The following is a 144,179-nucleotide window of genomic DNA, read 5'->3' on the forward strand; positions in this document are numbered from 1 at the left end:
CTAGCTTTTCGGTTTCTTTGTTCCTTTCCAACGAACATGTTGTTTCTCTTTCCGTATTTCTGTCGTTATTACACCTAGAAGCTCACCATATTCCCACTCTTTACTTGGCCATTTGCGAATTTCTTCCTCGACTCTAGTGACTATATTTGCTATTTGTTCAGCCTTCAGATTTGGACTGGCCATTTTTCGCTCATTGCTTTCTTTCCCAACTACATATCTCATTTTTGAAATGATGCGTCACTCCCTATGCTGCTATACCCTTCTTCATCAATGACCATTTCTCTCAACTTATCATGAATTCCTTCTGTCATCAGACAGTAATCAATGGTCGATTGCCGGTTTCCCACTTCCCACGTGATCTGCCCTTCACACTTAGGCCCTGTATTCACGATAACAAGGTTATGTTGCTCACAAAGGTCTAGCATTGACTTCCCGTTGTTTTCGGTATAGCCATCTAAATCCTGTACGTGGCCATTCATGTCACCTAGTAGGACAATTCTAGCACCATTTCCGAAACCCTTAATATCAGCCCTTATGCATTCCACTAACTCTTTATTCCTCTCTGTGCAATTTTTTTCGGTCCACAAATACGTAACGCCCAGCCAAGTCTCTTTCCCACTCATTGTACCTGATAACCAAAGATGCTGTTGACATTTTGAATTTAATCTTTTCCATTTGGCTCCCTGATGGATGAGCATTCCGACTCCCCCTCCCTTTCTTTCCGACTTAGTTCTGTTGCACCCTTCCCAAACATAATTCTCAATAACTGGCAACTCTTCTGAGTCTCCAAAGTGCGTTTTTGTAACCGCATACACCCCTATTTGTTCTCTATTTAACTGCTCCTCAATCTCTGCCCACTTTTCCTTTCTTCTGCCGCCCTGCATGTTTATGTAGCCTATTGCATGGCGAGCTCTCTTTCTTGCTATCGACGGCGTTGCACTTCTGAGGTTCCCCTAGGGGACCTTCTTCATTACTATCTACTCTGGCCTCCTGAGCGCCCGCGGGTTCCCTAAAAAAGCAGCAGAGCGACCACCAATTCGCCAGCCCACTTCTTGTGCCAGCCTGTAATTGAAGTGGATCCCGTCTCGTTTAAAACCGCCACACCTTCTCACTTCCCTGTTTACTTCGACCACCTCGAAGCCTTTCTCTCGGCTCATTTTCCATATTGCCTCATTAGCAGCCATAACGGCTCTTTGTACGTGACTGTCACATACAGGCACCTCCGGCACCGTGCACACCACGATCTGCACCTGAAGGGATAGCTCGCGCAAGTCGTCCACCCCCTTCGCCAAGCGCTGGGCTAGTCTTTTCCCTTTTCTGTTCAGGACGTCATTTAGCCCACCTGCTACCATGACAAGGTTGCGCACATGGGCATTTTCCGCGAGCTTTTCTTTTGCTCGCTCCATGACAGAACCAAGTGTTCGCCCTGGAAATGTCCCTACCGCCACTCTTTTATCGCCTTTCACCCTCTCCACAATTGCTTTTGAGCAACTAGCCATGTTTGGGTCGCCGGCGATAATCACTCTTTCTTCTCTCTCCTACCTCTCCCTGCTTCCCTTTTTCCTTTTCCACGTATTTCGAACTCGACAACGGGCATTGTACCCTGAGCTCCTGCTTTTTCCGCGCGGTGGCCTCGAGGTAGCTGCCGCTCTTTCCAGCTAACCCTTCATCCCGCTGCCCGAATTCTACGTACCCTGGTGACACTCCCTTGCCTGTCCCGTCGGAGGTCTGCGTTCCATTGTCACGCACATTCTCGTTCACAATGGCGGCCCTGTTCAGCTTTTCCTCGGCTACAGTGCTCTAGAATATTCTAGAGCACTACCTCGGCTGCTTCAAGTCTCTTTTCAACTACCTTCCGTGCATCACGCTCCCTGTCCAGCTCATTCTTGAGCTCTTGCAAAATGGATGGATGGATGGAAGGTAGGAGCGTCCCCTTTCAAACGGGGCGATGGCAGTTGCCACCATGCTCAGATTTTTATTTTGCCTTTTATGTTTATTTTTATCTCTGTTGTGTGTTATTGAATTTCTCGATTTTCTTTAAAGTCATCTTCCTACCCTTTTAACCTTATGCCACCTCTCTGCTTTTGAGCGACCAATCCTCCAATCGCCTTTTGCTAATTTCCACCGCATATTTATTTACATGACCATTATTATCTCTGAACCCTAGGGCCTCAGGAAGGGTGACTGTGGCCGCATCGACATCGGGCTTGATGCCATCACATTTTAGTATGACGTGTTACATTGTTTCTACATATTTACCACACACAGTACATGTGTCTTCTTCGTTAAATTTCTTTTTATAGCTCCGCGTTCTAAGACATCCTGATCTAGCTTCAAAGAGTAGGGCACTGGCTCTTGAGTTATCATAAAACGCTTCCTTCCTGATCTGCTGTTTCCAGTATCGATATAGTTCCACACTATGCTTCTTTTCCATTGAATTTATCCAATTTTTACCTTCCGCATTTTTAACCTGTCGTTTATTGCTCTGTCTTTCTTCGTCCTCGTGTCTGGCATACTTACTGGTTAGCTTCCTAGTTCTTTTCCGCCATTGTGAGTCAACGCTCTTTCTCTATAGGTACTTAAACACCTTAGCTGCCCACCTGTTATCGTCCAATTTCCTCAGATGTTTTTCGTATAGGATTTTACTCTGAGCTTCCCGTGCTTCGAACGATGCCCAGCCCATATCTCCCTGTACTGCTTCATTTGTGGTTTTCCCGTGGGCACCTAGTGCTAACCTTCCCACAGCTCTCTGATTTACTTCTAGTCTCGACTGAACCTCTGCCCTTAAACACAGGACCGCATTCCCGAAAGTAAGCCCCGGCACTATTACTCCCTTCCAAATACCTCTCAGCACCTCATACCTGTTGTACCCCCACAATGCCCTATGTTTCATTATCCCGGCATCTCTTCGCCCTTTTGCTATGAGAGGCTGCTCGTGCTTTTCCGCGTACATCTGCCCTTTGTTTATCCATACCCCGAGATATTTGTATTCTGCCACTCGGGGTATTTCATGGCCTTTTATTGTAAGCTGCTGATCAGTGGTATCGTTGAAAAATTCCGCTTATTGCGGCGCCTCTAGCGGGAAACCTGAGAACTAACGTAAGCATCCCAAAGTGATGGTGATTTTGCTATGCTGATTTTTTTAGCAGCGGCGTGGTCGATTTTTTTCGCCCTCTGCGGCAATTTGTCCATTTGTTGAACTTGAGAGTGTGCTACCCCAGGGGACGGTCTCCGCGGCACCATTGTGCGGGCATGAAAAAAGTGTAGGAGGCGTTGCTTCTAACACACCAGCAGAGGTAGAACAGCTCAAGGTGACGAACGATGGCAGACGACGAATGCAGCCCGGACGAGAAGTGGGTCTTCTACCGGGACCGGCCTGATTGGAAAGACGTGATGCCTGTGCCTCAAGACGACGGCGACCACCCGGTAGTGCGAATCGCTTACTCGGAACAGTTCCGCGATGTGTTCGATTACTTCCGCGCCGTGCTCCGCTCCAACGAGCGCAGCGAGCGGGCCCTGGAGCTTGTCACCGACGCCGCCTCGGTGAACCCCTCCAACTACACCGTGTGGCACTATCGCCGGCTCCTGCTCAAGGACCTGGGTGTTGACCTGCGCTCCGAGCTCAATTACATACACGGGGTCATTGAGGATAACCCCAAGAACTACCAGGTGCGTCGACCATTCAAACATTTGTTGTGGCGCGCAAGAAAAAGCGTTTGTTTTTCAGCCACAAACGTTGTCAACTTAAAGGCTTGGAATATTCCCGCAAAAATATTTGCCAACGGCGTTCCGATTTTATATTGCCTTTCGCTAACCACTGCACATACGTGTTAAACCTCAAAGCTTTGTGCTCTCGTCTGTCTGCTTCTCTGTGGCCCGTATACTTAGCGACCAGTTTTCTAGTTCTCTGTCGCCACTGGGAATGTGCAAACAAACAGCATTGCTGCCCCTCTCGTAAAATATTTTACTTCGTGCTTCCCGACCCTCGACTGCTGCCACGACGAGAATTCTGCCGCGACGAATATTTTGCAGCATGCTGGAGATTTAAACCCTATCGTGCTTCTAAACACAAGTATGTCGCATAGTTTTAGCAGTATGTGCCCGCCGTGAGAGGTCTCAGAGCCACGAAAGAATAAATGCAAATTTGACAAAGGCTGTGTTTCGTGAGGGAACCTTACCCATCACTGGATGGTGGCCAATGGCGGCTGAAGCTGCAGGTTGCCTTTGAAAAGCTTGTTAGCATTTACTACAGAGGCACAGTGCAAGCTTCTGACGGGTCGGGAAGCAGTGATTCTCGTATAGCAAAAGTTACAAGCAATGCAGAGCAATTGAGCAACACTACAATTAACACGTAATTTGACCCACTAGCAACAGAAATGCAACTATGGCTTTGATAAAGTCCAAAGTTTTATGGCAAACTGTCTGGCTGCAAAGTATGTGTCAAAAAACACTGAATGAAGCTTCGACAAGAAGAGTATCGACATAATGACGTTTTTCAGACCCCACATTGTAGCCTTGTTGACAATTAGGAACCAACAACATATTTAAAGGCCTAGTAAAATAAATTTTGCCCGAATTGGCATGAGTAGATTGTTAAAAAATGATGACTACAGCCCGAACAATGTCTATGGGGGCTCTCCTGAGCGTTGTCCCAACCTACATGGGAATGATGGGAAGTACAAGTTTCGGACTTGCTTCGATCTTTAGACTAGGGGCGCTTGCTTGCGGCCCAGTAAACGAAACTGTACTCAAATATCGCGTAAAATCTAATTTTATTTCTGCGTATCTTATGTAATGCACAACACATTACATAAACTTTGTGTGACTGAGATTGAAGCATGGTTTACCACCAGGGCACACCAGGGTATGCATTCTTGTGCAATTTTGTTCCCGATTTAGCACCAGAGAATAATTATGTATTTGGGTGGATGGATGGATGGCGGCTACACCCTTTGTAATGGGCGGCAGCTGGCGCCACCTAGCTTTTTGCTCCCCCTCCTATTTTTTTTTCCATTTCTTTATAACCCCTTCTCCTTAAACTAGTTTTCACTCCCCTCCTCCCCCCAAAATAACTATCTAAAATAGTATAGTAAGCATTATCTCCCCGATTTATGGTATTATTTCTCCCTTGACTTCCTCCACCAATCCTCTAGCCTCCCCTTCGTTACTGCCACTCTTTTCTCGTCTATTTGCCCTCGTTCCCCGGGAAAAACCTAATGCCCCTTCCATATCTGCCACTGTTCCCTCTGCCAGAGTCGGGCGAAGGTCTGTGCATCTCAGCACTATATGCTCTGTGGTCTCCATTTCGGCTCCGCAAGCTGTGCACCGAAGGTCCACGTCTTCAAATTTAGCCCTGTATGTTTTCGTTCTCAAAACCCCTGTCCTAGCTTCGAATAATAGTGAGCTGCCCCACAAGTTATCAAATAAGAGCTCTCTCTTAATCTCCTGTTTTTGTGACTTATACATAGATAGCGCTGGCTTTCCGAGCATTCTTTCTTTCCACATTTTTCTTTCCGTCTCCTTCACCTCCTTTCCCACACTAGAACCACGTTGGACCCCTCCCTCGGCTGTAGGTATCTATTCCTCAGCTTCCTCGTTCTGAGTGTCCACTTTGTGTTCAAACTTTTCATGTATAGATATTTGTACACTTTTCCTGCCCACCTTTTTTCCTCCAGTGCTGGGAGTCTCTGTTCATATTTTAGCTTACTTATTGCCTCTCTACCTTCGAATGACGTCCATCCCATGTCCCCCTGCACTCCCTCATTAGGGGTGTTCCCGTGCGCTCCTAAGGCCAACCTGCCTACACTTGTCTGTCTTGTTTCCATGCATGCCTGAACTTCCGATTTCATGCACAGTACTGAATTTCCAAATGTGAGGCCAGGTACCATAACCCCTTTCCATACACCCCTAACCACCTCGTACCTATTATAGTTCCATAGTGCCTTGTGTTTCATTACAGCTGAGTTCCTTTTCACTTTTTCAATCATAATTTTTTCATGTTCTTCCAAGTACTTTTTGCCCTCGTTTAGCCATATGCCCAAATACTTGTATTTTTCAACATGATCAATCTTAGTGCTTTGTATTTCCAATGGTTCCCCCCTTTCTTCATTGTATGCTATTATCCCAGACTTCTCTCTGCTGAATTGCAGTCCCAATTTTTCTCCCTCCTCTCCTCATATTCTCATTAGTTCCTGTAGCCCTACTCGGGTGTCAGCAAGCAGTACAATATCATCTGCATACATCAGTCCGGCTAGTACTTGAGCTACTTTCTGCCCTTCCAGCATATAGCTTATGTCGGTTCCTATTGTGCTCTGTTCTAGTCTCTTTTCCATTTGGCTCATGTAAATCATAAAAAGCAGGGGCGACAATAAACAGCCCTGCCTGAGACCTCCTCTTATTTTAGCTGGCTTTGTAGTTTCCCCCTCCCATGTTATCTCTACCTCATTATTTGTATAAACTTGTAGGAACCCAATAACCTTTCTATCTAGACCATATTCCCTCAACTGGCTCCATAACATTTCTTGGTTTACATTATCATAGGCTCCTCTAATGTCTAAAAAAGCTATCCATAGCGGTTTCTGCCTGGCTGCCGCTACTCTATGCACTGTGTCATAACAAATAAATTATCATCTAGCCTTCTGTTCCTTACAAATCCATTCTGCAGTTCTCCCAAGATCCCTTCATTCACGTTCTGCCCATTCCTCCATTCTCATTTTCACCATCTGCATTGCTACTCTGTATATGACTGATGTGACGGTTATTGGCCTGTAGGATTTAATGTTGTCCTTGCCTCCCTTACCTTTGTAAACTAATATCATTCTGCTTGATTTCCAGTCCTGTGGAACATCTCCCCCTACTACTATTTGTTCAATAAGTTGTTGTAATTTTAATGTACTTATCTGGCCTAATATGCTTATCACTTTCATAGGTACGTCATCAGGTCCTGTCGCTGTTCCCGAGGGGACCTTGTGTTCAATTCTGTCCAATTCTTTACTTGTCATCCCTCTGTTCCCCTCCTCTAATTTTGCCCTGCTGTTGTCGTTGTTCTCCATTTCGCTACCCACTGGCTCTGCAAATGCTGCCTCTATTGTTAACCTAATATATTCCTGAGCTCCCTCTACCTTTGTTCCTTCTGGTGTGGTCAATGAGTGCTGAACCACCTCTGTCTTCCTACTCTGTTGCCTTATGTGTTCCTAAAATTTTTTAGAGGCATTTCTGTCTTTTTTTTTTCGTATCTCTAACAACCACTGTACCCCAACTTTTGCTATCTTGGCTTGAATTAATGCCAATGCTTCTCTTTTCATTGCAAGGTAATCCTCCGATTTTGTCTCCACCTCTTCTGGTGTGGCTCCCCTTTTCTTTGCTGCTCTGTGTTTTCTGCACGGATCTTTGCGTTGCTCTATGGCCTCCTTAACTTCTCGGTCCCACCAGCTTTTCGGTTTATGTTTTCCCTGCTTACTTCCTAGTTTCCTAATCTGTCCCTTCTCTAGCTCTCGTTCAAAAATATGTATTAACTCGTCGTATGTCCATGCCCTTTGCGGTTGCTTGGATACCATGCTTTCAATGTTTTTCGCCACTTCTTGTAGCTGCCTGTCATCCAATTTGCTCATACCTTTCCTTTCTTTAGTTTCTACCAGTGGTACTGTCCTTCCAAAACTGATTTTGATTCGTTTGTGATCACTCCCCAGGCTTTTTGTACCTTCCTCATCAATTTCCATACATCCCAACCGTTCATACAGCTTGTGGGACATTAGGCAGTAGTCGATTGTCGAGTGGGTGTTATTTCTTTCCCATGTTATCTTCTCGTCGCATTTAATTTCAGTATTAACTATCACAAAATCATGAGCCTCACAAAAATCTACTAACATCTGCCCTGTTGCATCTGTTGCCCCGTCAAAGTATTCCAAATGTGCATTCATGTCCCCTAGGATGATTATCTCCCGTTTCATAGCTAACTCCCTGATGTCCTTGGCCATACATTTGAAATGTTTTGCATTCTCCTCTTTCGACTCATTCCCCGTTTTCAGATACACAACTCCCAGGATTGTATCAACATTCCCTACGGTGCCCTTGAGCCACATGTGCTCACTGCAGCTCTCCCTTACCCTTTCCCAGTCCTGTCCCTTCACTAGCGCCCCAAGGCCTCCTCCTCTGCGTTCTTTCCTTTTTCTGTTGCACCCTACCCAGGTGTATCCTGCAATGAATGGTGGCTCTTCCTCATCTCTTAAATGGGTTTCCGCAACTCCATATACCTGAAAATTTTCCGTTTGTAATTGTTCTTCTATTTCGTCCCACTTAATGCGATTTCTTCCCCCCTGCATGTTGATGAACCCCACATTTACTGCCTTCTTCCTCTTCCTCCTCCGTGCTCCTGTCCTGCCCACCCCCCCTCCCCTGTCCATTATCTTTTATGTTTTGGCATGCAGGGTTGCCCTGCGTGCCTGCAAAAAAGCCTGAGCCCTACGACCCACCCTCGTTCCTACCTGCCATCCCGCTGGTGTAGCGTAGTGAATGCCATCCAGACCGAAAGGGGGAAAGTTTTTCCCCCCGATAATTCTGTTCACCTCCACCACATCACACCTGAGGGCTCGCCCAAACTCCCCAATCATTACATTGGCCGCCACTACCTGTTCTTCAATGAAAGGGCCCTGTCCCCTGGGACAGTACACAGGGCAATGTGCACCGCCTCAGAGGTCGCCCTTAATTTCGCCACCCCCTATTGAATCTGTCTGCCCAGCATTCGCCCCCTATTCTGCAGGACGTCATTCACCCCAGCGTGCAAAATTACCAGGTTTTTTCCCTCTCTGTTTTCATTGAGTTTGTCTTTGGCTCTCTCCACCACAGCTTCAAATCGAGCCCCCGGCATGCATTCGACCTTCACCTGTCTGTCATACTGCACTGTTTTGAGGAGTGCTGATTGCATTCGCGATACGTTGGAGCTTCCAACAACCCAGACCGTTGTCTTCAAGCAAATGTTGTCTCCCTCCTGTCTCTGTCGGCTGGGTCTTCCCTGCCTCCTCGCCTTCACTGCCTCTGTACCTGTGTCTCCCGCGGTCCACACGTTAACGTGTCCGCCCCCCATTCTGCTCCACTGGGTGATCCTCCCACTTACTTTTCCTTCAATTCCTGCTGTGCCTCCCTCTCAGCTTCTCTCTCTCTCATCTCTTTCAATTGTTTTTTCAATTCATTGTTTCATTGAAGTTTATTCAAGATAGGAAAGCACACAGGAAATGTTGTACAGGACATCTGAATCCCTAGCTCAAGGCTAGTTGGGATCCATGCTAGTTATTATTTACAATCTTAACATCAATATGAAGAAGTATAAATAAATCATATATACATAAACATTCATTTAAAACACAAGGCAGGGTACGTGTATTAGCTACGAGAAGCCCACAGAAAGGAATTTGTATTTACTAAATTATACACTGCAAGTGAAAAAGGTAAACATGTGTACACCATCCAGATGAAAACTCTGCAGATAATAGTAATGAGTGGTAATGGGATTTCACTGATAGTAAAAAACATTTTGCTTGTTTTACTTCTGTTGGTAAGCTGTTCCATGGGTGTGCTCCAGTGTTGCTTAACCTTCGCCTTCCATATACATTACGCATTTTTGGGAAGAGAAAATTTCCGTTAAGTGCGCTGCGTGTAATGCTTCTGGAATGTAAAAAATCTGATACACTCAAAGGACTGTTAGTGGCTATGCTGTTATGAGTATGCAATATAGTTTTAAGATTCAGTAATAAATTAAAAGGAAGTATATTTAAACTTTGAAACAGCGGCATTGATTTAGCATTGTAATCCGAAAAAGTCATGAATCGCAAGGCCCTTTTCTGAAGAAGTACAATAGGTTCAACATATGAAACGTACGTATTACCCCAAGATGCAATACAGTAGGATAGATGGCTATGGAATATGCTAAAGTAAATTGTTCTCAGAGTGGCAGGGTCGAAGTAATAACGGCATTTATACAGCATAAAACAAGCCTTGCCAAACCTTTTACACAGCAATGTAATGTGAGGCTTCCAATGAAGATGCTCGTCTAGTGTGACACCCAAGTATAGAATTGAACTCACCCGCTCAAGTATATCATGGTTTAGAGAAAGCGAATGACAGTCTTTTAGTGGGGCTTTCCACGGAGAAGTAAAGAGAATATATTTAGTTTTCTTGAAATTCAGAGTTAGCTTATTTGATGCAAACCACTGGTTAAGACTCCGAAGTTCATTATTAGCCACTTGAAATGTTTTGTCCAAGGAGTCTAGCGCACAAAGTAGCACAGTGTCGTCTGCATACATCACAGCAGAGAAGTTTTCTAAGGTATCAAGAAGATCGTTTACAAATAAAGAAAAAAAATATTGGCCCTAGTATTGAGCCTTGGGGACCCCTGTAACAATGTCAGAAACGTCAGATTTGGTATCTGCAATGGAAACTAGTTGTTTTCTGTTATTAAGATAGCTGCGGAAAAATTGAAATGTTAGACCTCGGAAACCATAGCATTCTAACTTATTTAGCAGTATGTCATGATCCACAGTGTCAAATGCTTTTCTCACATCTAGAAATATGCCTTGGACACTTTTGTTGTTGTTCAAGTTAGAATTCATGTCAGACAGAGCTAATACTGCTGTACCCGTCGATCCTTTAGCTCGAAAACCATGCTGGCAATAAGATAAAATGGATTCACGTTCAAGAAATGAAGTGATTCGTTGGGCAACAAGTTTTTCAAAGATGGTGTTCAAGCAACTTAAGACAGATATAGGACGGTAGTTTTCTAATAAGTTATGGTCCCCATTTTTGTAAATTGGAATAACCTTAGCGATCTTTAGTAAATCTGAATATAGCAATATAGAAGGAGAGATTGAATACTTTTTCTAATGGCATGCACAGTATATCAATACAATGCTTTAAGGCCACTGTGAATATTCCATCGTGACCAGTAGAATGTTTGAATGGCATGTCATTAACTACGGACACAATCTCCTCTGCTGTAATGTCCACAAAACCAAATGAGTTTGTTGTCCTTTCTGGGTAAGTAATGGATGAAAGAAGAGGTACATTATTAGATATTTCGTGACCAATCATACAGAAGTACGAGTTAAACGATGGTACTAAGGATTCCATAGATATTCCTAAGAATTTGAAGTCTGGGATTGTATATTCTGTAACTGATGGCTTAATTACCGAGTTGATAATGCGCCATGTAGCCTTTGACATACCAGAATTACGGACTATTAAACTTGTGTAATACTTTTTTTTACGAATATGTATAGCGCTAGTGACTACATTTCGAGCTATACGAAATTTTTGTTCATAATATTTGTTACCCCTATGTGACTTTACTTTAGTGTGCCAAAAATCTTTATATTTAATTAATTTTAGCAGTGCTTTTGTCATCCAGGGACAGATAGGAGTGCTATAATATCTTTTTTCGAAGGTGCTTGACGATTGTGCTAATGCATCACACAACGCTTTGCTGAAACTGTCAAATTGCTGATTTGAATTTTTCTGCGCATCTATAGTTAAAAAGCAAAGGCACTCACGTAATACTGGATAGTTAACTCGATGAGAAATATGAGAATGGCCCTGAGAATGAGTGGATCGATGAAAAAAGATGGCAGCAGCAGAGTGATCTGTTACAGCTGAATCATAAACATTACACCAGCTTGAATTGGTGTTAAAGTTGCACAATATATGATCAATCAGTGTGGATGTCAGTGAAGTTATACGTGTTGGGGTTTTAATGACGTTATGGAACCCATATGATCTAACAAGATTAACATAATCACTGTCATGTTCCTTTATAGCATCGATATTGAAGTCTCCACATATTATTAGTTTATTTAAATTGGTTAAATAAACTAATAAATGTTCAAAATGTTGCATGAAAGCTGATTTGTTGTTGTTAGGAGCACGATAAATTACCGCTGCAACGAAACAATGACAATTCACAACAAGCATATCAAATTCATTCGCATATGAGTAAGAGTACCCTTTAACGACTGAGCACGATATAGAAGACCTCACAAATAGTGCAACGCCGCCACCTCTAGTTCCCGTACTTCGAGCTTCGAGGAGTGGAGAAGAATGCATATCCAGGTATATGGTACAGTTCGTCTGAACGCAGCCATGTTTCGGAGGTAGCAATAACATCAAACCGAAAATTATGTAATGACAGAAGAGAGCAAAGATTGTCAATATTTTTGAGCAAGCTACGCACATTACAATGAATTAAAGTATAACAGGAGGAACTGTTCAGGAAGTCATTAGCAGACTGAACTATGGTAGCCATGTTAATGCAAAAAACTAACAAATAAGTGATAGGTCGTTATCATTACGAATATTGACAACCCCTGCATTCTCAGTCTTTCGAGCGAGAATTTTTCCGTTTGCTACCCAGACAAATTTCCAGTTGTTTGTCTTTTTCCTGGTGATAGCTTTCCCTAATAGTGTTTTCATTTCGGGGCAGAGGTGCTCGTTAATGTACACATTCGCTGAGCCATCGTATCCAAAAACCTGAGGGCTTACCTTTTTCTTTTTGAAACCTTTATGCGTTCTCGAATAGAACAAGACATGCACTTAACTACAACATTTGATCCTTATCTTTACTGGGAACACGATGAATCACATCAAAGTCTGTTTCACTAACAGAAATGTCATGCTTTTGACAAACAGATGCCAATACTTCGACGAGGTTTTCATTTCGTTTTAAGGGAAGTCCCTTGATTTCCAAATTTTGTTGTCGTGTATATTGCTTTAGCTTGATTACTGTATTTCATAGCGGGTGCTTTCAAGCTTACTTCGTAGTTCATTATTTTTTTTCTTTAGCAACGCTTGTTCTTTCTTCATAGCATCAATTGCTGCCTTGAAACTTTCAAAGTGAGAGTTCAAGAAATGAAGGGATTCCCTTATCTGTTGCATCTCATCTCTCAGAGTAGATCCATGCGAGTCAACCTTGCCTGATAGATCAGTAAGCAACTTTGCGAATTCCTTAATTGTAGTCGGTGGCTTGTCCGTCATTATCAAAGGCAATTCGCACTGAACAGACAGTCAAAAAACGTGCGAAAAGAGTAGTCACGGAGCGATCCAGGCACTTCTGGTGGGTTATTATGAAAATATCCAAGTTGATTTACCTGCACGATTTGAAGAAAACGATTAACGTTTGCCGATGCTTCCAGTTGCCTGGACTGCTCCGTACTGACGAATTTCGCACTTGTTACAGCTCCTTTTATAGCTGATGGGAGGGGGCGTCCATGATTTGACGATCACAGCGCCATTCCATGACGCAGGCGCAGTCGGTAGCTACCATGGTGGCAGTCTTGAAGATGAAGGCTGATATAGTTGATCGGATGAAACAGCTGGTCGTTTTTTGACTGTGCGACCAGCAGCGAATTGGCCTCGGAATCTGCACGGTTTGAAGAAAACTATTAACGTTTGCCGATGCTTCCAGTTGCCTGGACCGCTCCATACTTGCAGCCTCAATTAGGAGCCGTACTTGCTCCGTAATTGCTGCCCTTTCTCTCGCTCCTCACTCCATTTCCGCTCTACAGCCTCCATTCTTGAGGCCCACTCCCTCTCGACCCTTTCCTCAAACTCTGCATGTTTCGTTTTTTCTTTCTTTAGTTCCTCCTTTGTCCTCGCCATATCACTCTTTGGCTGCTTCTCCAAATTCTCAATCACTTTACACAGCCTGCACACGAAGCCGTTCCCTTCCGCCTCTGCCACGGTTTCAAATGTCGTTTCATCCAAATAACACCATCGTTCACACCTCTCACACTGGACGAGGTCCCCGCTTTCCTCCTTGGCTTTTCTAGCCGGCCGTCCCATGAATTCTCTTGTCCTACTGTTATTTAACAGTGTAAAAGTGAGGAAAAAAAATTAACTATAATAAAGACTACTGGGAATCTCTGAAGGATAAAGAGAGTTAGTAAAATAACCAAACCAGGGAAAAAAGGAAAAGAAAGAAAAAGGAAGGACAAAGAAAAAAAACACACACTTTTAGCCCTAACTATTAAACTTTTAGTCCTAACTGTTATGTGTTGGCCACGACCTACCTTATCGCCCTACTTTGGCTAAGTGTTCGCCTGGCTTTGCAGTGCTCCAATTCTCTGCAACCTACGTTTCTATGCTGGCCCTATCTCCATTCAGATTTCCCGCCGCTGCAATTAGAAATAAAAATAGAAATAGAACTTAGCTATCAGCAACTGCCGTCCCAGCTCCGTCTTTTACACCAGCAATGACAACCGTGCATGTACTTATATAAAAATACTAATCAAGTATTTACAGAAATAAAAATTTTGTAGTCAGAGAAAGTGTTGCGCCTTTGGGAGGAATGCTACAAGCGTCGCCTGCTACGATGCCTGCTTGCTGCGAATGCGAGACTTTTCTCGCAGACGACAGGCACTTGTGAACTCTCTCGCTCTTTGAAAGGCGCCATCTGCTGTCAAGATTGCTGAATGTCTTCAAGTGCTTTTAAGCACAATTGTTGCAGTGCTAGCTAAGATGCTTGTGGCCTCCTATGATTATTCTTCGTTATATTCCATATTGACATACCGCTTCTGAAGCGTGCACCAGCAGCTGTTATGGTGTGGCTTTGCACTTACCCATTTTGTGACAGCAGACTACAGCCAGGAAGCAGCAACCTTTCCTACCAAAAGTAAGTTTGTGTTTTCAAATGTCCTGAAACACACATTTCAATGAGCACATAAACGAGCAATTCGTAATAATCCCTCAATCAAATTTGATTGTACAAATTGATTGTACAAAAAGAAGTACAACTGTCTATGTCTTCTATCCATAGTACCTCCCTTTTGCTCTTCTGAAGTTTCATAAAGCATGTAATGCTACAGCGCCGACCTAACACACTTAACAACCCAAGGTTGAAATGGTCAAGACACGTTCTTTCAACGTTTACAATGCTGTTGCTTTCTCGTCAAAGCTTCGGCACCAGACCGCGACACAGAAATTGGCCTAGCACGCTATCGCCACTTTGAGCAATAGAACAAAGGCAGAGAGCTTTGCGTCGCGCTGTCTCACTGCGGGTATAGCAATTGTGCTTGGAGCGATTGTGCTAGTTTGAGAGTCAACAGGATACTAATCCGTAGCCTGCATTTCCCATCATTCCCAAGATAGTTGATTGATCAAAGCACCAGATTTCACTCTAGTTATAGTAATATGAGGGAACATCGCACCAGCGCGTAAAGGACATGGACAGGAAGATGAAAAAAGACACACCGAACGCTGTTCCTGTCCATGCCCTTTACGCGCTAGTGTGATGTCCCCTTATACGAATAACCACCAACTAGCCCAGCTTTCTGCCTTGAATAGTAATATGAAACTCTATGGGCTAGATGGAAGGATAGAAACCAGGTCTGATGACTAGAATTTAACTTTTCCTTCGGTTAGGATCCTTAGTACTGCTTTATGCACAGGCTGTAGCATTGCCATGTTATAGAATTGTTATTCACTTTGGCTCTTCTGTAAAGAAATTTTTTTATGGTTCAAGAGTGATTTAAGGCTTTGTTATAAAATCATTAATTGTTAGAATCAGATTTCATGAGAAGAGTCTGGATATATTTGTTTTTCAGTGTATTTTTGAATAGTCCTTGGTTGGTATTGACAGTCCAGGATGAGTGAGAAATGAATGAAAGTCATCGTAAAAGTGCTGGAGTTCTTGTTAGTAGCTTCGTGGTTTCCTCCTTTGTAATTTGTAATTATCTTTTGCTGTTGGTGATCTGTTTTCAGTGGGAGTGATACACAGTATGAAAAAGGTGATTGTCACTTATACCTGACAGCATAGTTATGCTTATGTTGTTGGGAGATGGTTTGCAGTAGATAGGGTGGAAGTACAATATATCCGTGTACAAATGCTGGCAACAAAAAACAAAGCAAGACGTAGTACATTGCTTATGCAAACCATATCGGTTTTGAAGAAAACACAGCAAAGAAAAAGACAGGTACTGAAGAAGGACATAATTGAGCTTCTAACCCATTCAACAGAGGTTATCAGCAAATGAAGACAACGAAAGCTGAGTAGTTTGGATGTTAGTCAAATTATTCCATTCAATCATAGTCCTGGGAATAAAGGAATATTTAAAACAATTATTTCTTGCACGGAATAGTTTAATAGTTAGCTCATGCCTCTGTCTTGTGGCATACCCAGAAGAAAATGTAATTATATCAGAGGTGTTAATATTGTAATGTTTATTTATAAGTTGATATGAGAATATTAAATTAAATTTTGCTGGTTTCTTCAGAACTATTACGTCATAAGAATTTTGGTTGGGCAACTCGATTGTGCTCTGTTGGTGTAGGCAAGTTGGCTTGTTTTAAAAGTTTTGTTACTAATGTACGGGAGAAGCTAATGTAAATTAAGTGAACTGCCTTTCTCTGCACCTGTTTGAGTTTTTTTATGTTAGTTTGCATAAATGGATCCCAGGTAATAACTGCATAATCCAGTATGGGGCGTATAATTGTTTTGTAGGCTATAAGCGAATGGGACATGTGGACAGTTTATGCTCACCTAAGAAAAACAATTTACGACAGGCATTAGTGGTTACTTCATCAATGTGCCGATTCCATTAAAGGTTGTTAGTTATCCACAGGCCAAGGTACTTGTGTTCGTAAACGAATTGTTTACGTGCACTAAGGTAATCTGAAATCCAGTTAATTAGGCTAGGATTTTTAGGACTCTTAAAATAAAATTTATGCAGTAGTTTATGATGAGAAACTTTATCGAAAGCTTTAGAAAAGTCCATAAATATGGCGTATGTCTGTGTGCCGTTATTTATATGATCTGTGAAGTCATGCGCAGTTTGTACCAATTGTGTTATTGTGGAACAGCCTTTTCGGAATCCACGGTGACGGATTGTTAGCAAGTTATGCTTTTCAAGGAATTCAGAAATGTGTTTGTGAATGATGTGTTCTAAGATCTTGCATGCAGTTGAAGTTAGTGAAATAGGGCGGCAGTTCTGGATGTGCTGCTTATTCCCGGTTTTGTGGAGTGGCTCGACTGGCGGTCCTCCAGTCGTCCAGCACTTGGCCGAATCAGAAGGATTTCACAAACCCGCCTCCAACATTACATAGAGGACGGTGACCTCTTCCCGCACACCATGCTTGGCTTCAGGCCAGGACTTTCTGCTCAAGATGCGTTCCTAATCCTAAGGGAAGAAGTTCTCAAGGGCATCCCGAAGGGAGAACACCTCCTGCTCGCACTCGACCTAAAAGGGGCCTTCGATAACATCTCCCACGAGGCCATTCTCAAGGGACTGAACGACATCAGCTGCGGGGAGCGCATCTTTAATTACGTTAAATCGTTCCTGACATGCAGGACGGCAACCATCGGAATAGGCAAGACTCGATCGGATACGATCGACGTGCCGAACAAAGGAACACCGCAGGGGGCGATAATCTCCCCGATTCTCTTCAATGTCGCGATGCTAGCGCTGACCAAAGAGCTGCGGAAGATCCCCGACCTAGGTTACGTTCTGTATGCAGACGACATCACGCTCTGGGCCACCAAGGGCTCCCTAGCGCGAAAAGAGGCGACCCTTCAAGAGGCCGCGACGGCCGTGGAGAGATTTGCGGCAGCGAGCGGGATGCGTTGTGCGCCCGAAAAGTCCGAGGTGATCCGGGTGCACGGAGGAAAAATCTACAAGTCCCCCGGCCCTATCGACCTCTATCTTGAGGGCCAGAAGATAACGGAAGGCAATAAGACTAGGATTCTGGGTTTTTGGATCCAGAGCAACCTGAAAGCCTCCCACACCATCCAAACCCTAAGGTCTGCCACCAACCAGATCTCGCGGATTATAAAACGAATCACAAGAAGCCGCAAGGGCATGCGAGAAGAGGACACGATTCGCCTCGTCCAGGCTCTGGTGATCAGCAGAATAACGTATAGCATGCCGTATCACTATCACTCGCTAAACAAACACGACCAAGAACAAGTCGATGCCATCATCAGAGGCGCGTACAAAACGGCCCTGGGTCTCCCTGTCACCACCTCAAACGAGAAGTTAGCGGCCCTCGGGATCCACAACACCTTCGCTGAGCTGTCGGACGCGGTTATGGCTTCACAAAAGGCCAGATTACAGAACACGGCGGCGGGCAGAGCCATCCTCCACCGGACCGGAACGGCTATGGAGCTCCGTGCCCTCGATGGGCAACGATCACTCCCGCCTGAGGTCAGAGGCAAGATCAAGGCGAACCCGATACCGAAGCACATGAGTCATGAACTCCATGAAGGACGACGCAAAGCTCGCGTCGTCAGACAGCGCCGACAATTCAAGGGTGACCCGTACGTAACGTACGTGGACGTGACGGCGTACCCTGTAGGGGGCCTCTTCGCGGTAGCCGCCGTGAATGGGAGAGACAACTCCTTGACCCTCGCGGCCTCCATAAGGGCAGAGACCCCAGCTGCGGCTGAGACCATAGCCGCTGCGCTGGTAATAAAGCAAGAAGACAGGGTAGGCAGGGAAGTCCATGTCATTACCGACTCGCAACAGGCCTGCCGTAACTTTACGAACGGACGAACACCGCTGTTGGCGGCTCAGATTCTAGGCCCGAGGCTGCAAGAATACCATGAAATCACGTGGACGCCGGGTCACGCGGGTCTGGAGGGGAACGAAAGGGCGAACGCCCTAGCTCGAGCACTAATCAACCGAGCGGGGCAAGACCAATCATCTCATCAATCCCCACCCTTTACCTTCATGCCCCTGCCATCCAATTACTGCGACCGACTCGAGATCCAGCGACTCAACCGCAGGATTTATCCCCCGCCTCACAAAAAGCTCAGCACTGAAGATGCCGTAGCTCTCCGACTTACACAGACCAACACATTTCCAAACCTACACAGATACAGTAAAATGTTCCCACATACATATCGCGGCACCTGCCCCTGGTGTGGCGACACACGCCCTACACTCTTTCACATATCGTGGGGGTGCGAGGGCAAACCTCAACACTTCAAAGACTCCTAGCACGTCATTTGAGCGGTGGGAGGTACAGCTGACCGGCGATACCCTGGCGGGACAAGAAGCTCTCGTCCAGCAAGTACGTCGAGCAGCCATGGCCAGTGGAGTCCTGGAATGAGGACACCACCCACTCGACCTCAAGAGCAACCACCTCGATGGTCCGAATAAATGTTTTTTCTCTCTCTCTCTCTCTCTCTCACAAACAAAACATGTAAACCTTTGGGCACCCATTCCGCATGGTGTTTAAAAAAACCATTCGGGATGTCATCTGGGCCAGAAGATTTTCTATTATCTAGATTAAGTATCACATTAAAAATGCCCTGTTCAGTTATCTTAACATCGGGTATAGGAGGCAGGACTGCATCGTAACACAGTAAAATGCCATTATATTGAGTAAAAACAGATTTGTAGCGTGCATTAAATAAGTTTGCAATTTCCTTGGGTTCATGAGTCAATGTATCATTATGGCAAACACATCACATTCTTCTATTTTAAAGCTTATGCATCTCCAAAATTTATCTGGGGCCGATGTGATGTAACTTAGCAATAAGTCACCATAATAGCGCTACCTATCACTACTGATTTGGCCCTTAAGTTTTGAAGTTAATTCACAAATTTCATTATCTTTGCAAGGTGAATTAAAATTTTTTTCTGTAATCGTTTTATCAGTCTTCAGCTGGAGTGTTGCACGAGAAATCCATGGGTTTTTGTTTTTTTGTAATTTGTGGTACGAAAGAGTTTGTACAGCCATTTATAATGTTCTTAAACCTGATACAAAGCCCATTTACATCGCATCTGCTGTTTTCAAAGTCATTAAAATAAAACGCGACAGCATCGATAATTGAAGCGTCGTCTGCCCGAGAGAAATTGAGGAAAGATAAATGTCGCAATTTTTTGTCTAGTGCGTTAGTGTCACGGTTTGGTGGCCCGAAATTCCTGGAAGTACCTCGCAGCTTGTTCGAGCATCAATAGATCCGCTGATAAAAAATAAGTCCAAAACATATTTGGAAGATTCCTGAATTCTTGTATAATCATGTACAACTTGAAGCAGATCATATGTAAAGGCAGTGTTTAGCATTGCTTCTTCGACGAGATCGTGTTTTTTGAGTATGAATGTTGGCCATTGTATGTTAGGCAAATTAAAATTCCCTGAAAGGATGATTCGGTCATTAGTTATCTTTTCATGCAAGTATTTTTCAAGGTCCTCGAACATAGAAACTGGGGCATTTGTTGGTCTGTACATAGCTCCTGTAACGTATCTGATGTTATTGTAATAAGCCTTACAAAAATGTTCAACATTCTGTATATTTGGCACTTGCGGGATGTTTAGAGACAACTTAAAAAGGAGATTGACACCTCCACCTCTATCGTCTCGGTCTTTCCTAAATGCACTGTAACCAGAACAAACTCGCTGTCATATGTAGAGTCATTTAGCCAGGTCTTTGTGGCAGCAGGGTCATGTGTAAGGACAAGAGCCTCCAATTCCGCGACCTTGTTGATTACGCTGCTGCGGTTCACATTATCTTTAGGGACCTGGTGTTAGGGTTCTAGTGTCAGCCAGTCCTTCCCTTGGTTATCTGAAGTTGTACATTTTCCCCTTCATCCCAACCGAACAAGATACTATTAATGCTCAACTTATCATAAACAAGTTTTACTTTTGCACTGTTTGTTTTCTCTCCTGTTGCGCTTTTTCGTAACTTCTGCCTTATGTCCCGAAGTGGCTTGGAAAAGTCCTCGGATAAAAATATATTTGTGCCTTTTAGTTTATACGCCGATTTCAGTATGGAAATTTTTTTGCGCTGGTCGAGAATTTTTATAATAACAGAACGCTACTTGCTTGTTTCTTTTTTCTCCTATCCTATGGCTTCTTTCTATGCCATCTACCTCCCTACCGAAATGTTTCACAAAAATGTCTTCTTGGACTTCTTTAACTAGTTCATCGTTTGACTCATTAGTTGGCTCATCTAGACCAGATATAACAAAATCGTTTCTCCGCCCTCTGTTCTCTAAGTCATCTATCTGGTCCCGAAGCGCCAACACCTGAGATTCAAGTTTTGGGATTGTTGATTCCATATTTTCAACCTTCATAGCTAGAAGGATCGACATTTGGGCGAGTTGGGTGCTGGTTGAACATCTTGAAGGGGCAGCGCAATAAGAGGCAGCGCTGTCCTGTGTGTTCCTGCCTTCTGTCTTCGTCTTATTGTGCTGCCCCTTCAAGATGTTCTTCATAGCTAGAGCAGTAAGTTTTTGTGACTGCTCATCGATGCCATCAACATGCCCAGTTCTTCTGGTAAGCTTCTTTTCTATGCCTTTTTGCGCGCACTGTATGCCGTCAACTGTCGAACTCATAATTTTTTGAGCTTGCAATATTTCAGATAACGTTTCCCTCTCAGAGGGCCCAAGGTTGTCCTCGATGTCACCACAAGACAAGAGGTCATCGTTGGCCGGCAAAACACAATTTAAAAACCTGTTCAGGCCCAGTGGGCAAGGCAGCAGCATAGGAAACGGTTCAAAATTCAAATTTTATTGACCACGCAGAATGCTGTGTTGAACACTTCCCTAGTAAGAAAGCTGTAAGCAAGCAGCTGTACTTCGTGTCGGCATTTGTATTCAGAGATGAGTTCTTCGAGTTTGTTGTAGCTGCCTGTTCGTTCAAAGAGCCATGTGGTTGTGTTGGAACACCCAGTGCCAGTTTGCTGAATAATGTAGGTACAGTGCAACACTCTTTTGGGAAGGCAAAGAGACAGGAAAGAAAGCTGACTTTCAGCTGAGTTTATTCAACAAATTCCGGCCACTTTTGTACAGGAGAAGAACCGGGCACATGCGCAACAATGCGTATGTGATTATACATGATAACAGTGTTGACTGAGGAGTGAAGATTCTCTCACTCAGTTCTTGCTGAAGAGAGAAGGCATTGAATCACTGACGGGCAAAGAGAAAGCATTTACGTTAAGCCAATCCCTCGCAATGTAGACCCGCAGCACAATGGGGGAAGGCGTAGGGCCAGGTTGATTTCAATCCTGAAGAAGATCAAGGAAGAACCCCAATCGGTCTGCTTTGTGGATATCAGTCAATCAATTAAAAAGTGAGCTTTTTTAAACAATTCAAGGAATGCATACAAAAATAGTTGGACCAATAGCCGATGTGGCTAGTAGCTGGTCCAATACACAAAAATACATATACAGGTCAACCAAGTACATACTGCTCAATGAGTAAGAACATTATTTACATAAACAAGTACTTTTTTTTTAAAGGAAAAGCTATTACGTTTGTCTAGACAAGAAGTGTTTACATACAAGATCAAAATTTCTGGTTAACTTTATTTCCACAGGCACAGTGTTCCAAGTTATAGCGCCAAAGAACTAATAATCGTTCACCGTAGACATTGCTGCAATAAGGCATTGCTGCATGTGGCCTGCCCGTGCCATCTTGGTGTCTCCTAGGTATACCTGGTGGTGCAAAATACATTTCTTGAAAAGGGACAGAAGAAAGGAAGACAGTGAAGTGCCAAACTATCGACTGTTTGATGACAGCCTGAAAGAATGTATAGAAGAAAACACAACTTCCGCTCATGCGCAGAGACCCAAGGTGTGACGGACCATGGTCATGATAATAACCCTGCCACACGGGCACAGAAAATGACATTAACTGGCTAATGGCTTCAACTTTAATGTAATTCGCAGGGTGCCACACGGACATGCTTAATGGCATTGAAGCTTAATGCCGTTCGCGGCATAGTGCGTTCTCGTAACTCACTTCGCTGTCAAATACGTACTCTCGTTTCTAATGTCTCCACATTCTGATGTGACTAAAAGAATTATTAGTGAAGAACAATTAATATATTCTTCACTTTCTTTTAAAAATTGCTCTTTTTCGGGGCGTAGTGCGTTCTTACAATTACAACTCGCTTGGCCGTTGAATGCGTACTCTCGTTTACATGTCCCCGCCGTGGCCATATAGTGACCATATTCTCACGATATTAAGCAAACTTGTAGATAAAAACAACTAATATGCTCTTCACTTCTTTAAAAGGAGCTCTTTATTTTCGTAGAGATCAGCAGGCGATCTTGCCACTACTCACAGCTAGAGCATTAATCGTGAGCGCGTTAGCCAGGAGAAGCTGTTCGATTGCCCGGCGGCAGCTCCTTGCCTTGTTGGCCTCGCACTAAAGCCTTTGAATTTACTGACGATGCTTAACTCGAAGAATCACATCCGCCAGAACAAACTGGAGCACACGCTCAAATTCTTCAGGATCGCTGTTTCAGAGCTTTGAAGCTGTGAGCACTATTTTTCCAATTTCAGTGCTTTGGCTACGCTATGGATTGGCCGTCGAGCTAGCTTTGGCTCCAAACAGTTTACGGCTGGATGTAACATTGACATTTCTGAAGTAAACTACATATATTACGACTATAATGTTTCTCATGCCATTTATTAAACATCTGCTCCCTAGATAACTGTTTTTTATTGTATTGTGATTGGCAAGCAAACTTAACCGTTTCACTGCAGCTATCGCCATTGCAACGCTTAATGTTAATAAGTATGCATGTGTAGCAGCGATCGAAATATAACGGCATTAAGAAACTTTAGGTCTTAAACTTTTAATGGCATTAATCTCGCCCGTGTGGCACAGGTATAAGATACTTTGGATAAAGCACATTTCTGCGGAGTATAATACAATATATGTATCGCTGACACAGTCAGACCCTTTCTTTTTAATATAGAATGCTTCCAACAACTCCCTTGCAGTTTGGTCCCTACTTTTGCCAAGAATCAATACTTGTTCAAAGCATGGCGTACAATGACAGTGCACAGGAAGATGCGCCTTGTCACATTACCGATACTATTAGCGTGTTTCCTCAGTCTGTCCTTAATACAACGCCATGCTTTGAACAAATATTCATGGCAAAAATAGGGACCAAACTGCAAGGGAGTTGTTGGAAGTGCTCTATATTAAAAAGAAAGGGTCTGATTGTGTCAGCGATACATGTATCATATCATACTACGCAGAAATGTGCTTTATCCAAAGTATGTTATCATGACGATGTTCTGTCACACCTTGGCTCCCTGCGCATGAGCGGAAGTTGTCTTTTCTTCTATACGTTTCTTCCGGCTGTCATTAAACAGCTGGTAGTTTGGCACTTCACTGCCTTCTTCTGTCCCTTTTCAAGAAATGCATTTTGCGCCACAAACTATACCTAGGAAATCTAGGCACCAACTTCCCCAAGAAGAAGTCCCTGTGGAACATTTTGGTGTCGTTTTGACCGTGAATTCTTTGTCTCTGTTTTGCCGCCTTGCAAAATGGCATCGTCGGCGTGGTTGACGTACTATTGGCGTTTTCCTGCGATGGCGGTGCGGAGCGCTGATTGGCTGGAGCAGCGCGTTCAAATCCCGCGGGCTAAAGTGCGCCTGCCATTGGCTGCTGCGCGGGCGGCGGCTGCTCCCTTTGATGCCGCGCTCGCGTCGTTGTTGCCCCTTGCTCTGTCCGCCTCAACAGACGCCTGCGTGTGAGCTGCTCATCGCCTTACGCTTTTAGATTACTTTTTCAGCTTTTTTTTCCCCTAGTTCTTTGCTGCACGCGATGCCGGCAACGAAACCCAAGACAGTGCAGATGTTCGGTGAACGGAAGCGCGATATGCGACTTGTACGAGCATCGAACTTCCGATCTTCCGCAGCGAGTGCCGACTGCGTAGATGCTTTCAGCGGCGGAACTCTTCTGTCGGCTGTCATCAGTCGAAAATCCGACACGTTGAGTGTGCCTGGAGCCGCAGGAGCTACTAGAGTGTTTTAGTTGAGCGTGTTTACGTTCCACTAAGCAGTTAAGCGGAGCGGAAGCGCGAATGCGCATGCGCCGTCCGCTTAGCCGTAAGCGGTATAGCGGAGCGAGAAACACGATTGCCTGAGCGGAGCGTGCCGCGCAGCACTTTGGCTAGCGTTGGCGTCAGAACGGGTTGGATTGGATGCCGAAAGCAAGCGCGCTGGCTAACACGTGGCGTTCCCCAAGACGGCGCCTTATTTTCCATTGGATAAAATGGACTGGTAACGCATTACAAGCACACGTCTAGATACTTCATGGAGAAACAAGTTATATATATACATATATACGTATTACGGTATAAGAGTGATCATAGTGTTTTTATTTTCTTTCATTACCCTGAATTTAGCCAGGGGGCGCTGCAACTACGAAAGGTCCGCTCCGCTACGCTACAGTGTACTAGATAGGGGCAGTGTGTTCAGACGGCGGAGCGCGCCACGCACCGCTTTGAAGCCGGGAGCGTAGACAGGTCCCGGATGTATGCGGCGGCGCTGCAGTCGCACGGGCTGTACGGACGCGTTGTCCGTGTGTTGCGGCCAGTTGCAGCGTGCTTGCCGTGTGTTTGCTCTGAAGGGCTGTGAAGGAATTCCTAGAGTTTCTGTCTCCTTGGGAGTCACATGCAGAAGGATTGCCATTTGTTGGGCGTGTTGGTAGACTGACTTGGAAAGCATATTTAGCGCCAGCAAACTAGCACAGAAGGGAGACGACACCACAATGCGCTAAGTTCAACTTGATTTTCAGGAAACACCCGCCTATTTAACTGTGCATGTGTTAAATAGGCGGGTGTTTCCTGAATATCAAGTTGTTGAAGTTAGCGCGTTGTGGTGTCGTCTCCCTTCTGTCCTTGTTCGCTGGCGCTAAATATGCTTTCCATTGCAAAAGGGCTTTGCGGCTTGAGCCAGTTGACGGCAGATAGGCTCTGTGTGACATTGTGCAGCACTTTAGCTCTGTTAGAATACTCGGAAGGAGAGGGTTTTAAATACCTATTGACATCTAGACTAAGCCAATAAAAGTTGGAGAACGTCTTGTGAGGTAGTCGTGCGCGGATCCAACGATCATCCAACGCCGTCTCAATTTTTGATTGTTGTGAATTGCATTTTTATATCTTGGCGAAGGCAATGCAAACAGGAGCACAGAGGTTAGTAAAGATTTGGTATCGCTACTTCACTCACCTGATAATTCTGACAAGGAAGGGGACGTTGCGTCACAATTGACGAGTTAGTTGAAGCTGGAAATCTGACGCTGGTAGAGCAAAGGCTAAACAATACTCCAGCAGAGCACCGGGCTTATGTGGAGGAAAGGAGCGATGACCGCCTCATCTATTATATATGGCAGGGTATGTCGCGCAGAAATTTTTTATTCGCAAGAAATGTGAGGACTGCCGCTCTCTTCTTTTGCAGAACTCTAGTGTCAGTAGCAGTCTCAAAATTCACGAAATTTGTGACAGGGGAGGATTGCTGTATCCCTCCAAGTTGCTTTTCGAAGCACTAAAGAAACTTGAGGGAATATATTTACAACCTTTTTCAGCAAAGAGCTTTGCAGCAACATCGTAGTTGAATGTCATAATTCTAGTGAAAGCTTTAAATTTGGCTATGCCATAGGCTGCAAATTACATGCTGAAGATTTCACATCAGCAGTTGTGCGTTTTTATCTCCTAACAAGGCTGTACTTTTACGTTAAAGGTGTTAATCAGTGAAGGGAAGCACGACGAAAAAGGAAATTGCACTTTAAAGTTAGCTATAATGTTCTTAGCAGGCTGGTGCAACATATGTATGCTGAACCTTCTTTGTCTTTTTCGTCTGAATGCACAACTTTTTCTGGTACATTCAAAAAGCTAATTTTGTGAATATAATTAAAAATGAATTAAGTAATATATTTGCGCATATTAATTCCGCTGTAGGTCTCCATTGTTTGGGTAGGAATGTACTTGCACTGTTTTTCTGTGTTTTGGCATACTGGTGCACGTGTGTAGTTTTGCAGAGATACCTTTTACTTGGCGTCATTCCTACCTGTTTTATTCGTTCCATAGAAGTGTAGGATGTCGGTATGTCTCATACTCGCACATGAGCCTGACGTTCGGGAACACTTCATGGTGTAAATAAAAAAATTCACGAATAAACTGTGCAAATGTAGTTGCGGGGGGCTCGCAAAACAGAATGAAAGAACAAGGGACAAATGTTTATCGCGAAAGAAGGTAAAGGCCAATTAAGCAGGCAAGCTCTTTGGCTTTGGGCTATGTACGTACATAATGTTTTGCCTTCTCTCCTACAACAGTGGCTGAGGAACTAAGCGCTTGACGTTGGGTCGCGAATGCCACGGCCGCTTTTTTACGAATGCGAACCGCAAAAGAAAATGTGTGCACCTTGAATCCGAGTTAGTTTAAATCAATTCGATCTCCTTTACTACTGCGTTATTTGCAGCGGACTTTTCCGTTCAAATAATTTCTGGTTACGAGGCACCGTGGTTCAAAACAAATTTAACGGCTTTACGCCACTATTTCGGTGTCTGCAAAACCTTTGCTGTCAGGTTAATAAATTCGTCTAATGGGCGTTGAGATGCGCTAGGAGCGCACATACAATTCATCTTTTATATGAAGTAAGTTTCGGGGATGCATCTTAACACCCGCCGAGGATTTGCACGTCTATTTGATTGCGACAGAAAATGATTATCAAAATATCAGCATGCAGCGCTTGCGCTGCGTCGTACGTTCCGTACAGCCCATGTTCCTGCAGCGCCATCTCGTGCTATCTACATGAAGCGCCTCAGCGGCGAGCGCTTCCTGAACACACTGCCCCTATTCTAGTACACTGTAGCTACGCTAACTAAAACGTGAAAATCGCTCGCCGCTCCGCTGTGGCTTAGCGCTTTCTAAAATAAAAAAAAAAAGACCTTGTTCAACTTTAAGGCCTGTTTTCTAGGAATGGATGTTTTCGTAGTAGTGGTGCTAGGGAAGGCGATATCCTGAGAACCGCTCTTCAGATTTGTGTGCCGCTTTTTTTAAAATTCTGTTCCTGAATGTCTTTGCCAGGAGGGAACAAGCTTCTTTTTTTGAAAACTGGTGCAGTTAATTTATAATAAGCAATTAATTTTTGATTAATGTAGTCATTACTGGCTACATCAAATTCAAATTTGTGTTAAAATTTTTTGGAGGGGAAATAAAGAAAAGGGCCCCCTGGGATATCTATAAAGAGATCATCACAGTGAAAACTGCTTCCTACGATGTCTTGAGGCTCTTCCTCAGGCATATACACGAACCATAGTTAGACCTCAATAACTCTGGAACTAATTATTAGCACATAATAATAACTCTGGAATAATAAGCACATCCAGATAAGATGAAGCTAACCCGGGTGACTGTCATTCATAAATGTGGCCCAGTTAAGGACATGAATAACTACAGGCCAGTATCCGTTCTTTCTGTCTTCGCGAAAATTGCTGAGCATGTAATTAATAAAAGACTTTGTGAGTTTCTAAACAAGTTTAAAATAATAGCTCAGGAGCCATATGGTTTCTGTACGACTAAATCTTCAGAAACCGCTTTACTTGAAATAAAAGAATAAATCCTTGACAACATAGAAAACCGAATGTTAACTCTAGGTATCTTTCTAGATTTTAGGAAGGCCTTTGATTGTGTGCAACATGATGTCCTTTTGAAAAAGCTACCTTTTTATGGAATTCGTGGTGTCGCATTGTCCTTAATAAAAAGCTATCTCAGCTCTAGAACACAGTACACAACAATAAATGGAGTTAGTTCCGAAATTCAGCACATTAAGTGTGGCGTGCCGCAAGGATCCGTCTTGGGGCCTGTTTTATTTTTACTCTATATTAATGATATTGTCAATATTCAAGGCTGTTCCAATATTATATTATACGCTGATGATACTAATGTGTTCTTCTCAGGAAGGGAAATTGCAAATCTTTTTGAGCAAGCTAACATCTGGTTACAGCAACTAAGCTTGTGGCTAAATGTGAATGAACTCCACTTAAACATAACTAAAGCTAAGTATTTAAATCAAAAGGAACAATAATCCACCCTCAACTAACAACACTCCAATTTCAGAAGGTCAACCTCAAACAGGCACCAACAGCCAGATTTTTAGGAATTCCATGAAAATATGTCCTGGTCACCACATGTAGATGTTCTTAGAAAAAATATTGCTCGTGCTGTCGGTGTGCTAAACAGGTTGCGATATTTGCTACCGATAAATGTGACGCGCAATATTTACAACGCGCTTATACATTCTCGATTAACTTATTGTTTTCTAGTTTGGTCAACCACTACACAAACTAACTTACGATCAATTCAAACACTCCAAAACCGCGCACTGCGCGCGATAGGTAACTTAGAACGTACTGATAGCACTAAACCATTCTATAACAAATATAATATATTAACAGCATCAAAACTTCACACTTACAAATTATTCCTCGAAATTTCGCGGCAATTCTGGGAAGACAAATGTTTCTTCCAAAGTAATACCATGGCAGAATGACAAGCTATAACCTCAGAAAAACTCTGATAGGAAAACCACGTTGCAGAACTAAATACGGAGATCAAAAACTAGCAGTTCAACTTCCTAACCTTCCAAACGACTACCCCTTGGTATTGGACCGGCTAAATTCTGGAATTTCAAAGCAAAGCTTTGAGAAAACTGTAAAAGAATTGTTACTATCCGAAGACTAATAGAAATGTTCAACTGTAGGTATAGAAAATTTCGCACATGTTTTTGTTTTCTTGTTGTTGTTGTTTTAGAAAACTGTGTAAACTTTAACCTTTCAGCTACAGCTATGGAAAATTTCGTACATGTTTTTTTTTCTCCTGTTGTTGTTATGCTTCAAATGATTACAAAACTGTATAAACTTTAACCTTTTTTTCTTTCTTCTTACGCGAATTGTGTACTCAATCGTTGGAACATGTGTGCTACTTTAATTTCATGTGTGACCTCCTGAAAGCCTGCCACTGCCATGTTGCTGCCAACGTACGGGTGGCACGGCCTAGTCGGGCAAATGTTTGCCTTTAGCCGTGTCCCCTAAGACGATCTGTTCATTGTCTCAAATAAATCAATAAAGAAAGAAGGAAAGAACATCTTCATGAAACTTTGCAGTTCCTCATAGTTGAAGGGTGTGAACGTACCCTGAATGTTTCCATCCGGATATCTTAAAAAATAAAGTTTGGTCTCCAGGGTAGCCTCCCCCCTTAAATATGGTGCTGGGGAAGAGAAAGTTGGTGTTGAGTATTTTGTGAACTAAGCAAGTGACCTTATAATTTGTTAACGCCGTGAAAGAAAGAATATGAAGGTCAGTAAACAGGAACGCTACTTGGGTAACGAACTGAGGAAAATGTTATTATTCTTAGGGTGCGTTTTTGCAACTGCACTATAAGTGTTAAGTAAGTTTTATATGTTAGGCCCCATATTTCACAACAGCTCATGTTGGTGTGAAACAAAGAAAAGTATATGCAATGAAGCAAAGCACGAGGAAAATATTGCCAGGCATGAACCAGTGTGCAACAACTGAAAGCGAGTTTTCTACAGACAATGGTAATTTGTTCTTTCCAGTGCAAGTGACTGTCTAAAGTAACACCTAAATATTTAAATGAATCAGCACAATCCAGAGTTTGGTTCAAAGTGAATGCACTGTAGTCTAGTATTTTCCTGTTAGAGTGAAATATGATATACTTAGTTTTATCAGTATTTAGGGCTACTCTATTTTCTGAAAACCATTTCGCTACATTTAGCAGCTCACCAGATATAGTGTCTTGTAATGAAGAGAGTGAGTTGCCTGAGTAAACTAAGGCAGTGTCGTCAGCGTACATCAAAACTTTTGACAGGTTAAGTGTGTGTGCTGATAGTGCCTGTGCCGCGTGTCATGTGTCTGCGTTATTGGGTGCTCTCGCCCTGATGCCTGAAACGTTGTCTGTCCGTGACGTCACTTGTCACATGAGTGCTTGCTATATAGATGTGCTGCTTGCGTGAAATAAAGGTTGTTGTTGTTATCGTGCCGAGATCGGAGCCAGGCTCAGTTCCTTCCTGCCCGCTGCCCGGCTGCGCTCGGCGTCCAGCTAGGGCGGAAACACCACATGGTGTCAGAAGTGGGATTCTCTGGCATTTGAGGGGTGTTGCCTTAACTTCGTCAACCGGTGCCATGTCAGAAGACAACGCAGTCAAGCCCTTTCACGCCATGTTCACAGTTCCAGCTCCGCCAAGGTTTGACTTCGACCGGACGTCCGAATGGCCTTCTTGGATCCAACTCTTTGATGACTACTGCTTCGCCTCAGGCCTAAATGAGCGGAGCGAAGAAGCGCAGGTCTGGACTCTACTTTATACAATGGGCAGGCAAGCAAGAGAAATCTCCTCTACTTTTGCATTACCCGAAGAAGAACACAAGCAAATACGAAGTCGTCATAAAGAAGCTCAACAAGCACTTCGTCGCGGCAAGGAACCTTGTTTATGAGAGCGCATGCTTTCACTGTCGCATTCAAGAACCTGGACAGTCAGTCGGCCAATTCGTTACTGCGTTGCACATGCTGGCAGACCAGTGCGACTACAAGGAAAAAGAGCGCATGATTCACGACAGGTTTATGGTCGGCCTCGGGGATGCTAAGCTCTCTGAGTCGCTTCAAATGGATGCGAATTTGACTCTCGCCAGCGCTGTAGCAAAAGCGCGCTTAAAGGAGACCGTCCAACGACAGCAGCAGCAACTGCGAGAAACCGACGACGAACCCTTGGTAGCGGCGACCAGCAATCTTGATGCGGTCAGCAAGCAAGGGCAGCCCGGAAAGAATTCTTCAGGACAGCACTCGGGCAGCTCGTCAAAGCTCGTTCACTTGGAATACAAGGTCGGCGCCCCAGAGCACAGTCCTACCGACCAGGCACCCCCGGGTCATGCCCCAACTGCAGTCAAGGAGCGCACCCCAGAGCCTCGTGCCCAGCAAAAGCAGCGAAATGCAACTACTATGGTTGTTCCAGACACTTTGCAGCTGTATGTCGGAAAAAGGCTGCACGTGATGGAAAGAAGGTACAACTTTTATCTCTCCATATGGACAAGGGGGCGTATTTTATTGGCGCGGTGAATGGGGTGTACTCCAATTCTCGGTATCTACAAGTCGTCATTAACGGCACTCCGGTGTTCGCTAAAGTAGATTCCGGTGCCGAAGTTTCCGTGGTGCCCTCAACGTTTCCCAGTTTGCCTACCAGGCTAGAAAAGTGCGACCTAATCCTAACAGGCCCGTCGAATGAGCCACTGAATGTTTTGGGAAAGTTTCATGGCACTATCCAGTGGGAGCAAAACACTGTCCAGCAAATCGTGTACGTGGTCTCACCATTACGCTCCGTACTTTTGGGTCCCCAGCGCTTGAGGCTCTAGAAGTTATTAAATTCGCAGACTCAGTCAGTAGTGCAACAGCCGTCGAAGCTTCCTACCCGCAGCTTTTCAGTGGTCTAGGAGCGATAAAAGGAGAATACAAAATTAGACTAAAGCGGAACTCGATACCTTTTGCAATTCATGTTGCGCGTCGCATAGCGTTACCCTTGCATGACCGAGTTAAGCAGGAGCTGGAGCATATGGAGCGAGACGGGGGAATCCATAAAGTAGATGAACCAACAGAATGGTGTGCAGGAATTGTGCCAGTACTCGAACCATCTGGAGCGGTTCGTATTTGCGTTAACTTGACGTAATTAAACAAAAGTGTACTTCGCAAGTGCTATGTCATGCCGACAGTGGATGATAGCCTCGGTCTTTTAAGTGGGGCCTCTGTGTTTTTGAAGTTGGACGCCAACTCTGGCTTCTTTCAAATGAAGTTGTCACCTGAAAGCCAGTTGTTAATTACGTTTATAAAGCTAGTTGGGCGATACTGTTTTCAAAGACTGCCGTTTGGAATAACGTCAGCACCCGAGTTCTTTCAGAAGAAAATGTCGCAGGTACTTGAAGGAATCCCAGGCGTGATAAACATGATGGATGATGGGCTCATTTTTGGCAACGACAAGGTTCAACATGACGAGTGCCTGCGTCTAATTTTAGATCGTCTTGCAAGTGCCGGCGTTATGCTAAACAAAGAGAAGTGTTCCTTTGGGGTAACAGATAAAATTTTTTGGCTGTGTGCTTAGTTGAGATGGCATCAAGCCGGATCCTGAAAAAGTTCATGCTATCATAGAACTGGCGATGCCAGCTAACGTGTCTGACGTTCGATGGATGCTCGGTATAACTAATCATCTGGCAAGATTCAGACCAGATTTCGCTTCGAAAATGGCGCCTTTACATCACTTGCTTTTGAAGGGTTCCGAATGGACGTGGGGACCAGCCCAAGAGCAAGCGCTGTCGTACTGGAGACCGTACTTCGGACTATTTCATAGGCTTCCACAATCTCCCTTGTCATCCTGCTTTGAGTCCTATGCAGAATGGAAGTACTTTCAAACATGGTTTTACAGGAACAATCTCGGCAATGAATACCTTAAAGACCCAAGATTACCCTAGTGACGCTGTATCAATGCTCTTTTAATCTCTCATTGATGCATCTGCCGGTTTGACCAACATACGTTCTTCCACACGAAAGTGGAATGGCATAGACAACATTGTGAGTGCAGGCTACTAATTGTTCGCGATGTTGAGTAGAACATGCATGCCTTTTGTTATTCTCTATATTAACCTGTTTGCATAGCTCCTGTAGACGCTCAGGGGCAGAGAAAACCACGTTCACCCCCGATTTTGCCACTATATTTTTGAGATTATGTGAAATGCAATGAATGTATGGTACCACAGCAACTTTCCTTGCTCTAGCAGTGGCACTGCTTCCATTCTATGCGTTTTTACATTCCCTGCTTAAGCCCTCCACGACAGAGGTGAGCATACACATCGGGTAACCAGAATCTGCCAGAATGTGCCGCCAAGTGCCCAGATCCCGATGGCGCCTCGACTAGCAGCTTGTGCTCCATTAGTCAAACGTTGATACACCGGCCAGTTTGGCCGATGTAGCAACCTCCGCATGACAGCGGAATTCTGTACACCGCACTTGTCGGCACATTGCAAGCGCTGTGAGAATGAATTCATGCCGCTCTTTGATAAGACGCAAGTGATTACTTCTAGCACAGATCAGAGAGAGCGTGAAATACGTGAGGCCTTTTTTATTCATCGGCAAAAACAGGCTTACGTCAGCAAAGCTAATGTATCTTTGACGGCAAAGTAAATTAAATTCTTGCACAATAAGGTGCCACTGCGCATGCGCTTTAGGGATTGATCATGTAGCACGTGTCTTTTTGCATATATATTTGTGTCCTCCTGAGAATAAAACCAGTTGATGCCTAGCGTTCGGTGTGTCTTTTTTCATGTTCCTGTTCGTGTCCTTTTTTACGCGCTAGTGCGATGTCCCCTTATATGAACAACCACCAACTAGCCCAGCTTTCTGCCTTAAATCCAATCTTAACTGGACTGACCATACAGACAACATATGCTCTACAGCCCGAAAAAAATTTGGCATTATAAAACATAAGTTAGGTGAATCCTCTTCTTCACTAAGGTTGATGACCTATAAAACATATATCAGACTGTCTTTGGAATATGGCAGTGCTGTTTGGGATCCTATTACTTGTGGAAATGCAGAAGCACTTGAAAAAATACAGAGGTTAGCCGTATGCTATGTCTAGAAACGGTAGAAATGACTTGACTCACTCTTGAGCAGGTTACAGTTGGCTGATCTGTTTGTGCGGGGAAGGAAATCAGCATGTCTTAACTTTTTGGTACCTCTCTACTTTGAAAACCTGGAATACAACCACTCGATTACTTATAGAAACGCTACAGGTTGAGCCTCACATCACCAACACAGTCACCACGTCAAGCTGTATTCGCGAGAACTAAGATATGTAGGTACAGTCGAACCCATTTATAACAATATTCAAATGCTCCGAAAATTTCATTGTCATAACCGATAATTGATATAACTGGGTTGCATGAAAACATCCAAATAGGGGGATGGCAGAGGGGATGGAAGAAAACTATAAGGACAGTGCCCCTCCCCCTACCTTTCTCCATCTGCCTGCTGATTGTGTTCCCTTGTTTAAGTACTTCCTGGGCGCTCCGATTGTGTCCGACAAGCCGCGGCTGTTGCCGTTAAAGAGTGGCACTGCTATAACAACTGTAAAGAGGGGTCATGGGTGGCAAGCAATATGTGAGCATCGCCAACGCATTGCCTTGGTGGCCCCAAAAGGGGTAGAATGCGAGAAGGTTGCCGCAGCAGCCTGTCAGCTTGAGAAATCCAGAAGAAACGCTGAGGCAAGATCGCCACAAGCATCTTGCCAGGTGCTCCACGTAGCGCAGCTGAAAGTTCCTCGCGTAAATAAAGCCCCGGAGAGACTGAATCATCTGCTGGGCCTCCTGTGAGGACAATGTTGAGGCAGCCTGCCCTACCGTGTCGTTGCCGCCGTCGTCACCGTTGCTATCCGATGCAAGCACATTTGCGACGATCGCCTCATCGGTTAGAAGCACTTAGCTTCCAAATCTATAGCCACATGCTTTCTTCTCACCGGGAACGTCGTGCATCGCCAATGAATCAGCAGGCAGATCAGCCATCTTCCGTTTCGGCGTCAAGTTAGACGAGCCTGAGAAACCATGTGGCCAGGAACGATTTCAACGCAAACAACAAAGACGAATGCAAGCGATTAAGTAGTTTGCAGAACAGCGCTAAATGAGGAGCTAGGTAGCAACATGCGAGCAATCTGGGAGCAGTGCAGTTCGCACGGTCCATTCGTGTTTTAAAGGGTGGCACGGCATAGAGCTATGGGTGCAGCCCATTCGTGTTCGGAGGGGTGGAAGGGCAACGGGAGAGAGGCGCGCGATGGCTGTTGGAGCAGCAGGCCATCGTGCAGCAGCTCGAATTTCTCGTTATCTTTCTTTCTTTTCAAGTATTTCAAATTCCACTACCTTTAGGCTCGGACACCCAGCAGCCAGACTTCATCGTTATAACTGATAATGCGGCATCGGGACATTGTAGTGAGCAAGTTATCTCACCATGGAAAACATACAAAAGTTGATGGTGCAGCAGCTTCTCATTGTTATAACCGATATATTGTTAAAACCGGTATCGTTACAATGGGTTCGGCTGTATTCATTCCTCTCGCAAACAGTTGGAGTGGAGCTCGTTACCACCCACTTTGTCCTTATTCGTATTAATGTGTGATTTGTTACCGTGCCTTTCTTCATATTTATTTGTACACTACCATCTCCTGCTTGGTCCGCAGTATTCTGTGAAATAAGGTAAAAACTAAATCTACGGACCAATGGTGCTGTAGCCAAGAAATCATTCACCTTGAGTGGCTGAAACTGCAATGTAACCTGATGTCCCTTCCCTAGGTCGTCAGAATGGCTCCTCTAGCTTTGGGGAGGGGTAGTAGCAACAAAGATGGCTGTTTGTGAAAGACGTGGAAGAAGATGGTTGCAGTTCTTGGGGCCCGTGCTTGCCTTGTTTGACTGTTGGCTGCACCAAGTTGCTGTGGCATTTCTAATTTGCCGCTCAAACTGCACCTGCGACTGAACTTGTGCGAACGAAATAAATAAATCTTTTTATTCTGCTTGGTTCGCTTTTCACTTCTCCGTCTTCTTTATCAGTGTCTCTTCTTTAATTATTTATCTACCATTGCACAGGAACATGACAGTGGAAACTGAGAGTATGTACAGATCTGTTAGGTATTTTTGTTTTTAAACCTACCTGCTCTCTTTGTTATGTAAATGAGCAAGGGAAAGTTAGTACCAAAAATGTATCAATACGTTATTCACTACAGTCATGATAGCATGACTGGAAGTGTAGCGATCAACAGTGGTCAAACAAGGGAAGGTGGCAGAAGGCCAATGTTGCAACAATTCAGTTCTTTATCTGCCTTGCAGTGAAAGTGCAGACCTCGCCTGCATTGCAAAACCAAGGTTTTTTTGCAAAAAAAGTTGGCACTGGTGGAAAATTGTCTTTTCTTCAGATTGCAAGTGCACTTATGAGCTCTCTCTCTAGTTTGATAAAGATGTGCTGTGGCTGCCCGAGCTTGAAGGCCAGATGGCACTCATGGTGAGCCAAGAAAGAAGGAATAAGATGTGTGGAGGGCGCATGCTTGGTGCCATCTTTGTCAGTTGTTCTTTTTCACAGAAAATGCGATTGGCATGAGTTCTACTAACAACTGGAAATCTAATCACTGAATGAAATTTAGGTCAACAATCTGAAAACAAGCAAAAACCTGCTTCACACACAGTTGTGCACGTTTACATGACGCGAAATTAAGTCGCTTAAGTACGAAGCAAGAGAACCAAGTTTGTTGCATGACATGTAATAGAGTAGGCCGCCACAGCTTCCCAAGCAAGCTGGGCAGAATTAATAAAAAAAAAAAACAGCCCTCGTTCCATGAAGTGAACCCGTATTTCACGTGACTGTACTTTCTCTCATTTCTGTCGTCATTGTTTATCAAATTATTCTCTTACTATTTATCTTATTGTTTGTTCTTGTTGCTCTGCCAACGCTGCATTGACTTGGGCACGGTACTGAGCAGGACGGGAAGCTCGTCTCGTCGCTAGTCGAGCTGCATGCTTTTCCGGGGTCTCCTGGGCATGTCTACCGTGAATGTATTGCCGAGCACAATCGGCCCAGGCTTGGCGTTTAGCGACGACTTCGGGATCGGTAGACTTGCGTTGCTCTAGGTGGCACTTTTGTTGCACCTCGGTCCTTCTAGCTCACCTTTCAACTGAAAGATAACAAGAAGGACTTGCTCCGTCGATACTACACAGTGATGAAGCACCAACTGTTCTTTCCAAGCGCCGAGTTACATTGGGTTACCTATGTATGTGAGTTGGCACCGTCCCCACTGTGCTGATGGCATCATCCGCAGCGCCACCCACTTGGTTATACTTGTCTTGGTCATCCATCATCGTCCATGACAGCTGCGCCGCTGACCTCAATCTTGGCGCTGTGCCAACTTTTATCATGCTTCATGTGAATCTTTAGACTGAGGGCATATATGCTCACATGTGAAAAAAGAAATGTAGTCTCCCTCATCGTTCACTGAAGCTGTCTGAATGGACCAATGCAGGTGTGGCACCACCGCCGTGTTGTGGTGGAATGGCTTCAAGACGGCTCAGGGGAGAAGGCCTTCACTGAGGGGATCCTGGACTTGGATGCCAAGAACTACCATGCCTGGCAGCACCGCCAGTGGGCCTTGGCCGAGTTTGGCCTGTGGGACCGGGAGCTGGACTTTACCACGCAGCTGCTCAGTAATGATGTGCGCAACAACTCGGCCTGGAACCAGCGCTTCTTTGTGATCAGCCAAACGGTGGGTCTTAGCATAGGGGCATGACCAGCTTTCCGAACCCCATTCATGTATGTGTGTGTGTGTGTGTGTGTGTGTGTGTATGTATGTGTGTGTGTGTGTGTGTGTATGTGTGTGTGTGTAACAACTTCAAGGGTCCCAGAAAACTGAAGAATGCCAACGTTATACTAATCCACAAGGGAGATGTTACAGAATTGAAAAATTATAGGCCCATTAGCTTACTCCCAGTATTATATAAAATATTCACCAAGATAATTTGCAATAGAATAAGGGCAACTCTGGACTTAAGTCAACCAAGGGAACAGGCTAGCTTCAGGGAGGGATACTCTACAATAGATCACATCCATGTCATTAATCAGGTAATCGAAAAATATGCAGAGTACAATCAGCCTCTAGTATATGGCTTTCATAGATTACGAAGAGTCATTTGATTCAGTAGAGATACCAGCAGTCATAGAGGCATTACGTAATCATGGAGTACAGGCCGCTTACATATATATCTTGGAAAATGTCTACCTTATTTCTACATAAGAAAAGTAGGAAGATACCTACAAAGGGATCAGACAAGGAGACACAATCTCTCCAATGCTATTCACTGTGTGCTTGGAAGAAGTATTCGAGCAATTAAACTGGGAAGGCTTAGGAGTAAGGATCGACGGTGAATATCTCAGCAACCAACAGTTTGTAGATGACATTGTTCTGTTCAGCCACACTGGAGACGAGTTGCAACAAATGATCGAGGACCTTCACAGAGTGTAAGAGTGGGGTTGAAGATTAACATGCAGAAGACAAAGATGGTCATGAATAGCCGGGCAAGGGAACAAGAGTTCAGGATCGCCAGTCAGACTCTAGAGTCTGTGAAGGAGTATGCTTACCTAGTTCAAATAATTACAGGGAACCCTCACCATGAGAAAGAAATTCACAGAAGAATAAAAAGGGGTTGTAGCGCATACGCAGACATTCTCAGTGCCTGACTGGAGGCTTATCATTATCGTTGAAAAAGAAAGTGTACAATCAGTGCATTTTACCCATGCTGACATATGGGGGCAGAGACTTGGAGACTGACAAAGCTTGTGAACAAGTTAAGGACTGCGTAAAGAGCGATGGAACAAAGAATGTTAGGCGTCGCATTAAGAGACTAAGATATTCTGACTGACGGTACGAGAAAGAAATGGAGCTGGGCAGGTCATGTAATACGTAGGTTAGATAACCGGTGGACCATTTGGGTACAGAATGGGTGCCAAGAGAAGGGAAGCGCTGTCAAGGGCGGCAGAAGACTAGGTGGGGCGATGAAATTAGGAAATTCTCGGCCGCTAGTTGGAATTGGTTGGCGCAGGACAGGTGTAATTGGAGATCGCAGGGAGTGATGCCTTCGTCCTGCAGTGGACATAAAATAGTATGATGATGATGATGTATGTATATTAGCTTTAATAACTAATATTTTCTAATAACTAATAGTTTCTTCCAGCGCACAGTCGCGGAATGAAATTCTTTGCTACCTAGCGTATTTACAACTGATTACTTTGTTAGTGAAATGCAGTGCCATGTTTTCAATTCCTAGCCTTACTAGTCATTCTATGCATGTGGTGAATTTGTTAAGCTTTCCTACTACATGTGTATTGGGCTTTTCTCTTTTAATGACCACATTTGTTAAACAAATTTTATCACACGTTTTTTTTTTCATTTATAATATGTATTGCTTCCTGTGTTCATTCCTTGGGTTGTTTGATTATGTACTTTTGTATTGTACATGAAACCACCCCTACTCGAGCCAAATCATTGGCTTGCAGTATTTAAAAAAAAATAGAAATAACGCTTGCACTTCAAGTGATGGCCTTATATGAGTATTGTTGCGGCTTGAGGTGGCGTTTGGACCAGGAATCCACCAAGCCCATTGATGAGTACATCTGGTAGTAGGAATGAAGGAAAAAGGATTTATTCTACATTATCTGCACTGGCTCCAGACGCGGAAGCCCACTCCATGTGGGAGCATATTAAACGTCCGAGTTCACAGCACCACTCCCACTGCACCAAAGGTCTCTGCTCTTAATACAGTCATCTTCGCTAGGAGATTCGACTAAGAAATTTGATGACTGTATTTTAGCCAATCACAACTGTCGAATTCATCGTAAAATCCCTTCCATGATGTTGCACCTTCGCCCCCACATATGGCACAAGCATGTAGTAAACTGGGAATCCGAGGTCGACACTGTTAGCACTGCGTAGGCCCATTTCATCGATTAGTTCAGCTTGTCAGGTTCAGGTAGAGTGATCTTCATGGTAATCACATCATTTATGGAGGATGGTGGCTGTTGTCGCCTCAACCCTTTGTTTGCACGTCACAGTCCATACCGGGCTCTGTCATCGTCTGGGCGCATGCTGATAACAGGACAGCCTCGTGGTAAACGTCTAAGGAATGCCCATCACCATATTGCGATGTAACAGTATTTACAAGACATCATCAGACAGTTCAGTTTCACAGCCCGAGTGTCTTGGCACCGCGTAGAGACTGGCATCCCTTAGATGAGTAATACAACAAGCAGATTCAGTTAAACACTTTAGGGAGATATATGTACTGAAACTATGGACACTGTGAAACAGCACGAACTACACAAGAAAGATACACAGACAAGCGCTGGGACGGAAAAGAGCCTAAAGAACTAGTTATGTGCTTCAAAAGGACGGTACATTGGGCACGTTGGTAATCCATACTGAAACTATTGACAGTGCGACACGCCATGAACTACACAACAAATATACACGGACAAGCAGTGTGTCTATGTATCTTGTGCAGATCAATGAAAAACGCCATGCAACGCCTTATGAAAGCTTTAATCCTCAGGGATACAATCAACAAATATTTTCCTCACACTGAATGCGATTGCTTCTCGGTTGGATTATTTTTTAAATATTGGCTGTCAAGCTGAGGGTATGGCTCTTGACCAGATTTATACAGTATGAATCTTCCATTGTGTAACTGCTTTATACTTCGCTATCACTAACACTGCTTTACCTTTTTGACAAAACGCAGCCTGTTTTATTGTCAGTCTGAGTATAAGCGCTGCTGTGCCTGACTGCTATTGATTCTGATTCCGAGTGAATCCGGCTTGGCCTCGTTTTGGTTACTGAGTTAACTATATATATTTATGACCTCTTCATGCAAGTGACAATGTTTCCATTGCTAATAAATGTTGTAAATTATTACAAGTCTTTTTTTCATTGCCTACTGGAAACAGAAACAATACTAAGACACATATCATTCATGCACATTTCACGTCCTTGATGAAAGACTCTGCCGAAGAGGTCACTGAAGTCTGCAGGTTCTTTCCAGGGGCAAGAAAGCACGCAAACCAATTTGAAGCAAGGTGAAAACACAACAACATTCAACATTCAACAACATTCTCTAGGCATAGGCTATCCATACCATTAGAAATAATTCATCATCATCATCATCACCATCAGCCTGTTTTATGTCCACTGCAGGATGAAGACCTCTCTCTGCAATCTCCAATTACCCCTGTCCTGCGCCAACTGATTCCAACTAGTGCCCGCGAATTTTCTAATTTCATCGCTCCACCTAGTCGTCAGCTGTCCTCGACTGCATTTCCCATCTCTTGGTACCCATTTTGTAACCCTAATTGTCCAACGGTTATCTAACTGGCACATTACATGACCTGTCCAGCTCCATTTTTTTCTCTTGATGTCAATTAGAATATTGTCTATACCCGTTTGCTCTCTGATCTAAACCACTCTCTTTCTGTCTCTTAACGTTATGCCTAGCAATGTTCGTTCCATCGCTCTTTGCACGGTCCTTAACTTGTTCTCAAGCTTCTTTGTCAGTCTCCAAGTCTCTGCCCCATATGTCAGCACTGGTAAAATGCACTGATTGTACACTTTCTTTTTCAATGATGATGGCAAGCTTCCAGTCAGGTGCTGACAATGTCTGCCATATGCGATCCAACCCATTTTTATTTTTCTGTGAATTTCCTTCTCATGATCAGGGTTCCCTGTGATTGACCTAGGTAAACTTACTCCTTCACAGACTGTAGAGGCTGACTGGCGATCTTGAATTAGTTGGCTACCTCCTTCTCTTTAAAAATATTATAAACGTTGTCCTGTGTATATATTCCAATATATTGTCTGTGCATGGTGTTCACAGTGGACTTTTTTAACAAATGTTGAAGTGAAAAAATACAGATGAGGTAGCCACTGCTGGTGCTTCTAATGCAATTGTCCTCCTATTGTCAGGATTGGCAGAAATAAAGCGAAAGTATAAATTAAAAGCCGTACACATCTGCACCAACTATGATGCAGTAAGCTTTTAACCACAATAAAATTTTAAGTGAAAGTGTAGGGGCAACTGAAAAGAAACCTCAAATGATGTGGTCAACAGGACTCTCGTAAAGACAATTTGAGGGGGGGGAGGGCTCTGCCCCCCTCTGAAAACTTCGGAGTATGCTCTGGCCCCAGAGCCCCCCGTAGTCAATGCCTATGGGTGTTAGGACAATCATGATGAGAGGTTAAACACATGAGAAGTATTTTTTGCCCAAACCTGTGGGCAATCACTAGGTGCAAAATAATTAGTGAGAATTCATGAAACATGGACAAAACATAAATAAGTTATCTTTGTGCATGGTGATAACTAAAACATTGCGAGAACGAAGATGGACAGCTAATTTGTTTATTTATTCTTCATAGTTTACAGGCTCCTCTATGGAGCATTGAGTTAAGGTGAACATATTGTGAGAAAGAGAGCAAACAATTTGGAAAACCAGAGTGGCATAAAAAAGAAAGTACAGTCAAACCCACTTATAATGATACCAGTTTTAACAATATATCGGTTATAACAATGAGAAGCGGCTGCACCGTCAACTTTTGTATGTATTCCATGGTTAGATAACTCGCTTACTACAATGTCCCAATGCCGCATTATTGGTTATAACGATGAAGTCTGGCTGCTGGGTGTCTGATCCGAAAGGTAGTGAAATTCGAAATCCTTGAAAAGGAAAAAATAAAACAAGAAATTCAAGCCGCTGCACGATGGCCCGCTGTTCCAACAGCTGCCGTGCGCCTCTCTTCGATTGCTCTTCCACCCCTCCGAACACGAATGGGCTGCACCCATAGCTCTACACCGTACCACCTTCGAAAACATGAATGGACCACGCGAACTGCGCTGCTCCCAGATTACTCGCATGTTGCTCACTGGCTCCTCATTCAGTGCAGTTCTGCAAACTGCTTAATAGCTCGTGTTTGTCTTTGTTGGTTGCGTCGAAATCATTCCTGGCCACGTGGTTTCTTAGGCTCGTCTTATTACTCGTCTTACTACTCGTCTACAAGAAATATCAAAAGGCGTTTGATACGGTTTCGCACCCTTTGCTATTAGTTAAACTAGCGTCACTAAATATTGACTATACAGTTCTAGCTTGGATCGAAAACTATCTATCGTTCCGCCGACAATGCGTAGTATTAAAAAGTAAGAAATCCAGTTTCGTAGATATCACATTGGGTGACCCACAGGGCTCAGTTTTGGGGCCACTTTTATTTTTAATATATGTAAATTAAATAACCACCAACTTTTAAACTGGATTGCCACATACATCAACAATCGAAAACAGTTCGTAGTCTCTAAATGGAGAAAATTAGGAATTTGTTGGTGTGGACTCGGGCGTTCCCCAGGGGCTGGTGCTTGGACCCTTTTCTTTTTCTTTTGTTTATTAATGATATTGTCTGCAACGTTCCTGTCAAAATACGATTGTATGCTGATGACTGCATGATTTACACGGAAGTGAACAGTACAGCTGACCAAATTCTTTTAAATGATACACACAACAAAATTGTTCAGTGGTGTGATATGTGGCGAATGTGTATTAACTATTAAAAAACAGTGTTCATGAGAGTTACTCACAAAAAAAAAGACTGTTAACCTTTATCTATTCTAACAACAGCAGTGTTCTTCATGAAGTACCTTATTACAAATACCTGGGCCTCTGGATAACAAGTAACTTAGACTGGACTAAACATATTGATAATGTTGTAAGAAATGCAAACTGTAAGTCGTTCTTTTTACGAAGAGCTTTAAAATTTACTACTCCCGATGTCTGCATGACCATATATAAAGTGCTTATACACCCATCATTAGATTATGCAGCCATAATCTGGGGCCCCTTCACTCGGACCAATATTAACAAGATTGAAAGCGTACAGAAAAAGGGTGTGCGATTCATATATAACAGCTTTAGACATTCTTCTGTTTCTGCGCTTTTAACCAGAGCCAACTTGCCACAAATAACCCAAATAAACTGGTCATCTAGCTAAAATTTATGTATCAAACTGCAAAGGGGCACTATAAATTAGACACTTCAGAGGTAATAACCTTTTCATCTGGGTATGCCACCAGACAAAGACACCTATTAACAATTGCTCCGTTTTGCACACGTAACAACTCCTTTAAATACTCTTTCTTCCCGTGGACAATAACTGAATAGAACCAGCTTACCAACACCCAAGTTCAACAGCCTTCACTTAGCTTGTTTACATCGTGTCTAACTTAGTACTTACCGTACACCTTCTATTCTGGTTTATATTAGTTTATTTGCTCTTATGTATCTATGTATTTGTTGGTTGCTTTTTTGTGATGTTTTCATCATTTATACCCTCCTGCCAAAATCCCCAAAGTGGGATTGCAGTATCAATAAATAAAAAAATAAAATAAATGACATTTGTTGAGAAATTATTTCTAGTATACGGTTGCTTGCCGATGACTGCGCCTTGTATAAGAAAATTTAAAAAGATGACGTTGCCCTGCTACAAGGTGACTTATGTCTTCTTGAATGGTGTTCAAGATAAAAAATGAACTTAAATACTAAAAAATGCATTAATGTCACTTTTACATGTAAAAAATGCATGCTAACCTCTGAGTATGTCATCAGCAATAACACAGTGAAGCAACGATCTTACTATAAATAATTACGCGTGACATTCTCAGCTGATTGTTCATGAAATGCTCAAATTGATACAGTGGCTGCTATGGTCGCCAGGACCTTAAACTTTATACAGTGAAATCTGAGACACGTGCCGCCTTCTTTGAAATCAACTGCTTACCTAACATACGTTCGACCAATGGTCGAATATGCTTGTGCCGTGCGGGACCCTTGGGAAAGGAAACTAAGTCATAAACTTGAAAAAATCTAGAACAGAGCAGCAAGGTTTGTCTTATGCCGGTACTCGAGAACCGATAGCTGTACGAATATGAAAAATGAAATAGGATGAGAAATTCTTTCCTCCTGTCGCAAAAAATTGAGACTTAAAATGCTTTATTAAATATTTCATAGTGAAACCAGCATATGAAAGGAAGTATACTTACACAGGCTTCGTCTCTGCACGTACTGATCATTAATTTAAGATTTTAGAATACCGCACTAGAACTAACATTTATGCTAATTCATTTTTTGTTCATTCCATTAGCGAATGGAATCGCCTATCAAGTCAGCAAGTATGCTGTGTCAATGAAGGTGTGTTTCTTTCGACATTGTAACCCCCCTGCTTAGCGCCTTTGGGCTAAACGGGGTAATCGTTGAATAAAGAAAAAAGAATCAACGCTATTCTAATGCTTAGATCACTGGCTCCTGTGTGCACCTCACTAGGGGAGGCTGGATTTAAATGGGCAAGGACAGATGTCCTTGTGAGGGGTGTCACGAGCTCAGTGAGCACATTGGCTTGTTGGGGATCCAACAAAAAAGGCATGTCTTTCTTGGAAAGTCAGTGAGTTTCCATGCTAGTGTACCTGTCTTTACAAAGTCACAAATAGGAGCGTCGCCTTATAAAGCTTTCCATGTCTTTGGCTGAATGAAGAACTGGAAAGTCTTTCACGGCACCCATTTTTCTTGGTCTAGGCAGACGCCCTTAGCGTCAATGAGATGACCAAGGACAGTAATCTGCTTGAGGGGAAGAGGGCACTTTGACAAGTTTAGTTGAAGATCGGCCTGCTGGGAGACGGCCAAAATGGCCAACAGACATTCTAGGTGTGTTCAGGACGTAGGCGAGAACACAATCACATTGTCGAGGTAACACGAACAAGTGGACCATTTGAAACCTTGAAGTAGGGAGTTCCATCATTTGCTCAAAGATTGCTGGTGCGTTGCATCAGCCATAAAGCGTATCCTTTGAATTGATAAAGTCCATCATGTGTGACAAATGCAGGTTTTTGCGATCCACGTCATCGACAGCAATCTGCCAATAACCAGAGTGGAGATCCAAAGTAGTTGACACTGTAGAGGCAGTCAAAGGCGTCATCAATACAAGGCAATGGGTAGAAACAAAATCACTCTTCTTGGCGATTTTGTTTAGGTGACAATAATCTACGCTGAAATTCCAAGTGCCATCTTCCTTTTTTACCAAAGCAGCAAGTGATGCCCAAGGACTGGATGAAAGCTCAATTATGGTTTTGGAGAGCATTTTTTTTATCCCCGTTTGAATTATTTCGCACACAGCTTCAGAGACACATATGGCCAGCAATGGTTAAAGGGACCCTGAAACTATTTTGAAGATCTTGTGCAAACGTACTGAATCGTTGAGAGTACGTCCTTCTGATCATTAATTGATGCGTCTAAGTGCTTCATATAAAGCTTGTAATTTACTATAAGGTTTTAAAAATGTACATCGCTGCCGATCACAGCACACCGCTCGGCTGAATTTTCAGCCACCTCTAACCATTTGACGTAAATTGCCCTAATGATGCTAGTAGGGTGAGCTATCCGATTGGCTGCCCAGGGTGCATCATCGCTAATTTTTCCAACTTTAGGGTGAAGAAATGTTGTTCGCAGTAGTTGGAATGCTAGCTAATTTGTTTCTATAAAAAGAAAGTAACAGAAAGAGAATGCACATGAACAAGTTCTCATTACACTTAGGCACTTCTGGCATGCAGCAAGCGTCGTCTGCTTGGGTTATAACGTGCTCTGTTTTGACGAGAGCTCCGTGGTCACTGTTGGTGTGGTATTTTCGCGAGCACCATGATTCGCTTTTGTTGCATTGTGGGCTGCCAACATATCAAGCTGCGACATCGTTTCCCTCTGCAAGGCAGCAGACGAGCAGAGTAGTTGCAGCACATCAGACTGTCGTCGTCCGATCGGCGCCAGGACTTGCGCGTTTGCGACCGTCACTTTACACTGGAGGATTACTACCACAACAGTGTTTTGCGAGTCCAGCATTCGGGTAAACGCAAGTGCAAGGGGACAGGGCCTGGCCGTTTCACCATGCCGTTTCACAGGATGAGCAGAAATGCAAACGTGAATGGTCTACACGGTGCAGCCACCTGGTGGCACAGAGCTCAACCAAACACAGTAGCAGTAACGAAGTGTATTCTCCGTTGCTGCTGGTGTAAATCTTTTGCAGGAACGCAATCATTAACACATTGTTTTCGTAAATGTGAAATGTTTTACACTTGGTTAGAGCAATATTAGCTCTTGGTTCAGCTAGTTAAGCTCTGCACTAGCAGGTGGCTAGACCGTGCAAACCAATCAGGCCGCTCACGTACGTCTACGCTAAAGTTCCTTCATTAGCTTGAGTTTATGTCTCCACCCACGGGGAAAGAAGTATTTGAGGAGAGGAATCTGCTAGGCCATGACAGCACGCGTGGGCAGCCCGATAAAGTCACAGTTGAGCGAGGAGGAAATGCAGTTTTAGTCGCAGCATGACAGATGACGCATCGGGCACGTTGCCATCGTTTGCATGTTCTACTATGGATGCGACGCACAAAAATCGTCATATCGTCTCATATAGTGTAAATTTTCCCAGATTTTATTCTGCAACGTAAATAAATCGAAGGGGTGGACATTTTAGCAGTGGCTATTAACGAGTACTGTCCTATTTACATGCTGTACTACACTTGAAATGAGCTACTAGTAGCAATCCCAGAGCACGCGACGTCTGCCAACGCCGCCACAGTTCACTCGCTCGTATGTGGTGTGAGTGCGTGTGTAGGTCACCTTGGGAGAAAAAGCTCCCAAATTGGGCATGCAAGCTGTTGCGGTTTCTTTCGCGATCTGCATGTTCTCCATCTCTATTAGAGCCCTTGCGGGTTTCCGCATTGCGCCGGCGGCGCTGGCTTTTCAGACTTTGTGCGCTTTCCACGTTGCAACAAAGGCAAGCGCTTTCCAACCGTGCTCTTTCTAGGATGGGGCAGAAATGTGTAATGCCGAACTGGAGCAATGGCTACGCATGCTGTTAGGAAACGGTAATTCATTCAGTGTTCCAAGTGACCCAGTATGGTTGGAATTGTGGGCTCGGCAATCCCAAAGGAAGGATTGAGAGCTCAAGTCTTGTGACTAAGTTTGCAAGAAGCACTTCTCAGAAAGCGACATATAGAGACGGCGGTATTATGGTGAGCTTAGTGGCAAAGACCTTCTAAACAAACCTGAATGGCCTGGCCTGTTGCTAGACACCATGCCGTCAATATTTCCTCACTGTGCCAGCAACTTGTCTTCTGTTCGTAAAAAGAGAAAGCGCACGATCTGTGGTGAAGTGCGTAAAACATGCCAAGACTGAGGCTTCGGTTGTTGAAGATATGAACATACATACTGCTTGAGTGAGAAAAATGAGACGGTGTGTCCTGTCACCTCCAACGTTTGTCATCGCTTTCGATCTTGAATTTTTTTAAAACATATAGATTTGACTTTCTAAAAAAGTACATCACGCAGGCAATTGCTCCGTAAGCGACATATTTCTTTCTTTAATTTTTCAAGGCATTTCGAGCCAGCAAGGAGGCACAAGAAGCACACCCATTCGTGCCTAAAGCGCTAGTGATGAATCGCCACCGAACAACCTTGAACCGGCTAGCCTCTTCAGAGAGTGCGCTGCACACGTTTTGCCTTTTCCGTGAGCGCTGACTCAAGACGGAGGGCGCGTCAGCGCCGTTTCCGATGGCTTCACTTTATCAGGAAGCCCGAGCAAGCACTCTTTCGCCTCAATATATCTTGCTCTGTGCCTCCACCCATCCGTCAAAACGTGCAGCTCGCCTGTGGTTACCAGAATACCAGACACATTCGGCACTGCTACAGAATGCTCGCAACGCACGCTGCTTCGATAGCTCTTGCTTAGAGTCGAGTGCCAGGCAGCCCATAGAGTAAAGAACCAAATTTAGGGAAGAAAAACTGTACCTTCCAGTTGCCTCAACCTCTGTGGACGAAACCGTGCACGCTATCGACGCAGTCGTGGACAGCGGCTGTGCAGTGATGAAGCAACGCGACCGACGCGCGCACCGAGTGAAAACGAAACTACTGTTTGCTGCAAGCGCTGTAGACGAGACCGCGGCCGCTATCAGTGCATTCGTCGACGGCAGCTATGCAGTGGTGAAGGCACGTGGCCGACGCGTGCGCAGAGTCTAAGCGAAACTGCTGTTTGCCACAAGTGCTGTAGACGAGACCGCGGCCGCTATCGGTACAATCGTGGACTGCGGCTATGCAGTGATGGAGGCACGCGGCCGACGCCCGCACCACCGTTACTAGACTAGCTTCAGTTTTAAAACTCGGTGCCGTTGCACGGAACTGCCACCCGCCCGCGCCTTCGTGGCGCTGCAGTTGCGCCCGGCTTCACTTCCTCACTAGCCGGCTACGCGGGCAGGCCGGACTAAGCACGCGGTGCAGCGTTGGTGTATTCTGTGGATCGTTGTTGAGAGCAAATTTCGCAAGCAGGTCATCCTTGGAACTGTAGCCTTCGCTGAGTTTCTTAAGAATATCAGCAGACGATGCCGCCGTGCTGCGTACCTGGCTGCATAGGCCGCTATCGAAACGATGTCAACAGTTTGGTGCACCACTTTTTCTCTGCTCCCAGCAAAGCGACGCTTCGCTCGGCGTGAAACAGAGCGATTCCTCGTACCGACCGGGAACTCTCTGCGAAATCAACGGCACGCGCTCGTGCCACTGCTCCCGCGTTCGTCGTCGTCTTCCACAGCTGGCTGCGTGGCCGTTCATCTTTCCAGCGTAGAATTTCACTTCACTTTTGTCGTCGTAATGGGGAGGCTGCGTTTACGGGGGTATGAGCCACTCATGGTCTTACGGAACGGAAAGATTTAATTTTGAAGAAATGAAGAATTACAAGCGGCAAATTGCAGGCGAAGGCTGCTAACCACGCCGCCGAGCAAACTCGAGACATCGAACGCAAGCGACAACTGCGGACTGCGGGCATACCGTCAGTGACGTCGTTCTCTCTCGTAGCCGATTGTGTGTGTAACCTCATAACTGAGAAATACTTTAATGAACCCTCAACCCAGTGATAAACACAGGGGCCGCACATTTCAGTTTCGCTGATTAAGCATCTTCACGGAATGAAAAATCCGACTTCTTTCTTTTCCTTTTCTTTTTTTTTTTTTTTTTGTTGCTTGTGTGTACAAAGACTGACCTCATCTTTCTTTTTGTAGCGCTTCTTTGGCGTGGTGAGAAGCTTCGGTGCGGATGAAGATCATCCTACAATCACGCACTTAGGCCAGATATTCAGGCTCGTGAGCCTAAACTGCGCGAAACGTTAAGACGACAGGAAGAAACACACGAGATTAAGAAACGCAGCTTGCGCGCTTCGCTGTATGCGTTTCTTCCTTTCGTGCAGTTTACCCTTCTTTCAGTATTAATGAACTGGCGCAATAAATCTTATTGCTGTAGGTGGATACCGCTTTCTCGTGGTATCACTAATTCGGACAAGGGAGAACGCCAGCGAGCGCGAAACACGCGCAAACTGCCCGTCCGCACGAGCTCAAGGCTGTGACGAGGCATCTGCAGTGGAGCCCGATGAAACAGCGTTGCCCTCTGGCGGCTGTCACAGAAGTGGCGACAGCGGCTGTAAGCGCGCGGGCGGGGAGTTTTACAACTGAAGCTAGTCTAGTAACATTGGCCCGCACCGAGTCTAAGTGAAACTACTGTTTGCCGCATGCGCTGTAGACGAGACTGCGGCCGCTATTGGTGCATTCGTGGACGGCGGCTATGCAGTGATGAAGGCACGCAGCCGACGCACGCACAGAGTCTAAGTGAAACTACTGTTTGCCGCAACCGCTGTAGACGAGACCGCGGCCGCTATTGGTGCATTCGTGGACGGCGGCTATGCAGTGATGAAGGCTCGTGGCTGACGCGCGCACAGAGTCCAAATTCCAACCAGTCGGCCGAAGTGAACGGACGTGTCGTCGGCGCGCTCTGCAACCACTGAGGCAACGCGACCTTCACCGACTGCCCTTGCCCGTGCCGCTTTCGCCGGGAGTCGCCGCCTTTTTCCCGGGACTGGCCGCTGGGTCCTCTTCGCTTCGGGGAGACGCTTCCCGGAAGGGCCAGCGGCTCCGTAAGACCACTGCTTATTAAGTCATCACCTAGTTGCACCAATCTTGCTGTACAGCTACCGGAAGATGCCTGAAGGCCACTCTGCAAGTTTGGTGACCCTATCGCCGAGCAAACCCGACTTACCAGCCAGAGAAGACCGACACGCCGTACAGGCCGCGCCAAGCCAGGTGCCGAGAGCCCAGAATGATGGAAGTATAAGTCGAAGGAACTACCATCTGGGTGGAGGACTACAGCCCAGCAGATTGGACCAGAATCATCGGAACCCATGAAGTCAAGTTCCAATCAAAAGCCCCAAGGGAGGATGTGAACGGGGTACGCAGAAAACAGAAAGCATCTGAGGAACATACCGAAACGCTCCCTGCGTCGACGTGGCATCCGAGATACCGCCCGGACCCGGCGCAGGTGCATGCAACGCAGCAAGTCACGCGCAGAAGTTGCCAAATGGCTCCATTGCCACAGCATGCGATAAAAGGTAGTTTTCCGCTCGCAGGGAGGCCTTTTCTTACCCAAGATAGAGCTGCAGCTGCTGTGAAGCGGCGAAAAGACCGATAGGAGCAGAAATGCAACGACGCGTGCACCAAATGAACAATACATGCACAGTGGCCACCACCAACCAGGAAATAGCCCTTAACCTGGTTAAATTCAGAAGCATTACCCTAAACGCAAACGCGTATGGAGTTGCAGCATACATAGTCCCTGCAGCGAATACAGTACGACTCGTGATTGCAAATGCTTTTTGGGATGAAACGGAAGAAGAGCTTCTACAAGATCTACAAGCGAGAAATCGAAAAACAGGAATCCTGCTAGCAAGACGCATGGGCAAGTCTAAGTCCATCCTTATAACCTTTGGCCAGGGACCCATCCTCCGTAGAATTATTTACTTTGGGGGAGTGCACCTGTGCACGCCATATAGGGCCCGACCAGAGGCCTGCAAGAACTGTCACGCCCGAGGACAGACATGTGTGCCCACGAGCGAAAATACCGAGATGTCCAAGATGCAGCGAAGATCACAGCGAAGACAGATGTCAGTGTGTGCCCCGATGCACACACTCGAGCACCTTACAGGAACAGGATGGTGCAAAGCAACACAGCGACAACAAACAACAAAGCCTTCAGTTAACAAGAGCACAACCGGAAGATAGCAACTGCATTCCGAAGATTTGCCAGGGTGGAATCCATCAGCCCTCACGAAGGCCCCCGAGGAGTTCACATGGGCAGAACGAATCGCCCGCAAATCAGACCCCCGGGGTGAGGAGTTGGCTCGCCTTCGAGAGGAGGTAAGAGGCTTACAACAGGCCATCTCCCATTCCAACCCTAGACACTCAGAGTTCATGTCTCGCAGAAACCTCAACCTCCACACCACCTACAAAAAAGAAAAGGAAAGAAGTTCTTCTGTTGTCAGACGAAACAGCTGAGATGGAGGCTCAGTTTGAAGCCAAACTTGAGGCAAAGTTAACAGCAACACTAGCAGACTTCTAACAGCAGATGCGTGATCAATGTCAGCAATTCCTAGAAAATCGCCTATGAACACTTGAGGCTTGATTTCCAACACTTGAAACTCGCATGGACTGCCTCATTGACGAACGCTTCAAAATTTTAGAGAACAAACTAGATACCTACTGTACCCAGCTCAGCACACAAATGAGCCTAATGGTGGTGGAAGCAACCAACCAAATGCAGGTGGCATCCCTACCTCAAATCACCCAGCCCCCTTCCACTTCCAAAACTTCTGGCCAGCAAAATGGCAGGTGATTCACCTAAATCGAAGACTACTCCTCCCTTTTTAAAACTCTGGCATTGGAACTGCCGCAGCATACGTCGTAAACGAGAAGCGCTAATCCAACTCATACTAAATAAGGAACACCCACCAGACCTAATTCTGCTACAGGACCCTAAATTAGTGTTTCGTTCCTGGGATAGACTGCTTATGACTCACCAAATGATAGTACTCCAGTTGTGTCCACCTTTATCAAGCAATTCATAAGGCTCACACAAAGTCCAAAACATAGTCCTTGAAGTAATCCCAGTCGACATTCAACAGGATTCCTTGCTCATTGCCAATATCTATAATCCACCGAGTATGCCAGAAATGTGCTGCGCTAACCTAATAGCGCAAATAACCACAGCGGCAAATAAAACACCAATCATAGTGGCTGGAGAGTTTAACTGCGCACAGATTGACTGCAGTTACCAGAAAACTTCCGGCAGAGGGGAGGTTCTTATGACACAAATTCAACAGTCTTGGCTCACGGTGTACAATGATTTCGATTGCCCCATCAGACAAGGTACAACGGGAATGATGGACACAAGTCCGGACTTCATGGTGGGCAGACGCATGAACAATTTGGAATGGAATAGAACAACACACTTGTAAGCTGTGACTTTTTAGGCAGTGACCACTGTATTATCGAAGTTCTAGTCTCAGGTCCCCAAGCATCTCGTACGAGACTAAAGCATAAGCTAATCAACTGGGGTAAATTTAGAAAACAATGGGAAACAAACCAAGAAACTGGGCCGGTGGATGCGCGAACCTGGACAGCACAGGTCCTCGAGGACCAAGCGGCGTGTACCAAGGAATATAGCCCAGAACAAGTCCCAGTTATGGACTCAAAATTGGCCCATATGATAGAAGCACATGAAAGTCTCATGAAACGATACGTTCAGCAAGAATGCAATAAGAAGCTCCAAAACAAGATATCTGAGCTTGCACAACAAATTCAGGATTATAGCCAACAACTTTGTAGGCAGAATTGGCAGCAGATATGCGAAGGTCTCAGAGGTAATATCAGTACTGCTCGAGCATGGCATCTTTTAAAACATCTAATTGATCCCATGAAAAGTCAACAACGTACTAGAAATATTGTCGCTCGATTAACACACAACCATAAATACGACACGCAGGCGCTACTAGAGACACTCAGGAGCCTACACACCTCACCGGGCTACACACCTCACCGGACAGGGACATAACTATACAAGAAGTCCGAGCAGCACTTCATAGATCAGCAGCACTTCACGCCAGGTGAAGATCGCATGACAAATGCCGCTCTTAGGAACCTCGATGACAACTCCCTGTGAGAACTTACCAGTATCTTCAACAAGCATTGGAAGAGTGGCACACTGCCAGAGAAGTGGACGCATGGAAGGGTTATTCCAATACCCAAACCTCACAAACCAGTTACACCAGAAAATATGCGTCCCATCTCCCTTACCTCTCATCATCATCAGCATCAGCCTATACATGTCCACTGCAGGACGAAGGCCTCTCCCTGCGATCTCCAATTACCCCTGTCCTGCGCCAACCGATTCCAAATAGCACCCGTAAATTTCCTAATTTCATCGCTCCACCTAGTCATCAGCCGTCCTCAACTGCATTTCCCGTCTCTTGGTACCCATTTTGTAACCATAATTGTCCAACGGTTATCTAACTGGCACATTACACGACCTGTCCAGCTCCATTTTTTTCTCTTGATGTCAATTAGAATATTGTCTATACCCGTTTGCTTTCTGATCTAAACCACTCTTTTTCTGTCTCTTAACGTTATGCCTAGCAATGTTCGCTCCATCGCTTTTTGCGCGGTCCTTAACTTGTTCTCAAGCTTCTTTGTCAGCCGCCAAGTCTCTGCACCGTATGTCAGCACTGGTAAAATGCACTGATTGTATACTTTCCTTTTCAATGATAATGGTAAGCTCCCATTCAGGAGCTCACGATGTCTATACCGTATGCGATCCAACCCATTTTTATTCTGTGAATTTCCTTCTCGTGGTCCGGGTTCCCTGTGATTAGTTGACCTAGGTAAACGTACTCCTCCACAGACTCTAGAGGCCGACTTCCGATCTTGAACTCTTGTTCCCTTGCCAGGTTATTTATCATTATCTTTGTCTTCTGCATAGTAATCTTCAGTGCATAGTAATCTTCAGTTTCTTAAGTGTCGTCGAGTACCTCGACTCGTCGGGGGCTCCTGGCGGGAAATTTCTACAAAGACGGATGGCCTAACGGCCATCCCACCACCTCGGGCTTCCTGATCCACCACTACTTCACTTCTACTGGGCCACCTCCTATACGGTCTACCTCCAGCCTACTCCTCCGGTCGAAACCACTGGGCCCTCCCGGCCGGGCTGGTCTGATGCTGCTGGGACGACCCTCTACCTTTCTCCCTCCTACCCTCTCTTTCTTTTAATCCCATCTCCCCCACCCTGCTGGCGCTGAGCCGTGCTCCCGCATGGGTTGCAGAAGATAGTGCAAGCCTTTCCTCCTTTCCCACAAGAACGACATCTCTCTCTCTAATCTTCAGTGCCACTCTTACACTCTCCCTGTAAGGTCCTGAATCATTTGTTGTAACTTGTCTGCATTGATGCTGAATAGAACAATGTCATCGCAAACCGAAGGTTGTTGAGGTATTCACCGTCGATCTTTACTCCTAAGCCTTCCCAGTTTAATAGCTTGAATACTTCTAAGCACCAACTACTTACCTCTAGCTTAGACAAACTCTTTCAGCAAGTCATTCTAGCTAGACTGCACGGCCAAATGGAAGACACCGGTCAATACCCGCACTCAGTGATTGGATTCTGATCTGGCCTATCCACACAAGGTGCAATGCTTCAACTCACGACCGCTATACAGGATCCCCTCATACCTACGCCCACCAAATTGGTACTGGTGATTGACCTGAAGAAGGCCTTCGACAACGTCACCCACGAGGCCATCCTAAAAGCTATGTTATACTTAGGCATTGGCCAACGAGCATACAACTACATAAGGGCTTTCCTGCAAAATCGAATGGCCAGCATGTACGTAGAAAACCATCGTACTTACCTACATACCTACTTACCGCTGCACTCTAACGAATGTGGGCACACCGCAAGGCTCCATGCTGTCCCCTTTCCTTTTCATTGCAGTACTTATTCTGCTCGCATGGAAGCTGCAGCAAATTCCCTATCTTGACCATACTCTGTACATGAATGATATCACCCTGTGCACTACATATGGATCAGATGCCCAAATCGAAGAAACATTGCAAACAGGCGCAATGCTGATACAGGACGAAGTCACCAAGGTAGGCCTCACCTGCTCACCAGAAAAAATCTGAGCTTTCCTTGTTCCTGCCAAAGGGTAAAACGTATCATGCTCCTATCAGAATCTATGTGCACAATAGAGAGGTCCCACAGGTCCACACCATTCGAATGCTGGGCCTCTACCTGCAAGAAGATGGCAGAAATACTGAAACAATCAAACGTTTAAAGAGCACACTAGCAGCCACCACGCAGTTAATACGCAGAGTAACAAATAAAGCTCACGGCCTGCGTGAATCAGATACTCTGCAAGTGGTACAAGCTTTTACCATGAGTAGAGTATTGTATTCTTCCCCCTATCTCAACCTCAGTGCAACCGAAACCCAAACAATAAATTCTATAATCAAGCAAGCTACCAAGGCAGCGCTCCGTCTGCCCAAAAACACCAGTAACGAACGCTTGGCGGAGTTAAGTTAGGTGTGCATAACACCACACAAGAACTAACCGAACCACACCTAAAGGCACAATATCTCCGATTAGCCAGCACCCCTACCGGAAGACATATACTTTCTAAACTTCTGCCACACCATGAAACTATCGTTTCATGGTGTGAAAAATGGTTCATGCCTCTTAACCTTAATAAGTGCCAATGTATGTCCTTTTCACGTAAGCACAGCATTACAAATTACGCGTACCACATAAGCTCAACTACAATACCACGAACAGAGTGCTATAAGTATCTAGGTGTTCACTTGACATCGTCATTATCATGGGTTACTCACATCGAAACAACATGTGCAAATGCCTCGCGCACACGTGGTTTCTTGCGTCGCAATTTGCAATCTGCATAGCCCGCTATAAAAAAACTTGCATATCAGACATACGTTCGGCCAAAACTGGAGTACGCATCATGTATCTAGCACCCCTCGCAAGCATATCTCACCTACGAATTAGAAGCCACTCAGAATCGTGCTGCATGCTTTATCATGTCAAACTACTCAAGTACAACCAGCATAACAAGTAAAACGCACACTCGATCTTCCCAGTCTCCAATCACGTTGTATCATCTCGCGTCTCTGCATGCTTCACTCTTTCTACTATCACCCAATAGCTAGACACCCTCGACTACAACCCCTGCCTAGAATCTCTCCCCGCCTCAACCACAGCTGTCCAATCGCGCACATTCAGTGCCGTACGTCTTCGATGAAGGATTCTTTTTTTCCAAATGCAATAGTCCTGTGGAACACTCTGCCCGACTGTATTGTCTCTTCCACTGACCACACGACTTTCCGTAAAAAACTAACAATCCACTGCACCTAGAATTGTTTGTTAAAAATGCATTTGCTACTTCACCCCTTTTAAGTAATTGATAGTGATTCGTTCTCATGCATAGTATGTTTTAGTAGTATTTATGTAGTATGTATATTGTTGTATTTTATGGTCTCTTTACTGTGATTTTGATGATAGTACCACTTGCTCGGTTCCCTGCTGAGCGTTGTTTCCTTTTCTATTCTTCGTCTATCTTTTCTTCCTCTTTTCCCTCCTTAGCGTGATGAAGAGTTCCTCACACTTTGTTTGCCCCCGCCTTATGTAATGCCTCCGGGCCTTTAAGGCTTCAATAAATGAAATGAAATATTCCTGCTAATCATAACTCCCTAAAAGCCCTTCCCATGGCAATTCGTCAAACGCTACACATTCGACCGCTCCCCCATAACATGCACCCCGACCAAAACCGCGAGCGACGAAAAGTCAGAGCAGCAGCCCCTCATAAACGGTACGGCGATGAACAGAATGCAATATGGGTAGATGCTGCATGTGATCAGCACGGAGCCACAACCGTTGCTTATTCACTGAACACCCCTCTCTTGAATCAGGAACTACCCCAGGGAACAGACCCAGAGAAAGCGGAAGAGATCGCTATAGCGCTAGCGCTTGGCAGCTCCAGTGCTACCTACAGCTTGAGTGATTCTAAAACTCCACTGCTAATTCAGCACAATGCATTGGCGGGCTAGTTGGTGCGAATCCATGAGTACTTTGTTTAGCGCAAAACGACAGAGACAAGCGCCTTGTCTTGTCGTCTTTCTTGTCTCTGTCGTTTTGCGCTAAACAAAGTACTCCACTGCTAAATTATGCTAAAGGCAGAATTCACCCTGCCACCTTCCACATACTGACCCAGAACCCTCCCTTCTCCCGCAGCGCTGTGCTCATCTGGGTGCCTGCGCACTCAGGAAACCCCGGCAATGAGGCCGCCGATTCTTAGCCAGAGGGTCGAGAAACCGGGCACAGGCGGACCTCATGGGAGGTTTCTGGAGGGAGCGTGCGTGTACCTTCGCTGACCTCATCGCGAATGCTCGTGCCGAGAGGCAAATCTACCGACCCCCCCACTTTTCCCTCACTACCAGTAGCATAGCCAGAAATTTCGTTCGTGGGGGGCTCACATTGCAGGTCGGTCTCCTCCTTCAGAGGAAGCTTTAGCTCGGGTGCTCGTATCTAAATAAATGTAGAAGGAGAATTCGTTTTCTTGGCAACTAATGCACCAAATTTGACGAGGTGTGTTGCATTTAAAAGAAAAACTTAAATTCTAGTGACTTTTGGTTTCGAATTTTTCATTTAGGTTGTCAATTCTTTGTTAAAAATTCATCAAGATCGCAAATTTTCCGAAATCTAAACTATCAAGTTTATAACTATGTCACTCAGTAATGAAAAATGATATCACAATTCTGTGAATTGAACCTAATAGTACGTCTACAGCGGAAAAATTTCTATGTTACACGTGAATCTCAAGAAATTTAGCATTATGGAAATACAGCTTTCACAGAATCCTTCTACACAACATAAGCAATTCACGTAAGATACGAATTGACGCACCAAATTTGTTCGCTTTGACTATTAGAATAGATGCTGTTTACTGAACAGCCACATGTGTGCTTCATGCAGAGCTATTAGTTTGTAAACGTTGTGCTTCTATTTCTTTTTAACTTTCGTGTTTTTCAAAATATTTAAACAATGTTCAGGCCCTAAATCAAAATTCCGCTTCCAACAGACACTATAATTTAACATTCTCTCTCAAATGCAACAAATTTCATTAAAAGCGATCCGGGGGTTATCACAGAAAAGCGTCCCTGCGTTTTACATGTACTATTTGAATAGGCCGCATCGTAGTTGGGCGCGAGCTAAAGCTTCCTCTTAAACAATTTGTCTGGGGATCAAATACATGAATAATAACTCCATTGTTATTGCTAAAGATGCTGCAAACGAATTCTTGAACGCTACGCACTGTCAGAACAAGTAAAATATGTATTTTTTCATAAAAGAGTATACTTGTATGTGCCAAAAATTGTGCCCAAAATAACCGATATCAATGTTTCCATGTTTTTTTCTCTATTTAATAAGTAAATAAAATATCACACGAACTTTAGAACTATATCAGCTCGAAACCTGCAAGGCCGTGCATGCCGCTGATATGAAAAATGTAAAGGCCATGAAATTAACAAGCTGAGGACAAATATTGTAATGAAACTTTGTCATTCAAGAACCTTGTTTTGATTCTTGTACATGTGCAACGGCCAGTGAAAAATCTCAATGACACTGTCATTTATTCCAATGTATTACGCAGGAGCAGCTGTCACCGGTCGTGTATCGTGAGTAATTGCACCGAAATTATAGCCGCAACAGAGAGCACGTATAAAAAGCAGGAGTTCTGAAAAATAAACTAGGGCGAGTCAAATGAAAGTCAGCCAATGCCAGTATATGACAAACGGGGTACCTTATTTATAAGTAGTCGCCATGATCATTTAGACAATTGTCCCTTTGTCTAACGAGTCGCGTGATTCCAGTCTCATTAAATTCCTTGGGTTGCTGCTTCAAAAGTCTGCAACTGACTCTTTCACGTCATCGTCCGACACGAATCTGGTTCGCTTGAGCTGTTTTTTCAGATGCTCCAAAAAAGTGGAAGTCGCAAGGCGACAGGTCTGGGCTGTATGGCGGATGTTGCAGCGTTTTCCACTTGAACATTGTCAGTTTTGTATTAACCACATCAGCGACATGGGGACGGCATTGTCGTGGAACAAGATGACCCCATTTGTCAATTTTTCACGTAGTTTGTTCTTGATTGTGACACCTAGCCGATCTGGCGTTTTACAATAACGAAACAAATTGATAGTCTCTCAAGATTTAGCAAATTCTATCAGTAATTGCCCCTGACGATCTAAAAAAAAGTCAACACCTTTCCGGCGGAAATGACGGCCTTTCCTTTCTTTAGGTGGTGAATTTGAATGTTTCCACTGTAAGCTTTGCTGTCGTGTTTCAGGCTCGTAGAAGTGGCACCATGATTTGTCCCCGATCACAATTGGAGACAAGAAGTCGTCACCCTTATTGTGATACCGGATCAGATGAGTCAAGGCAGCGCTGAACTTCTTCGTCTTCTGGCGGTAGTTCAAAATCTTGGGCAACCATTGCGCACACAAGAGCGGATAACTGAGATGTTCATGAATTATGGCGTGAACCGAACAATAGAGAGTTTTAAAAACGTTTTGGGGCCCCAAAGAAATAGCGTCGAAGCCGCTGCGCATGCGCGAGACGCAAACTGCGTTTGGGTTTTGCGTTGGGGACGCTATTTCACCGATTTAGTGGGAGCTCAAATAGCGTTCCCAAAAGCTTTGCGTCAACAAACATGGCGGCACCCATCGAAGCGACGGCTCTAACCTAGCACCAAACTGGGTTCGATTCGCGGTAATGCGTGAAGTTCGCAAGCTAGGAGAAGTGACTGCAGTTATCGCTTTCTCTCAACTAGCGTGTGTTATGAAGATTGATTCATTAGACGCCGCTGATTCCGAATTCGAGTGTGGATTTTATGGCTCGTAGGCCTAACACGACTAAGCTTGGCTGGTGAAGGCACGTAAAGTTGGTTTTGTTGCTCCAAACTAAGCACAACTAATTGTTTGCTGCTTGAAGAATAACCTCTAAATTGTAATTAAATGCGAATACACGCAAGTCAAAATTACTATTCATATCATAAGATGGTATATTTCATTTAATTATTTTTAATCATTTTTCTTAGATGCCGTAATGGCCCTGTCAGCGCAAGACGCTATCTGCAAATGCAAAGCCCTATTCTAAAACTCTTCACTCTTGCGTGCCCCAACGCTAACACCCGCAAAGCTCTTTGGGGTCCCAAAATATTGGGGCCCCTATTCTAAAACTCTCTAATGACCGATGTTCACACACTCTGCCAGTTCATCGATGCTTATCCTCCCTTCTTGTCTCATCAGCTCATCAACCTTTGCAGTTTTGTTAGGGGTGATTGCACGATGGCTTTGGCCCGGCCTTGGATCGTCTTTGCAACTTTCACGTCCTTCTTTAAATTGTTTGCTCAAACGCTTCACAGTGGCCAATGAAATGCAATGTTCAACGTACACGGCAGCCATACACGACTAATTTCTTTTTGGGAAATACCTTCAGCTGTCAAAAACCTCAGGGCACCACACTGCTCAGTTTCTAGAGCGTCCATTATGTCACGCAACCATGTTCAACCCAGTGTATCAGAGCATTAAACAATCTTGATACTCGCACCTGCATGTCACTTTTGTTATAGAGAGATGCCCCTGTGTCGCATGCCTCGCAGATAATGGACTGAACAATTATTGCGCGGGGGTGGGTTGGCTCACTTTGATTTTACTCACCTTCATACATTAGAAATGTGAAGATACAATGGAATATACAAATGCGAAGATACAGCTTGATAAAAGGCAAAAAAGTGTCACTGGAAACAAAGTTCACTGCACGTATACACAACCCCGCAACAAGATATTTAAATATACGTATAAGTCTCCAATAAATCTACGTATCTAAAGAATGTCACTGTATACAATACGTCAAACAATGCAAATAAACATGTTGCGCAATCAGAGATTTCCAGAATCTTAGATCGCACCCCCATTCCATCGACTCCCTCCGATGTATCGCACGCGATGGAAGGCGGCGCGCTTGCCCCCGCTTTTCTCTTTTGCGCACACAAGACTGAGCCACCATCGTCGTCTCACCCATTCCAGCCCCCCATCCCACTCCCTATGCTTTCACTCGCACATACAGCATGTGGCGCGCGGTCACGGTGTTATCGCCCTTGGACTTTATACGAAACATTAGGGCTACGGCGACGGCAGGAATGCTCCTGGAGCGTCCATATAATTGCTATCGCAATACTATATACTAAGACTATCCGGCAACTGAAGCGTCCCGTGGCCCATTGCTGTCCGCGAAAGAAGTAACAAAATCGAACTTTCACCATGCGACAATTCGCTGCGCCGCAACAATGTCTTTTTTTTTTCTTTTTTGGGGCCGGCGCACCGAAATTAAAAAGCGCAAAATATGTTGGCCACAATCGAATGCCTACTTTGGGCACCTAATGTAGCTCCCGAAAGAATATTGAAGAAAACGTGAGACACTTGGTCCACCGAGAACCATACGCATACTGCTCGGTATCCTACACTGGCGAGACAAGACTTTCCGGAGGGGTTGCACTCAAGCGAATGCGGTGCAATTCGTCGAGTCCCCACAGTGATGGCGGTGAGCGACGATAGTTTCTTTTTCTCGTTTGCTAGCCAGAAAATGCCCAGAATTCTGCCAGGTGAAAATCCACTCGGCCAGAGAAAAGCAAACGTGCAACGAAGTCTGCCGCGCGGCGGTCACAGTGACACGAGAAAAACGCATTCGCTCTGGCTGCCTCTGGCAGCCCGTGGGTAGGGTAGCGAGGACAAAAAAATTGAAGAGGCTCAATGTTTCCTCGCGAACAAAAGTCGAAGTAGAAAAAATAAATAAGAACGTAGTTATCTTGGCTGGCTTTAGTGCCTTGACCTGGATGCTTTGGCGTAGGTGAAAAAAAAAATGTTGATATTTTTTATGTGTCATGACGGTGCAAATGAACTACCACAACGCTTTATCTCATCCGACCTTGCTGCTGGCTTTGTCATCTTGTCTGATAGTGTGTTGATTTGGCTTGTCTCGTTGCATGGTCCGATGTAAGACTTCAGAAAAAGTGAATGCACCTTTGGCGTCCAATATTTATAGTAACATCAAACCCACAAAGTTCCGCAATTGAAAACCTAAAGCACAACTTTGGAAATGTCAATGCACCTTTCACATCAAAAGTTTGAGAACATAATACCCATAAATTTCTGAATTGACATCCATGCGCTGCGTAGACTCCGCGGCCTCCACAAGATGCCGTGGCAAGCCCGTTCGCCATCAAAACGCCCTTGAAACTTTGTGCTCGGATGGGGCTGCTTGGCGTTATGTGACTCCCGGTGCATAGGCACTGCCGCGAAATCCAGCCCGAGTTCTCAAGGTTCGCGCTGAAATGTCTTTTCGAGTGTGAAAAAGACATTCTAGAGAAAATTTAGAATGATTTCTGGCACCGGGGATTGCTTGGGTGGGCTGTGCATGGGCAGCACGAAAAAATTTCGGGGGGGGGGGGGGGGGGCTGAAGCCCCATAAGCCCCTCCTCTGGCTACGCCCCTGCTCACTCCTAGGGAGCAACACTTATGGTGCCGCCTGCGAAGGCGCACGCTACCTACTTCATCCCTCCTATCCCACTACCGACCCATCCCACCTTCTTGCCCTCTGTGCAATGTGCCGAAAGCAAACCTCACCCGTATACTCCTGGCCTGCCCGGCTTCTTCTCCCCCCAGTGGGCCGGTACCACTCCAAAGCTGGGAGCACTGAGAGATCTCACTATGCTCCACAGACTCAGCAAGGCAGAAGACTGCCGCCAGCCAGCTGCCAGTGTCATGGACATGTTAAACATGAACGTTTGAGTGTAGTGGAGTCATGCGGGGACCCAGGGGGCCTGGGAGGTCCCGAATTCCTTTGCAAAATAAAGTTATTTTTCCTCCTCCTCTAAGCGAAACTACTGTTTGCTGCAACTGGTGTAGACGAGACCACAGCCGCTATCGGTGCCATCGTGGACCATGGCTATGCAGTGATGAAGGCACGCGACCGACACGCGCACTGAGTCTAAGCAAAACTACTGTTTGCCGCAACCGTTGTAGATGAGACCACGGCCACTATCAGTGCAGCCGTGAACCGTGGCTATCCGGCGATGAAGGCACACTGCTGACGCGCGCACCGAGTCTAAGCGAAACTACTGTTTGCTGCAATCGCTGTAGGCGATACCGCGGCCGCTATCGGTGCAATCGTGGACAGCATTTTGCGAATGAATGAAAGTCGAATTAACGAGGTTTTACTGTATTCTAGTGGTAGTTAGTAAGTGGTGGGCAATAACAAGTTGTGCACGAACTTCCTCTTTTCAGGTTGGCTTCACTGAAGAAGTGGTGGAGCGCGAGTGTGGCTATGTCATGGAGTGCATCTGCAAGGCACCACACAATGAGAGCCCCTGGAACTATTTGCGCGGTGTGATTGATGCTGCGGGAGGTGCTGAACGGCCTGAGGTGCGGGATTTCTGCGAGAACCTCTACAAGGACGGTTGCCGCGTGGCCTACCTGCTCACCTTCATGGTGGACTCGCTGGCTGGTCGTCTCGAGGCTGAGCCAGAGCTACTTGGACTAGCGCTTGAACTGTGCCAGACATTGGCACACAAGCAGGACGTCATTCGGTGCCAGTACTGGAATTTCATGGCTCGTGGCCTCGAAGCCCAGCATGGACAGAGAGGCATTGAGTGATTGCATAGGTAAAAAATTGTGGATGCCAGAGAAGGTGTGGGTGCAGCCAGCAGAGTGACGTGCACATCACTCTGTTTTGTTCTGGTGTTTGTTCTGTGCAAATTAGGTTTCAAGATAGTTTACTCTATATTCTTGGGAAAGCTAATCTTTCATGTTCATGCATGTCGACAAGAGAACAATGGCAGACACAACACAGTAGCTATATATAAACAAATTAGATCAAAATGATGCACACAGCTGTGCTACTGATCCTGTAGCCCGCAAGAGTGTGCATTGAGGGTGGAGTTATGTGGAACAAGGGTCGCCTTTCTGTAAACTGACATTGACACATTTACCAAATTGCCTCATCCATTCACATGTGGCAGCTGCACATTCACGCCACAGCATAAGTTTTAATGAGCACATCACTAAAAGTATCCACTTCCACTGTTCATGAAAAATCGCAGAGTAGGCACAAAAACGCAATGTTTCAATTATATGGCTTCCAGTCCATCACATAAGCAGTCAGTGCAGCCTTGTCCTGTGGAGGGAGATCGCAAAGCATAGCAACAAGTGGAAAGCAGGGTGTTTTTACTACTCTTATGCAATTGAGTGGGAAGGGTCAAAGGCAAACCACATTTGGGCAGCCTATAAGGCAACAAATCAAGTTACGATTGCTCACTCATGTTTAAATGCGTGAGGACCATCGCTGAACATGCACTTGCTGTTTGTGGCCAACCTTCCACACTGCTCTGCTATTTTGAAGTACTTGCACAGTGAATGCCTGTTCAAGATCGTTAAGTTATTGTTTGAATTGAATCAAACTGAATTAAATACTAATAGTCTGGTTTGGGTACAACTATCTTTGATATTGCTTTGGTTCACTTCCAGCTCAGGAGAGTCCTGTGCTGACTTGTGTGCATTCTGTGTGTAGTCCTGTCATGTACTTATGGACACATAACCTCCATGTTTACGCATGCGTAGCAGGCAGATGCACTCATAAACGAAGTTAGAATAATTAAACTGACACGAAAAGCACACACTATAGGTGGGGAAACTAAATACAGCCATACTACTACATACGTGACATAGGCACCAACTTGGGGCAACTTGAGTCCGCCCCTCCGATACAAGGAAAAATTCCTTGTGCCCTGCATGAGCGAGAACCTGCGATCATCAGCAGCACTGATGACGACGACGTCGAAGATTGGCTGTCATCATATCAAAAAGTGAGTGCCCACAAATCAGATGGTAGCACGAAGCTCATCAACGTCACATTTTATTTAATTGGTGTGGCCATTTTTGTTTAGAAACCACAAAGCGAATCTTCACACGTGGGCCGGCTTCAAGTTAAGCTTCTGAGACTTCTATGCTGACCTACCATGCGCAAACTTCGTGCAGACTGTCTCAGAAGCCGGTCCCACCAACTTGGTGAAATGTTCACCAGCTTTCTGGAGAACATTCTGATTGCATTGCTGAAAAACTGTGGATGCTAGAGTGAAGGGGTGGGCGTAGCCATCCAAGTGACGCACGCATCACTCATGTATGTTGTATTCTGGTGTTTATCGTGTGCAAATTCTTTCACGCGAGTTTAGTGTGTATTGCTGGGAAAGTTAATAATTCATGCTGGCGCATATTGTCACGCAGTAGTGATGGCAAAGAAGTCAGCGAAACTGTGAATGACGAAAATAGTGTTTTATTGGGAGAACCCGTGCCCTCAAAAACAGGCTACACTAAAACAGCGATAGCGGCGAATGCGGTCGGCGATCATCAAAATCTGGTCTGCAGGTCAAGCGCATCGGCTTTTCTACAACAGTCGTCAAAGGTTCGGAGTAATCGCTGGTACCGTGTGTTCCAGAAAGTACTACACAATTTGAGTTGCACATACAATCCTATTACACAAGGTTCGGTGAAAACAGGCATTGGGTAGAACCATTGACAACATTCGAGAAGCTTGCGATACGTGCAGGCGCGTCCTGCACTGAGCGAGATAACAAATCACATTACACAAGGTTCGGTGAAAACAGACATTGGAGAACATTCGAGAAGCTTCCACTATGTGCAGGTGCGTCCTGCACTGAGCGATAAAATTTGTCAGACAGTGAAACGTGGTAACCCCATCAAGATAAACAAGTAGATGTGTCATTACCCCCGTCCTGAAAGTTACCAAAGACACTCTGGAAATTCTAAAGTCCGCTTGGCAAAAGCCTTGTGGTCAACCCACTGCATATAGTACCATGTTGTACATGGAGCCCCAGAGGAATAGCCTCAGTCTTCGCCGATATCCCTTCAACTTACCCAAAGGAGCTTGTAGTAAATGAGGGACTCTCTATACATTCTATGTGTCCCAATTCACGGTCAGGTTCATACATTCAGTTCAGTTCAGTTTATTATTCTTTAAATACAATGAATTGGTAAGAGACAATATTGACACGTGTACTTATCTTTATCGGGCGACCACGTTTCGCCGCTTAACAACTGTAATCGCACAGCGAGGGACGTGCCTGCATGTATCCGACGTTTCTGGAAAGTTATCGATGCTTCTACCCGGCTGTTTGTTGTCGCCGAACCTTGTGTTATCTGATTTCATCGCATAACGCAAATGGTGTAGAACTTTGTGGAAGGCACGCGGGTCCAAACGATTAGTCTGGAACATTCGACGACTGCTCTATAAAAGCCGACGCGCTTGACCCGCTGATCAGATTTACGACGATCGCCGACTGTGTTCGCCGCTCTCGTCGTGCTTTAAGTGTAGCCTGTTTTGTTGGCACAGGTTCGCCCAATAAAAGCTAGTTTTTGCCTTTCACAGTATTGCTACTGTGTTCTTTGACGTCACGACCAAGTGACATGTGGTGGAGGTGCTTTGCGTTCATGTACCGGACGCCCCCACAAAGCCGTGACCCAAGCCCTCACTCGGAAGACACCAACGTCGCCAAGAACCAGCGAGGTAGCCGCAGGCTGCAAGGACTGCCCCCGGAGCACGGACTTTTGCCTGAGACGACTAGGAAGATGGCCACCAAGTCCACCCCAATGGCAGCCCCAGCGTCACCCGTCGTGCTGCAGCAGCCCAGGGGGCCTCCGACGTCCCGCGGTTCAACTTTCGAGGACCCGGAAAGCTGGCTTGAGACCTACGGGAGAGTCGCTACCTTTAACAACTGGAACAGCGACGACAAACTGCGATATGTCTTCTTCGCTTTGGAAGACGCGGCCAGGATGTGGTTCGAGAACCGAGAAGCCACCTTAACGACCTGGGAACTTTTCCGAAGCGGCTTCCTGCAGACATTCGCAAGCGTCGTACGCCGAGAACGAGCCCAAGCGCTATTAGAAACCCGGGTGCAGCTACCTAATGAGACGACCGCGATCTACACGGAAGAACTGAGCCATCTCTTCCGCCACGCCGGCCCTGAAATGCCAGAGGAGAAGAAAGTCTGCCTGCTGATGCATGGTGTGAAGGAGGAACTTTTTGCCGGAATGGTACGAAGCCCACCGAAGACCATCGACGAGTTTCTTCGCGAGGCCACAAGCATCGAGAAGACACTCGAGATGCGAAACTGGCAATTCGACCGCCGCACGAACTCGACAAACTACGCCGGAGTTCAATCGCTGGCCACCGACGACCTGCGCGAGACTATCCGAGCGGTCGTGCGGGAGGAGCTACAAAAGCCGTTCCCACCATCACAGCCTCAAGTGGCTTCGATTGCCGACGCCGTGCGTGAGGAGCTCCAACAACAACTTGGAGTAGCCCCTGTATCGCCCCAGCCTGAGCCGCAAGCGATGACCTATGCCGCCGTCGCACGCCGTCAAGGTCCCCCTCCGCGACCGCGCCAGGGCCCTGTCACGCCGCAGTTTCGTCGTCTGCCACCGCCACCGCCAGCACGACCACCCGTTGCTCAGCGCACCTACGCGAGGAAGACGGACATTTGGCGCGCTCCTGACCACCGCCCCCTCTGCTACCACTGCGGAGAAGCGGGTCACGTCTACCGACGATGTCCATACCGGGAGATGGGACTGCGAGGTTTCGCCGTGAACACTCCACGCCCGCAGCAAGGTGAACACCCCCGCGATATCGCCGACTACCTCGCCGCTACTCAGTGGAGATCTCGACGACCATCGCGTTCGCCATCACCAGGCCGCTACCTGTCACCGCAGCACCGACCACACACTGGCCCAGCCCGGGGCCGGTCAGCGAGCCCATATCCATAAAACTAAAAGCAGCAACCGATGGAAGTGCAGTTGCTGTTCGTCGAACTGACGAAGATCCTCGGCCGCCGCCGAAGACACCGAAGAAACTACCTCGACGACATAACGACACGCCGCCGTCCTGACGAATCAGGAAGCCAAGACTACACCGACGAAAGATGGCTTGACGACGCAACGTTCCAGCTTCAGTTCAACGCGACGCAGCCGTGATCTGACGCCAAGACCTAACTGTAACGCAAGACAAAGAACCACCGACCTCGACGTGCTTCTCGACGGCCACACAGTCACCGCCTTAGTAGACACAGGAGCCGATTACTCCGTCATGAGTGGACCCATCGCCGCCCAGTTGAGGAAAGTTAAGACTGCATGGGAAGGCCCTCAAATTCGGAGCGCTGGAGGACACCTGATTACGCTGACTGGGATCTGCACGGCAAGAATTACCGTTCATGACCGGACTTACCCTGCCACCTTCGTTGTCCTCCAACAGTGTTCACGAGACGTCATTCTCGGCATGGACTTCCTGAATCAACATGGCGCAATCATCGACCTGAAGTCGAAATCGATAACGCTGTCACAAGATCGAGCGGTACCGCCGGAGAGCTGTTGTAGTCACCACGCCTTGAGTGTGCTCGAAGATCAAGTGAGCATCCCGCCGCGCTCCAGCATTATTATTTCTGTCGGCACTGAAACACCTGCTGACGTAGAAGGCGTCATCGAGGGCAACCAACATCTACTGCTCGACCGTGAAATTTGTGTCGCAAGAGGGATCGCTCGACTCCATGGAGGGCAAGTGGAAATTATGCTAACCAACTTCAGCCAAAAGTTCAAGCACATCAACAAGGGCACGACAATCGCATACATTGAGGAAATTGTGGAAACCAGCAATGCCTTTGACCTCTCGGATTCAGCCGCATCTGCCCCGATGAGCATTGTCCCCGAACCAGACTTCGACGTGAATCCAAGTCTTCCTATGAGTAAGCAGCAACAGATCAGAAGTCTTCTCCGACGATATAAAGACTGCTTTTCGACGTCATCGAGGATTCGACAAACATCAGTTGCAAAGCATCGCATAATAACCGAAGAGAGCGCTCGACCACTCCGCCAGAGCCCTTACCGAGTTTCGACGCGAGAACGTGAAGCTATTAGGCAACAAGTCGACGAAATGCTGCGCGACGACATCATCCAGCCGTCCAAAAGCCCGTGGGCCTCTCCTGTAGTCCTGGTAAAGAAAAAGGACGGAACCCTACGCTTCTGCGTCGATTATCGTCGACTGAACAAGATCACAAAGAAGGATGTGTACCCCCTTCCACGGATAGACGACGCATTGGATCGGCTCTGCAACGCTAAATACTTCTCGTCGATGGACCTCAAGTCTGGCTACTGGCAAATAGAAGTCGACGAGAGAGATCGCGAAAAGACTGCCTTCATCACGCCAGACGGCGTCTACGAGTTCAAGGTCATGCCATTCGGACTGTGCTCGGCGCCTGCAACATTTCAGCGCGTCATGGACACGGTGTTAGTCGGACTGAAGTTGCAGACGTGCCTTGTTTACCTGGATGACGTCGTTGTCTTCGCCGGAAATTTCGACCGATCACCTTAGGCGGCTTGCGACAGTGTTAGAAGCCATCAAGTCATCAGGGCTCACTCTGAAGCGGGAAAAGTGCCGTTTCGCTTACGATGAGCTTGTTGTTCGTTTGTCCTCGTCTTCGTAGCGCTCTCTTTTTTTCATCAAGTATGCTCAACCAACTCGCCCACATCAAGCTTCTGCTGCTTCAGAGAGTTATTAGTAGAATTTGCAGAACAGAATAATATGTGGATAATGAATACCTTCTTCCGCAAGCGGGATAGCCGGAAGTGGACGTGGAGGAGCCCGAATGGCGAGACCGGAAAGGAAATAGACTTTATACTCTGTGCTGACCCTGGCATCATACAAGATGTGGGCGTGCTCGGCAAGGTGCGCTGCAGTGACCATAGGATGGTAATAACTCAAATTAGCCTAGACTTGAGGAGGGAACGAAAGAAACTGGTACATAAGAAGCCGATCAATGAGTTAGCGGTAAGAAGACAAATAGAGGAATTCCAGATCAAGCTACAGAACAGCTATTCGGCCTTAACTCAGGAAGAGGACCTTAGTGTTGAAAATATCAACGACAATCTTATGGGCATCATAAAGGACTGTGCAATAGGTCAGTGGTAACTCCGTTAGACAGGATGCCAGTAAGCTATCTCAGGAGACGAAAGATCTGATCAAGAAACGCCAATGTATGAAAGCCTCTAAACCTACAGCTAGAATAGAACTGGCAGAACTTTCTAAGTTAATCAACAAGCATAAGATAGCTGACATACGGAAGTATAATATGAATAAAATTGAACATGCTCTCAGGAACGGAGGAAGCCTAAAAGCAGTGAAGAAGAAACTAGGAATAGGCAAGAATCAGATGTATGCGTTAAGTGACAAAGCCGGCAATATCATTACTAATATGGATAAGATAGTTCAAGTGGCTGAGGAGTTCTATGTTCTATAGAGATTTATACAGTACCAGTGGCACACACGACGATAATGGAAGAGATAATTGTTTAGAGGAATTTGAAATCCCACAAGTAACACTGGAAGAAGTAAAGAAAGCCTTGTGAGCTATGCAAAGGGGGAAGGCAGCTGGGGAGGATCAGGTAAGAGCAGATTTGTTGAAGGATGGTGGGCAGATTGTTCCAGAAAAACTGGCCACCGTGCATACGCAATGCCTGAAGACTTCGAGCGTAACGGAATCTTGGAAGAATGCTAACATAATCCTAATCCATAAGAAAGGGGATGCCAAAGACTTGAAAAATTATATACCGATCAGCTTACTGTCCGTTGCCCACAAACTACTAAATTAATCGCAAATAGAATCAGGAACACCTTAGAGTTCTGTCAAGCAAAGGACCTGGCAGGATTCTGTAAAGGCTACTCAACAATAGACCATATTCACACTATCAATCAGGTGATAGAGAAATGTGCAGAAGTTAATTACAGACCACTCAGCATTGGCTATAGTGTTAACAAAACTACCTCGGTCAAACTTGGAGAAAAAGTAGCAAGGCTCGGACTGAGGTATTTCGTCCTCAAAGGAGATGAAAATTGGGAAATGGTCTGTGATCCGAGTATCTATGACACCAGAGTTTGGAGGTGGTGCAATGTTAGAGCACGGTCAAGAAGTGTGTTGGTAACATGAGCAGAACACCTAGTAGGAGAGATAATGATTCCAGTCCGTAACCAGCAAGACAGCCTGTATAAGCTGTAACACTTCCGTTGTCGACGTCAAGTAAGTTGATGTTAATATCACCGACAATTAGGACTTGCTTATATTCAAGAGAAATTTTTTTCGAAACTATGGAGTTCATTCAGAAAATCAGGGATAGATGAAGAAGGGGAACGGTATACACAGCCAAGAATAAGACTGTTAAATTATGAGAATTCATCTGTAAGTCAGCTTCAATCCATACCGATTCACATTAAGAACAAGATCAAGCCTACGTTTATATTTAATATGAGGTGAAACAAATATTGCGGAACCACCATATCGATCCGAAATACGATGGCAGTATTCTGCTTGGTATGGACAAAAACCGTATAAATTGCTATCCGCATTATCGAGCCATGTTTCCGAAATGCAAATAAATGAAAACGAATGATTAAGTGAGTCAGTAAATGTAGAAATGGTATCATGGTTTTTGCGCAAACTTCGCGCATTGATATGAAAAATAGAGATAATAGAAGATGTAAGCAATGGTTTCACTTCGTCAGGTGATAGCAGACATGATGGAAAGTATTCAAGGATGTATGTGCAATCAGTCCGCAGGACATAAAATGTAGCACTCAGCTATGCCTGCACAAAGATGCGAAAGTCGGCCTACGAGTTTATTGGGAAGACCCTGCTATTGGTTGATTAACGGGCTTTAATCTGGCAATTTTCAGTCCATAAAAACTGCCACCTGTTCTCTTTTTTTAGGGCAAGGGCCTTGCTGAATAAACATTTGTTATCGACTGTGAGGTGTTCGTTAATGTAAATGGGACTATCTATACTACTAGAAAAGCCAATCTGGGAGCATCACAGACGAGCTTTGCGACCCTTGCGAAGAAATTCATTCTTGTCACATGAACAAAAACGAACGATGATGTTCCTGTCAGACATCTTGCTGGCCACGCGATGAACTATGTCAATGTCTCCAGAAGAAATTGGGCACTCAATTGCATCGGCAACCTTCTTCAAGATCAGAGAGCATTCCTCTCCTTGTGATGATGGAATGCCTTTAATTTCGATGTTATTCATTCTGCTGTATTGCTCCATGTCTGCGATTCTCTTCGTTCATGCTTGATTCTGAGAAGTTAACGCTTTGTTAGTGGTTACCAGTTCATTGAATGTCACTTTGAATGTGTCGTATTGTTCACTCATGAAATGCACGCTTTCAGCTAAAGAAGCAAGGTTGCAACTTCCCTGATCGCCAAACCTCTTCCCAATCTTGGCAGCCAGGCTGTCGACAACGTCATCAAGCTTATCTTTAAGTAGCGATTACAGATGCTAAATTTTTTTGAGCGAGTTCAGCGTTGGTGGGCACCACAGAAAACAGACAAAGAACAAGAGACAAACTTGTGAGCAGCAGCCGCAACAATGACATAGGACGCAGTGAAAAGTGTAAAAACTAACCTGCGGTAAAAATATCGAGTGCTTAGATTGCATCCTGTTTCGTTGCAGCCACTGCTCAGTAGTGAAGCTGGTGCCAGGATGGGCCGCTATATATGCTTGTCCAGCCGAGCAAGCGCAGGCGCCGTAGTCCAGGAAGGCACAGTCAGCCTGATGAGAATGCGCAGTATACTTCTGCTAGGTAGCTGGCAGGATGAGGCCGTCTCCGGTGAAATATATGGAGTGCTTAGATTGCATCCTGTTCCGTTGCAGCCGCTGCTCAGTAGAATAATATCTTCATTCATTGCACTAGCCTGTTCTCTGTGGATGCCATATCACATTCATATATTGCTTTGAAGTTGTCCTCTGGGAGGATATCTTGTCGTTCGTGTCCAGTGAAGCCCTTGTGCTTGTTTCGATCGACGTCCATGACGACTGCCTTGTGATCATTGAAGTGCACCCGAAATGTACTCAAGATCTTTGGTGACGGGATATGTCTGGAAGACCAGGTCCAGACAGCTGCCGTGCTGTGTCTGGCGAAGGAGCGGCGGTGCAGCTGCCGACGCACGCGTGCTCATTCTACTACCCTACCACTCTGTGACGTCACGGTTGCTATGCAACCGTGACGTCACACAGCGCTCGTTCTGTCGTCTTCTCTGTGTCCCTGTTATTTGCGCTAGTCCTTTAATTAATGATAACGTCACGCACGAGTACGGAGATAACACCTGCTTCAGAAGTACAAACATTTGGCAAGTCCGCATGCTGGCCGGCTTTGCATGCCCACTGCGAAGCACGTCAACAGTGGCAGATTGAAAGGCCCGCGGAAGCTTGATGTTGCTGGCGATGCGTCTTGTGGAACAAGGAGGGTAGGGAACCGCTGAGCCCACTGGCGGATGTACAGCGCAGCGCTGGTTGTCGGAAAAATCGGCCGAAGAACACATGGATGGAAGGCTAATCGAACGTTTTGCCGCACAGCGGAGCGATAACGTCGCGCAGGAGTACGCAGATACCACCTGCTTCAGTAGAACAAACATTTGGCAGGGGCGCATGCTGGCTGCCTCTGCATGGCCACTGCCGAAGGACGTCAAGTGTTGCAGATTTAAGGCCAACAAAAGCTTGTTTCGGGCGATTGGCCTTGTGGAACAAATACTGTAAGGTACGGAAACATGTAGCTTCCTTGCAGATATGCAGGGCAGCGCTGGTTGTCGGAAGAATCGACCGAACAGCACATGGATGGAAGGCCAAGCAAGCGTTTTGTCGCACCAGGGAGCGACATCGTCGCGCTCGAGTACGCAGATACCACCTCTCTCCGAAGTACAAACATTTGGCAAGTCCGCATGTTGGTTCGCTTTGCATTCCCACTGCGATGCACATCAACAGTCACAGATTGAAAGGCCCGCATGGCTTGATGTTGCTGGCGGTGGGTCTTATGGAACAAGGAGGGTAGAGAACCGCGGAGCGTACTGGCGGATGTACAGCGCAGCGCTGGTTGTCGAAAGAATCGGCCGAACAGCACATGGATGGAAGGCTAAGCATACGCTTGGTCGCACCACGGAGCGATAACGCCGCGCACGAGTGCGCAGATACCACCTGCGTCAGAAGTACAAACATTTCGCAGATCCGCATGCTGGCCGGCTTTGCATGCCCACTGGGAAGCACGTAAAGAGTTGGAGCTTTAAGGCCAGCGGAAGCTTGTTGTTTCGGGCGATGGGTCATGTGGAACAAATGCTCTAAATTATGGAACCATGTAGCTTCCTGGCGGATGTACAGGGCAGAACGCATTGACGGAAAACCAATCGAAAGTTTTGTCGCACCACGCAGCGATAACGTCATGCACGAGTACGCAGATACCACCTGCTTCAGAAGTACAAACATTCGGCAATCGCGTGTGCTGGCCGCATTTGCATGCCCACTGCGAAGCACGTCAACAGTGGCAGATTGAAAGGCCCGCGGAAGCTTGATGTTTCTGGCGATCCGTCTTGAGGAACAAGTAAAACTCTTGCTTGGGCTAGTTGGTTCATGCTTGAAGTAGTAAAGACAAGGCGCAGCATACCAGGACTCAGGAAGAACACAAACGACAGGACCGGCGCCACTCACAACTAAGTTTATTTTCGCAACAAGCCTGCCTTATGTAGGTTATTCACGCCGAGTCACGCACAAAACTTTAGAAGTAAAAACCAGCAATCTATCGACCCTTCAGGAATGTTATCTGGCAGATATTATCGAATGAGCAAACAAGAACCACACGTGGGTCAGCACAGGAGGCAATTGATCTAGTATAGTCTTTTTCGAAGCCAACAGGGATAAAAAACCAGACATTACAAGTACCGTTTAGAATTCACTACCAACCAATCTATCCACAACATAACACACTTCAAACGCCTAAGGCCCAGTCAGTGATATAACCCGCACGACTATGGGAATAATGACCTACGAATAACACGGAAAAAAACATGAAGAATGCGTCTAAGTACAGTGTCTGCGTCAAATCTAAAATCTCTAATAGTCACTCACCTAAAAAATTGATAAAACATGTGACCGCGCGAAAAAGAACCACGTGAGAAACAATGGAATGGACAGAAGTGGTGAACGATAAAGGTCTAAAGAACAGCGTCTGCGTTAAAAAATGTGCAACAAAAGCTTAAGATCCACTTGAAAATCGTCAACAGAATAAAAACTAGTTAAATAAAAGGAAGACGGACGGTAAAACCAAATGAAATCACTAGCATGAGGCCTAAATGAAACCTTCTAAAAAAGTCCTCTCCTTTTGACTAAGCATAATGGACGCCCTGCTGACGCATGCGTTTCCCTCTTTTTTGATGAAATAGGCTTCCACAATTTCCCGCTGAAACCGTTCTTTTCCAAACTTCAAAAATTTAGTTTTGTCAAACTGAAGGCGGCAATTAGAGCAGTCTCTGCAATGCTCTGCAAGGAAACTCCCTTCCTTGTTGCGCAGATTACGACAATGTTCCTTTGCGCGCTCATTGAAACATCGACCTGTTTGTCCGATATAGCTGCGACCACAGCTTAGAAGGATTTGGTAGACTACACGTATCCTGCATTCAGTGAACTTCTTCTGGTGCTGGATTGAACAAGCCGGGCGTTTCCCTCCGTTCATGGCACAAAGCTTAGAAAGCTTGAAAGGCGCCGAGAACACAACCTGAACGTTATGCCTACTTGCCACTTTGTTGCAGTTGCAATGTTGTGCGATGCCTTATGAAGGTACGGAATTACCGCAACAGAACTGCGTGAAACTGGCTCCCTGATAAGAAGCGGGTGCTTTAGTTTTTGGAGCATCGTTTCGCGGACAGCTGAAATCAGACATGGCGGGAAGCCTGCCTGTTGTAGTCGTTGCACTTGAGCGCTAAAGCTACATGACACCAAATGGATACAAGACTTAGTTAAAGCCGTTTGCACAGAATTTGTAGCAATTGCACGCTTTACAATCTTGGAATATGGGCGCTCTCAAACGGTAGCAGGCCTTTCAAAGAACGCGGATTGTACATCCAACAAATGCCTTCCTTTGGAAACACTAGCCTGATATCCAAGAACTGGAGTTGACCACAGCTCGGAACTTCCTTGGTAAACCTGACAACCAGAAAGCGAAAACAGGCGGTTACAGCAGATGAAGCGTCTGGCAGCAACGTCCACTGAGTTTCTTTGGCATCGAGCGTTAGTGAGCCTAATATCCCGGTCAAAAAAGCCTCACGATGCAAGCACCGGCCAGGTCACCGTGCTAGGAGACGCAGCTCTGCCTAGACAAGTAGAGCACTTTTTGGAAAGAGGGCCGAAGTTCAGCCTCACACAAGGATCCCAGCGCCAAGAATTGCTTGCCATGGTGAGAAGAGTGGCTAGCCGCGGAAAGAACCAAGAAGAAAAAGAAAGAATTGTAAGGCACGGTGTTTCCTGCCTGATGGCGAGTGTTGCATCCTTTCCACCGAGAAAGCCTCACCTCCAGAGGATTTCACAGGATCTGAAGGACAACGACCTTGTGGTGCTACAGGCCGATAAGGAGGGCGGCTTTGCTGTTATGCCGACTGGTGTTTTTCGTGAGAAGGCCTTAGTTGCTATAAAGAAGAACTTCAAAGAAGTGGCGTTCAAGGTTCGGAAGCAAAAAGGTCAGGCTCTTCAACTTTTGGGAGAAACGAATTTAGAAAACCTGCACAAGATGGCAAAGGATGAAAAAAGGAGGTTTCTTGAGATCTTCTTCAATGTGAAGACACACAAGCCTGAATGTCCGCTGCGCACCATTGTTTCAGAAAGGGGAACATGGCAACGTCTTGTTAGCCGGTACCTTCAGACACATCTGGGAAGCGTGGTGAGCGACGACCCTTTCCTGGTGCGTTGTTCTGTGGAAGTGCTGAAGGATCTGGACAACTTGCCGCCTCGTGAATACAACGCGTTCTCCATAGACATTGAAGATCTCTTCTATTCGGTCCCTCACCAATGTCTCTTAGCGGCGATCAGGGACAAGATCCAATCAAACGGTGAAGTCCGCTTCCAGAATGCTGCAGGTGTAAGCGTGGACAATTTCATTTCCTTATTAGAGTTCTACCTGAACTTAACAGCCATTTTGTTTGAAGGCAAGTTTTATGTGCAGAAGAAAGTGATATGCATCGGTTCTTCTGTAGCTCCTGTCCTTTGCGATATCTTCCTATCTGTTGTAGGAGCTGACATCAGTAATAATCTTTGTGACCCTAATGTAGTGTCCATTTACAGATATGTTGATGATTTCTTGGTCATATTGAAGGACGTCCCTGAGCACGAATTCGTTTCTACCGTTGAGAGAACCATGACTATCTTCTCGAACCACAGTCAGGGTCTCAGGTTTACCAAGGAAGTTCCGAGCTGTGGTCAACTCCAGTTCTTGGATATCAGGCTAGTGTTTCCAAAGGAAGGCATTTGTTGGATGTACAATCCGCGTTTTTTGAAAGGCCTGCTGCCGTTTGAGAGCGCCCATTCCAAGATTGTAAAGCGTGCAATTGCTACAACTTCTCTGCAAACGGCTTTAACTAAGTCTTGTATCCATTTGGTGTCAAGTAGCTTTAGCGCTCAAGTGCAACGACTACAACAGGCAGGCTTCCCGCCATGTCTGATTTCAGCTGTCTGCGAAACGATGCTCCAAAAACTAAAGCACCCGCCTCATATCAGGGAGCCAGTTTCACGCAGTTCTGTTGCGGTAATTCCGTACCTTCATAAGGCATCGCACAACATTAAGAAAGTGGCAAGTAGGCATAACGTTCAGGTTGTTTTCTCGGCGCCTTGCAAGCTGTCTAAGCTTTGTGTCATGAACGGAGGGAAACGCCCGGCTTGTTCAATCCAGCATCAGAAGAAGTTCACTGAATGCAGGATACGTGTAGTCTACCAAATCCCTCTAAGCTGTGGTCGCAGCTATATCAGACAAACAGTTCGATGTTTCAATGAGCGCGCAATGGAACATTGTCGTAATCTGCGCGACAAGGAAGGGAGTTTCTTTGCAGAGCATTGCAGAGACTGCTCTAATTGCCGCCCTCAGTTTGACAAAACTAAATTTTTTGAAGTTTGGAAAAGAACGGTTTCAGCGGGAAATTGTGGAAGCCTATTTCATCAAAAAAAGAGGGAAACGCATGCGTCAGCAGGGCGTCCATTATGCTTAGTCAAAAGGAGAGGACTTTTTTAGAAGGTTTCATTTAGGCCTCATGCTAGAGTGTTTTCATTTGGTTTTACCGTCTGTCTTCCTTTTATTTAACTACTTCTTATTCTGTTGACGATTTTCTAGTGGCTCTTCAGCTTTTGTTGCACATTTTTTAACGCAGACGCTGTTCTTTAGACCTTTATCGTTCATCACTTCTGTCCATTCCATTGTTTCTCACGTGGTTCTTTTTCGCGCGGTCACATGTTTTATCAATTTCTTAGGTGAGTGACTATTAGAGATTTTAGATTTGACGCAGACACTGTACTTAGACGCATTTTTCATGTTTTTTCCGCGTTTTTCGTTGGTCATTATTCCCATAGTCGTGCGGGTTTTATCACTGACTGGGCCTTAGGGGCTTGAAGTGTGTTATGTTGTGGATAGATTGGTTGGTAGTAGATTGTAGACGGTACTTGTTATGTCTGGTTTTTTGTCCCTGTTGGCTTGGAAAAAGACTATACTAGGTCAATTGCCTCCTGTGCTGATCCACGTGTGGTTCTTGTTTGCTCATTCGATAATATGTGCCAGATAACATTCCTGAATGGTCGATACATTGCTGGTTTTTACTTCTAAAGTGTTGCGCGTGACTCGGCGTGAATAACTTACATAAGGCAGGCTTGTTCCGCAAATAAACTTGAGGAACAAGGAGGGTAGGGAACCGCAGAGCCTACTGGCGGATGCACATCGCAGCCAGGCACGTACCCAGGATTTTTTTTCGGGGGGGGCCCACCACCACCTCCATCATCATCATCATCATCAGCAGCAGCAGCAGCAGCAGCAGCAGCAGCAGCAGCAGCAGCAGCAGCAGCAGCAGCCTGTTTTATGTGCACTGCAGGACGAAGGCCTCTCCCTGCGATCTCCAATAACCCCTGTGCTGCGCCAACCGATTCCAACTAGCGCCCGCGAATTTCCTAATTTCATCGCTCCACCTAGTGTTTTGTCGTCCTCGATTGCGTTTTCCTTCTCTTGGTACCCATTCTGTAACCCTAATGGTCCAACGGTTATCTAACCGGCGCATTACATGACCTGCCCAGCTACATTTTTTCCTCTTGATGTCAATTAGAATATCGTCTATACCCGATCGCTCTCTGATCCAAACCGCTATCTTTCTCTCTCTTAACGTTGCGCCTAGCAATCTTCGTTCGATCGCTCTTTGCGCTGTCCTTAACTTGCTCTCAAGTCTCTGCCTCATATGTCAGCACTGGCAAAATGCACTGATTGCACACCTTACTTTTGAATAATAATGGTAAGCTTCCAGTCAGGAGCTGGCAATGTCTGCCGTATGCGATCCAACCTATTTTTATTTTTCTGTGAATTTCCTTCTCATGATCAGGGTTCCCTGTGATTAATTGACCTAGGTAAACGTACTCCTTCACAGTCTCTACTGGCCAACTGGCGATCCTGATCTCTTGTTCCTTTGTCCGGCTATTTATCATTATCTTCATCTTCTGCATATTAATAGTCAACCCCACTCTTACACTCTCTCTGTTAAGGTCTCCAATCATTTGTTTTAACTCGTCTGCATTGTTGTTGAATAAAACAATGTCATCGGCAAACCGAAGGTTGCTGAGATATTTGCCGTCGATCTTTACTCCTAAGCCTTCCCAGTTTAATAGCTTGAATTCTAAGCACGCAGTGAATAGCTTTGGAGAAATTGTGTCTCCCTGTCTGACCCCTTTCTCTATAGGTATCTCCCTGCTTTTCTTGTGTAGAATTAAGGTAGCTGTAGAACCTCTGTAGATATTCTTACGCGAAGGACGAGTCAGTAAGACGAGAAACTATTTACAGATTATATTTACAACAACGGTTGCAGCGCTGACCGGTTAGATTCACAGCGCGAGCCCAGTTCGTTCTTCATCCTCTTTTCTGGAGTGATGGCGCCCACGCGCATCGGTCAAACAAACGAATACCAGACGCATGTAGCAATAAGTTCCAAGCTTTTTACGTAAGCGTTCTGTACTCCTTGATTACGTAGTGCCTCTATGACTGCTGGTATCTCTACTGAATCAAATGCATTTTCGTAATATATATAAGCCACATAGAGGGGCTTATTGTACTCTGCAGATTTCGCGATAACCTGATTGATGACATGGATGTGATCCATTGTAAAGTATCTCTTCCTGAAGCCAGCCTGTTCCCTTGGTTGACAAAATCCAGTGTTGCCTTTATTATATTGGATATTATTTTGGTAAATATTTTATATAATACTGGGAGCAAGCTAATGGTCCTATAATTTTTCAATTCTTTAACGTCTCCTTTTTTGTGGATTAGTATAATGTCTGCATTCTTCCAGTTTTCTGGGACCCTTGCAGTCGATAGACACTTCGTATAAAGAGCCGCCAGTTTTCCAAGCATTATGTCTCCTCCATCTTTGATTAAATCGACTGTTATTCCACCTTCTCCTCCCGCTCTTCATCGTTTCATGTCTTGCAGGGCCCTTCTGACCTCATAGCTAGTTATAGGAGAGTTTCTGTGTCCTGTTCATTACTGTTTCTAAGTGAGGTATCGTGACTCTTCTGGGTACTGTATACAGGTCAGCTTAGAATTTTTCCGCTGCATTTACTATATCTTCAAGATTTCTGATGATACTATCCTTCTTATCTTTTAGTGCATACATCATGGTTTGTCCTATGCCAGGTTTCTTTTTTACTGATTTCAGGCTGCGTTCATTTTTTACGGCTTCTTCAGTCTTTCTCATGTTATAGTTTCGAATATCAGTTATTTTCGCCTTGTTGATCAGTTTTGAAAGTTCCGCGAATTGCGTAACGCTGTGCGGCCGCCAGTCCCATACAACCGCGTAGAGCCCAGGGCTCTGCGATTCTAGACGTACTGCGCTCACCACGAAAGGTTAGAAAAACAGCCACATAAGCACAGCACAGAAGTGGCTACGTGAGGCGGTTCGACCGATAACTGTAGAAGCGCCATTCAAAACAAGTAATTGTTCTCCACTTCCGGCGGCGTTTTCTCTACTTCCTTTTTTAAATAAAAAGATGTTGATCCATAAATATTCTCATAAACAACGGCTAACTTTCTTATTATTCGCTTTTGCTTGCAGTTTGGTTGTTGCCTTGGCTCTCTCCCTTAGTAGATCGCTTAATTTCTCAACTCCTTGCGATTTTTTGTTTCGAGTTGCCAATTTTGCACGAAAAGTGCTATACAATTAGGGAAAAACAGACGAGGTAACGGACGACAGTCATCTTGCTCATGGGTTTAAGGGTTATTGCAGGGTTTCATGATGGACGCTCTTTCACATTATTTTATTTCCCACCTTATCTAACCTATATCACGTGTAGATGGTTCCGGGCATCTGCCAGCGTCGCGGCGAGCCGTAACTCAAGGAAATAATGAAGCAAAGGGAAATGTTAAACGCAATTGGCATTTTCTCCGGCCGCAACTCGTTCCATGAGAGTGCAGACCAGCTGAGTAACAGCCGCATCGCTCTCCTAGTTTCAGGATCAGCCTAAACAAAGAAGATTGAACTAACAAAAGCAACAGCTATGCGCGTGACGGTTGAATAGATGGTGACAACTGAACGCATCTCGAGTTAATCGCGCGGGTGCGGAATCTATGAGAAAAGTGTCCTTCACATTACAAGAGATGCCGATAACTACCGCCATCTAAAAGGAGTGAAAAAGGCAGCATAATGCTGACCGATGAACAGCTGCCAAGTCTCAACATTGATCTGGCGGCGCTTTAGGAATGTGTGAGGAGTTGTGGCGTGGGTGGGGAGGGTGGGGGGGGGGGGGGGTATGCCACTTGATTTCGGGGGGGGGGGGGCCCGGGCCCCCCCGGCCCCCCCTGGGTACGTGCCTGATCGCAGCGCTGGTTCTCGGAAAAATCGGCCGAACAGCACATTGATGGAAGGCAAATCGGACGTTTTGTCGCACCACGGAGCGATCACGCCGTGCACGAGTACGCAGATACCACCTGCGTCTGAAAAACAAACATTTGGTAAGTCCGAATGGTGGACGGCTTTGCATGCCCACTGCGAAGCACGTCAACAGTGGCAGATTGAGAGGCCCGCGGAAGCTTGATGTTGCTGGCGATGCGTCTTGTGGAACAAGGAAGGTGGGGAACCGCGGAGCTTACTGGCGGATGTACATGGCAGCGCTGGTGTTCGGAAGAATCGGCTGAAGAGCACATGGATGGAAGGGCAAGGGAAATTTTTATCGCATCACGGAGTGATTACGTCGCGCACAAGTACGCAGATACCACCTGCATCAGAAGAGCAAACATTTGGCTTGTCCACATGCTGGCCGTCGTTGCATGCCCGCTGCGAAGCACGTCAAGAGGGGCAGATTGAAAAGCCAGCGGAAGCTTGATGTTGCTGGCGATGGGTCTTGCGGAACAAGTACTGGCGGATGTATAGGGCAGCGCTGGTTGTCGGAAGAATCGGCTGAAGAAGAAGAGCCGAGCTGCGTAGTCGTGCTTCGCATGGGCTCTGTCGACTTTCATAATTCTTTTAAGAAATTCACATCGGAGGACCGAAGTCTTTGTTGGACGACCTTCGTGAAGTCACCCGGAACCCTCTTGAGAAGTTTGAAGACCGTGAGTGCATATTATTTTGCGCTTTTGGACTTTCAAGTTCTCTGGGGTGGCGCTGCCGTGTTTAGCCTGACGCCGTTGTACGTAGCAGCGCGGAGGTAGGGGAGGCGCTCCGCCGCCTTTGCCGCCGCTCGCCTGCTACTATTACTCGACACTCACTATGGCGCACAATGCTGGATCTCAGCCGGCCGCTTCTACTTCTACCGGAGGGAGTGGAGGTGGAGTTGTTGCTACAGCAACACCCGCCCCCGGTGCTATTGTTCGAGCTGCCGCCGGGCGTTCGTCTCAAGAAACTACAGCCATGGACTTCCAAGACATCTCGGAAGATCGCCATGCTGACCCTGCCATTATGGAAGAGGACCTTTTGGCAAGGGACGCCATCGGAATGGCCTTATTCCAATCGGTATTTACACCTCAAGCGAAGAACGAAGAAGCTCGCCAGAGGCGAGCAAGTGTGCGTGGCAGGCAGGGTGATCTCTCCGCTATCGCCCTCCTCCGCCACCGCGTTATCTTCATCATCCTACGCAGCTGCAGGCGCTGGGGCATCAAAGAAGCCTTCTTTTAAGAAGAGGCGACGACTCCCCCCACTGCCACGTAGCGACTTCAAAATCATCATTCGACCCAAGAAAGGCCTCCAGGTGAAGAGTTTCAGCAAACACCAAATATCGAAAGCCGTCTCGGCCGCCTGCGGAGGGAAAGTTGACGATTCGCATTTCATCGTGCGCTTGAGACCCGGTTCCAACATAATTATTGTTAGCACCCGAGATCAGGAGGTCGCTGATACCTCGACATCCACGTCGAAGCAGAAGAAACAATCGGATAAGAAGAACCAAGCCAACAACAATAAGGTGAGCCGTAATCAGTCTAGTACCTCCTCCGCTCAAAATACCAGTGATTATAGTAAATGCTCCCCAGAATGTATGCGCATCAGGGAAGAAAATAAGAACTTAAGGCTCAGGCTAACGTCCTAAACCAACGCATGCAACGCTTAGAAATGTTGCTAAGCAAAATAAGCAACAACACACAGGCAGGGCCGCAAAGCGAAACGATAGGCCACCAGCCCGCCATCTCCATTCCTCCCCCCTCAAGAACCACCACGCCCTCATCGCTCCCCGGTGCGGCCTCGGCAGCGGCAGGCCAGTCAAGTGTAGTCACCCTCGAAGGTAACTATGCTACGATACAACAGATTAGCAGGATGCGTTGTTGGGCAAGTTGGTTCATTGTAATAGGAAACATTAATTGCGCTTTCTAGACAATCACATGTACGAAGACAGGGCAGGCGCAAACTAACAACTGCGGTTTATTCCAGAAAAAACACTTATATATCAGACCATACCAGCGCAGGCGCATCAGGGTATCAGCAGCATAACAGAAGAACGACCCAAAATCAGAAAAAACCAAAGGCGTGGCTCACCTAAACATACTATCAAGAAAACGTGCCTCCCTATTGTAAAGTATGACTGATGTGTCACTGATGCATGCTTGTCCCTTCTTTTTTATATAATATGACTCAAGAAGTTCACAGATGTTTTACCACATGGGCGAAATAAACGATAAAGGCAAGGAGAACACACTAAGCCATGAAGACCTTGCAAGAATAATACGCAAGGTTGAGTTTGGCACGCGCAAGCGAGTCGACGACAAGAGCAGCAACCCACGCATCAAGGCGTACAGGCGCATAAACAACAAGGGTGACGTCAGGAACGCCGACAACTGCGACGGCGGTGGCATGAATGTCAGCAATGGCTAACACCACACGCAGCGCGCCCGAACACCTCGAGATCTGGCAGTGGAATTGTCGCTCTTTCAACAAGAAGGCAAGTTCACTCCAACTCTTTATCCAAAATCACCTATACCGCCCCGACGTCATTTGCCTTCAGAAGGTCGGGAACCAGCCGATCAGGCTACGGGGTTACTACGCAATTAAACACGCGGGATCACCGAAGGTCGCGGTTTTAGTTCACAAAACGGTGACGGCCGTGGGACAACATTATCAACATCATGACATTAATCACGTGCTTGTGGAAGTCCTCCCGCAGAAGAGGGGTAGACGTAGCACTTTCATCCTGAATTTGTACAGTCCGCCGAGGGCTCAGAAAGACGACTTCCGCAACATCATTTACGAGAGCGTGAGAGCCGCTGGCTGCAACCAGCTGGTAGTGGTGGGAGACATGAACGATAGACACGCGACTTGGGGCTACCAACAAGCGACGCAAAAGGGGAGGTCGCTCCTCGATGCGGTTGACCAAATGGGCCTCGAATTGATAACCAACCTCCTCCAACCAACCCGAGTAGGCAACAGTGTAAGTCGAGACACGTTTCCGGACCTGTCATTTGTTAAAAATCTAAGGGAATACTCATGGGCGCACCTGGGCGAAACATTGGGCAGCGATCACTACATCCTAAGCATCTCGGTATCAACGCCGAAACTCAAGAGAACAATTGGCGAAATTAGGCTGACGGACTGGGAGACATTCAGGCAGTACCCCCCTACATCTAACCTAGCTCTAGAATTCAGACCCACCACCTGGCCAGAGCCCCCACCCGAAAACGGTATAAGGAGCACAGCGGAATGAATGCAGCACCTCCGGGACGCCCACATCCAAACCACTAAAACCATCCAGCGCACGGTCGAGAGGCCCGAAGTCGACCGCCGGCTCTTACACCTGTGGGAAGCCCGTGAGGGCCTCCTCAAACGGTGGAAGCGACAGCGGCTAAACCGGTAACTACGTCTACGAATCGAGAAAATAACAGACGAAGCCAGAAATTACGCAAACGAGCTGATGCAGCAAAATTCGGTGCAGTTTCGCACCTCGCTCAAGGGTACCCTGAGTACGGCGCAGACGTGGGCCATCCTACGTTGCCTGATCGAGCCCGACAAGGCGAAATCGACAACCAGTCGGACGCTTCTGGAAATCGCTCACAAGTTCCCCGGAAGCGACCAGGATCTGATTGACACCCTAAAAACCAGATACCTTGGTAGCGACCCCATACAACCCTGCCTCCTAAAATATGAAGGAGAACCATGACCAGAACTGGACGCTCCCACCACGGAGGAAGAGGTGTATGCGGCGGCACGAGCCTCACAGCGCAACACTGCTCCCGGAGTTGACAAAATCACCAATGCCATGATTAGAAACCTGAGCCCGATGCACATCCAGGACTTGACCGAATACCTAAACGAGGAATCCTGGAGCAAGGGCCACGTACCGAACGAGTGGAAACATGCGGAAATCGTGACCATTCCCAAACCTGGCAAAAAGCCCGCGATCGAAGCCCTCCGTCCCATCTCACTGACTTCGTGCATCGGCAAGCTGTACGAGAGGGTCATCGAAACCCGCCTCCAACATTACATAGAGGATTGTGACCTCTTCCCACACGCCATGCTTGGCTTCAGGCCAGGACTTTCTGCGCAAGATGCGTTCCTAATCCTAAGGGAAGAAGTTCTCAGGGCATCCCGAAGGGAGGAGAACACCTCCTGCTCGCACTCGACCAAAAAGGGGCCTTCGATAACATCTCTCACGAGGCCATTGTCAAGCGACTGAACGACATCAGCTGCGGGGAGCGCATCTTTAATTACGTTAAATCGTTCCTGATGGGCCGGACGGCAACCATCGGAATAGGAGAGACTCGATCGGATACGATCCACGTGCTGAACAAAGGAACACCGCAAGGGGCGATAATCTCCCCGATTCACTTCAACGTCGCGATGCTAGTGCTGACCAAAAAGCTGCGGGAGATCCCTGACCTAGGTTACGCCCTGTACGCAGACGACATCACGCTCTGGGCCACCAAGGGCTCCCTAGCGCGAAAAGAGGCGACCCTTCAAGAGGCCGCGACGGCCGTAGAGAGATTTGCGGCAGCGAGCGGGATGCGTTGTGCACCGGAAAAGTCCGAGGTGATCCGGGTGCACGGAGGAGGAATCTACAAGTCCCCCGGCCCTATCGACCTCTATCTTGAGGGCCAGAAGATCACGGAAGGCAATAAGACTACGATTCTGGGTTTTTGGATCCAGAGCAATCTGAAAGCCTCCAACACCATCCAAACCCTAAGGTCTGCCACCAACCAGATCTCGCGGATTATAAACGAATTACAAGAATTAAAGAATTACAAGAATTGCATACGAGAAAAGGAGGCGCTTCGCCTCGTCCAGGCTCTGGTGATCAGTAGAATAAGATATAACATGCCGTATCACTATCACTCGCTAAACAAGCGCGACCAAGAACAAGTCGATGCCATCATCAGGGGCGCGTACAAAACGGCCCTGGGTCTCCCTGTCACCACCTCAAACGAGAAGTTAGCGGCCCTCGGTATCCACAAAACCTTCGCTGAGCTGTCAAACGCGGTTATGGCTTCGCAAAAGACCAGACTACAGAAGACGGCGGCGGGCAGAGCCATCCTCCACCGGACCGGAACGGCAACGGAGCTCCGTGCCCTCGATGGGCAACGATCACTCCCGCCTGAGGTCAGAGGCAAGATGAAGGCGAACCGATACGGAAGCACCGGAGCCATGAACTCCATGAAGGACGACGGAAGGCTCTCGTCGACAGACAGCGCCGACAATTCAAGGGTGACCTGCACGTAACGTACGTGGACGTGGTTGCGTACCCTGTAGAGGGCCTCTTCGCGGTAGCCACCGTGAACGGGAGAGACAACTCCTTGACCGTTGCGGCCTCCGTAAGGGCAGAAACCCCAGCTGCGGCTAAGACCATAGCCGCGGCGCTGGTAATTAAACAAGAAGACAGGGTAGGCAGGGAAGTCCATGTCGTTACCAACTCGCAACAGGCCTGCCGTAACTTTACCAACGGACGAACACCTCTGCTGGCGGCTCAGATTCTAGGCCCGAGGCTGCGAGAATACCATGAAATCACGTGGACGCCGGACCACGCGGGTCTGGAGGAAAACGAAAGGGCGAACGCCCTAGCTCGAGCGCTAATCAACCGAGAGGGGAAAGACGAATCGTCTCATCAATCCCCACCCTTTACCTTCATGCCCCTGCCGTCCAATAACTGCGACCGACTCGAGATCCAGCGACTCAACCGCAGGATTCATCCTGCTAGTAACAGCGCAAAATGTAGACAAGGGACGAGACAAGAAGACACCACAAGCGCTGTCAAAAAAAAAAAAAGAAAAAAAAAAACAGCGCTTGTGGTGTCTTCTTGTCTCGTCCCTTGTCTACATTTTGCGCTGTTACTAGCAGGATGGAAAACCAACAAGCCCAAGCTGCTATTCTAAGGATTCATCCTCCGCCTCACAGAAAGCTCAGCACTGAAGATGCCGTAGCTCTCCGACTTATTCAGACCAACACATTTCGAAACCTACACAGATACACTAAAACGTTCCCACATACATATCGCTGCATCTGCCCCTGGTGCGGCGACACACGCCCTACACTCTTTCACATTTCGTGGGGGTGCGGGGGCAAACCTCAACACTTAAAACGCCTAGCACGTCATTCGAGCGGTGGGAGGTACGGCTGACTGGCGATACCCTGGCGGGACAAGAAGCTCACGCCCAGCAAGTACGTCGAGCAGCCATGGCCAGTGGAGTCCTGCAATGAGGACACCAACCACTCGACCTCAAGAGCAACCACCTCGATGGTTCGAATAAATGTTTTGTTCTCTTTCTCTCCCGGCTGAACAGCACATGGATGGAAGGCGAAGGGAAGATTTTGTCGCATCACGGAGCGATAACGTCGCGCACGAGTACGCAGATACTACCTGCGTAAGAAGAACAAACATTTGGCAGGTCCGCATGCTGGCTACCTTTACGTGCCCACTGCCGAAGCACGTCAAGAGTTCCAGATTGAAAGGCCCCCGGAAGCTTCATGTTGTTGGCGATGCGTCTTGTAGAACAAGGAGGGTAGAAACCCGTGGAGCCTACTGGTGGATGTACAGGGCAGCGCTGCTTGTCGGAATAATCGGCTGAACAGCACATGGATGGAAGGCCAAGCGAACGTTTTGTCGCACCACGGAGTTATAACGTCGCGCACGTGTACGCAGATACCACCTGCGTCAGAAGGACAAGCATTTTGCATGTCTGTAAGCTGGCCGGCTTTGCATGCTCACTGCGAAACACGTCAAGTGTGGCAGATTGAAAGGCCTGCGGAAGCTTGATGTTGCGGACGATGGGTCTTGTGGAACAAGGCGGGTAGGGAACCATGGACGCTACTGGCGGATGTACAGGGCAGCGCTGGTTGTCGGAGGAATCGGCCACCAGAGCGATAACGTCGCGTACGAGTACGCAGATACTACCTGCATCAGAAGTACAAACAATTGGCAAGTCCGCTTGCTGGCCGGCTTTGCATGACCACTACGAAGCACGTCAGCAGTGCCAGATTGAATGGCCTGCGGAAGCTTGATTTTGCCGGCGCTGCGTCTTGTTGTACAAGGAGGGCAGGGGACCGGGGAGCCTACTGGTAGATGTACAGGGCAGCACTGGTTGTCAGAAGAATCGGCTGAACAGCACATGGATAGAAGGCCAAGTGTAGGTTTTTTTTCGCATCACGGAGCGATAACGTCACGCACGAGTACGCAGATACCACATGCGTCAGAACAAACATTTGGCAGGTCCGCATGCTGGCCGGCTTTGCGTGCCCACTGCGAAGCACATCAAGTGTTGCAGATTTAAGGCGTGTGGCAGCTTGTTGTTTCGAGCGATGGGCCTTGTGGAACAAATACTGTAAGGAAAGGAAACATGTAGCATCCTGGGAGATTTGCAGGACAGCGTTGGTTGTCGGAAGAATCGGCCGAGCAGCATATGGATGGGAGGCCAAGCGAACGCTTTGCCTCCTCACAGAGCGATAACGTCACGCACAAGTGCGAAGATACCACCTGCGTGAGATGTACAAACATTGGGGAAGTCCGCATGCTGGCCGTCTTTGCATGCCCACAGTGATGTACGTCGACAGTGGCAGATTGAAAAGCCCGCGGAAACTTGATGTTGCTGGCCCCCGCAGGGGCGTCTGCGTCAGCAGGCGTTTATTGCGTTGCGACACCACGTACCCGAGCACACGAGGGTTGGACCCTCCCGCGTCTAACCGTGCGCGGCTTAGCCGTGTCCGGGGAAAAGGGGATCCTGGAGGTTGAGCCGATGCCGGGTGTTTGGACCTTTTAAGGCCCCCTGGCGGAGGCAACACACCTCTTTGGCCTCTGCTTCACGTAGACGGCACCCCCGGACTGACCCACCCGGGGGAAATCGGCAGTCGCCTTTTCCTGTCCCCCTCTTCAATCTTTTTCTTTCCTATCTCCTTTCTTTTACTGTCCTATCATCTATTCTCTTCCGTCACTTCCCAGTTTTCTAGGCGGCTAGGGTTAACCTTGTGTATGTGCCCTCCCTTGGGTATGTTATATTAGGTTATAGCAGCAATGCACGGCTGGCGTCTGTAGCCTTACACGTTAAGTGATAGAGCGTCCCCCTGTTGGGCTCCATGGTGGGTGGCCGCCATTGCCGCCGAAAGTGACCAAAATATTATGGGAACACCTGCTTTTCCATGTCTGCTTGATCGTCACCCTCAAAAGAGGGGACGCACCGATGAAATTCTAAGCCTTTTCAAACCAAAAGAAATTTTCCCCCGATTCCAAGTTGTTCACAGCGAAAAAACAGAAAAACCAGCTAGAACCGTATCTCCTTTCCTTGTTGCAAAAGGCTTGACTGATGCACTTGGCCCAGGCTATAAGGTCACCAAAATGTCGAGCGGGGACCTCCTCCTTGAAATCCATAATAAAGAACAGCACAGCAAACTAAACAAACTCGTGGCATTTGGAGATATTCCTGTTACCGTTTCCCCTCACCGATCTATGAACACAGCACGCGGTGTAGTATCTGATGCAGATCTCATTGATTTGTCCGAAACAGAGCTGTTAGAGGGCTGGAAAGAGCAAAATGTCACTAACGTACAACAAATCATTATCCGAAGGGAAAATAAAGAAATTCCTACAAAGCACCTGATCCTCACATTTGCCACTTGCGATCTGCCACAAACAATAGAAACTGGATACACAAAGATAGCTGTCAGACCATACATCCCTAATCCAAGAAGATGCTTTCAATGTCAGATTTGGCCACGGATCGCAGAGCTGCCGTGGTAAACTCACATGTGCAAAATGTGGAGTCCAAGGCCATGCCTCAGATAAATGTGAAGCAGCACCTCACTGTGTAAACTGTGACGGTGAACATCCAGCATACTCCCGATCTTGTCCCAACTGGAAAAAAAAAGGAAATAATCACCTTAAAAGTACAAGAAAACATCTCTTTCAAGGAAGCACGAGAAAGGTGCTCGCCATTCCACACCACAACGTACGCCGATGCGACGCGTCAGGGGGCAGCGCGGCACCGGCCTGCGCCACCTGCTCGGCCCGCGCACAGCCAGCCGTTGGCTGTGGCATCTCCCGCCCCCGAGGTGGAAGCAGTTAAACCTGCGCCACCCACCAAGACACAGAGGCCGGTTACCCCGGGTACGTCGGGCCTCAAGACCACGCCTCGACAGGCGAGGTCTGACAAACAAACTAGAAGCCCGCACTTTCGGGCGTCCAGTGCTTCCCAGGAGGCAATGGACACAACACCGGCACGTTTGGTGCCGAAACACCGGCGTGGCTCCCTCGAGCTCGCCAAAACAAACAAAAAACCCATAACAGGGCCAGACGACGGTCCTGTTACCTAAAGTACACCACTACACACCTGAACACAGAACATTTCTCATCCTAATAAAATGGCTGTACAAATTATTGATTGGAATGCCCGTGGCATTCTAAACAGCTTAGATGACATCAAAGAAATAATACGAGAATTTAATCCTAGACTGTTCTGCGTTCAGGAAACACACTTGAAAACATGAAATACAAATTTCTTAACACAATACACATTATTCCGGAAAGATCGCGATGATGGCCATGCCACGTCTGGTGGCGTGGCTATTATAGCTCAGAGGTCAGTTGCTTGCCAACACCTCCACCTTCAAACTAATTTTGAGGCAGTAGCGGTTAGGGCGATTCTTTTCGACAGGTTGGTTACGGTCTGTTCCCTCTACATACCACCGGAACATCGCTTGCAACTAAGGGATCTTGAAACACTAGTCAACCAGCTTCCGGAACCATTCATTTTAACAGGTGATGTGAACGCCCATAATACGCTATGGGGCGACTCGCGCTGTGATACAAGAGGGCGTACTATAGCAGACTTTCTTTTATGTACCGGTGCAGTTCTTCTGAATAAAAAAGAACCTACCTTTTATAGCACTACACACAAATCATATTCTTCAATAGACCTAACCATAGCCTCTCCATCTCTAATGCCGTACCTTGATTGGAAGGTCCTGAAAAACCCGTACGGAAGTGGCCACTTTCCTATTCTCTTCAATTTTACAAAACGCGCTGAATGTACTCCACAGATTCCCCGATGGAAAATCGACTCGTCGGATTGGGAAATGTTTCAGGAGATCACATATTTACAGTACGATGATTTGAGTTCTTTAAACATTGATGATGCTGTGGCATATTTAACAGTTTTTATTATTGACGCCGCTGAAAAATGCGTAAAACAAACTAACGGACTTGCTAATAAGCGTCGTTTGCCTTGGTGGAATGACGCATGCAAAGAGGCACGGAAAAAACAAAATAAAGCTTGGAGCCTGCTTCGTGACTCTCCAACTGCGGAGAACCTCATTAATTTCAAGAAGGCAAAATCACAGGGCAGAAGAACACGACGACGTGCTAAGCGAGAAAGCTGGGAAAGGTACATATGTAGTATCAATTCTTACAAAGATGAGGTAAGGTATGGAACAGGGTGAACAGATTAAAGGGCAGGGAAGCACAACCGCTTCCTTTAGTAAACGCTCAAGGCAACACCATGAAGGATCAGGCAGACTTCCTGGGTAAGCATTTTGAAAATATTTCTAGTGCATCACACTATGCGCCAACTTTCCTAAAGTTCAAGGAACGCATAGAGCGAGGGCGCCTTCAACGAAAATGCGCAGCAGATGAACCTTACAACTGTCCCTTTAGTCTCGCTGAACTGAAGGCTGCTCTCATTTCCTGCAGCAACTCAGCACCAGGTAGTGACCGCATAATGTATGCAATGATCAAGAATATGCATCCAGAAACATTGAACACACTTCTGTCCCTTTACAACACCATGTGGGTATCTGGGCATATTCCATCCTCATGAAAAGAAGCGATTGTCATCCCAATTCATAAGCAAGGCAAAGACCCCGCATTAGCCAGTAGTTATAGGCCAATAGCACTAACAAGCTGCATGTGTAAGTTATATGAAAAAATGGTAAATCGACGTCTAATCTATTTCCTAGAAAGCAACCGTCTACTTGATCCCCTTCAATGTGGTTTCAGGGAGGGTAGGTCAACAATAGACCACCTAGTTCGCATTGAGGCAAATATTAGAGAGGCTTATAAACACAAACAATTTTTTCTCTCTGTATTTCTGGACTTGGAGAAAGCCTATGACACAGCATGGCGATTTGGAATCCTGCGAGACCTACCTGCAATGGGCGTACGGGGCAACATGCTAAATATGATAGAAAACTACTTGACTAACCGCACGTTCCGTGTTAGAGTGGGCAATGCCCTGTCCAGGCTATTCACTCAAGAGACTGGTGTGCCACAAGGAGGCGTGCTTAGCTGCACCCTCTTCATTGTGAAAATGAATTCCCTCCACAAAGTCATACCATCCTCAATGTTTTATTCAATATATGTAGACGACGTGCAATTAGGATTTAAGTCTTGTAATCTTGCTGTCTGCGAGCGCCAAGTCCAACTCGGACTGAACAAGGTCTCACAATGGGCAAATGAAAATGGCTTCAAGCTAAACCCCCTCAAAAGCTCCTGTGTACTTTTTTCTAGAAAGAGAGGTTTGATACAAGATCCTGATATTATGCTGCATGGACAACACATACCACTCAACACTGAACATAAATTTTTAGGCATAATACTCGGCTCAAAACTAACCTTCATTCCTCATATCAAGTATTTGAAAGCTAAATGCCTTAAAACAATGAACATCTTGAAAATACTGTCACATACAACATGGGGAAGCGACAGGAAATGCCTCATGAACCTCTACAGGAGCCTTGTACGATCGCGGTTAGACTACGGTGCCGTTGTGTATCACTCAGCTCCACCCAGTGCTCTTAAGATGCTGAACCCTGTGCATCATCTTGGTATCCGCCTCGCCACCGGCGCCTTTAGGACGAGTCCGATTCAAAGCCTCTATGTCGAATCAAATGAATGGTCGCTAGATCTGCAGCGGTTATATTCTACATTTAATTATTTTCTGAAAGTAAATGCTAACAAAAACCATCCTTGTTATCCCACCATAAACAATATGACATCTGCAACACTCTTTCGTAACAAACCTACAGCCAGAGAGCCATTCTCAATCCGTGTGACAAAGCTGAGCGAGGACATGGATGTTCCTATTTATGAAAATAGTCTCATGGCTTCTGCCAAGCCGTTTCCACCGTGGTTGTGGCAAATTATTGAGTGTGACACGTCATTTGTGGAGGTAACGAAGCATGCTCCAGAGGCGCACATTCATATGCATTTTCTGGAATTACAATTTAGATAAACGTGTCCAGAGTATTACACAGATGCGTCTAAATCACATGCTGGCGTGTCATATGCAGCCGTCGGCCCATCCTTTTCCGAGTCCGATGTTCTGCACCCTCAAACAAGCATCTTTACAGCAGAGGCGTAAAGATGCTGTGGTCGACTGCGAAACACATCAAACAGTTAAAACTACATAAGGCGGTCATATACACAGACTCATTAAGCGTTGTGAAAACATTGATGTCATGCTTCAACCACACAAATCCAGTAATTGCAGATCTTTTCTCTCTCCTCTGTACTATTTATGCACCTGGCCAACATGTAACGATATGCTGGGTGCCTGGACACAGAGGTATTGAAGGTAACGTCCTGGCAGACCGAATTGCTACCTCCTTAGACACAAAAGCTTGCAGCATGTCCGTAGCCGTTCCGGTCAGACCTAAAGCCATACTTACGGAAAAAACTCAGAACCTACTGGCAGCATAAATGGGACGCTGAAACCCTTAATAAACTCCACATAGTTAAGCCACATTTAGGATACTGGCCATCACTGACCAAGTCCAGACGAAGTGATGTCCTATTCTGTCGTCTCAGAATAGGGCACACTTACGGTACACATAGCTTTTTGTTGAGCGACGGTGAACGTCCAATGTGTAGTAGATGTGGGGAGACACTCAGTGTTCAACATTTCTTCCTAGAATGCCGCGAAACACAAGTCGAGAAGAAAAAAACACTTCCCTTTAGCATACAGTCAGTATATACCACTTCACCTGGCACTGTTTCTAGGCAAAGAACCGCTATTTCACATGCAGTCTACCTTAGCCTTTCTAAACGACGTTGATACGCTCCACGTTTTCTGTCCAAGAAATTCGTAACACGGCCTCTTGCGAGAGGCCACGGTTGCGATGTGAACCTATGTTATAGCAGATGCCTCCAGGCCCTTGTACTCAAGCTGAGGCTGTTCTGCTATTCGTCAACAACAATCACCTGTTCATTTTTTATTCATCTAACGCTATAACACCGTTGTTGTACATCCTATACTTATAGCATACCCTACTTTAGCCATTCTCACATTTTCATTCCTTGTGTATTTTATGCAACTTATAGCTCTCAGTTTTAGGCCTCTCTACAGCCACGTCACATCAGCCATTAGTCCATTCAGTGCTCATCACCATTGTCTTGGCGAACTTTGGTCACACTTGGCCCTTGCGCCAATAAACGCTACATATCATCATCATTGATGTTGCTGGCGATGCGTCTTGTGGAACAAGGCGGGTAGGGAACCGCGGAGCCTAGTGAAGAATGTACATGGCAGCGCTGGTTGTTGGAAAATACAGCATATGGATGAAAGCCAAGGGAAGTTTTTGTCGCATCACGGAGTGATGACGTCGCGCACGAGTACGCAGATACCACCTCCGTCAGAAAAACAACATTTGGCAGATACGCATGCTGCTAGGCTTGGCATGCCCCCTGTGGAGCACTTCAAGAGTGGCACATTGAAAGGCCCTGCGGAAGCTTGATGTTACTGGCGATGGGTCTTGTGGAATAGGGAGGGCAGGGAACCGTGGAGACTATTGGCGGATGTACAGCGCAGTGCTGGTTATCGCAAAAATCGGCCGAACAGCACATTGACGCAAGGCCAAGCGAACGATTTTCGCACCACGCAGCGATAACGTCATGCACGAGTACGCAGATACCACCTGCGTCTGAAAAACAAACATTTGGTAAGTCCGAATGGTGGACGGCTCTGCATGCCCACTGCGAAGCACGTCAACAGTGGCAGATTGAGAGGCCCGCGGAAGCTTGATGTTGCTGGCGATGCGTCTTGTGGAACAAGGAAGGTGGGGAACCGCGGAGCATACTGGCGGATGTACATGGCAGCGCTGGTGTTCGGAAGAATCGGCTGAAGAGCACATGGATAGCAGGCCAAGTGTAGGTTTTTTCGCAGCACGGAGCGATAACGTCACGCACGAGTACGCAGATACCACATGCGTCAGAAGAACAAACATTTAGCAGGTCCGCATGCCGGCCGCCTTTGCATGCCCATTGCCGAAGCACGTCAAGAGTTGCAGATTTAAGGCGAGCGGAAGCTTCTTGTTTCGGTGGATAGGTCTTGTGGAACAAACACTGTAATGTACGAAAACTTGTAGATTCCTGGCAGCTGTGCAGGGCAGCGCTGTTTGTCGGAAGAATCGGCCGAACAGCACTTCGATGGAAGGCTAAGCGAACGTTTTGTAAAACCACGGAGGGATAACGTCGTGTACGAGTGCGCAGATACCACCTGGGTCAGAAGAGCAAACATTTGGCAGGACCATATGCTGGCCGCCTTTGCATGCCCACTGCGAAGCACGTCAAGAGTGGCATATTTAAGGCTAGCGGAAGCTTGTTGTTGCAGGCGATGGGTCTTGTGGAGCAAACGCTGTAAGTTACGGAACCATACTTAAAAGGAAGAGGTCTGGACACCGACCAAAAATGGTTTAAAAGAGTTATTTACGTTTCGGCTCCCCCACGGGAGCCTTGTTCACAATGAAAGAAGCGGCAGAGCTGGCGCCCCTTTTTATATGCGTCTCAAAACATGATTAAGGCACCTGGCATACATGGGCGGCAGATTGCCTTCGTTGCGATTAAGAGTGTGCGCCGTGGTTTGGATGATTAGGGACTCAAGATAAAGACGCGAAGAATGATTTCGCTCCTTGGCAATCACACAAGATTTCTCCCAGTTAATCTTATGTGATGTGGCTGCGCAGTGTTCGGCCAAGGCATTTGATGCAACGTGTCGTTTCTGGACGTCATTCATGTGTTGCTTAAGTCTTGTTTTGAAGTTGCCGGTTTCACCGACGTAGACATACCGACAATCCGCACACGGAATGACATACACCACGCCTGGGAACTTGTCCTTTTCCAAAGGGTCTTTCACATGCACGAGCACGTGTCTAAGTTTCCGGGAGGGCACGTGCGCAGCCTGCACGTCATATGACCGCAGGACGCGTGCAAGAGTCTCGCTTATGCCGGGGGCATACGGAATCGAAGCCCGTCTTTTAGGGGGTCCAGGCTGGGTGGGTGCTGTGCGAGCCAGCTGGCGCCCTACTGAGTCAATGACGTACTCAGGGTATCCACAAGCCATTAATTCCCTCCGCACAAGTGCATTGTCCGCCATGTGGTCTTCGGCTGTCAAGAGGTTGTCAACCGCTGTCAAGAGGTTGCAGGAGAACCGGGATATTGTCGTACTTCCCGCCGACAAGGGGAACGCTACCGTCCTTCTAGACAGGAGCAAATATATCGAAAAAATGTGCTTGCTATTGAGTGACGTTCACACGTACGCCAGCGTCGCAAGAGACCCGACACCCAAGCTTCAAAGGGATCTGCAGAAACTGCTCGCCGACGTCTTCCGTATGGTGCCGCCTCAGCACAAGCAGTTGCACTACAGACTGATTTGCCACAATGGATCTGCCCCAGCAATATACGGCCCACCGAAAGTGCACAAGCCCGATGTTCCCCTGCGCCCCATTGTGGACTTCACACGTTCGCCGCTCCACAAGCTGTCAAATTTTCTTCACAGAATCATTTCGCCACTCGTTGGAAAACGTGCCACGCACATACGCAACACGTACGGCTTCATTGAAAAGGTTAAAGGGACAAGCGTCGACCCCGACGAAGTTTTAGTTTCTTTTGACGTGGTCTCACTGTTTACAAGCGTACCAATAGACATGGCCGTGGAAGTTTGCGTCGCCGCCCTTGACGAAGACCTGACGTTGCCTGACAGATCCCCCATCGATGTGCCTGACATAGGTAGGCTACTAAATTTTGCCTATCAAATACGTATTTCACGTTCCAGAAGAAATTTATCGGCAAGTACACGGAGCAGCAATGGGTGCGTCGATTTCGGTCACAGTAGCTAACCTAACAATGGAGGCTATCGAAGCGCAAGCGTTGTCGTCGTTTACACCGGCACCTAAAGTCTTCCTCAGATATGTCGACGACTGTTTCAGCATTTTGCAAAGGAAAAACCTTGACCCTTTCACGGCTCACCTAAACACTATACAAGCAGCAATCAAGTTCACCGTTGAAGTGGAATCTGAAGGGCAACTGCCGTTCCTGGACACCCTTGTGCAGCGAGATGGGCCAAACCTGTTATTCAAGGTGTTTAGGAAGCACAGTCACACGGGCCGCTACCTAAACTAAAGATCGGTGCACCCTGCTTCGCAAAAGAGGTCTGTTGTCGGCTCTCTTCTTCGTCGGGCAAAAAACGTGTGCACAACAGCCGAAGACCACATGGCGGACAATGCACTTGTGCGGAGGGAATTAATGGCTTGTGGATACCCTGAGTACGTCATTGACTCAGTAGGGCGCCAGCTGGCTCGCACAGCACCCACCCAGCCTGGACCCCCTAAAAGACGGGCTTCGATTCCGTATGTCCCCGGCATAAGCGAGACTCTTGCACGCGTCCTGCGGTCATATGACGTGCAGGCTGCGCACGTGCCCTCCCGGAAACTTAGACACGAGCTCGTGCATGTGAAAGACCCTTTGGAAAAGGACAAGTTCCCAGGCCTGGTGTATGTCATTCCGTGTGCGGATTGTCGGTATGTCTACGTCGGTGAAACCGGCAACTTCAAAACAAGACTTAAGCAACACATGAATGACGTCCAGAAACGACACGTTGCATCAAATGCCTTGGCCGAACAGTGCGCAGCCACATCACATAAGATTAACTGGGAGAAATCTCGTGTAATTGCCAAAGAGCGAAATCATTCTTCGCGCCTTTATCTTGAGTCCCTAATCATCGAAACCACGGCGCACACTCTTAATCGCAACGAAGGCAATCTGCCGCCCAGGTATGCCAGGTGCCTTAATCATGTTTTGAGACGCACATAAAAAGGGGCGCCAGCTCTGCCGCTTCTTTCATTGTGAACAAGGCTCCCGTGGGGGAGCCGAAACGTAAATAACTCTTTTAAACCATTTTTGCTCGGTGTCCAGACCTCTTCCTTTTAAGTATGCATCATCCCGACCAGACGAACTTACGGAACCAGGTAGCTTCCTGGCGGATGTACAGGTCAGCGCTGGTTGGCGCAAGAGTACGCAAATACCACCTGCCTCATATTTAGAAACATTTGGCAAGTGTTCATGCTCGCCGGCTTTGCATGCCTACTGCCGAAGCACTTAAAAAGTTGCAGATTTAGGGCCAGCGGCAGCTGTTGTTTCGGGCGATGGGTCTTGTGGAACAAATACTGTAATTGTTACGGAAACATGTAGGTTCCTGGTAGATGTGCGGGGCAGCGCTGGTTGTCTGAAGAATCGGCCGAACAGCGCATTGATGGAAGGCCAATCGAATGTTTTGAGGCACCACGGAGCGATAACGTCGCGCACTAGGGCGCAGATACCACCGACGTCAGAAGAACAAACATTTCGCAGATGCGCATGCTGGCAGGCTTTGCATGCGCCCTGCGAAGCACGTGAAGAGTGGCAGATTGAAAGGGCCGCGGAAGCTCGATGTTGCAGGCGATGCGTCTTGTGGAACAAGGAGGATAGGGAACCGCGGAGCCTACTGGCGGACGTACAGGGACGTGCTGGTTGTCGGGAAAATCGGCTGAACAGCATATGGATGAAATGCCACGGGAACGTTTTTTCGCATTACGGAGTGATAACGTCGCGTACCAGTACGCAATTACCACTTGCGTCTGAAGAAAATACATTTGGCAGATCAGCATGCTGGCAGGCTTTGCATGCCCACACCAAAGCACGTCAACAGTGGCAGAGTGAATGACCCGCGGAAGCTTGATGTTGCTGTCGATGCGCCTTGTGGAACAAGGAGGGTAGCGAACCGCGGAGCCTACTGGCGGATGTACAGGGCAGCGCAGGTTGTTGGAAGAATCGTCTGAACAGCATATGGATGAAAGGCCAAGGGAAGTTTTTGTCGCATCACTGAGCCATAACGTCGCGCACTTGTGCGAAGATACCACCGGCGCCAGATGAGAAAACATTGGAGAAGTCCGCATGCTGGCCGTCTTTGCATGCCAACACCAAAGCACGTCAACAGTGGCAGAGTGAAAGGCCCGCGCAAGCTTGATGTTGCTGGAGATGGGTATTGTGGAACAAGGAAGGAAGAGATCCTCGGAGCCTACTGGCAGATGTGTAGGGCAGCGCTTAATTGTTGTCGGAAGAATCGGCCGAACAGCAGATGGATGGAAGGCCAAGCGAACGTTTTGTCGCACCACGAAGCGATAACGTAGCGCCCGAATACGCAGATACCACCTGCGTAAAAAGAAGAACCACTCGGCGGATCTGCATCCTGGCAGGCTTTGCATGCGTCCAGCGAAGCACGTCAAGAGTGGAATATTGAAAGGCCCGCGGAAGCTTTATTTTGCTGGCGAGGGGTCTTGTGGAATAACGAGGGTTAGGGAACCGCGGAGCCTACTGGCGGATGTACATCACAGTGCTGGTTGTCGGAAAAATCGGACGAACAGCACATTGATGGAAGGCCAATCGAACGTTCTTCGCACCACGGAGCGATAACGTCGCGCACTTGTGCGAAGATACCACCTGCGTCAGATGTGCAAATATTTGGGAAGTCTGCATGATGGCATTGTTTGTTTGCCCACTCCGAAGTACGTCAACAGTGGCAGATTGAAAGGCCCGCGGTAGCTTGATGTTGCTGGCGATGCGTCTTGTGGAACATGGAGGGTAGAGTACCTGGTGGCCTACTTCGGATGTACAGGGTACAGGGCAGTGCGGGTTGTCGGAAGAGTCAGCTGAACAGCACATGGATGGAAGGTCAAGCGAATGTTGTGTCGCACCACAGACGGATAGTGTCGCGCACGTGTACGAAGATAGCACCTGCGTCAGAAGTACAAACATTTGGCAAGTCCTCAGCTGGCCAGCTTTGCATGCCAACTGCAAAGCACGTCAACAGTGGTAGATTTAATGGCCCGCGGAAGCTTGATGTTGCTGACAATGGGCCTTGTGGAAGAAGGAGGGTAAGGAACCGAGGAGCCTACTATCGGATGAAGAGGGAAGCGCATGCTGTCGAAAGAATCGTCCGAACAGCATGTGAATGAAAGACCAAGGGAAGGTTTTATGGGATCACGGAGCGATAATGTCCCGCACGAGTACGGAGATACCACCTGCGTCTGAAAATAAAAACATTTGGCAGATCCGCATGCTGGCTGGCTCTTCTTACCTTCAGCGAAGATTGTCAATAGTGGCAGATCGAATTATCCGTGGAAGCTTGATGTCTCTGGCGATGCGTCTTGTGGAACAAGGAGGGCAGGTAACCGCGGAGTCTACTGGCGGATGTACAGGGCAGCGCTGGTTGTAGAAAGAATCGACTGAACAGCATATGGATGAAAGGTCGAGGGAACGTTTTGTCGCATCACGGAGCAATAACGTCGCGCAAGAGTACGCAGATACCACCTGCGTCAGAAAAACAAACAATTGGCAGATCCGCCTTCTGGCATGTTTCGCATGACCCCTGCGAAGCACGTCAGGAGAGGCAGATTAAAGGGCCAGCGGAAGCTTGATGTTGGTCCTGAGGAACAAGGAGGGTAGGTAACCGCGGTGACTACTGGCGAATGTACAGCGCAGCGCTGGTTGTCGGAAAGATCGGCCGAACAGCACATTGATGCAAGGCCAATCGAACATTTTGTCGCACCACGGAGCGTTAACGCCGCGCACTTGTGCGAAGATGCCACCTGCGTCAGATGAGCAAACATTGGAGAAGTCCGCATGCTGGCTGTCTTTGCATGCCCACTGCGAAGCACGTCAACAGTGGCAGATTTTGCTGAAAGGCCCGCGGAAGCTAGATGTTGCTGGGGTTGGGTATTGTGGAACAAGGAGAGTAGTGAACCGCGCAGCCTACAGGCGGATGTACAGGGCAGCGCTGGTTGTTGGAAGAATCGGCCGAACAGCACATGGATGGAGGGCCAAGCGAACGTTTTTTCACACCACGGAGCAGTGGGGTCGCGCACGAGTACGCAGATACCACCTGCATCAGAAGAACAAACATTTGGCAGATCCGCATACTGGCAGGCTTTTAATGCGCCCACCGAAGCACGTCGGGAGTTTCATATCGAAAGGCCCGCAGAAGCTTGATTTTGCTGGAGATGGGTCTTGTGGAATAAGGAGGGTAGTCAACCGCTGAGCCTACTGGCAGATGTACAACGCAGCGCTGGTTGTCTGAAAAATCGGCTGTACAGCACATTCATGGAAGGCCAATGGAACGTTTTGTCGCATCACGGAGCGATAACGTCGCGCACTAGTACGCAGATACCACCTGCGTCACACGTACAAACATTGGGGAAGTCCGCATGGTGGCCGGCTTTGCATGCCCACGGAGAAGCAGATCAACAGGGGCAGATTGAAAGGGCCGCGCAAGCTGGATGTTTCTGACGAAGGGTCTTGTGGAACAAGGAAGGTAGGGAACCGCGGAGCCTACTGGCGGATATACAGTGGAGCGCTAATTGCCGGAAAAAATCTGCCGAACAGCAAATTGGTGGGAGGCCAGTCGAACGTTTTTTCGCACCACGGAGTGATAACCTGGCGCACGAATACGCAGATACCACCTGCGTCAGAAGTACAAACATTTGGCAAGTCCGCATTCTGGCTGCCCTTGCATGCCCACTGCCGAGCAAGTCAAGAATTGCAGATTTAAGGGCAGCGGAAGCTTGTTGTTTCGGGCGATGGGTCTTGTGGAACAAATACTGTAAGGGACGGAAACATGTGGCTTGCTGGCAGATGTGCAGGACAGCGTTGGTTGTCGGAAGAATCGGCCGAACAGCACATGTATGGAAGGCCAAGCGAAAGTTTTGTCGCACCACGAAGCGATAACGTCGCGCCCGGATACGCTGATACCACCTGCGTCAAAAGAAGAACCACTTGGTGGATCCGCATGCTGGCAGGCTTTGCATTCGCCCAGCGAAGCACGTCAAGAGTGGAATAGTGAAAGGACCGCGGAAGCTTGATTTTGCTGGTGATGGATCTTGTGGAATAAGGAGGGTTAGGGAACCGCGGAGCCTACTGGCGGATGTACATCACAGCGTTGGTTGTCGGAAAAATCGGCCGAACAGCACATTGATGGAAGGCCAATCGAACGTTTTTCGCACCACGGCGCGATAACGTCGCGCCCTTGTGCGAAGATACCACCTGCGTCAGATGTGCAAACATTTGGGAAGTCCGCATGATGGCAGTCTTTGTTTGCCCACTGCGAAGTACGTCAACAGTGGCAGATTTAAAGGCCCGCGGTAGCTCGATGTTGCTGGCGATGCGTCTTGTGAAACATGGAGGGTAGAGTACCTTGGGGCCTACTGCGGATGTACAGGGCAGTGCGGTTTGTTGGAAGAATCAGCTGAACAGCACATGGATGGAAGGTCAAGCGAATGTTTTGTCGCATCACGGAGCGATAACGTCGCGCACGAGGTCGGAGATACCATCTGCGTCAGAAAATAAAAACATTTGGCAGATCCGCATGCTGGCCGGCTTTGCATGGCCTCAGCGAAGATTGTCAACAGTGGCAGATCGTATGACCCGCGGAAGCTTGATGTTGCTGGCGATGCGTCTTGTGGAACAAGGAGGGTAGGGAACCGCGGAGCCTACTGGCGGATGTACAGGGAAGCGCTGGTTGTCGGAAGAATCGGCCGAACAGCGCATGGATGGTGCGCCAAGCGAACGTTTTGTCGCACCACGGAGCGATAAAGTCGCGCACGAGTACGCAGAGACCACCTGCTTCAGAAAAAGAAAAATTTGGCAGATCCGTATGCTTGCCGTCTTTGCATGGCAACTGCTAAGCTCGTCAAGAGTTGCAGATTTAAGGCCAGCGGAAGCTTGTTGTTTCGAGCGATGGGTCTTGTGGAACAAATACTTTATGTTACGGAAACATGTAGCTGCCTGGCAGATGTACAGGACAGCGTTGGTTGTCGGAAGAATCGGCCGAACAGCACATGTATTGAAGGCAAAGCGAACGTTTTGTCACACCACAGAGCGATAATGCTGCGTACCAGTTCGCAGATACAACCTGTGTCAGAAGTGGAAACATTTGGCCAGTCCGCATGCTGGCCGGCTTTGCATGCACACTGTAAAGCACGTCAACAGTGGCAGATTGAATGGCCCGCGGAAGCTTGATGTTGCTGGCGATGCGTCTTGTGGAACAAGGAGGGTAGGGAACTGCGAAGCGTACTGGCGGGTGTATAGCGCAGCGCTGGTTGTCGGAAGAATCGTCCAAACAGGACATTGATAGAAAGCCAATCGAACGTTTTGTGGCACCACGGAGTACCACGACACGCTCGGCAGCAGTGGCTTCACTCGGTCTTGCTGCTCTGATTCTGAGCAAGCATCATCCTTCTGCACAGGAACTGACGCGTCACATACCAGGCAAGAGCCCGGCGCATCCCGTGACCTAGAAGACTGCCATTGGCTCCAAGAAAGAACCAGCTGCTTACGCAACGCAAGCTTCTACAAAAGGACGCTGACATCCTGCAGGCACCCGCACACGCTCGGCAGCAGTGGCTTCACTCGGTCTTGCTGCTCTGATTCTGAGCAAGCATCATCTTTCTGCACAGGTTGGTTGTTTTTCAACTTGTACTCGTACGGTCTAGTGCTACCACTGCTGCCGAGTGATCGTGTTTTTCGACGTGAGAACTAGGTCATGTCGGACTGTCTTGTTTGCCACAAACCGCTTCACGACGATGAGCCATACTTAGCATGCTGTGAATGTGATTTTAGTTATCATGCGGGCACTTGCTCGGGAATAACATTAAGCACGTACCGAAAAAAATCCGAAACCGCCTTGAAATCTTGGAAGTGCGTTACATGCAAAACAGGCAGGACCAGAAGCAATCCGAGCACAGCAAATGACGACGAAGGACCAGAATTGAACCTAAAAAACGAAATATCAGAAATAAACCGCAAGCTTGCTGTGCTGCTTGAAATGAAAGTCAAGATAGACGCTCTGGGAGAAATAAAAGAAACGGTGACAAGCGTTGAACAGGCAATACAGGAAATGGCTACAAAATATGATGAGGTCATCCTTGAGATGAAGCAGCAAAGTTCAGACATTGCAGGCCTTCGAAAGCGTGTGGAAAAACTTGAGATCATGGTAAAAGAACAAGAAATCGACAAACTTAGGAAAGACTTGAATGACATCGATCAGCACGGCAGACGCCTGAATTTGGAAGGGCATGGTCTGCCGCATCATGTCAATGAAAACTTGCTAGAAAAGTTGAACTGCTTAGCGGATGATCTCGAGCTTCCAAAACTTTCGAAACAGGACATTGAAGCCGTCCAACGCATTCCGTTGAAAGTCAGGGCTGACTCAATTGACGATGAAAATGAAACAATCGGTACAGAAAAATCAGAAAAAGTCCCACCTATCCTGGTTCGCTTCACATCTCGCGCGACCAGAGATGCTTGGCTCGGGAAAAAAACGCAACTGAGAAAATCAAAATAAAAAATTTACCTGAATGAAAATCTCACAGCACAGAACAAAAAGCTTTTCTGGCATATGAAGACGCGGGCGGCTGAAAAAGAGTACAAGTCCGCCTGGCACAAGAATGGAAAATTCTTCGTGCGTCGTGGTCCTCGTGATCGAGTCACTAGGGTTATCACAATGGATGACCTTGACAGAGTAAGATAATCTAGAAGTATGGCTTTTTATGCGCATTCTTCAAGATGGCAATCCCTTTTCAGGAAAGCAAGTACTACGACAAACTTTCCTTCAGACAGAGCAGAGAGTTACGTAATAGAAATCACATGTCTTTGTTTCATTTGAACGCACAAAGTTTAAAAAGCACACACGAATCGGTCTGCATGTTTCTACATGAAATACAGCATGAATTCGATATATTAGCGTTCTGTGAGACTTGGTTCCGCGACAAATACGACGCTGTACTCTTCTCAGGCTATAAGTGTTCTTCGCTGTCCCGAAAACATAAGAAAGGGGGTGGCGTCGCTATTTATGTAAAACACGATCTATGCTTTGATGTAATTTCTGGGTTTTCTGTAATACACGAGCACTATGAATCCCTCATGATCAAGTGTGCGAATACTATATTTGTGGTTATTTACAGACCTCCATCCGGTGTTGTATCCGTATTATTAGATTTCATTGAATGTATGCTGGATTTTTGTACACAGCTTGGCACTCCCCTCATTGTAACGGGTGATTTTAATATTAACCTGCTTTGAATGGACCGATCCAAACAAGCGCGTTTGGGTGTTTCTTTTTCGTTTGGCTACGAAAATGTTATTAATGTTCCAACCAGGGTGACGAACAATTCCGAAAGCCTACTTGACTGGTGTTTTACAAAGCGATTAATTGGATTAGTGTCGGGTGTCCTCATCTCTGATGTAAGCGATCACATGCCTATTTTCCTGTTTTTTACGCGTGAGACGAAAGTGTACCGACAGCGCACAAATGACACACGCTCACAGTACAGATTGATAACCAAGAACACTATTGCTGATTTTGAAGCGTCAGTCAGCAAAGTGGAATGGTCCGAAATATACGCATTGACGGATCCTTTCAAGGCATTCACTCGCTTTCTTGGCGTAATCAAAGACCTTTATCACAAAGCTTTCCCTCTAAGAGAAGCTACAAGAAGCAAGAAATGCAGGAAACCATGGGTTGACACCGCCCTTCTAAAACGCATAAAAGAACGTGATAGACTATTCGCTACTTTTATAAAGACAAGGCAACCAGAGTACTTAATGAACTACAAAAAATCAGGAATAAATTGGGCAGTGATATAAACCTGGCAAGATAGAGGTACTATGAGAATAAGTTGACTCATATTCTAAATGATCCAAAAAAGTTTGGAAAACATTAAATGATCTGCTTCCGAACAGTGACCGTAATCCTGTTTTTGAAGTTGTGGATAAAGGCGTATCTTTCACAGGGACTGCGCTGGCCGATAAGTTTAATCAGCAATTCTTACAATGTGGCGCGTCTGATGCGTTTGATGCTGATAGCCTAAGTTACAGGTCTTATATTCCCTGTAGTATGAGCAGATCGCTATTTCTTGCACCAACAGATGAGGCTGAAATAAGATGCTTATTTCTAAAGTTAAAGAATTCCACAGGATGTGGTGTGGATGACATAAATGCAGAACCAATAAAAGCTGTGGCGCTGCATATTTGTAAAGTGATGTCACACATATGCAATTTAATTTTGTGCACTGGCGCATTTACCGATGAATTAAAGATTGCACGGGTATCGGTAGTTTTCAAAGGGGGAGACAGGAATGACGTGAACCACTACAGACCGATTTCAGTTCTCCCAAGCTTTTCCAAAATAGTAGAGCAGGTTATTAACGAACGAATTTTAAATTTCTGTACTCAAAATAATATTATAACAGAAAAGCAATACGGTTTCCGAAAAACTCCACACTGAAATGGCGCTGCTAAAGATCAAAGAAAAAATAATGAGTAACTTTGAGGACAAGCTGTACACAAAAGGAATATTTCTTGACTTTAATAAGGCATTCGATTGTATTAAACACGATATCTTGTCACAAAAGTTAAGTGAGAACGGCATTAGGGGAACTGCTCTTAACCTAATTAAAAATTATTTAACCAACCGACTACAGTACACAAACATTTGTCATTCCAAATCGGCAATGGGTGAAATCAAATACGGTGTTCCGCAGGGGTCCATCCTAGGGCCACTTCTTTTTTTATTATACATTAATGACATCACAAACGTGCCTCTAACACCTGACATAATCCTGTATGCTGATGACACTAATATCTTCTTTTTTTGTGGTGGAAACTTGCTTACTCTCGAGGAAGAAGCAAATAATTGGCTCAGTAATTTTTCAAACTGGCTTAGAGCAAATAAATTGGAATGAAACACTAAAAATACAAAATACATTATTTTTCGGCCTCATAACAAAGGTATTGATGAGAGCTTAGTATTACAATTCCGTGATGAAGTCATTATACGTTCTACGTGCCAGAGGTTCCTTGGTGTTACGTTTGAAGAAAACTTAAACTGGTCCAGTCATGTCGCCAACATTAAAACAAGCATTGCAAGATCCATCGGTGTTATTAATAAACTAAAACGTCTATTACCTTCTAGATTAAAAAAACAATATACTATAGCCTATTGCATTCGCGCCTCCAATATTGTTTATCTGTGTGGTGTACCACGACGAAAACCAACATCCATAGTTTACTAACCTTACAGAAACGCATGATTCGGGTAATTGAGAATGCGCCCTATAGAAGCCACTCCGCTCCGCTTTTCAAGAAGAATTGTGTTGTAACATTAGAAAACCTTATTAACAAAAAAACAGCCATTGCAATATTTAAAGAGATAAGACGCAATAAAAGGGCCTTTTTTAAAACATACCTCCCGAATGAACATAAATACAACACAAGGCAATTAACCTACAACAAGGGCAAGATCCGTACCAATTACGGCATGCAAAAGCAGGCATTCATAGTTGCAGATTTCTTTTAATCATCACCCTGGCTTACTCACTATAATAAATGAATCACCGTCCCTAAACACTTTAGAAAAAAAGTGAACACGTATTTGCTCTCGCTTCAGGTATGACTGTTCATTCTCTTGTACACAAATCAAATTCAGTATTTCTGTTACGTATTCCATGTACTTTTCATTTCTTTGTGTATGTATCCACTTTGTGTACCATGCTTGCCCTGTCTGCTTGAGTGTTTTGTGCACTGGGAATGGGTCGGGGAAGGGGACTGACACTTAGTCAGGCATTCGCGCCTTTTTGTCAGCCTCTCTGACAGAGATTCTTTGTATTTTATTTCTGTCAAAATAAACATTCATTCATTCATTCATAACGTCGCGCATTAGTGCACAGATAACACCTGCGTCAAGAGAACCAACATTTCGCAGATCCACATGCTGGCAGGCTTTGCATGCGCCCTGGGAAGCATGTCAAGAGGGGTAGATTGAAAGGCCCGCAGAAGCTTGATGTTGCTGGCGATGGGTCTTTTGGAATAAGGACGGTGGGAACCGCGGAGCCTAATGGTGGATGTACATCTCAGCGCTGGTTGTCGGAAAAGTCGGCCGAACAGCACACTTATGGAAGGCCAATCGAACGTTTTGTCTCACCACTGAGCGATAACGTCGCGCACTTGTGCAAAGATACCACCTGCATCAGATGTGCAAACATGGGGGAATTCCGCATACTGGCCGTCTTTGGATGCCCACTGCGGAATACGTCAACAGTGGCACATTGAAACGCCCGCGGAACCTTGATGTTGCAGGCGATGCGTCTTGTGGAACAAGGAGGGAAGCGATCGTCGGAGCCTACTGGCGGATGTACAGGGCAGCGCTGGTTGGCGGAAGAATCGGCCAAACAGCACATTGATGGAAGGTCAAGCGAACGTTTCCTCGCACCACGGAGCGATAACGTCGCGCACTAGTGCGCAGATACCACCTGCGTCAGAAGAACAAACATTTCGCAGATCCACATGGTGGCAGGCCTTGCATGCCCACTGCGAAGCACGTCAAGAGTTGCAGATTTAGGGCTAGTGAAAGCTTGATGTTGCTGGCGATGGGTCTTGTGGAACACGGACGGTAGGGAACCGCTGAGCCTACTGACGGATGTAAGTACATCGCAGCGCTGGTTGTCGGAAAAATCGGCCGAACAGCACATTGATGCAATGCCAATCGAACGTTTGGTCTCACCACGGAGCGATAAAGTCGCGCACGAGTACGCAGACATCACCTGCGTCAGAAGAGCAAACATTTGGCAGATCCGCATGCTGGCCGTCTTGGCATGCCCACTGGGAAGCACGTCAAGAGTTGTAGATTTAAGGCCAGCGGAAGCTTGTTGTTTCGAGCGATGGGTCTTGTGGAACAAATACTGTAAGGGACGGAAACATGTGGCTTGCTGGCAGATGTGCAGGACAGCGTTGGTTGTCGGAAGAATCGGCCGAACAGCACATGTATGGAAGGCCAAGCGAACGTTTTGTCGCACGACAGAGCGATAGCGTCGCGTACCAGTATGCAGATACCACCTGCGCGAGACGTACAAACATTTGGCAGGTCCACACGCTGGCTGTCTTTGCATGCCCACTGCGAAGCACGTAAAGATTTGCAGATTTAAGTCCAGCGGAAGCTTGATGTTGCTGGCGATGCTTCTTGTGGAACAAGGAGGATAACGAACCGCGGAGCCTACTGGCGGATGTACAGGGCAGCGCTGGTTGTCGGAAGAATCGGTCGAAGATAACATTGATGGAAGGGCAATCGAACGTTTTGTCGCACCACGGAGCGATAACGTCGCGCACTAGTGCGCAATAACCACCTGCGGCAGAAGAACAAACATTTCGCAGATCCGCATGCTGGCAGGCTTTGCATGCGCCCTGCGAAGCACGTCAACAGTGGCAGATTGAAAAGCCCGCGGGAGCATGATGTTGCTGCCGATGAGTCTTTTGGAATAAGGACGGTAGGGAATCGCGGAGCCTACTGGCGGAAGTACATGGCTGCGCTGGTTGTCAAAAAAATCGGCCGAACAGCACGTTGATCGAAGGCCTATTGAACGTTTTGTCGCAACACGGAACGATAACGTCGTGCACCAGTGCGAAGATACCACCTGCGTCAGATGTACAAAGATTGGGGAAGTCCGCATGCTGGCCGTGTTTGGATGCCCACTGCGAAATACGTCAACAGTAGCAGATTGAAAGGCCCGCGGTAGCTTGATGTTGCTGGCGATGCGTCTTGTGGAACATGGAGGGTAGAGTACCTCGGGGCCTACTGCGGATGTACAGGACAGTGCGGGTTGCCGGAAGAATCAGCTGAACCGCACATGGATGGAAGGTCAAGCGAATGTTTTGTCGCACCACGGAGCAATAACGTCGCGCAAGAGTACGCAGATACCACCTGCGTCAGAAAAACAAACAATTGGCAGATCCGCATGCTGGCATGTTTTGCATGCCCCCTGCGAAGCACGTCAACAGAGGCAGATTGAAAGGCCAGTGGACGCTTGATGTTGGTCCTGTGCAACAAGGAGGGTAGGTAAACGCGGAGACTACCGGCGGATGCACAGCGCAGCGCTCATTGTCGGAAAATTTGGCCGAACAGCATATTGATGGAAGGCCAATCGAACGTTTTTTTCGCACCACGGAGCGATAACGTCGCGCACGAGTGCGCAGATAGTGCCTGCGTCAGATCTACAAACATTTGGCAGGTCCACATGCTGGCCGTCTTTGCATGCCCATTGCAAAGCACGTCAACAGTGGGTGAACGGCATGTCACGCTGGCGGCATGGAACTGATTTTCACTGGTGATAACAGCATAATAAAGGTAGCAACTTTGTTAAGGCATTCGTCTCGTGGTATGTTTGCGATATTTCACGGGCGCTAATGTACAACTAATGAGCACGGGCAAACACAATTCTAACTTTGTCGCAAAATTTTTCCCCATGTCGCGTACATGTGGTAGCTCCACGCTGCGAAGCGATACCGCAACAGAATGTCTCTGTCACATCGCTTCTCGCTGTCCGTTGACTATCACCTGTATGTGGTTGCCGCTTTACGCATTCCTTGTCTCATCTTTCCACCATACTATCTGCCCTTTAGGCTGTTGCATGTGAGTACAAAAGTAAGCGCTGCAAAATCTGCGATGCTTTTACGGAGGGCTAACGCATAATTACAGCCGTCAATAGGACATTGTGTCCATGGCCATTCGAGTTCTAGAGGGCACTGTGACGATTACCAGAGCACGCTTTCTCGACACATCGCTTCTCCCTACGTCGGCTAGAGGCGGCGCCGACATCGAGGCGCCCTAGACTAGAGAGCCTTAGAGGGCATTGCCGCGACGCCCACTAGGTTCTCATGGGAAAGGGCTCAGAAATGGTTCTCGCAATTCCCTACCATGTTATATATGAAAGTCAACACCTCGTCTGTGTTCGAACCGCTAATCCTTCAATTTTACAAGTCAGAAACTTACAGATTGCAATTGCTTATGTTGTTCTCCTGTCGAAGAATCCTGCTCAAGGAACTTTTCATCGTTACACGCGCACACAAGTAATGTTACTGGCTTTGAAGACAACTTTGGTGAGCCCTTTCATATTGGATTACCTTGTACAATATACACGACCCCAACCGCCTTCCGACGCGGCGCACACGACAGCGACACCAGGAACAGTGAACAAGTCGAGGGTGGAGGGAAAGAAAGCTTCGCTTAAAAAATATAGAGCATCATTTCATCATCATCATCATCATCATCAGTCTGGTTACGCCCACTGCAGGGCAAAGGCCTCTTCCATACTTCTCCAACAACCCCGGTCATGTACTAATTGTGATTGTGGCCATGTCGTCCCTGCAAACTTCTTAATCTCATCCGCCCACCTAACTTTCTGCCACCCCCTGCTGCGCTTCGCTTCCCTTGGAATCCAGTCCGTAACCCTTAATGACCATCGGTTATCTTCCCTCCTCATTACATGTCCTTCCCATGCCCATTTCTTTTTCTTGATTTCAACTAAGATGTCATTAACTCGCGTTCGTTCCCTCATCCAATCTGCTCTTTTCTTATCCCTTAACGTTATACCCATCATTCTTCTTTCCATAGCTCGTTGCGTCGTCCTCAATTTAAGTAGAACCCTTTTCGTAAGCCTCCAGGTTTCTGCCCTGTAGGTGAGTACTGGTAAGACACAGCTGTTATATACTTTTCTGTTTAGGAATAATGGCAACCTGCTGTTCATGATCTGAGAATGCCTGCCAAACGCACCCCAGCCCATTCTTATTCTTCTGATTATTTCCGTCTCATGATCCGGATCCGACGTCACTACCTGCCCTAAGTAGATGTATTCCCTTACCACTTCCAGTGCCTCACTACCTATCGTAAACTGCTGTTCCCTTCCGCGACTTAAACGTTACTTTAGTTTTCTGCAGATTAATTTGTTGGCCCACTCTTCTGCTTTGCCTTTCCAGGTCAGCGAGCATCCGTTGCAATTGGTCCCCTGAGTTACTAAGCAAGGCAATATCATCACCGAATCGCAAGTTACTGACGTATTCTCCATTGACTTTTATTCCCAATTCTTCCCAATCCAGATCTCTGAATACCTCTTGTAAACACGCTGTGAATAGCATTGGAGCGATCGTATCTCCCTGCCTGGCGCCTTTCTTCATTGGGATTTTGTTGCTTTCTTTATGGAGGACTACGGTGGCTGTGGAGCCGCTATAGATATCTTTCAGTATATTTAAATACGGCTCGTCTACACCCTGATTCCGTAATGCCGCCATGACTGCTGAGGTTTCAACAGAATCAAACGTTTTCTCGTAATCAATGAAAGCTATATGCATCATTTAGCTAGTTTCAATGGAAGTTATGGTGTCGCGTTTTCTTGCTGTTGAAATAAGCGTCTTGCTATCCACTGGTCCTTCATATGTCCCTCTGTTTCAACCCTTGTCAGTGGGATAAGTTGATACTCGTTAGAAATCTTCCAAAGACAGCTAGCGTCGTTGCCATGCACAAGCGTGCTAGCGCGACTGGCGGGATGCTCCCCCCCCCCCTTCCCCGTTCCTGCCTCCAACCTTCCGGGGCCGATAAGCGAAGCCACCGCCGACGAGTGTCCGGGCTGCTCGCGTTTCCTCCTTTACCAGTAGCCACGTGTGCCATCGGACGGGACGGCTCCAAGGTGCGCCGGTGGATTGGACGTGAGTGTTTCTAAGCAACTTCATTTGAGTACATGGTTCACACATAAGCCTGATTAAAGAAAGCATGGTTTATAATGGCAACGGAATGAGGATACTCTGCTCTTAAAAGCACAGTTTGCCTGTAACTCGCTTGACGGACGAAGAGTCAACAGAATGAAAACTGTTGCGCAAAGCGACGATAGGAAAGGACTTAAGCGAGGAAGCAAGGCACGACACCTGAGCGCAAACATTTTGTACACCAACTAGCCCACTGCCGACTGCGGTGTTTTCCTTAGGTGAACTAGCCCACTGCGCTGTTTTCCTTAGGCGAATAGAAGCATGTAAAAGAGAAAATGTTACTTTGTTAGTTAGCATATAAAACTGCGTTACGCTCAGACCGAGATAAAGAGGTTGGCAACAAACTGCGAAGGATTTCTAGCGCTTTCACAATCACTTTATAACACAAGCTACCAATACCTTTCGGAAAACCTCGGGGATGAGGAAACTTGAAGAATTGACTGTAAACAGTCAATTTACAGTGGTAGCTCCTGAAACGTCGCAGTCTTTCTTCACCAGTTTGTCGCCGTGCATGCAGTCGTTCTGTGTGTGTCTGAGATGGTTTTCAGAGATAAATATTGTGACGGGTCTGTGCCGAAGATTGTAGTGTCGGGCATCGTATTCCTGTCGTTCTTGGATTCGCAAACGCGCAAGCTGCCTGGCTTCCTCTGCGCGTTGCGTAAACTCCTCGGCAACAGTCGTCGTCACCGCACTCGTGTTGCAGCATTGCGTCCAACATTGTTGTCACTTCGCGTCCGTAAACGAGGTTGAAAGGCGTCACGCGTGTTGTCTCTTGGCGAGCCGTGTTATACGCAAATGTAACGTATGGTAAGATCTCGTCCCAGTTCTTGTGGTCGACGTCGATGTACATACTCATCATGTCTACCAGTGTCTTATTCATACGTTCTGTCAGCCCATTGGTTTGGGGATGATAAGCCGTGGTCTTTCGGTGAGTGGTACCACTTAGTCGCAACACGGTATCCAGAAGCGTAGCCGTGAACGCAGATCCTCTGTCTGTTATGACCACTGCGGGAGCGCCATGCCTTAGGACGACGGCTTCGACGAAAAATCGCGCTGCTTCGGCTGCTGTTCCACGTTGGATAGCACCTGTTTCGGCGTATCGAGTAAGGTAATCTGTGACGACGATTATCCATCTATTTCCGGCAGTAGGCGGTGGAAATGGACCTAAAAGGTCCATGCCAATTTGTTCGAACGGCGCTTGCGGTATCTGAACAGGATGCAGCAGTCCAGCTGGCTTGCCGGGTACGGCTTTGCGGCACTGGCAATCTAGACATGTCTGTGTGTAACGTTTCACGATCGACGCAAGTCTTGGCCAATAGTACTTTAGCCTAATTCTTGCCAATCTGCGGGTGTATCCCAAGTGACCAGCGGTCGGCTCGTTGTGACAGGCATGTAGGACTTCGTCGCGAAGAGATGCGGGAATGACGAGTAGGTGGCTGCTGCCATTAGGTGAAAAGTTCTTGTTATAGAGAACGTCGTGGCGTAAGCAAAACGAAGGCAGCCCTCTCGCGAATAACCTCGGCACGCTGCTTGTTTTTGCCTCTAAGTAATTGAAAAGAGGAACCAGTTCTGCGTTCTCGCGTTGGTGGCATGAAACGTCGACAGTATCTAGCGCGCCTAGAAAACCCGCGTCATCATCGTCGTGCACTGCAGTCTGAACAGGAGACCGAGAAAGGCAGTCGGCGTCAGTGTGTCGTTTCCCGATTTGTACACAACCGTGAAGTCGAACTCTTGGAGCCGAAGACTCCAGCACGCAAGCCGACCAGCTGGATCCTTTAAATTAGTCAGCCAGCAAAGTGCATGATGATCACTGACAACGGTGAAACTCCGACCATACAAATATGGCCGAAATTTCAGGACGGCCCACACCAGAGCAAGACATTCTTTTTCTGTAGTTGAGTAGTTAGCCTCCGTCCTTGATAGTGTCCTGCTGGCGTAAGCAATCACTCTTTCGGTGCCGTCCTGCCGCTGTACAAGCACTGCGCCGAGGCCGACATTACTAGCATCGGTATGAAGAATCGTAGGAGCGTCTTCATCAAAGTGTGCGAGGACGGGAGGCGCCTGCAGCCGTTGCCGTAGGTCATCAAAAGCCCGTTGCTGGTCTTCACCCCTCAGAAAGGGGACATCTTCTCTGGTAAGATGGGTCAATGGCCATGCGATGCGCGAAAATTCCGCAATAAACCATCGGTAGCAGGCGCAAAGGCCCAGAAAACGTCGCACGGCCTTTTTATCTGATGGCGTTGGGAAATTAGCAACGGCAGATATTTTAGCAGGGTCAGGTCGGACACCTTCACGACTAACAACGTGACCGAGAAATTGAAGTTCTTCAAAGCCAAAATTGCACTTTTCAGGTTTTAAAGTTAGACCAGCTGAGCGTATCGCTTCGAAGACCATCTTTAGTCTCCGTAAGTGTTCCTCGAACGTTACGGAGAACACAATCACGTCGTCGAGGTAGACCAGACAGGTTTGCCATTTGAGGCCTGAGAGTACAGTGTCCATTAGTCGTTGAAACGTTGCCGGCGCAGAGCACAAACCGAACGGGAGCACCTGAAATTCATAAAGTCCGTCGGGCGTAACAAAAGCGGTCTTCTCACGGTCTCTCTCATCAACTTCTATTTGCCAGTAGCCGCTTTTCAAATCCATCGACGAAAAGTGACGTGCGTTTCGTAGCCTGTCCAGTGAATCGTCGATACGCGGTAGCGGATAAACGTCTTTCTTTGTGATCAGGTTGAGTTTTCGGTAGTCGACGCAGAAGCGCAGGCTACCATCCTTCTTTTTCACCAATACGACAGGCGATGCCCAAGGACTCTTAGATGGCCGAATAACGCCGTCGTCAAGCATCGTCTTCACTTGTGTCTGGATTGCCTCGCGCTCCTTCGGTGCCGCACGATAAGGATTCTGCCGAATTGGTCTGGCGTCGGCTTCGGTGACAATACGGTGGTTAGTTAGCGGCGCCTGGCTAACTCGTGACGTGAATGAGAAGCAGCTCTTAAACTCATCGATGAGCTCAAGAAGGCTGCTGCGTTCGACGGGCGATAAGGTGGGACTGATATCGACCACAAGGGCAGGCATAGCCCCAGTGAACATCGCGTGCTCCACTGAGAGGCAGTCCTGTATTGATGTAAATTCGTCGAAGTAAGCAACAGCCGTGCCTTTAACAATTTGTCGACGTTCTCTGGTAAAATTCGTCAGCAGGAGTTCAGCACGTCCGTCGTGTACGTTAATTACGGCCCTGGCGATGGGAACCCCTTGACTCAGTACCAGTGCGTCGATGTGTTCAGCGACGCCAGTCCCAGTGTTCAAGTTGTCGCAGATTACAGGCACGAGGGAACAGCTTCGCGGCTGAAGCGTGACGTCGCCGTCGGCGATACGTAAGCGGGGTCGCTGGTGTTCCGCGGGGTCGACGTCGTCTGAACTCGTAGAAAATGTGACGACGAGGTCACGGACATTAATCACTGCACCATACTCTCTCAAAAAATCCATCCCTAATATAAGTTCTTTACAACACTCAAAGAGAATGACGAGGTTGGCGACGAAGGTTGCACCGGCGATTATTATTCTGGCTGTGCATTTTCCAATTGACGTCATCAACTGGCCACTGGCAGTTCTGATGTTGGGCCCGGTCCATGGCGTCTTCACTTTTCGCAGCCTGTCGGCCAGCTTTTGACTGATTATCGAAAAATGCGAACCAGTATCGACGAGAGCGGCCACTTGGTGGCCGTCAATGCAAATGACAAGATCGGCGCTGACGGCGTCGGTTACAGGAGGTGTAGTTGGAGTCGTCGGAGTTGTAGAGTCGTCGATCGTCGGAGATGGGGGCTCTTGGGTAGCTAGCCGGTTTGCAACCTCATCCCCGGAGGTCGCTGCGTCTAGTTTCCCCGGCGCGGGCTAGGGCACCTGCCCCTAGAGGCGTCAGAAAAATCGCGATGGGTCGGTGGGGTGTAACGAGCCGGAGATGGGAACGCGATCGAGGCGTCGTTGAACCTTCTGGCCGAAAGTTTGTAGAATTTCCGTCGCGGCTACGTGCAGCATCAGACACAGGGTAACTGCAGCTGGAAAATTTTGGATACCCAGCCGCGCGGTAGTGGCACGCGCGGTAAACATGTCCTGCTTCGCCGCAATGAAAGCATAGCGGCCGGCGGTCAGCGGTGCGCGTCTGGACTCCGATTCGTCGGCGGGGGCTATCTGAGAAGCTCCTGCGAAGATACTTCGGCCCGTACACAGTTCTGCGCCGCATCAGCGATGTGAATTATGAAGTTGTCCCCGACAGCCATAACTGCTCCAAACGCCGGCGGCATTTGCCCGAGGTTGTGCACGTGCTTCGTATGAAGCCCTACATTTCCTCGCAACCTCAACTTTGCACCGTCTGTGCACAGCCTTCGGCGGTTGGTGCATCGGGACGATGCCTTTTTTTTTTCAAAGGGGGGGCAAATGCCACATCCTATATGGTCGCCGCGGGTATGTGCCAAGCGATGAGAACGACGCTGAAGTGGCGCGCGAGTGGAAAAACAGAAACGACAACGACGTCGCGTTGACTGCTCTCATAAAAGTGCTTCTACACGTCCTCTACGCCGGCTTTCCCGTCTCCTAATAGGCTGCGACAATATTTATTCTGAATAGTATGATTTTATCGATCAAGGTATCCGTCGGTTCATTATGCTCAGCGGTGCTAATAACCAGTGAATAAAAAAGACGTGCCTATATACCATTTTGTAACGGGCCATAGTCACACCTTCTGTTGCAGACACCAAACAAAATGAAGCTTACAAATGCATATATATTGAGAGTCTTTTCATTCGAGCTCCGTCATAAACCTGGTATGAGGCGCGAAGCATGTTAGGATGAAATTACGGAGATAGCATCCTTCATGTTCAAGTTTTATAACTGTCCGTTGAAAAAAAAGTACAGGTGGTCTACCCTTTGCGAAGAGGTAGGATAAGAAAAAAACACCCAAAAGAAAGACTTGCATATAGAGGTATTTTTGAATAACAGGTGGTTTAATAACTCCCATGTAGTAACGGCTATGGAAACTGGCTTACGAATGTGGCTCTTCCGACATGGAAGGCTTCATTTATTTGCCTAGCATTAATTTTGTTTACTTGCCATCAAATAATGTGGAAATAATAATTTTTTCTGGATATAATTAAAAGCCTTGAATCATCCACCACTTTCTCACGTGAGGACGACAGTGTGCTTTGAGGTGATCGCTGCGTGAGCATTCGCAACGTGGAAGCACCTTCTTTGTGTTGGTGCTCCTTATCGCAGACACCTGATAAAATATCCAGCAGTATGCTCAAAAACCTTGTCAAACTGACCCAAAATGGGCGTTCTTCACTCTACACAAATCAAGGTACTACCAAATTAGGAAGGCCCACTGACCTTCAACAAAAGACACTCACTCACCAGAACAGGAATTGGCCTCCCTGGTGCAGTCAGTATTCGGCAACTACTTCCCAAATGTCTCTTTCGATCAACCAATGGCCCTCACTCCCCAGCAGCTGCGGAACACCTGGCCAAGGCGGTGGTCGCACCTGTGTCGCAGCAGAGGGTGCTAAGAATCTTTTGACCCGGACGGGCGCCATTGGCAACTGGCCCTTGCAACGTTGAACACCTGAAATTTGTCGAGTGAGGATAGCTTAGTAGGACTTTTTGAGGAACTTTCAGACATTAGTTGGGATATTATTCGTCTTAGTGAGATTAGAAGAACTGGTTAGGCTTATACAGTGCAGACTAACGACCATGTCTTCTGCTGTAGAGGTACCCAGATAAGAAGCAATACGGGGTAGGATTTCTGATCCATAAGGACATAGCGGGCAACATTGACGAGTTCTACAGCATTAGTGAGAGAGTAGCAGTAGTCGTAATCAAACTTAATAAGAGTTATACAATAAAGGTAACACAGGCCTACGCTCCAACATGCAGTCATAATTATGATGAAGTGGATCAGTTTCATGAAGATGTTGAAGGAGCGATTAGAAAAGTGCAAACTCAGTATACTGTAATAATGGTTTAGAAGAACTTCTTCAATGCAAAAGTCGGGAAAAGCAGACCGGTGAACAAGCAATTGGCGACTATGGCGTCGATTCTAGGAATGTTACAGGAGAGATGTTGGTAGAATTCGCGGAAAAGAATAAGCTGCGAATAATGAACACCATCTTCGGGAAGCGTAACAACAGAAAGGGGAACTGGAAAAGCCCTAATTGTGAAACAAGAAATTATATTAATTTCATGTGTTTGCCGATTATTTCAGAGTGCAGGGTGTAGAAGTAATAGGTAGGGTGAAGCGCAGTGATTATAGGTGAGTGAGGGCTAGGATTCACCCCAATTTAAAGATAGAAACAGTAAAATTCGCCAAGAGGGAGCAGGCTAACCTAGATGCAGTAAGTGTAAAAGCAGACAAATTCAGCCTGGTACTTTCGAACAAATATGCAGCCTTAGAACAGAAAGGTGAAGATGACATAGATTTAATGAACGAAACCGTAACTAGGATGGCTTCAGAGGCAACAATAGAAGTTGGCGGCAAGGCACCAAGGCAACCAGTAGGCAAGCTCTCCCAAGTAACTAAGGGCCTGATAAAGAAACGACAAAGAATGATAGTGTCCAACTCCGGAGATAAGAATGAATTTGCGAAACTGTCAAAACTTATCAACAAGGAGAAAATAAGAGATCTTAAATTATAATGCGAGAAAGACCGATGAAGCCGTAAAAAATGGACGCCGCATGAAATTAGTGAAAAAAAAAAACTTGACATAGGACAAACCAAGAAGTATGCACTGAAAGATAAGCAGACTATTGCCATCAGCAGTCTCGAAGGTATAGTAAAGGCAGTGGAAGAATTCTATACTGACCTGTAAGTACCCAGAGGAGCCATGATACTCCATTCGAAGCAGTAATCAACAGGTTGCAGAGACTCCTTCTATAAGTAGCGATTAGGCTAGAAGCGCCTTGCAAGACACCCAAAAGGGAAAAGTGGCAGGAGGAGATGGAAGAACAGTCGATTGCATCAAAGATGGAGACGACATATTGCTTGAAAAACGGGCTGCTGTCTATACAAAATGTCTGTCCACTTCAAGGGTCCAAGAAAACTGGAAGAATGCAAATATTATACTAATCCACAAAAAGGGATACGTTAAAGAATTGAAAAATTATAGGCGCACTTGCTTACTCCGAGTATTATATTGTGACGTGTAGCTGAAGCTGAATGCTATTTACAATTTATTTACAAGGAAGCTAACAGAGGCCAAAATGGCGACGCTATCAAGCCGGCACACACGTCGTGTTCTTTCTCCTCAGTGCAGCCACACTGTGGCGGCTGTTCCGTAGCATCACCACCGGCTGTAGAAGCACCGTCCCGGTGCTTAATCTACACATCTGCGGTGAAAGGTGTGTGGTCTGGTTTTAGTCTCGCCACGTGAACGATGTCACTTGCAGCTGATGATGACGCTGAGAGGTCGGCGGGGATGATTTCATACGTGACATCTGTCACTTGTCGCACCACACGGTAAGGGCCAGTGTAGCGCGACGGCAGCTTTTCGGAAAGGCCCACACGTCGAATGGATGACCAGAGAAGCACCAGAGAACCCGGAGAAAAGTGTACGTCGCGATGGTGGCAATCATAGAGGCGTCTCTGATGCCCCTGTGAGGCCTCGAGACGGGTGCGGGCGAGCTGGCGCGCGTGGTCGGCGTGTGCGATCGCGTCGCGGGCGTATTCAGTGGCTGAACGTGTGGCCAAGGGCAGCAAAGTGTCCAAGGGCAACGAGGATTCTCGGCCATATAGGAGATAGAATGGTGAATAGCCGGCGGTGTCGTGACGCGATGAATTGTACGCGAACGTCACATATGGTAAGTGAAGATCCCAGTCGTGGTGGTTGGTCGGAACGTACTTCGAAAGCATGTCGGTGATGGTCCGGTTGAGGCGCTGCGTGAGGCCGTTGGTCTGTGGGTGGTAGGACGTGCTGAACTTGTGCTTTGTCGAGCGGAGGATGTCCTCGACGACTGCCGAGAGAAAGCTGCGGCCACGGTCAGTGAGTAATTGACGCGGAGCACCGTGCACTAAAATGACGTCATACAGAAGAAAGTCAGCAACGTCACTAGCAGAACTTGTCGGGAGGGCTCTGGTGATTGCGTACCGCGTAGCATAATCAGTAGCGACGGCGACCCATTTATTTCCGGAGCCCGAGAGAGGAAATGGTCCAAGAAGGTCTAGACCAACACGGAAAAAGGGTTCGGGTGGGATATCGATCGGCTGGAGACATCCAGCTGGAGGTGTGGAGGGCTTCTTCCGGCGCTGACAGGGCTCACAAGCGGCAGCGTAGCGCTGCACGGAGCGGGTGAGACCCGGCCAAAAGAATCGACGGCGCACACGGCCGTATGTGCGGGAGACGCCCAAGTGTCCAGCCAAGGGAGCGTCGTGAAGTTGCTGGGGGACAGTCGAACGCAGGCGCGATGGAATGACGAGCAGAAGGTCAAGGCCGTGTGGATAAAAATTGCGGCGGTACAATGCTCCCTCCTTAAGGAGAAACATCCGGAGAGAGGCGTCGTCAGGAGTTGACTCCAGACGTTTGATGAGGGCTCGTAAGGAAGAATTGCGGCGTTGCTCGTTGCCGATTTGAAGCAACAGAGAAAACGCAAGTGATGGCGTCCGCATCAGCCGGCTCGTCGACGGGGTAGCGGGACAAACAATCGGCATCCTGGTGCAAGCGTCCCGTCTTATATACCACAGAGAAGGTATATTCTTGCAGGCGTAACTCCCAGCGAGCGAGTCGTCCTGTGGGGTCCTTGAGGAGGAGGAGGAACTTTATTATCGCAGAAACTGTTGCGCGGTTTATTCCTGGGTGGTTCCTTCTAACAGGGCTCCACTGGCGATCGCGGCTCGCCGGGCCTGGTCGAGGGTCGCCAGTAGGCTTCCCAGGTCCGGTTCGGAGAGTCTCGCCTCCCAAGACCACGTAGTGAGTGTGTGTGTTGTGACTCGTGGCGAAATTGCGTCGCCTGGACGGCCGGTGCATTCGTGTGTTATGTGCGCGAGTGTCGCTGTGTGGTTGCTATACCAGGGACATGTCCAGGACGTGTAACTGTCTGGGGAGATTGCGTGTAGACGAGACAAGTGTGGGTATGTTTTAGTTTGCAGGCGGCGCCAGTCCCTTGCCTGGAGTTTATTGAGATCTTTGTATTGCGTTCTTACGAGACGTTGGTCGTGTAGTATTTGTTGACCTGTCGTTAATAACTCGTGGGTCGCTCGTCGTTCTGTCGGGGGCTGAAGAACGGTGTGGTCGGCCGCTCGGCTAGTGAGACCTCGAGCTGCGCAGTCCGCCTCTTCGTTTCCCCGCAGGCCTTCGTTCCCGGGGCACCACACGATACCGTGGGTCCATTCTAGTGAGCGACCCAGGGTTCGAATGGCTTGTATAGGGAGCGTTATATTCATGTATAAGCGACACGCCGCTTGTGAGTCCGTAAGGACGCGGGCGGACCTTCCCTTGCTCTCGGCGTCGCGAAGTGCTAGAGCGATCGCTGCTGCTTCTGCTGCTGCGCTGCATTAGGGCGCGGATGGGGGCAGAGACTACCAGGTTCCCCTGATTGACAACGGCGAGTGTGTATTTGGGCCCGCAACGTGGCGACAAGGGATACGGGCTGCGTCTGTGTGTATGTATCTAGGTCTCTGAACCAGCGTTTGTGCAACATGCGGGCACGCGCTGCTCTTCTCTCTTGATTGTGGGTGGGGTGCATGTTCTTGGGGATAGGGTCTACTACAACGTTCTCTCTAATGTGGTTAGTCAAGAGTTGTTTCTTCTTTGCAGTACTGAGGTGTCAGCGGGTACCCTAGCCGTTGAAGAAGGTGACTTCCCTGTTGAGTCTTGTTGAGGCGCTCCCTCTGCGCTATGAGCGTGGCACTTGCTAGCTCCACAAAGGTGTTGTACACACCTAGCGCTAGTAATTTCTTTGTGCTTGTGCTTGACGGTAGCTGTAAAGCCGTTTTGTACGCCATTCTTATGAAAGTGTCTATGCGCTCTGTCTCGCTTTTGCGCTTGACTTGATACGGGAGTGCGTACGTGACACGGCTGATCACGAGGGCTTGTACCAGTCTTAAGATATCGTCCTCTGTCAAACCATCTTTGCTGCGCGCTACTCTGGCGATGAGTGATGCGGTGCTTCTTATTACCTGATTTAATTTCTCTGATTTAATTTTCTTTATGCCGTTGTTCTCCTGGACGTGCATACCTAGTAAGCGTGCGGTCGGGACGCGCTTTATAGGTTGCCCGGCAATATCGAGATGTATTGGCGGGGCTCGATGTTCCTTAGTTTGCTTTGGCCGGACTTGAAGGTACTCCGACTTGTGTGGGGCGCACCTCATTCCTGCTGTGGTTAGGTATGACTCGATGTGTCCGATAGCTGTGAGTAATGTGTTTTCTCTGTCGTCGTATGAACCCTTGGTTGCCCATAGGGGGCTATCGTCGGCATAGAAGGCACATCCGAGTTTTGGGATGTTTTCCAGTTGTAAAGCAAGTTTTCTAAGTCCGATGTTCAAGAGGAAAGGAGATATTATTGATCCTTGCGGAGTACCCTTCTGGGGTAGATCATATACGTCTGATTGTAGGCCTGCTATGCCGATGCGGGCTTTGCGGTGGCTGAGAAAAGCCACGCTATAATGGTATACTCGCTCTCCGCATCCTATGGCGGCGAGGCCATCTAGGATGGTTTCGTGTGCTATATCATCAAATGCTTTTTCCACGTCGAGGGCTAGGAGTATGTTGTTGTTGCTGCCCGGTTGTGGGTTGAGGACCTCTTTCTTGAGCAGGAGGAAGACATCCTGTGCTGACATGCCTTTCCGAAATTCGTATATGCAATTGGGGTGTAGTCCATGTTCTTCCATGTGTTCTATTCGAGTGAGTACAATTCGTTCAAGAAACTTGCCCAGGCAAGACGTGAGCGTGATCGGTCGTAATTGATCGAGCCTGCGCGGTTTTCCCGGTTTGGGTATAAGGACTATGTGAGCTGTAGTCCATTCCTCAGGTAATGTTCCGCCCGGTGTCCATATTTCTTCGTTCAGCTGCGAGGATAGCCAGCAGAGAGCGTGGTGATCAGTGATGACACAGAAGGGGCGTCCGTACAAGTATGGACGAAACTTGGCAACAGCCCACACAAGAGCGAGGCACTCGCTCTTTGTGATTGAATAATTGCGCTCGGCGGGTGATAGAAGTCGGCTGGCATAGGCTATAACGCGATCATGTCCACGCTGGCGTTGTGCTAACACTGCTCCTATGCCGTGACCACTGGCATCAGTTCGAACTTCCGTTGAGGAAGACGGGTCAAAGTGAGCCAAAATTGGAGGCGGGGTAAGGAGAGTAGTCAGCCGCGAAAAAGACGCGGCATGGTCAGGACCCCAAGAAAAAGGGGCGTCTTTCTTCAAGAGGACGGTAATGGGAAATGCGATGGTCGCAAAATCCTTCACAAATAGTCGTAAATAAGAGCACAGCCCTACAAAACTACGAACGTCCTTGGTAGACTTCGGAACAGGAAAATTCGTAACGGCGCGAATTTTGCCCGGATCGGGTCGCACGCCTCTGGTGTCCACGAGGTGTCCAAGAACGGCGATTTGGCGGCGAGCAATGCGACATTTTGATGAGTACAACTGTAGACCGACGTGGCGGAACAGCTCAAGAATCGCTGAAAGACAGTCTAGATGCGTGTCGAATGTGGGCGAATAAACGATGACGTCGTCCAGATAGCACAAACAGGTGGACCACTTGAACGCCTGAAGCAAAGAGTCCATCATTCGTTCGAAGGTGGCGGGCGCGTTACAGAGACCGAAAGGCATCATCTCTAACTGATAAAGGCCGTCAGGGGTAACAAATGCAGTCTTCTCTCGGTCCATGTCGTCGACGGATATCAGCCAGTAGCCGGACCGTAAGTCGATAGAAGAAAAATAGGTGGCACCGTACCGGCAGTCTAGAGCGTCATCAATACGTGGCAAAGGGTACACCTCCGTTTTTGTGATTTTGTTCAGGTGGCGATAATCTACGCAAAAGCGCCACGTTCCATCCTTCTTTTTGACAAGTAAGACGGGAGACGCCCACGGACTACAGGAAGGCTCGATAATGTCCTTTGCAAGCATCTTTTTGACTTCCTGTTGGATAACAGCTCGCTCCGACGCAGAAACACGATATGGACGTCGGTGAATGGGGTTCGCATCGCCAGTATTTATGCGATGGGTAACGACGGTCGTTTGACCTAAGGGTCGATTGCCAAAGTCAAAAATGTTGCGATAGCCTTCAAGAACGCGGCAAAGAGCTTCAGCTTGAGCAGGTGTAAGGTCAGAAGAAACCATATCCTCAATGTCGACGTCAGTACCGTGCGATGACGTCACGGTATGGGCTGAGCTGTAACGATCTTCCACTGTGAAGGGCTCGACATCATCCTGCAAAGCGCTAATTATAGCCAAGGAGATCCCCTGAGGCAGAACTTGCGCGGTTAGCGCGAAATTGACAAGGGGAAGGCAGGTGCGGTTTCCAGTAATTTTCAGCACCGTGTGAGGCACGGTAACACCATGTGTAAGCATAACGGCCGGAATAGGTGCGGCGACGTAATTGCCGTCAGGTACAGCTGGTGAGGAGAACAAGTCGACGTATGTCACAGAGTGAGGCGGTAGGCGAATGAAATCCATGCAGCTCAAATGGCTTGGAGGCGGGTCCACAGGGTCGGCAAGAAGAGGCAAGTCAAGGCGAAGTGAGCCGGCCGAACAGTCAATGAGGGCAGAATGATTGGCAAGAAAATCCAGACCGAGGAGGATTTCGTGAGGGCAATGCTCGATGACGGTGAAGAGAATGACGGTGTGTCTCTCAGCAATGGTGAGTCGGGCAGAACAGATTCCAACAATAGCGACAGTCCCTCCGTCGGCGACTTGTACAACTCGGTTCGGGGCAGGCATCAGGACTTTCTTGAGCCGACGGCGAAGGGCAGCACTCATAATTGACACATGCGCCCCGGTGTCAATCAACGCGCACACAGGAACATTGTCGACGAGAACGTCCAAAAGATTCTTGTTCGTCGGTAAGGTGAAGCGACGATTTCGTGCCAATGTCGTCAATGCAGCTTCACCTCCAGAAGCTGCACTGTCTAGTTTTCCGGTCGGGGGTGCGGCGAGTAGGTCGGAGAAGGAGCACGGCGTGACGGGGGCGAGCGAGATTGGCGGCGGGAGGGAGAAGGCGAGCTGGAGTAGCGGGGTCGTGTCAAAGATGTCGCAAGGTCAGATGATGGGGCGGGCATAGCAGGAGCGAAGGAAAATGACGCGCTAGAGGGACGAGGGTGGTAATCAGGAGAATAGCGCGTCGGAGAAGTCCAGCGGCTGCGGCAGTGGCGAGCGACATGACCAATGCGTCGGCAGTTAAAATGAGATCGGCTTGTCGTCCACGGTTCGCCATTCGGAGGGGTTGCGCTGTTCATAAAAGGAGTAAGAAGAGCGGGGTGGGGACGGGCGTGGAGAAAGAGGTTCTGAGCGTACAGAACGAATGGATCGCAGGCCGACGTTGGACAACTCTTGACGGACGACGACCTGGATCAAGGATATTGTCACCGGAGAATGATCAGGTAACGGGAATGAAGGGGCCGCCGGTTTTGCCGCTTCGACTTCACGACGTATGATGCGGGTCAAGTTGTCACATCGCGACGGCTGGTGGAAGAGGTCGTCACAGGGTGACGTAGCGGCTGTGTCGAGAAGTCGCGTAATGTGCTTGGATACCCGGCGGCTTTTAGCATGCTCGTGACGGCGGCACTCCATGAGGATGGTATCGATGCTGGTGACGTTTGTAAACACCAGTAAATTGAAGGCGTCGTCAGCAATGCCTTTGAGGACGTGGTTAACCTTATCGTCCTCAGACATGTTCGGGTCAGCCTTGGCACAAAGGGCCAAGGCGTCGAGAATGTACGACACGTAGGACTCGGTCGACGTCTGTACACGTGTGGCAAGGGGTTTCTTGGAATTGACTTGTCGACCAAACGGATTGCCAAAAAGGTCGCGGAGCTTGTCTTTGAAGAGATCCCAGCTCGAGATCTCCTCTTCGTGAGTCTGGAACCACGCCAGTGGAGCTCCGTCGAGGTAGAAAAGAACGTTGGCAAGCATAATAGTCGGATCCCACTTGTGAGTGGTGCTCACACGTTCGTATAAGCGGAGCCAGTCGTCAACATCAGGACTGCCGACTCCGTTGAAAACACCAGGATCCCGAGGTGGGCAAACGGCGACGTAGGTCGGGGCTGCAGGCGGAGACGCTTGCGTAGATGAAGTGCCCCCAGCAGGAGCCGAAGTTGCATTGTCGCCGTTGTGACCGCTGCGAAGCTCCATGGTGGGTACGGGGAACGTCCACCACCACCAAATTAATGTTACGTGTAGCTGGAGCCCAATACTATATACAATTTATTTACAGGGAAGCTAACAGAGGCCAAAATGGCGACGCTATCAAGCCGGCACACACGTCTTCTTTCTCCTCAGTGCAGCCACACTGTGGTGGCTGTTCCGTAGCAATATAAAATATTCACCAATATAATCACCAATAGAATAAGGGAAACACTGAACTTTAGTCAACCAATGGAATAGGCTGGCTTCAGAAAGGGATACTCTACAAGCGATCACATCCATGGCATTAGCTAGGGTTAATCATTAATTAACATGTTAATGTTAATGTGTAATGTTAATGTGGTAATCTGTAACATGTCATTGTTATCATGGTTAAACATTAACTAGGTTAATCTATGGACTAACAATCGAGAAATCCGCAGAGTACAATCAGCATATTTTATGGCTTTCAGAGATTAGGACAATGCATTTGATTAAGTAGAAATAGCAGCAGTCATACAGGCATTACGTAATCAATGAGTACAGGCCGCTTACGTAAATATCTTAGAAAATATCTACAGATTCCAAAGCTACCATAATTCTCCAGAAGAAAAGTAGGAGGATACGTATAAAGAAAGGGGAAGAAAGTGGTTTAACCAAGGGGCTCAATTTTTTATGTCATATTATAAGAAGCCAACATTCACTGACACCAAGGACAACGTAGGGTAAATTACTTGTGCTTAATAAATGAGATGAAGAAACTATAGATTTAAGGAAATTAAAGTGCATGAAGAAAAGAACTTGCCGCAGGTGGGGAACGATCCCACAACCTTCGCATTTCGCGTGCGATGCTCTACCAATTGAGCTACCGCGGCGCTGTTTCCCCATCCACTTTCTTGGGTATTTATGTTTGCTAGTAGAAACCTGGGAGTGTTAGCCAGTGCAACCACTCACAGCCTTTGGCGGCGGATGTGGAACATCCTTTCTGCCGCAGGCGTCACGAGAACGTGATCTTTTTAGGTGAAGGCAGCCGAATAAACCCACACATGCTACCTGAAGGCATCAATGTTGCCGGATTGAGGGCCCTCGTTATGTAATAAACGAGAAGAAAGGGGGTTAGCCGAGGGGCCCGTTTTTTATTAGTCATATCATAGAAACTAACAAACACTCACAGCAAGGACAACATCAGGGGAATTACTTGTGCTTAATAAATGAAATAAAGGTACGATAAGTAATGGAAATGAAGTGGATAAAAAAACTTGCCGCATGTAGGGAACGATCTCACAACCTTCGCACTTCGCGGGCGAGGCCGTTTCCCCATCCACTTTCTTGGGTGTTTATGTTTGGTAGTAGTAGTAGTAGTTTATGTTTGCTAGTGTTTGCTAGTAGAGTGTTAGCCAACGCCACCACCCAATGACCTTGACGGCAGGCGTCACAAGATTGTAATCATTTTGGGGTGAGGGCAACCGGTCAATAATCCCTGACATGCTACCGGATGGCATCGATGTTGCTGGATTCAGGACCCTCGATATGTAATAAACGAGAAGAATGGGGTTACACCCATCGTTATATAAAGAAAGGGGTCATACAAGGGGACACAATCTCTGCAAAGCTATACGCGGCGTGCTTGGAAGAAGTATTCAAGCTATTAAACTGGCAACGTTTAGGAGTAAGGATCAAGTGAATACCTCAGTAACCTTCGGTTTGCAACACTAGAGACGAGTTAAACAAATGATTGATTGAGGACCCTAACAGAGTAACAGATAGAGTACAAGAGTGGGTTTGAAGGATTAAAATGCAGAAAAGAAAGATAATCATGAACTGCCAGGCAAGGGAACAAAAGTTCAGGGTCGCCAGTCAGCCTCTAGGGTCTGCGAAGGAGTACGTTTACCTAGGTCAATTACTCACACGGAACCCTGATTATGAGAAGGATATTCACAGAAGAATAAAAATGGGTTGGAGGGCATACGGCAGACATTGTCAGCTCCTGACTGGAAGCTTACCGTTATCATTATAAAAGAAGGTGTACAATCAGTACATTTTATTGGTGCTGACATATGGGGCAGAAACTTGGAGACTGACATAAAGCTTGAGAACAAGTTAAGGACCCCGCAAAGATCTATGGAACAAAGAATGCTACGCATAACGTTAAGGAGACAGAAAGAGAGTGGTTTGTATCAGAGTGCAAACGAATACAGCCAATATTCTAAATGAAATTAAGAGAAAAAAATAGAGCTGGGCAGGTCATGTAGTGCGCAGGTTAGATAACTGGTGGACCATTAGGGTGACAGATTGGGTGCCAAGAGAAGGGAAGATCAGTCGAAGACGGCAGAAAACTAGGTGGGACGGCGGAATTATGAAATTCCCGGGCGCTAGTTGGAATTGGTTGGCGCAGGACAGGGGTAATTGGACATCGCTGGGAGAGGCCTTCGTCCTGCAGTGGACATAAAATAGGCTGATGATGACGACGATGGTGATCATGCATCCATGGTAGAGTGTATAAGCGCGACTGGACGAGAACGTAGAAAGAAACAGATACACAGACACAGCGCTTCACTTTCAACTATAGATTTTATTTTCGCACGCATCGATTAGTATATACTGTGCGAGCGGAAACAAACGTAACAGCAAAAAAGAACATTGAGTGGTGCATTTCGTTGAACCGAACACGTGTGCAAGGCAAGGGAAAAACATGTACTACAATGGTTACAAAGATAAACCGAGGAATCGTATCTCCTTTTCCGATAGTGACACCGAAGGCTTGCATACGCACTTTTGCTCAAATTTTGCAATCTTGTAGGCCTCTACAATCTCCCTCGTCATCCTGCTATGAGCCTTGTACAGAATGGAAGTGCTTTCAAACATGGGTTTGCAGGAACAATCTCGGCAGTGAATACCCAAATGACCTCAGATTACCTTAGTGACGTTATATTGATGCTCTTTTAATCTCTCGTCGATGCATCTGCCACTTTGACCAATATACGTTCTTCCGCATGAAAGTGGGATGGCGTAGATAACGTTATGAGTACAGGTTACAAATTGTTTGCGATGTTGGGTAGAACATGCATGCCTTTTGTTATTCTCTGTGTTAAGCAGTTCGCATAGCTTCTGTAGACGCTCAGGGGCAGAGAAAACCACATCTACCCCCGGTTTCGCCGCTATTCTTCTGAGATTATGTGAAATGCGATGAATGTATGGTACCACAGCAACTTTCTTTGCTCTAGCATTGGCACTGCTTGCATTCGACGCGTTTTTGAACTTCTTGCCTAAGCCCTCCGCGACAGAAGTTAGCATACGCATCGGGTAACCTGAATCTGCCAGGCGCTTGGCCCGCTCTTTGAAACTGGCTTCCATTTTATGGTCACACGACTTCGTCAGAGAATTGTTGAAACACGATGTTACTACTGCGCGTTTTACAAGTTTCAAATGAGCGGAATGAAGTGGTAGGACTGGCTTATTGCCTCTTGGCTGCTAACTCCAGCATGTCATTTGTAGATAAAAGTACAATCCCAAGTCTAAAAACCTTCTGAAATTGCCTATGGGGACTTCATGTGTCAAAGACAAAGGGGACAACATTTTATTGAATGAGGTTACGGTTTTTGAAACCAGCGAGTCAAAATTGTCTGATTTGTTGTTCAAATTGATTAGAAAATCGTCAACGAATCTGAACACTTTCGCGACATCGGTGTCATTTTTCAGGCGTTCATCAAGAACATGGTCGCGGTTAGCTAGATACAAGTCACTTAAGCAGGGAGCAATACATGACCTAATGCATGTGCCATCTTTTTGTTTGACAACATTTCCTTCTCAAGCCGTGTAAGTCGAATTAACATAAAAACGAAGAAGTTCTAAAATCTGTCGCTAGTCAGACCACAAGCATTTTGAAAACGAACCGCTCCAAACTTGTCATTGCAGTCAGATACACATTTCTTCACGTCATTCTGTGGGAGAGAATAGTACAGGTCCTTTAAGTCAATGGAAAAAGCGACAAGGTCCCTGTCTTGACAGTCTTTAAAGAATTCCACCACTTCTTCTGACTTGGTTACCAAAAATGGGTCGTCGATTGGCAAGAGCTTTAATTGTTTCTGTAAGTACGCCGCTACATGTTTCTGCAAAGTAGCATTCTCTGACACTATCACTCTGAGGGGGCATCCCGGCTTGTGCGTTTTTGCTGAGAAAAACAATTCAAGGTCCCCCTTTGTGCTTTTTTCAATCGACCGGGATAAACCATCTAGTTTGAAGTTTTTGCATTGCAGAGCTTCTACATCCGACACAAGATTCTGCCACCCGAAATTCTCGCATTATTCGGGTGCTGCCAACCTTCAACTAACCACGGGATTCGAATCTGCAAACTGACGCGCTCGGAATAACAGCGAAAAGTGCGAATGTACAGAGAAAGCTTGCGGCTACTTCTGGAACCTACAACAAGTGGGAACTCGTGGCGACAGTTCTCTCGGATCATCGACCGCACAACGGAATTCCTATGGCAGCATGCTCTTCCAAGCCTGAGACAGGGATTACAGAAGAAGCCTGCAGCATCAACGAGCCAGGTACACATCGTCGGCGACGTGGCTCTGCCAAACAAGGTACAGCGAGTTCTCAAATGTGGGCCCAAGTTCGCGACTCAGCCAAAGAAGTCTGCTCCCGATCTGTTGGCAATAATACGACAAGTGTCAAAGCGTGTACCTGAAGCCGAGTCGGAAAGGTGTGTATCTGAGGCAGTGGATGTGCTTACGCTGTCCCGTCCACTTAGCGAAAAGTTCTCCTTGAACAAGACTGTTAAGTTCTTGAAAGACAATGCGCCCACACTTATGCCTGCGGATAAGGAGGGTGGTTTCGTGGTGATGAACAGGACGATGTATAATTCAAAGGCTCGTGAAGCCATTTCGTCAACTTTCAGGGTCCACAAGGACATAACACTAATCATATTGCCTTTGTTAAACAGAAAACAGCTTTCGGCATAATAGCTCTCATAAAATCACGTGCATTCTTTTCAGAACACGCATTATTATCTTTATATTTTGCGTTCATTCATAGTCATATCACCTATGGTATTGCTTCCTGGGGAAATACGTATAACTGTCACCTCTAGTCTATTCAACACATACAGAACCAGGCTATTCGCATAATCACCAACAGTTCCTTTTACTGAAATGCTCTCCCCCTACTCCAGGCAAACTTTATACTACCTGTATCTGGCTTGTTTAAGTATCATCTAAGTATTTTATTCTTTAAATTACTTAACAAACAGCTTCCTTACGAATTTGTGGACTACAAGTTACTCACTAATACCAACCACACTAGGTTTACACATAATTACAACTTTTTATTACCTAAATGTAACACAAACTATGGAAAAATGGCGTCCTCGTTTTCAGCATTAAAAAATGTAATGACCTACCCCATTCTCTTAAACTAACGTCATCGTTGAATGTATTCAAACATGAGTTAAGATGCTTTATTTCTTTTTGTAAATAGTTTCATATCCATAACACGTTCTCCGTATAATTATGCTTTTTGATATATGTATATTTTGTTTGTTTTCTGTTACCAATGTACTACATTACGCGCATTCATTTGTTTTCCTTGTACTTTTTTATATTTGCTGCTTTAACCCACGTTTTGTACAAATCTTTCGTTTTCTATTTAGAACCAAGGGTCCCGTTGGAGTCATTCACTTTGGTACCCTCGTCTGCATACTATTTGTTCTTTGCTCATTGTTTTTCGAATGACGAGTAAACTAAAACTGAAACACACAAGAAAAGACAACACTTTGTGAAGTGTGTCCTCACTGTGACCGTGTCAGTGCGCTGCTTCACCAGCAAGGTATGGTCATCGATCACCAACTAGCCCCAGTTTCCACATTACTGAACGATGATTCCGCTGACTCCTCCGGCGTAAGCACACGAAGAAGGTGACAGCAAAACGCCGCTTGATCCAAGGGTAGGGTGTTCAGCAAAGTAGGATGTGGTACATGCTGGGTCGGATGGCTTCAAGGGTTGAACAGAAAACATCCCGATTAGTGGAAGTATCTGGATGCAAGAGATGCGCGTTCTCAGCAGGGTCTCCGCCTTCGCTGCCATCCTATGTCCACTGACGAGGTTCGTCATCGTTGGCCTATTTACATGCGCACAACAGAGTGACGCATGCGTCCATGCTGTTGGTTTGATGAAAAAATCTGCTACGATGATTCCGCTGACTGCTGCGGCGTACGCAGACGAAGAAGGGAACAGAAAAACGCTGCTGGATCCAGGGGTAGGGTGTTCAGCAAGCTAGGATGCGGTACACGCTCGGTCGGAAGCATTGCAGGCACTAACAGAAACCATCCCGATTAGTGGAAGTATCTGGATGTAAGACAAGAATGGTCTCAACAAGGTCTGCGCCATTGCTGCCATCCCATGCCCACTGACGAGGGTCGTCATCGTTGGCCTATTTACATGTGCACGACAGGGTGACGCATGCGTCTATCCTGTTGGTTTGATGGAAAGATCCGTTACGATGATTCCGCTGACTGCTGCGGCGTACGCAGACGAAGAAGTGAAAAGCAAAGCGCCGCTTGATCCAAGAGTAGGCTGTTCTGCAAGGTAGGTTGTGGCACTCGCTCGGTCGGATTGCCTCCAGGCGCGAACAGAAAATATCCCGGTTATTGGAAGTATCTGGATACAAGAGGCGAATGGTCTCAGCAAGGTGTGCGCCATTGCTGTTATCCCCAGCCCACTGATCAGGGTCGTAATCGTTGGCCTATATATATGCGCACCATAGGGTGACGCATGCGTCTGTGCTGTTTTTTTGACGAAAAGATCCGGTACGATGATTCGTCATCATATCTTGCTGGTGAAGCAGCGCACTGACACTGACACAGTGAAGACACACAAGAAAAGACGACACTCTCTGAAGTGTGTCTTCAGTGTGTCCGTGTCAGTGTGCTGCTTCACCAGCAAGGTATGATGATCAATCACCAACTAGCCCAACTTTGCACATTACTGAACGATGATTCCGCTGACTAGCCGGCGTACGCAGACAAAGAAGAGGACAGTAAAACGCCACTTAGTCCAACGGTAGGGTGTTCAGCAAGGTAGGATGTGGTACAAGCTCGGTCCCATGGTTGCCAGGGATGGGCAGAAAACATGCCGATTACTGGAAATGTCTGCATGTAAGAGATGAGCCGTCTCAGCAAGGTCTGCGCCATTGCTGCCATCCCATGCCCACTGACCAGGGTCGTCATCGCTGGCCTATTTACATGCGCTCCACAGAGTGACGCATGCGTCTGTGCTGTTGTTTGATGAAAAGATCCGCTACGATGATTCCGCTGAGTCCTCCGTCGTACGCAGACGAAGAAGGGGACAGAGAGACGCCACTTGATTCAATGGTAGGGTGTCCAGCACAGTAGGATGTGGTACATGCGCATCGGATAGTTTCCAGGGGCGAATCGAAAACATCCCGATTAGTGGAAGTATCGGTATGTAGGAGGTGAATAGTCCCAGCAAGGTGAGCGCTATAGCTGCCATCCGATGCCCAGTATAGAGGGTCGTCATCGTTGGCCTATTTACATGCGCACCACAGGGTGACGCATGCGTCTATGCTATTTGTTTGGTGAAAACATCCGGAACGATGATTCCGCCGACCCCTCCGGCGTACTGTGAAGATGAAACGAACAGCAAAACGCCGCTTCATCCAAGGGTAGCGTGCTGAGCAAGGTAGGATGTGGTAAACGCTTGGCCGCATGGTGGCCAGGGTGGACAGAAAACATCCGATTTGTGGAGGTATCTGCTTGTAAGTGATGAACAGTCTCAGCAAGGTCGGCGCCATTGCTGTCATCCCATGCCCACTGATGAGGGTCGACATCGTTGGCCTATTTACATGCGTGCCTCAAGGTGACGCAAGTGTTTATGCTCTTGGTTTGATGAAAAGATACGGTATGAGAGATTCCGCTAACTCCTCCGTCATACGCAGACGAAGAAGGGAACCGAAAACGCCGCTTGATCCAAGGGTGGGGTGTTCAGCAAAGTAGGATGTGGTACACGCTCGGTCGGATGGCTTCCAGGCGGAAACAGAAAACATCCCGCTTAGTGGGAGTATCGGAATGTAAGAGGTGAATAGCCCCAGCAAGGTCAGCGCCATTGCTGCCATCCGATGCCCAGTAACGAGGGTCGTCATCGTTGGCCTATTTACATGCGCACCACAGGGTGACGCATGCGTCTATGCTGCTGGTTTGATGAAAAGATCCGGTACGATGATTCCGCTGACCCTTCCGGCGTACGCAGACGAAGAAGGGAAGAGCAAAACGTGCTTGATCCAAGGGTAGGGTGTTCAGCAATGTAGAAGGTTGTACACGCTCGGCCGCATGGCTTCCAGGGGCGAAAAGAAGACATCCCGATTAGTGGAAGTATCTGCATGTAGGAGACGAACGGTCTCAAGAAGGTCTGCGCCATTGCTGCCCTCCCATGCCCACTTACGGGGGTCGTCTTCGTTGGCCTATTTACCTGCGCACCACAGGGTGACGCATGCGTCTATGCTGTTGGTTTGATGAAAAGATCTGGTACGATGTTTGCGCTGACTTCCCCGGCATACGCAGATGAAGAAAGGAACAGCAAAACACCGCTTGATCCAAGGGTAGCGTGTTCAGCAAGCTAGGATGTGGTACAATCTCGGTCGGATGACTTCCCGGCGCGAACAGAACACATCCCCTTTAGTAGAATCATGTGGATGTAAGAGATGAATGGTCTCAGCAAGGCCTGCGCCATTGCTACCGTTCCATACCCAGTACACAGGGTCGTGATCGCTGGCCTATTTACACGCGCAAGACATGGTTACGCATGCGTCTATGGTGTTTGTTTGATGAAAATATCCGGTGCGATGATTCCTCATCATACCTTGGTATTGAAGACGCGCACTCACACTGACACAGTAAAACCCACAGGAAAAGACGACACTCTGTGAAGTGTGTCCTCACTGTGTCCTAGCCAGTGCGCTGCTTAACCAGCAAGGAATGATGATGAATCACCAACGAGCCCCACTTTCCACAATGCTGAACGATGATTCCGCTGACTCCTCCGGCGCACGAAGCGGAAGAAGGGGAGCAGCAAAACGCCGCTTGGTCCAAGGGTAGGGTGTTAAGCAACTTAGGATGTGGTACACGCTCGGTCGGATGGTTTCCAAGGGCAAGCAGAAAATATCCCCATTAGTGGAAGTATCTGGATGCAAGAGACGAGCGGTCTCACCAAGGTCTGCGCCATTGCTGCTATCCTATGCCCACTGACGAGGGACGTCATCGTTGGCCTATTTACATGCGCACCGCAGCGTGACGCATGTGTTTACGCTCTTGGGTTGATCAAAGGATCCGGTACGATGATTCCGCTGACTCCTCCGGGACACGCAGACGAACAAGGGAACAGCGAAACGCGGCTTCACGCAGGGTGTTCAGGTGTTCAGCAACTTAGGATGTCGTACACACCAGGTCAGATGGCTTCCAAGGGCGAACAGAAAACATCCCGATTCGTGGAAGTATCTGGATGTAAGCGTTCAATGGTCTCAGCAAGGTCTGCGCCATTGCTGCCATCCCATGCGCAATGACGAGGGTCGTCATCGTTGGCCTATTTACATGCACACCACATTGCGACGCATGCGTCTATGCTGTTGGTTGGATGGAAAGATCCACTACGATGATTCCGCTGACTGCTCCGGCGTTGGCATACGAAGAAGGGAACAGCAAAACGCCGCTTGATCCAAGGGTAGGGTGTTCAGCAACTTAGGATGTGGTTCACGCTCGGTCAGATGGCTTCCAGGCGCGAACAGAAAACATACTGATTAGTGGAAGTATCTTTTATTCTTTATTCAAGAATTACCCCACATTGCCCGAAGGCGTTATAGCAGGGGGGTTACAGGAGGGAAAAAAGGAAATGTTCATTCGTACAGCACATTTGCTCTTCACACAGCTGATTCCACTCCACAATAATTGTGTCAAAAAAGGACTCCGCAAACAAGTACGTCCTGGCACGGTACTCGCAGATTTTAAGTGAATGGTCATTACGCCTAGAAATATAATGTGGTTCTTTCAAGTAGCTTTTACTGCTAATTCCAGTCTTAATAATAAATATGAGGTATAAAAACTTCAGTCTCTGCTTTTACCGTTGACAGGAAAGCAGTTCCCAATTCAATTCAAGTTTTATTTCAGTACAACGTTCTCTCCGCCCATACCGCCCCAGGAGGAACCTAGCAGCTTGGTTTTGAATTTTTCCAGTTTATTAATCAAGTTCTTATGCGCCCGTTCCCAGATGGCACAGGCGTATTCCAAAATTGGTCTCACACATCTTGAGTAAGCAGTTTTCTTTAGGCTCGGCTGTGAACATTTCAAGTTCCTCTGAATAAAATTGAGTGCTCTACCAGCTTTTACAATGACTTCATCCACATGAGCAGACCATGAGCAGTCGGATGATAGCGTCACACCTAGATACTTGTATATAGGTTCGTTTTTTATCAGGGCATTATTTATCTAGTAAAGACTTACAATCCGTTTCTTCTTTCTTGTAAAACATACATGAACACACTTTTTTAAATTCAAATTCATCTTCCACGTGGAACACCAAGTACTAATGCATTCTAAGTCATATTGTAACATTGCAGCATCTTGTTCACTCTTAATTTTCCTATAAACAACACAATCGTCGGCAAACAACCGTATACATGAAGAAATACCAACAGAAATATCATTTATATGAAGCAAAAACAAAAGTGACCCTAAGACTGAGCCCTGTGGGACTCCTGAGGTCACATCAGCGTTTGCCGAGCTTTTGTCGTTCAAAACAACACATTGTCGGTGCTGAGACAGATAATTTTCAATCCAAGCGAGTAGGCTTGAGTGAATATTTAACATCTTAAGTTTAATAAGAAGTGGATGTGACACTGTGTCGAATGCCTTGCGAAAGTCTAGAAAGACACAATCTGTTTGTCCTCGCTCGTCAACATCGAATGCCGATTCGTGATAAAATTCAATTAATTGTGTTGTGCAAGATAGACCTTTCCGAAACTCATGTTGATCTTTGATTAGTATATTACATGTGTTATATAACGCATTATCTCGGTATATATATAATGTGCTGAATGACTTTGCACGAGATGGATGTTAGTGAGATAGGCCTGTAATTCGCGACATCTCTTTTCGAACCCCCTTTATGAATAGGTACAACTGGAGCTGTTTTCGAATCATTCGGTAAGAGTCCTGTGGATAGCGATTTCACATACACTAAATAAAGGCGCATCGAGATAGGTGTAGCACACCGCTTTACTATACGTGGAGATATACCATCCGGACCGTTTACTTTGGTTTCATCTATGACCTTTAGGAGTGCCTCGATGCCTCTAACGCTTAATTCAACTTGTTCCATTAAAGGAAGTGTGCTTGCATGTGGTGTAGAGCTATGATTGCTTTTAGGTAGGAAGACAGATTGAAAATATGTATGCAAACGCGTTGCCTTTTCACTATCGTCTGTAATTATTTGCTGATCATAAACAATTTCATTTATTCCTACAAAATCTGATCGGCATCCTTTTAAAAACCTCCAAAAATGTTTAGGATTAGTTTTCATTCTGTCGTTGAGTGTCTTAAAGTACTCTTCCTTCGTATTATTTATAGCAAACTTATACTCCTGTGTTACTTCAGATAACTTGTTTATGTGCTTCATACTTTTAGTTTTTTTTTGTATCTATTAAATGCTCTCTTTCTTTTTTTAATTATTCTGAGAATACGCAAATTCACCCAGAGTTCCTTACGTTTTTTTGAGTCTGGTGGAATCTATGCTTGGAACATACTTGTCCGTAAGCTCAAGCAGTTTATCTTTAAATACCCGCCATAAATCATGGATGTCGTAACCCTCAGCAAGACATTCAAAAACCGGCAAGTAATCGAGGAGCTCCTGGGAGATACTAGGATAATCACCTTTTTCGAAGAAAAAGAACTCTCCTTGATGTGGTTGACGTTGATCGGTTAGTATCTGTTTTAATGTTTGCAATGACTGCGTGATGTTCACTTATTCCTGGTATTATACAAACCAAGCTAATAAGGGTAGGTGAGCGACAGAACAAAAGGTCCAGAATGTTACTATTCCGAGTTGGAGCATTGACATACTGTAATAGTCCGAAGGTGAATACAATGTTTTTTATTTCTAAGTTAATACGGCTGTCAACTTTGCATACACAATCACCTTCTAGCCATTCCAAGTCAGGTAAGTTAAAATCACCCGCAAGCAAAATAGGCTGCTGGGATGCCTCCGAAACAATGTCAAACAAAGATAGCAATGGTTTTAAATTGGAGTTCAGTGGTCTGTAGAATGATCCAACAGCGTATGAGGAGTTATCAGGTAGGGTGAATGAGCACCAAACTGATTCAACATCGTAGGTATCAAGATCTAGCATAAATGACTTAAGAGAAGAGTGAATGAACAAAAACACCCCTCCAGCGAGGCCGGGCCTGTCGTTCCGATAAGCAATGAATTCTTTAGGGAATACTTCACTGTCCGCGATAGATGGGTTCAGCCACGACTCTGTGCCAAAAACGATGTCAGCCTTAACGGACTCTATCACACCAGCGAATTTATCGACTTTGTTTATTATACTTCTACAGTTTACTACAACAGCAACGAGATTACGGCATGCTTGTTTCATTTCCTTTCTATTGCGTCATCGTTCCCGAAATGGAACAACTTCTTTTTCTACTTTGTCACACGTGAAGGTCTCTCCGTTAATAATAGGTTTGTCGAAGTTTAGCTTTACCTTGTTATTGCTGTCCGCTTATTTAACTTTTGCGTATTCCCACAGATGCTTCCGTATTTCTCGGGTCTCAAATGAATAATCCTGATCCACACTGTAGGGTGACCCCTTGAACTTATTAGCATTTGACAGGACGTCCTGTTTTTCGTTATATGAAGAAAAATTTACTAAGACTGGCCTTTTGAACCCATCGCTGTGAAGACCTACTCGGTGTGCCGTTTGTATCGCATTCAGTTCGATCCCCAGGTTAGCTTTCCGAATACATTTAACCAAGTTTTCTGATTAACTCCACGTTTCAGAATGGTTTCCGTCATCTATTCCATAGAAGGCAAGATTAAGCTTGCGAATTCTGTTTTCAAGATCGACGTTTTTTTTTCGCACGGCAGATACTTCTTGTTCAAGTGATCTTATTGCATTTGCTTGATCCGACACTATTGGCCGTTCCAACCCGTTCCTCAGTTACACCAAGCCTACTGTTTACTTCCGCCAGCATAGCCTCGTGGTTGGCTAACTTCGTATCGATGGTATCTAGCTTGCTCATGATTGCTGCCTCACCAGTCTGTAAACTTTTCAGTACCTCCGTTGCCCCTTCGGTGAGAGGTCCAGGATTAAGCTCGACATGGTCTGATAGCAACAAAAGAAGAATCAAGTACAAGACTCTATTCACAAAGAGGCGGAAATTTCGGCAAGACACTCGCGCGCACATTTGTCTGCGACGGTGCGCAGTGCCGCTTATCGTAGCACTGGATGTAAGCGATGAATGGTCTCAGCAAGGTCTGTGCCATCGAATTGAGCGCGTGCAGAATGAGGGCGAGTCCTACGCGTCATATATGCCAGAAGCTGGCCTTGCTCACGCCCTTCTCGAGGGCATCGGATCGACCGCTTTCCTTGTGGCGCAAAATCCTACGACTGTACAGGACCTCCGTGTGTGTCAGTGCCTCGATTCCTTGCGATCATTTCGTTTGCAGCCCGACTCGTCCGGCAACCTCCTGACCACCAGTGTTGAGTTCTCTCACTCGAGCGCTCATTCGTGAAGATCTACAGGCTCATGATTTGTCACCTTTCTCCAGCGCTCACGTCTATCCTGCTGCTGTCGGCCTACACGGCACCATTAAAGAAGAGTTGACCTTCCTGAAAAGCGCCAACCATCCAGCCACATCTCCTTGCCTGCCGCCGCCTTGGAACGCCCGCGTTGCTGCAATGCCACCCGTATCGCCTTGCGCCGCGTCGCCGGTTCCGGTCGAAGGTCAGCTTCACTTACCCGAGCGCCCAATCCGCCTGACTTCTCTGCCTGGTGCCTGTCGTGCCCGACTTGCTACTACTGCGCGGTTCCCGCGAGAAAGTCATCGCATACGCAAGCCACAGTTTTAACTTTCGCAGGCAAGAAGTACACAATCACCGACCAGGAGTGCCTGGCTGTTGCACGGTCGTTGCAGAAATTTCTCCCATACCTCCACGGTCAGAATTTCACTGTTGTTACTGATCATCATGCCTTAGGTTGGTTGTTAACGATCAAAAACTTGTCAGGACGCCTTCGCCGTTGGATACGCAGATGACAAGCATTCGATTTCAATGTCGTTTATAGGTCCGCAAAAAGCACCAACACACCGACGCACTTTCTCGCTACCAATTGCAGCCACCTTTCAATCACGTACATCACCTTGCAAACTACCTCTGTGCGCTGAGGGACTGCTTCAGAAGTGGCTGCCTTCTTCCTTCAAGCT

The 144,179-nt window shown here is 46.9% G+C and overlaps 1 protein-coding gene and 1 pseudogene across 1 annotated transcript; both read left to right on the forward strand.

Moving 5' to 3' along the window:
* Window positions 1-3,100: 3,100 nt before the first annotated feature.
* Fnta (farnesyl transferase alpha) lies at window positions 3,101-65,917 on the forward strand. Its single transcript, XM_050174547.3, has 3 exons — window positions 3,101-3,669; window positions 37,836-38,075; window positions 64,708-65,917. Exons 1-3 carry the CDS (start codon window positions 3,322-3,324, stop codon window positions 65,074-65,076), a joined length of 957 nt encoding a protein of 318 aa, XP_050030504.1. The 5' UTR covers window positions 3,101-3,321; the 3' UTR covers window positions 65,077-65,917.
* On the forward strand, window positions 31,064-31,787 carry LOC140219930 (uncharacterized; annotated as a pseudogene).
* Window positions 65,918-144,179: the final 78,262 nt, after the last annotated feature.

The sequence above is a fragment of the Dermacentor andersoni genome, chromosome 8 (genome assembly GCF_023375885.2).
Source record: "Dermacentor andersoni chromosome 8, qqDerAnde1_hic_scaffold, whole genome shotgun sequence".
Lineage (NCBI taxonomy): Eukaryota > Metazoa > Arthropoda > Arachnida > Ixodida > Ixodidae > Dermacentor > Dermacentor andersoni.

What these genes read in the sequence shown, in the direction of transcription:
- Fnta (XM_050174547.3), top strand. Translation starts at nt 3,322, where the DNA reads ATGGCAGACGACGAATGCAGCCCGGACGAGAAGTGGGTCTTCTACCGG. An exon ending in ATAACCCCAAGAACTACCAG is followed by an intron (nt 3,670 to 37,835) that starts GTGCGTCGACCA and finishes GGACCAATGCAG; the next exon opens with GTGTGGCACCACCGCCGTGT. An exon ending in TCTTTGTGATCAGCCAAACG is followed by an intron (nt 38,076 to 64,707) that starts GTGGGTCTTAGC and finishes TCCTCTTTTCAG; the next exon opens with GTTGGCTTCACTGAAGAAGT.